Genomic DNA, 144179 nt, shown 5'->3' on the forward strand with positions numbered 1-144179 from the left:
TAAAAGTGTTCCTATGTCTCCACATCCTCTCCAGCACGTGTTGTTTCCTGACTTTTTAATGATTGGAAAAGGCAATATTTTTAAAAATTATTGAGGTATAACTTAATGTAGTGAAATGCACAAATCTTGGGTGTATAGCTCAATAAGTATTTTCATATGTATACACCTATACAACCACAATCCAGGTCCAGTTATAGAACATTTCCAATATTCCAGAAGGCTTCCTTGCACCCCTCTCAGTCAGTAAATCCAACAAAAGGCAACTATCTCCTGACCTCTATTACCATACATTGGTTTTGTTTATTTTGAATTTCTTGTTAATGTAATCAATTAATACAACTGATAACATTAATAAGATTATCTTTTAATCTTTTGTGTGTGGCTTTTATTCAACATTATGCCTGTAAGATTCATTGATATTGCAGCATGTAGCAGTAGTTTATTATTTTCATTGCTTCACAGTGCTCCATTTCATGAATATACCAACATTTTAAAAAATAAATTCTTCACTAGTGGTAAACATTCAGGTTGTTATCATACTCATGCGCATGTCTTTTGGTGAAAGTAAATATTCATTGTTACTTTAAATATACATTGAAAGCCAGGAGGGTTAGTGTTGGGTCATAGAGTATACAGTACATATGTTTAGCTTTAATAGACACTGCCAAAGAGTTTAGAAACATCTGTTCTAATTTACATTCCCATCAGCAGTATTTGAGAGCTCTAGTTTCTCCGAATCCATACCACCACTTTATGTTGGTATGGATTCTTTATGTTTATTCATTATTTTTAGCCATTCTGGTAGATATGAAAGTAGATGTGTTACTTTCATTACTTTTTTTTTTTTTTTTTTTTTTAGACAGAGTCTCACACCATCGCCCAGGCTGGAGTGCAGTGGCGTGATCTCTGCTCACTGCAAGCTCCGCCTCCCGGGTTCATGCCGTTCTCCTGCCTCAGCCTCTTGAGTAGCTGGAACGCTACAGGCGCCTGCTACCACGCCCGGCTCATTTTTTGTATTTTTAGTAGAGACGGGGTTTCACCTTGTTAGCCAGGATGGTCTCGATCTCCTGACCTCATGATCTGCCCACCTTGGCCTAGTTTTATTACTTTTAATAGCAAAAACTGCAATTACTTTTGCACCAGTCTCATACAAGCTGTTAAAATTATTCATACAGTCACAGAAATTAAAAGTCTGGGGCTTTACTGCCAGAACACAGAAGTTATTATAACAACGTAGAATTAAATATACTTCAGTAAATGACCAAAGTGGTCTTTCACATCAGTAGGGAAAGAGTGGATTGGCCAATGAATTGTGTTAATAATCAGTAAAAAAAAAAAGAAAAGAAAAAAGAAGAAAAAGAGGAAAGTGAAATGATTTTGTTTCTTTTTCAATGGTTAATTGATGAAGAGCCAATGACAGCTGGGCATCCTACATCAAGGTTGGTAATCTTGACTACTCCCAGTATCTCTATTGGTAAATAAAATATGGTTGAATTCGTTGTCTGATAAGATCAGCTCAAATGTTCTGTAGTCAGTGTGCACTGAGATGGTTGCTGCTTTTGTCTGTCTTTTTCAAAATGCAATTAAGCAGTGGCATTTGGTAAATCAAAATAGAAAGACAAAAGTAAAAATAAACTTGTCTGGCTTCCTCTCTTGAAAGCAGAGGAAAGATGACTGAGATGGGCCCATTCTCAGCCCCGAGGGCCTGAGGGACTCCTGGAGCTTTTTGACATGCACTGTTTGTTTTCAATGGGAAATTACTCAAAATGTAATAAGGAAATATTTTGCTGAGTAAATAGATTCGTTTACATCTTGTGGCATGGACGGTTAGAAAGAATCCTGGCCTTTTAGCTCACTTGGCTGAAATCCCTAGTCAAAGAGAGGGATTTCTCTTTTCACCAGTATTTCTGTCTTTCCAAGGGGTTCTTCCTCCTCCTCCTTTTGAAATTAGATATTTTCAGACACTTGAAATCCAGGGAGGGAAAAGAGACTTTATTCTACTGTGATGGGGAAGAAAATTATTAATGTTTTGTGGTCTCAGCCTTTCCCGTACCTCCCTCTGCCTCTCTAGAGATAATTATAGCTTTGTCAGTTCAGAGCTCAGGGTTTTATAATGCAGAACTGAGTTAATGGTGAGCCAGAGACACAACTGGACAAGTGGGACATGGGGATTACATTGGAAAGAACAAGATTATTCATGAGAAAGAAAGCTGGAGAGGAAAGGGAGGATGAATGGAGGGATAATGGGTAGTAGCAGGACTTGGCCATGGAGAGGTTTGGATTAGGAGATGAGAGGAGTGAAAAAGAGGTTTGTGGGGTCAGTAGCCATTTCTGTGGTGAGTTTTGAGAGTGGAGGAGACCCATAGAGAGGATGCGGCATGATTTGCTGTGCACTAAAAGTGTAGTTCCCTCCACATTTCTTGGCGATTTTCTCCCTAAGTAAAAGTTGGAACTGATTTAATGTGCATTTTCCTTTAGAGTGCAGTTCTTTGAATTAAAACGTATGTGCTGAGGCTAGGCCTGGAGTGGGCGTGGGGGGTCCTAGTTGTATTTCGGTTACACCATAAGAGCCAAAGCTTGTCTCACTCTTGGCCTTTTACTCTCACTTCCCTCCTGGCCTTGCCCCATATTTTTGCCTCGCAGGAAGGATCTCCTATTTCTTGTCCGCTGGCTGTCTCTCTACAGCACACTGCCTGCCACTGATTCCTCAAATGCTAATAAGGTACAGATGCATCTTTTACAATATCACTTTAAAATACCATCAATGTCACCTCATCATTGTCCTCATTTGTAGTCTCTGGAAAAAATCATGAGTTTGGAAATGCTTATTCCTTTCAAAATGACTTCAGGATCCCCCTATCAACTGGCTATTCACAGCCATAATGATATCCCTTTGAATGACAAAATCCATATATATTAGTTGATTCTCATGCTGCTAATAAAGCCATACCCGAGACTGGATAATTTATAAAGAACAAGAAGTGTAATGGACTCACAGTTCCACGTGGCTGTAGCTGGGGAGACCTTACAATCATGGCAGAAGGCAAAAGGCACGTCTTACATGGTGGCAGGCAAAAAGAGAATGAGAACCAAGTGAAAGGGGTTTCCCCTTATAAAACCATCAAATTTCGTGAGACTTATTCACCACCATGAGAACAGTATGGGGGGAAACTGCCCCCATGATTCAATTATCTCCCACCAGTTTCCTCCCACAACATGTGGGAATTATGGGAGCTACAATTCAAGATGAAATGTTGTTGGGGACATAGCCAAACCATATCACCATGTCTACAGTGAAAATGTTCAATACCATGTCCTTGCTATCTCACATATCCTTTTCTTGCCGCCAAACACTATTCCAGTGCTATGGATATAGCAAGACAGACTGAAAAAAAAATCCTGCTGTCATGGTGTTTACAATCTAGTGGAGTTATATATATATATATATAGTTTTTAATAATGGGAAGAGCTAAGGAAGGTGGTTAGCAGGAAGGTGTCTTCCAGAGTGATTGGAGAAGACTGAGTTAGGGAAATGATTTCAGAGAGGTTATGGGCAGAACGGGGAAGATCATGCAGAGCCTGGTAGGTTAAGATGAGGACTTGGGTTTTTATGATACTTTATGTGAGACGGGAAGCCATTGGAAGGATTTGTGCAGAGAAGGTACATAATGTGACTTAAATTTTAATAAGATCACTTTGACTTCTGTTTTGAGAATAGACTGAAAGCAAGGAAAGACACAAGGAGACAAGTTATGAAGCTTTATAGTAATCTAGATGAGGGAGGATGGAAGCTTGCACCAGGGTAGTAGCTGTGGTTGTGGTGAGAAAACAGATTCTAGCTTATTTTTAAGGAACAGCTGATGTGATTTGCTGACAAGCTAGATTCAGGATGTGAAAGAAATAGAGGAATCAAGGATGGTTCTAGGTTTTTGGTAGGATAAATTTGCTATTAACTAAGAAAGGGAAGACTGTGGATGGAGCAGGCTTGGATGGAAATATCAGGAACTCAGTTTTGGGCATACTAAGTTTAATAAGACTTCTAAATGGAGATATTGGGTAGGCACTTGTATAGATGAACTCAGGCAGTAGTTTGGGCCATCAAAGTAGATCAATGAGTTACCATTACATGGATAATATTTAAAGTCATTAGACAGTTTATGATCACCAGAGGAGTATTTATAGACAGGATAAGAGACTCAAGGAACTGGGGTACATCAATATTTAGAAGTAAGGGAGATGAGAAAGAACCAGAAAAGCAGACTGAAAAATGTGTCCAGAGAGAGGCTATCCTGGAGGCACAGTGAAGAAAGTGCTTCAGGAAGGATGACATGATTGATGTTAAATCTTGCCAATGAACCAAGTAAAATGAAGATGAAGTTGACCATTGGATTTAGCAAAGAGGAGTCCATCAGTGGTGTGGACAAAAGCAATTTCAATGAAGTGGTATAAGGATGAAAACCTTATTGAAGTGCTACATAGAAATGATTCAACAGAGAGGAAAATTAATATAAAGGGGAAAGAATTACTGGAACAATATCTTTTAATAGGCAAGAGAAGGTGATATATGACACTAGTAAAAAGGGTAGGTGTATTATTATGACAGGAGAGAAAGTAGAGAATATGGGAGCAAAAGACAGATTATAGATGGATGTGGTGGTTGGAACTAGTGAAAGACATTTCTGGTTGCTTTCATATTCTTGGTGAAATAAGAAGCTAGGTCACAAGCTGGGAGGGAAGGGGAGAAAGAATGAGGAAGAAAACATGAAGTCGTTTTCCAGAAGTGTGGAAAAGTGATCAGACTGGAAAAAGAAAAGTCATATAACCAACAGAGAGCATTAAGTTCCCACAGTTCATGATAATGAATTAAAGCCAATGAACATAGTTGTGCTTTTTAAAAATTCACCCCTAGATAACTGCACCAGTGAAGATGCCAAATAGATACAGAGTTAGATTTAACTAGGGTCAAGATTTTTATCATGAGAGTATTCTGAAGCAAAAGAAGAGCAATTTTGTCAATTTTTCCTTCATGTATTTTGGGAGTCTGTTATTAGGTGTACAAGTGTTTCTAATTATGTCTTTTTGCTATATTGAAATTTGTATTAATACGTAATAGTAAAATCAATATACCTTACATTTAAAAAGGTTATAAGAGACAAAGCAAACATTATATATTAATGTCTCTTGTAAAGTCTTCCTTGTCTTTTGTAAACTTAATATCTTCTTTGTCTTTTGCAACCTTCTTAAATTTAAAGTACATTTTGTCTGATGTTGGCATAGCCACCCCAGAATTCTTTTGGTTACTAGTTGTGTGGAATATATTTTCTCATCCTTTCACTTTTAACCTATCTGTGGAGTTGGAGCTAAAGTGAGTATCTTGTAGACAGCAAATGGTTGGATCACTTTTTTTTTTTTAAATTCATTCTTCGAATATCTGTCTTTTGACTGGAGATTTTAATTCATTTATAGTTAAAGTAATTACTAACAAGGAGGGTTTACTTCTACATTTTGCATTTATTTTCTATATTCCTTGTAGTTTTTTTGTTCCTCATTTCCTACATTACTCTTTTTGTGTGTTTCATTGATTTTTGTAGGAAAATGTTTTAATTCCTTTGTCATTTTCCTTAGTGTACATTCTATAGTTATTTTCTTCATAGTTACTATGGGTATTACACTTAACATCCTAAAGTTATAACACTAATTTGAATTTACGGTAGCTTAACTTCAATAGCATACAAAAATTCTGCTTTAATACAGCTCTGTCCCCATCCTCTTTCAGTTATCAATATCATAAATTATATCTTTATACATTTTGAGCCTCAAAACATAGAGTAATAATTGGTTTTTAAAACACATTTGTCTTTTTAATCATGTTACAAAAGTTACAATAAAACTAGATTTTTTAATTGTCCATGTATTTACTTTTACTGGATCTTTATTCTTCATATGACCTTGATTTACTATTTAATGTCCCTTTATTTCAATCTGAAAATCTTTTGAGATTTAGTGGTAATAAACATCCTCAGCTTTTGTTTATCTAGGAATGTTTCAATTTCTCCCTTATTTTTGTAGGACAGTTTTTCTAGATATAGAATTCCCATTTGACAGTTTTTTTTCTTTCAGCAATTTGAGTATACTTTTGAATAACTTTCCACACTTCCTGCACTTTGAAACCTTCAAGGTTTCTGTAGAGAAATCTGCTAATAATCTTGTTAAAGGTCCTGTGTGGTGATGAGTCACTTATCTCATCCTGCTTTCAAGATTCTCTCTTTGTCTTTTGATAAGTTTATTATAATGTATTGGTGTGGTCTCTTTATTATATCTGGAATTTGTTGAGCTTCTTGGGTTTGTAGATTCATATCTCCCATGATGTTTGGAAAGTTTTTGCGCATTATTTCTTCAAATAATCTCTCTGCCCTGATCCTTAATTTATTTATTTTTTTAAGGTTCCCGCAATGCATAGGTTGGTATTCTTGATGACGTTCCACTGTCCTTGGGCTCTGTTTACTTTTCTTCAATTTTTTTTTTGTGTGTGTTTCTTAGATTCAAAATTTTAATTATCTGTCTTTAAGTTGATTGATTCTTCTGCCTGCTCAAATCTGCTTTTAAATTTTTCTAGTGAATTTTTAAAATTTCAGTTATTGTAATTCTAAACTCCAGAATTTTATGTTTCGTTTTTTATGTTATCTCTTTAATGATATTTATATTTTGTTCATATCTTATTTTCTTGAGTTTATCCATATCTTACTTTAGTCCTTTGAGAGTCTTTAAGACAGTTGTTTTCATGTCTTTGTCTAGTAAAGACACCGTATTTTCTTCTGATTTTTTTTCCGTTGAGTAAACCATACTTTCCTATTTCTTTATGTGACTTGTGGTTCTTTTGGTGGTTGGTTAAAACTGGACATTTGAATCTTACAGTGTGGCAACTATGGAAATCAGATTCAACCCCTTCCCCAGGGTTTGCTGTTTTTCTGTTTTTGTTTTTGTCTGGTTTGGTTTTTAAACTGTTATAGGGTGTCCCTATGCTGGGATCAGCTTGAGGTGTAAACTTAGGGTAGTATTCTGAGCTGGTGTCTTTCCCTGGGCATGGGCAGTGACTTTCTAAATTCCTCCACACGTGCAGTTGCTTACAATGTCAACTTTCACATGTCATTAAATATCATTCTTTTTCTCCCCTAACCATTAAAAACTAAAAATTAATTTTAGCTTGTGGATTCTACAAAAATAAGTGGCAAGCTGTGTTAGACCTAATGCTTAAATATGTAGCTCAGCAAAAGCAAAAATGCGGGCAGAAATGAAGGGTGAAAACAAACTTGGTTTCTTTACATTCCCTGGAAGCCACTTCCGCTGCTGGGTGGGACTTGCAACAATGGCAGCTTACCTCTGTGTCTATACCTCCACAATCAGAAGCAGCCACCAGACGTTAGAACTGATCCCAGGGTTTTTCAAAGGACAATGTGTTTTCTAGCTATCCTAGTTGCTATAAGTTCCTCTAGGAATGTTGGCACAGCTGACTGGCACAGGGCTCAGGTTTGGCAGCTGTGGCTGGGTAGCTGCTACCATGCTAACTGCTGAAATTGACTGAAATCAACCATGATTTATAGGAAAAGACTTCCCTTGGAAGCTGCAAGCTTTCAAACAGACTACAGTTTTCCGAAATACGTACATCAGAGAAATCCTGCCAACACAATTGTTGTTTTGGTGAAGAGATGAACTCCTGCCACTGCCTGCTCTGCCATCTTCCCTAATGTCATTCCTTCACTATTAGTGTTTTTACTACTATTGCCAGCAATCATGTCACAATATCAAGTTATGAATAAATGTTTGGTTATTGTCTGATTCAACAAGTGAATAACTCCATGAACGTTGGTTAATATTTTCATTTAGAAGAAAGTGAAGCAGTCAAGAAATATGTCAGAACTTCATTTGTTTGTCAGTGATTGGAAGGATATCTTTGTGGAGTTGGATAATAGTTTTTAAATTCCAAAAGGATATTTTCTTTTGTGTGTGTGTGCTAATTATAATGTAACACTAAGAGACACAACACTCTTAATTTTAACATTTAAGAATCTGAATTCTTCACATTTTCTTCTGATTTTCTTCAATCTAGGCCAGATCAGAAAAACTATTTTTGTAAAGAACCACACCATATTTTATCTTTGCAGGCCATGTGGTCTCTGTTGCAATTACTTAACTTTGCCATTATAGCACAGATTAGCCATAGATAGTAGTAAACATGACTGTGTACCAATAAAACCTCATCTATAAACAATAAAATTTACAATTAACATAACTTTCACATGTCATTAAATATCGTTCTTTTTCTCCCCTAACCATTAAAAACTAAAAATTAATTTTAGCTTGTGGATTCTACAAAAATAAGTGGCAAGCTGTGTTAGACCACAGTTTGCTAATCCCTCATTTAGACAATTAAAAAGTAGCAATAGTAAAAACAAAACAAAACAAAAAAACAAATCAAGGTCTGATTTATAGTATTTGTCAATTCCATGGGCTAAGTACTCTTACCTGGCTCATTTCAAGCTACTAATGTGACGTCACAGAATGTGAAGTTGCACCCCAGGAGCCAGCCATTTTTTCCACCATGCAGACACAACAGACAAAAGGAAACTTAAGACATAGCTAATAGTAACATATAAAAAATAATTAGAAAGTAATGAGTTTTGAGTATGTGTGTGTTTTTTTTTTTTAAATTGAGTCTTGGTCTGTTGCCCAGGCTGGAGTACAGCGGTGTAATCATAGCTCACTACAGCCTCGAACTGCTGGGCTCAAGCAGTCCTCCCACTTTGGCTTCCTGAGTAACTGGGACTACAGGAACATGCCACTATATCACCCACGTAATTTTTTAAAATGTTTTTTAGAGGCAGGATCTCACTTTGTTTCCAAGCTGGTCTCGAACTCCTGGCTTCAAGTGATCCTCCTGTCTCAGCCTCCCAAAGTGCTGGGATTACTGGATGGGTGCCTTGCTTTACTTTCATTTTTAATATTGTTTCTAATTATGAATTTATATAGTTTAATTTTTAATAGGGCTGTGTTTCACAACTGATCAGAAAATTCCTGAAAATTTAACAATTGGTTCTTGGAAGCCAGTATGAAGCCACCTCTAGCAGACTCTTATTCTGGGGAATCTCAAATGACTTCAAGTAGTGAAGGAGAGTCTTTCACGTGGATGCTTTTATTTCTAGGGCACAGACATCCTCCTTGAGGCTCCAGAACCTTATCCTCCACAGAGTTAGCCCTGAGCCCTTGAAGAGACATCTTTTCTGAGCTCTGATCGGCTCACTGGCATCCCTTCTCTGGCCCTAAATCAGGTCTGTTAAATTCTACAAGATTTGGAATTCAAACTAAGAGATGGCCAGTTATTGTTAGCTGTGGTTAGAATGATACAACATAAACCCCAGTGCCATTAGGGCAGAGAGACAATAAAGGTAACCTGAAGAAAAAGAAAGAAATGAAACAGATGCACATGAAGGTGGTGGTTTTCAGTTGTACCAAGTGAAGATGATGGTTTTCAGTTGTACCAAAATGGAAGGACTTCTTCAGTTTGCCAGTTCCTGCTTCAGGTGTCCCGTAATGCCCAATTGTCCTTGAATTCTATATTTTTGAACGCATATCCTTTTTTTTTATGTTTAAGCTAACATCATGTTTTCTATTACTTGTAGTTAACTTTAATGAGTTAATGAGTAAAGAACCAAAAGTAATTCTGCCGTTTTCTGAATCCCCTCTGCATTTTACCCAGCACTCAGTCTTTTCTATATTGTATGACAGTTGTTTATATGTACATTTTATCTCTTCTATTGAAGAGAAAAAGGTGTAAAAAGTTATTGACGTATAAATACAATATTGTTAACTTTGGCACTTCTTTCACTGGCTTTGGCAAAAGAGGGTGATTCATAGAAAAAATAAAAATTATAGATATCTTTAAATATAATTGAGACAAATTTAAGATATTACCTCTTTTCTCCAGAACATTACACACCTATTTGGAGAGACAAGACGTATTATACCCATGAGACAATCACAGAAAAATGCAATGATGCAGTTCATCTGTTCACCAAACTAGAGGCAGATTCCAGAAACATGAAGCACATAGTAAGCCTTCTGCAATTATTTGTGGAATGAAGGGATGAGGCAGTGATGTGAGTGCTGAGGATTCAGAAAAGACCAGAACTCAGTTTGTACCCTGTGGGAGTTCTCCATCCCATATGGGAGAAATGGACTTCCAGGCCTACGTACAGCAGTGAGGTAGGTGGTATACTAGAGTGTGTCCTACAGGAAGCCTTCTGTGCACAGGGGAGAGCATTTTAGTGCATCCTCCAGGCCAGATGCTGCTTGAAACCTTTAGAAATTGCCATTTATTCAATCCTCATAATGACACTATGCAACATGTACTATTATTATCACTCATTTTATGGATGATGAAACCAGGGGACAAAGAGGTTATGCAACTTGCCCAGGGTTACTTGGTTAAGTAGGTGGCCCAGCCAGGGACACAGGTGGCCTGACGGCCAAGCACGTACACTTTAACATTGTGCTGTGTTGTTTCTCTGTGTTTGCTTGTATGTGCCAGGCAGTTTGGTGGCAGTGGGAATTTCCACTCTTACCCACCTTGCTACAAGGAATAGGCAAAGAATATCATACAGATGAATTGGGGTATGTGAAGACTGACAAGACCTGGAGTCATCTGGAAAGAATTTATAGGAAAAATTGAATAAAGAAGGACCTCTCTTAAGTCATGAAAGGATGATCCCCAACACTATGGCAGGGCTGCATTGGAAAAATCCCAGTAAATTAGAACGTTTTTTTCTGACCTATTTTTATGACTTTCTTTGGATGTAATAAATATCTGCAGATTGATTTTAGAGATCATTAAATGTCATAGAAAACTAAATTTTTTTTTTCAAAGAGCAAACCTCATTCTCTTTGTAATACAAACAGGAGGTTGTGAACCCCGCTTGCGTTTTAGGTGGGTTTCCTTGCATAGTGAGTTTGGTTCTTTATTCTACTGGGAAGTAGAGTAAGTTAGAACGTTGGTGGATGTTTTCTGTGCTGTATTTATATTACTGTTTTGGAAAACCTGTTATAAAGTCAAAAAACAGCAGGTGTTGGTGAGGATGTGGAGAAAAAAGGAATGCCTATACACTTTTTTTTTTTTTGAGATGGAGTCTTGTTCTGTTGCCCAGGCTGGGGTGCAATGGTGTGATCTCAGCTCACTGCAACCTCCACCTCCCAGGTTCAAGCAATTCTCCTGCCTCAACCTCCCGAGTAGCCAGGATTACAGGCGTGTGCCACCACACCTGGCTAATTTTTGTATTTTTAGTAGAGACAGGGTTTCGCCATGTTGACCAGGCTGGTCTCGAACTCCTGACCTCAGGTTATCTGCCTGCCTCAGCCTCCCAAAGTGCTGAGATTACAGGCATGAACCACCACTCCGGGCCATTTGTACGTTGTTGATGAGAATGTAAACAAGTACAATCTCTGTGGAAAACAGTATGGAGAGTTCTCCAAGAACTACAAACAGAACTACCATTCAATCCAGCAATCCCACTACTGGGTATCTACCCAAAGGATAAGAAAGTATTATATCAAGTTACCTGTGCTTGTATGTTTGTTGTGGCACTATTCACAATTGCAAAGCTATGGAATCAATCTAAGTGTCCATCAATGGATGATTGAATAATAAAACATTCCACATAGACCATGGAATACTATTTGGCCATAAAAAGAATGTCTTTTGCAGCAACATGGATAGAACTTGAAGCCATTGGCCAGGCGCAGTGGCTCATGTCTGTAATCCTAGCACTTTGGGAGGCCGAGGCAAACAGATCACGAGGTCAAGAGATTGAGACCATTCTAGCCAACATGATGAAACCCCGTCTCTACTAAAAATACAAAAATTAGCCAGGTGTGGTGGCAGGAGCCTGTAGACCCAGCTACATGGGAGGCTGAGGCAGGAGAATCGCTTGAATCCAGGAGGTGGAGGTTGCAGTGAGCCGAGATCGTGCCACTGCACTCCAGCCTGGCGACAGAGTGAGTCTCTGTCTAAAAAACAAAACAAAACAAAAAAACAAACAACAAACAAAACAAAACAAGAACTTGAAGCCATTATCTTAAGTGAAATAATTCAGAAACAGAAAGTCAAACTGCATGTTCTCACTGATAAGGGGGAGCTAAATAATATGTACACACGGGCATACATTGCGAAATAATAGACATTGGAGACTAGGAAGGGTGGGAAGATGGAAGGCAGGATGAGGATGAGAAATTACTTAATGGGGATGATGTACACTATTTGGGTAATGAATGCGCTAAAAGCCCAGACTTCACTGCTCTGCAATACATCCATGCAATAAAACTGCACTTGTATCCCCTAAATGTATTTTTCAAAAAGCTGTTATAAATAGCTAACATCGGACCAGGTCATTTTCCCTTTTTCCCCAACCCCAAATCCCCCTTTCTGCCAAATCCTGGCCCTGGGATAATGACCATGGGGACTCCATAATCTGGTCACCCTTTTGCTCTGGCTTTGGTTGGGTTCAGCTAATGGAAGGCACTAGCAGGAGACGGGAGGGTGGGAACAGAAAGAGGTGGGATATTCTCTCCCCATCACTTCCTCACTCACTGTTTTGCAACCCCCCTGCAGCCATGGCTGCATTCTTCTATGATGTCATCTTCTGTTGAGTGATCCTTTCTCTATGGCTTAGCTCCCGCTACTCTACCTCTGCACCACCAACTCCCCGCCTTTTTTTTTTTTTTTTTTTTTTTGAGACCAGGTTTTGCTCTTTCGCCCAGGCTGGAGTGCAGTGGCACCATCTTGGCTCACTGCAACCTCAGCCATCTGGGTTCAAGTGATCCTCGTGCCTCAGCCTTCTGAGTAGCTGGAACTATCCAGCTAATTTTGTATTTTTATAGAGACAGGATTTCAACATGTTCGCCAGGCTGGTCTTGAACTCCCGACCTCAAGTGATCCGCCCACCTCAGCCTCCCAAAGTGCTGGTATTACAGGCATGAGACACCACACCCGACCCTTTTTAAAGGTGTTCTTATCCTTCCCAGGTTCTGAATCTTCAACAACCCCTGTTAATTCCCTTAACCTTGCTTTTAAAATAAACCCTTCATTGCATTCTTTCCAGAAGCTCATTTAAGGGGCCTCTCATTTCCTGTGGGGCTCTGGCTGGTCCAGTTGTCATCACCAAATAAAGTCTCCTAGTTCTGTATCTAATTTTCACCACTGTGGCTATAAAGATCTACAGGATCTGGTCTTGCCCACCTCTGTGACTTCCTGTCTTACCACTCTCCTCTCTCTCACTGAACTCCTCCTAACTGGATCTTCTTTTTTTTCTAGAATACACACACACTGAGCTTGAGCACTTCCAGGTCTTCCTGCCTGTGATACTCAAACCCCACTCTTCCCATGGCTCCTGTGTGTCATTTGGGTTGGTTTTTTTCTTCGTTTTGTTTTGAGACAGGTTCTCCCTCTGTCACCCAGGCTGGATTACAGTGGCATGATCACGGCTTACTGCAGCCTCAAACTCTTGGGCTCAAGCCATCCTTCCACCTCAGCCTCCTGAGTTGTTGGGACTACAGGCACACTCTACCATGCCTGGCTAATCTTTTTTTATTTTTATTTATTTATTTATTTTTAAGAGATGGGAGTCTTCCTGTGTTGCCCAGGCTGGTCTTGAACTCCCCAAGCAATCCTCCTGCCTCAGCCTTCCAAAGCCCTTGGATTATAAGCATGAGCCACTGTGTCCAGCGTCATTTAGGTTTAATTCAAACATTTCCTCAGTGAAATGTTTGGACTAAATATTCCTGACTATTCTAATTGCACACTCTACCCCAGCTCATATTACATTCTTCCATATGCCCTCTGCCCCTCATTTGTAGTTTGTTTTCTGAGACAGTCTCAGAAAACCACCCAGGCTGGAGTAGAGTGGTGTGAGCATAGCTCACTGCAGCCTCGATCTCCCAAGCTCCAGAGGTCCTCCTACCTCAGCCTCTGTAGTAGCTGGGACTACGGGTGCGTGCCACCACACCCAGCTGAATTTTTGATATTGTTAAAAAATAGAAATGGGGTCTCATTCTGTTGCCCAGGCTGGTCTTGAACTCCTGGGCTCAAGTGATTCTTCTGTGTTGACCCCGCAAAGTGCTGGGATTACAGACATGAGCCGCTGTGCCTGACCCCGTTTATAGTACTTTCTACCACTCAGCACCAGTTGGAATGGTTTTGCTCATTTGTTTCTTTGTTTACTCTCTTTCTCTGTGCATTAGAAAGTAAGCATCAGGAGAACAAAAATCTTATCGTTTAGCTTCTTTTCTACAGTATCTATAATAGTACCTGGGATCTAGTAAATTCTCAATAATTACTTTTTAAAAGAAAGAATGGAATTTCAGTGGTCAAACCATATTCACCTTACCATGACTTTCATTCTAGTATGTTTTCATGAAACAGTGATGTGGCTTGGGTCTGTATCCCTGCTCAAATCTCATGTCAAATTGTAATTCCCAGTGTTGGAGATGGGGCTTGATGGGAGGTGATTGGATCATGGGGGTGGATTTCCCCCTCAGTGCTGCTCTTGTGATAGTGAATGAGTGCTCTCTAGATTTGGTTGTTTAAAGGTTTGTGGCACCTCTTCCCTTGTTCTCTTCCTCCTGCTCCAGCCATGTAAGACGTGCCAGCTTCCCATTAACCTTCTGCCATGACTGTAAGTTTCCTGAGGCCTCCCCAGAAGCTGAGCAGATGTCAGCATCATGCCTCCTGTACAGCCTGCAGAACCATGGGCCAATTAAACCTCTTCTGTATAAATGACCCAGTCTTAGGTATTTCTTTATATCAAGGTGAGAACAGACTGATACACAGAGTCAAAGAATATTTCACATGAACAGTGATGTGGAGAATTCCTGTTCTGTTTTGCTCGTGAAAAAACCTGCAAAGAACCATGCCCTGAGCACACGCTCATGTCTGCAGGAGGCCCCATAGCTCCTCACAGAAGGAGAGCAGTGTTTCAGCTCGGGTGCCTGCATAAGGCCATGCTTTGTTGGAAGTTGGTTAAAAAATATTTGTGAGCACTGTTTTCCTTAGTGTTTACAGCTAAGCTGTAACTTTTAAAGCTGTTATTTTAAAGGTGTTGTATGAGGCCAGTCATGTTCCTCAAACGGGTTCTCTATGAAACAGTTCAAAATGAGTTTTGGGCTCTCTGGAGACTTTTTTGATAGAGACCAAATGTCACAGTTCCTGACTTGGCCACATTTGCTCGGGGAGACTGTCTTGTTTGTCCTGCTCAGTAATTGTGAGACAGAGCTTCCTGAGACACCAGCCAGGTCCACAGAGGGTTTGTGTGCAGGCTGACAAGTCTGCTACCCTCACAATGTGTTTTAAATCTGTCTTCTGGCTCCAGGTGACCTGCTGACCCGTGTTCCTACAAGATACTCTACTCAAAGTCCTTTCCTTTAAAACTAACCTGTGTCTCTGTCACGATCTTGGAAACAACATTGTGGGGCATTTCCAAATATAGTTGATCCTTGAACAATGTGGGGATTGGGGCGCCAAAGTACCTGCATACAACTTTTGACTGACCCCCAGTTTAACTAATAGTGTACTATTGACTAGTAGCCATACCAATAACATAAAGTCGATTAACACATGTTTTCTAGGCTGGCCACATGCTGTGGCTCATGCCTGTAATCCCTGCACTTTTGAGGCTGAGGCAGGCAGATCACTATAGGTCAGGAGTTTAAGACCTGCCTCGCCAACATGGGAAACCCTGTCTTTACTACAAATACAAAAAATTAGCCAGGCATTGTGGCACATGCCTGTAATCCCAGCTACTTAGGAGGCTGAGGCAAGAGAATCTCTTGAACCCGAGAGGCAGAGGTTGCAGTGGGCTAAGATCGTCCCATTGCACTTCAGCCTGGGTGACAGAGTGAAACTCTGTCTCAAAAAAAGAAAGAAGAAAGAAGAAAGAAAGAAGAAAGAAAGAAAAAAGAAGGAAGGAAGGAAGGAAAGAAGGAAAGAAAGAAGGAAAGAAAGAAAGAAAAGAGGCCAGGCGCGGTGGCTCAAGCCTGTAATCCCAGCACTTTGGGAGGCCGAGACGGGCGGATCACGAGGTCAGGAGATCGATACCATCCTGGCTAATACGGTGAACCCCGTCTCTACTTAAAAATACAAAAACTAGCCGGCGACGAGGCGGGCGCCTGTAGTCCCAGCTACTCGGGAGGCTGAGCAGGAGAATGGCGTAAACCGGGAGGCGGAGCTTGCAGTGAGCTGAGATCCGGCCACTGCACTCCAGCCTGGGTGGCAGAGCAAGACTCCGTCTCAAAAAAAAAAATAAATAAAAAAAAAAAAAAAAAAAAAAGAAAGAAAGAAAGAAAGGAAAGAAAGAAAGAAAGAAAAAAGAAAGAAAGAAAGAAAGAAAGAAAAAGAAAGAAAGAAAACTGTATATTTTGTAGGTAGGTTGCATGCATCACGCATTGTGTTCTTACAATAAAGTAAGCTGCAGAAAAGAAAATATTCTTAAGAAAATTATAAGGAAGAGAAAATATTCACTGAGTGGAAATGGACCATCACAAAGGTCTTTTTTTCTAGATTTAATCAGAAAATTGTATCTACAATAATTGACAGAACTCACTTCTTGTCCTTCATCCAACTCATCAAAAATTATTGCATTTTCCCAGACCCGCCCCCAGGTCCAGCAGAGGAGCCTCTTTCAGCAGCTACTGACTGAATAACCACTTTAAAAGGAATGTGAAATTTAAATAATAAAATACAGAGATATAGAAATATATCTTTTTCTGAGATTTTTGATATCTCAATCTGCATCCATTCTTCAGGTCATAGCATTTGGAGCAACAACAACAAAAAAAAGGAGTTTGCTTTTGTTGGGACATAAAGGTCTTCATCCTCATCGTCTTCATGTTAAGTAGGCTGAGTAGGAGGAGGAAGAGGAGGAGCTGGTCTTGCTTGCTCAGGGGGTGGCAGAGGCAGAAGAAAATCCAACTGCAAGTGGACCACCACAGTTCAAGCCTGTGTTGTTCAAGGGTCAACTGCAGAGTGTTTTCAGTATTCTTTGCCACTTACATCGTACACTGTAGAGTTGATAAAGTAATGGAAGATCGTTAGTTTGAACATCAGTATATCTAGCTCAGCCAGCATCCTTACATTTCGTAGGTAGCTGCTGCACTCCAGAGCCAGGTAGATCCAGCAGATTTTTCACAGATGTCTCAAACTCATCAAGTTCAAAAATGAAACCACCCTTACCCTACTGGTTTGCAATCGACGTTCACTACTTCAGTTCTCCTCTCATTCGTCCAGTCACCCGTCAGAAAGGCCTCAGTATGGCTCTCTTTCTCTCCCTGACACCCATCCCCAGTCAGCCACCAAGTGCTGTCATTTCTCCTAAGCCATTCGTCCTCTTCTTTCTGTCCCCTCTGCCATCACCTAGTCTGGGATGTCTTTGTCCCTAGCCTTGACTGTAGCTACAGTTTTCCAGTATTTGGACTGGCTTCCCTTTTACTTACTGTAGCCAGGGTAATTTCTTGCTAAAAGACAAATGGGATGCTGTGACACGTGTTTGCTGGGTGCCCCTTCCCTCAGCCTAGAGTGTGGTTGAGTTGGCATGCAAAGCCCTCTGTAATCTGGTGCCACAGCTCCCAGATCTCTCAAAACACTCCCAACCTTGTTCTCAACTCTCCACCCACTCCCTGCCATGAAGGCTGTACATGCACCTGGCTTTCTTCCACTTCCAGACCTCTGGTTGTGCTCTTCCTTCTACCTTAGAGGCCCTTCCCTGCACCTCCCTTGTCTGACATTAGCCCTACTCACTCCTGTCACCTCCTGAGCTCAGGCCCCCTCTTAGATATACCTACACAGGAAGCCTCTTTGGACCACTGCCACCCCTAGATGGGAAGACATGCCCCTCCTCCCTGCACACCCTGCATGCTCTGCCCACCCTCCCTGGCCCTGCCTCTGTTCAGGGAGTGCCTCTTTATTTGCCTGTTGTCCTTGTGGGGCCATGAGCTTCTTGGGACAGGAGCTTTGTCCTGTTCATTTGTATCCTTAGAGCCTTGCAGGGTCCCTGGCTGTGGTGGCCTTGCAGGAAAGAAATAGAGAGGGTCTCAAACTCCATGAATGTCTGCTGGATGCAAGTGTGAGGACAGATGATGAGACAGAGAGGCGACACCCTGTTAGAGGACTTTCAGCCATTGTAAGGGAGGCTCAAACCACAGGTCCAGATGAAGAAACCCCCTAGCAGTGCTGGGGGATGAGGCCTCTTCAGCAGGAGTAAGGATCTTCTTTCAACACATCATCTTTTAGGAGGATAGGTCAGGGTAAAGCGCAGGGTTCCAGGAGCCCTGCCAGGCAGTGGTCAGTGCTGGGCTTTTGGAAGTTTCTTAGGCAGCAACGTCAGGAAACAGGCCAAGCAAAGAGAGGCTGACTGGGGGGAGGCTGGGTGGAGAGGCTGGAGGAGAGGTTATGTTGGGGGAGGCTGGGTGGGGAGGCTCAGGGGGAGGCTGGATGTGGGGGGAGCTGCCCCTGGAGAGGCAGAGGCAGTGGGGCCACGATGATGCAGTCACAGGCCCAGGAGGAGGATCAGTGAGAGCAGCTGGCACTGGAAGGGCAGCTTCCCCTAAAGCAGAGAGGAGATGTGCTGCCAGGGAACCCCCAACTTCCTACCTCATTCCTCTAGTTAATGGATTGCACCTGCTCAGGAATGGCAGGCACCTTCTGAGGGGCATCAGAGAGGCATTCTGTTGTTACTAACACCAGAGCTTCAGTCTAGGTCTCATTGCTTGCTGCACAGAAAGCCAATCATGGAGACAATGAGTACTGCCATGGAAGAAGGCTTTCTCGGGTGACAACAGCCAGAGAAATGAGAGCAAAACCTCAAATCCCTCCCTCCCTGCAGATGGAAGTTAAGGGTTTATACAGCTGGGAAGGACAACAAGAAGAGTGAGGAAGAGGAGGTGGTCATCAGGCAGTAGGTGGTCAAGTGAGGGGTCTATCTCATCATAACCACATGTGCGAAAACAGGCATTAGGGATGGTGTCTGTTCTCACGCTGCTGATAAAGACATACCCGAGACTGGGTAATTTACACAGAAAAAGATTTACTGGACTCAGTTCCACGTGACTGGGGAGGCCTCACAATCACGGTGGAAGGCAAGGAGGAGCAAGTCACGTTCACATGGATGGCGGTAGGCAAAGAGACAGAGCTTGTGCAAGGAAACACCTGCTTATAAAACCATCAGATCTTGTGAGACTTATTCACTGTCATGAGAACAGCATGGGAAAGACCTGCCCCCATGATTCAATTACCTCCTACTGGGTCCCTCCCATAGCACGTGGGAATTCAAGATGAGATTTGGGTGGGGACACAGCCAAACCGTGTCAGATGGGTTAGGAAGAGGAGTGGCCAAGAAGCGGGAGCAGGTGCATCTCACTGTGCAAATGTAAGTTTCTTAAGCTTCAGTTCTATGAGCATTCAGCTTGTCGGAAAATCGGGCTGGTTTCACTTTCAGCCCAAATACTAGGCCAGTAGAGAACACTGATTGTTCACAGAAGAGTGGGGAGGAAGCGAGTCCAGCAAGCCAGCACGATGGAGGTGGCTCCCCTCTGCTTCTCCTCCTCTGCTCTCTCCCTGCTCTGTGTCCCAGGCTCCCTGGCCCATTGGAGGCTGAGGGTAGGAGGGAGGGAGAAGCCAGGACATTCCCTCTCTTTATCGGAAGGTTCCTCGGGCAGTGGCCATGTCTTCTTCGTGACTCCAGCTCCCTAAGTGTTACCTCTCCCTCTGTGGTCTCAGCTCCCCGAGGCCAGCTCATGGGAGTCCCAGCTTCTTCACGGTAGCCTGGCTCCTGGTCTCCTCTGTCTGTCTAGTCCTCAACATCCTTGTTTGACCTCTCGTCTCCTCCATCACTTCTATGACCAATTCTCTGTATGTAGCTTCCCAGTTTCAACTATCTAGTGTGTTTTGTTTTCCTGACTGTACTCTGATTCATACAGGTCCTAGGAACAAACTATAACGTAAGAAGGAAAATATAATGCTCAAAAGGCAATGAGAACACACTTTTGTAAAAGATTTGTTGCATAAAAAAGAAGTCAATTTTAGACAGCATCTGCTATGGGCTCTTACTAACATTTAAGAAAACATGTGGTCTATGAAATAGGATTGAAATAAGTCACCAAACTGAGATTTTAAAAAATATATTAAATGGAACAAGGAAGGAATACTACAAAATACAAGAGGAAATGAAAGTTTTGAATTAATATCTCAGAAAACCATGATAGTAATATGGGGCCTGGTGCAGTGGCTCATGCCTGTAATCCCAGCACTTTGGGAGGCCAAAGCAAGAGGATCACTTGAGGTCAGGAGTTCACAACCAGCCTGGGCAATATGGTGAAACCTAGTCTCTACTAAAAATACAAAAATTAGCTGGGCATGGTGGTGTGCAACCATAATCCCAGCTACTCAGGAACTTGAGGCAGGAGAATCACTTGAACCTGGGAGATGGAGGTTGCAGTGAGCTGAGATTGCACCACTGCACTCCAGCCTGGGAGACAGAGTGAGACTCCATTTCAAAAAAAAAAAAAAAAAGAAAAGAAAAGAAAAGAAAACTATGTTAGTAATATGGAAGACAAGCTGAAGAAGTTTTTCCAGAATGAAGAGAAAAGGGGAAAAAATATTCTGAGGGAAGAAGATCATTTTGGAGGTCATCTATGTAAACTTAGTACAAAGTTCTATCTTTTGATAAATGAAAGATGGAAGATTTATTATGAAGCCGAGGGAACTTTAAGGAAAAATCAGTTGAATTTTAACCAAAAATTTATAAATATGTGTCATAGTTTGTATCAGAAATTCTGAAAACCAGTTGTGACTCAGCTTCACCTGAGAACTGTTCAACAAACAAACAAACATTTCCTCAGTCTTATCCTCAGAGATTTTACTGAGTAGGTCTGGGACCAGAAATGAGAGTTTATGTTTTAAACAATTATCTCAGTTCATTTTGACAAAGGTGATCGGGACCAGGGTTTTAGAACGTCTGGTTTTTAACAGCAAAGTTGAAGTACTACGCCACCTGGTGGCAGCATACCCCACTTGCAGATTCTCTGTGTGTATGTGTGTGTGACACAGAGAGAGAGGGAAAGAGAGAGAGAGAGGGAGAGAGAGAGATGGGTGGGTTTACTGGCTACAACAGTACATGATTTCTTTTAACTGAGTTAATTCTCTTGAGCAAAAATTAACTGACTGCAAATGTTTTGGAAAGGAAGATGGAGACCATTAAGTGAATTGAGCAGGGAAAGGCCAAAGAAATACAACTTCCATCACGAAATAAGACCAAGACACTAAAGTTAGCATTAGAAGGAGATTCTCCTTTTCCATTCCTGAGTTACTTCACTTAGAATAATAGTCTCCAATCTCATCCAGTCACTGCACAAATCACCACAGAAGAACTTAATCATGTCACCAAACACGACCTGTTCCCCAATAACCTATGGAAATAAAAAGTAAAAAAAAATGGGGCAGGGGGATTCTCCTTTTCGAGAGAAACTCCAAGTCTGTTCTTACCACAGTCTCTTCTCTGTAGAGTCATGCTGGTGGCTTCAAGGACACATGCATCCTAAGACACTCAGACCTAAACCCCGGGAAAGAAATTATTTCGTTGGCTAGGTGAAGAAAATTAATCACGGATGGAGATAACCAGAGGGGAATACATTCTGAAAATATTAAAAATATAGGTGGTCTGCCTTGCAAGGTAGAGCTTGCAGTACAAAGGTCACAGATCCAGGTGGACTCAGGTAGCAAATCCAGTCTTGTTTTGCAACGTCCTTTTCTAGGTGTCAGCTTGAAAGTGCTGTATTTCACATTCGCTGTTCAAGGGTGATCCCCCAGGCATTAGATTCCGTGATGTCTGACCAAGAAAAGCAGAGCCTTCCTTCAATCCTACCTGGGTCCCCGCTCTGGGTTTCAATCTCCTTTTTGAGCTTTGAACTTCTCTCCTAAAGAAGTTGGTCCAGGAATCAATCACACGGTCTTTCCAGAGAGACTTTGCCTACCGTTGGGAGATGCAATCTGACCCTTGTAGCTGCAACAGTGAAACCATATTGAAACATGACACAATGCTGTTTTCATTCTGCAGGTTACCCAAATACGGTAGAGAGGAGTTGCCATAAGAACGTTTTTACACCTGGGATCCTGGTTTTGCTTTTTTGAGCTTTTTGTTTGTTTTTAGTACAAGAGCTCTGATTTCAACTTGGAGACAAAAGATCAAGAAGCTACATAAAGAGGAAAAGGGAGAGAGAGAGGAAAGGGAAGATACAGGATTGGGAGAAAAGATTTAAAAGGGAGTAAGAAAGTAAAACGGGCGTGGGAGCCGGGTGGAGATGTAATGTGCCTGTGTAGCTTATTTCTGGGAATAATGATGGCAGAAAAGAAAGTGAAGTGTAATTCCAGAGACTTTAGTGCTGAACACTTTCATCTAACAGCACAGTGCAGGAAACAGCCAGCCAGCTCCGTTCTGTTTTAATGTGATCAAGAGCCTTCCCTCTGGGATGAGATGCTAAATCCACTGGCTCTTTTCTGAAAGGCCTTAATGAGCCAGCTTAAAGCTGAGGTTGTTTCTCCATTGGTCAATGGCAAAAGTATGGAAAATTCCAGACAGCGGATAAATAATAACCTCCCAACGTATTTGGCTTTGGATTGCATGATATATGATGGCCTGGTTTTCAGTAGCAAATTTCCATCCTAATGATGTTTTTTTTAAGCTAATAAGCAGTACCCCTCTATACTCCTGCCTGACCCTGGCTGCTCAGCCTACTCTGCCTCCTAAGCTTGGCCACTTTGTTTCTCTCCACCTTCACCTGCTCGTGTGAAAGTTCCTCTGATAATTCTTTTTTGGTGTTTGTTTGAGAAGGAGTCTCTCTCTGTCTCCCAGGCTGGAGTGCAGTGGTGCGATTTCAGCTCACTGCAACCTCTGCCTCCTGGGTTCAGGTGATTCTCCTGCCTCAGCCTACCAAGTAGCTGGGATTATAGGCATTCACCACCATGCTCCGCTAATTTTTTGTGTTTTTAGTAGAGATGGGATTTCACCATGTTGGCCAAGCTAGTCTCAAACTTCTGACATCAGGTGATCCAGCCACTCACAGGCATGAGCCACCGCACCCGGCCTCCTCTGATAATTCTTAGCGAATTTGAGCAGATGCATGCAATTACATTCCACTTCTCCAGAGTTCGTGGAGCTCAGCACTGGAGCCTGGAATGATTCGTCATGACTAGGTAATATCACTTGTATTTAGTAACTGTATTGGCATGCTAGTTTTCTCTTGCTATACTAGCGTAACAAATGCTGTTGCTGAAAATCAATTTCATGAGGGAAAATTCACTAAAAATCAGTTTGCTTCATGACCAAATTCCAGAATTAATGTGGAATTCCCCCAAATTTTTGGTGTTGTCTTGGACTCTGCCCACCTCTATCCTGGACTGCCATTTAGTATACAAATGGGTGGCTTTGCTTCAACTCCACAACATAGCCTAATGTCTTTTCTACTCCACAACATAGCCTAATGTCTTTTCTACTCCACAACATAGCCTAATGTCTTTTCTACTCCACAACATAGCCTAATGTCTTTTCTACTCCACAACATAGCCTAATGTCTTTTCTACTCCACAACATAGCCTAATGTCTTTTCTACTCCACAGCATAGCCTAATGTCTTTTCTACTCCACAGCATAGCCTAATGTCTTTTCTACTCTGGCTGTTGCCCCTGCCCTGACGTTTGCCTTCACCCAGGCATTTGCTTTGCCCCACCTCTGCTGCATTTAGGGAAAGGACTAACCTTTCCTTCCTTCCTTTATTTATTTATTTATTTATTTATTTATTTACTGATACAGAGCCTCTTTCTGTCGCCCAGACTGGAGTGCAATGGTGTGATCTTGGCCCACTGCAACCTCTGCCTCCCAGGTTCAAGCGATTCTCCTGCCTCAGCCTCCTGAGTAGCTGGGACTGCAGGCGCCTGCCACAATGCCCAGCAAATTTTTGTATTTTTGGTAGAGATGGGTTTCACCATGTTGGCCAGCCTGGTCTCGAACTCCTGATCTCAAGTGATCCACCCGCTCGGCCTCCCAAAGTGCTGGAATTACAGGCGTGGGAGTGCCAGACCTAATCTTTCCTTTAAACACTACCTAACGCTTCTCCATTTTTGTGGATTGGTGCCATGAGCTGCTCCTGCCCGTCCCTGCCTTTACCAGGGTCCTATACCTGCCCCCTACTTCTGGTGGTGAAGCTAAAGAAAACTGTTCTACCTGGTTTGAGGGCTTTAGGGCTGGGCCAGGGGTCAAAGTGGTCACCAGCCCAATTGGTGGTTTGGCATGCTGGTTCCAGAGATTTGGCCTGTTTTCCGCACAGGCAGTGGGGCCCAGGCTGTGGCTGACCACGTAGTCCAGGTGCTGTTTTGTTTCTCAGGAAAGGCTGCAGAGTGGGAGGAGCCGTGGGCTCTGCCCTGAAGGACTTTGTGGCAGCACGGAAGTGGTGAGTGTGCTTTGTGAAATCTAAGCAGGTGTTAGTAGGAATGATCATACTCTGCTTGGCAACATTCAGACTCAGAAGTGAGACAGGGGCCGGACACAGTGGCTCATGCCTGTAATCCTGGCACTTTGGGAAGCCGAGACAGGAGGATCACTTGATCCCAGGAGTTCCAGACCAGCCTGGGCAACACAACAAGACTCTATCTCTACAAAAAAATACGGAAAAATTAGCCTGGCATGGTGGTGCATGCATGTAGTCCTAGCTACTTGGGAAGCTGACATGAGAGGATCACTTGAGCCTGGGAGGTCGAGGCTACAGTGAGCTGCGATGGCGCCACCGCACTCCAGCAGGGGTGACAGAGTGAGACTGTCTCTAAAAAAAAAAAAAAAAAAAAGAAGCGAGGCAGGGGAGGAGGGTCTGAGAACGATGGAGGAACAAGTCAGAGGAACGTGGGGTGAGACTTTTCAGGGAGGGAGAGAAGGAGGAGAGAGGAATGGAGCAACTTCAGAGGGTGAAGAAGATAATGAGTTGGACTGTGATCCACTGAGGGAGAGTCAAGGGTCTCAGCATTCTGAACGACTGGGATCCCATGGCAGGGCCCCAGGACGTGCATTTACTCACTGTATCCCAGAAGGTAAGTCTGGAGGAATCAAAAGTCCTAAAGTTACTTCTTGACAATAATTTTTTCAAAATTATTTACTAAAATAAACCATTTTAACTAATTTTAAGTGTGCAATTTACTGCCATTAATTGCATTCATAATGTTGTGCAACCATCAGCACTATCTATTTCTACAACTTTTTATTATCCCAAACAGAAACTGAGCAACCATGAAGCAATCACTCCCCATTCCTCCTCCCCCAGCTCCTGGTATACTTGAATCTACTTCCTGTCTCTATGAATTTGCCTATGCTAGTTACTTCATCTAAGTGGGATTATAAGACGTCTATCATTTTGTTTGGCTTATGTCACTTAGCACAATATCTTCACGGTTCATCCATGTGGTAACATGTATCTGAATTCCGTTCTTTTTTATGTCTCAGTAATATTTGACTTTACTTTTATTTTATTTTATTTTTTTGAGACAGAGTCTTGCTCTGTCACCCAGGCTGGAGTGCAGTGGCATGATCTCAGCTCACTGCAACCTCCACCTCCCGGGTTCAAGAAATCCTCCTGCCTCAGCCTCCCGAGAAGCTGGGACTACAGGTGTGTGCCACCATGCCCAGCTAATTTTTGTATTTTTAGTAGAGATGGGGTTTTACTATGTTGCCTAGGGTGGTCTTGAATGCCTGGCCTCAAGTGATTCGCCTGCCTCTGCCTCCCAAAGTGCTGGGTTTACAGGCATGAGCCACCTCATGCGGCCAACATCTTTTTTTAAACCACTGGATTTCCCCTACTTTGGATACCTTTGCAAAAACTCAGAATACCTGATAAGATGCATGAAGCTATGAATGTAATTGAAGCATTTGTTTTAAGACCAAAGAGTTGGTGAAGGAGCAGATCCCTTAGTAGCTCAGGCTGGGGTAGAAAAAAGCTTCTACCTTAACAGATCCATTCTTGGTTTCCAAGGAGGTCTCTACCCACTCGACAACTGACCACATTTGACCTTTTGAGCTTGGGCAAACTTGGAAGAATGCGCTGGCAGGGAGTTAACTATATGGAGAAAGATGACTCAGGATCCATTTTCATCCTTGCCTACCATACCTTAAAGGAAAAGAAATTTTCCTAATTGTGGTTATTTACAGCAGTGTAAATCAAGCAAATGCCATGAAGTGCCAATAAAATTTTTTTAAAAATCAGCCTTAAATAGCTAAACTCTCAACAGCAGCTCATAAAGTGAGGCTTGGCAGTTGTTAGGTAGTTATGGTTAAGTTGACAGTCCTTTGGGGAGTTAAGATATCCAAAAAGCAGAGGTAGTTAAGACTATAGTGATAAATGGTTGAGCTTGTTGGTTGAAGAGATTTTATAGCACACAGTTAAGCTGAAGGCCTGTGAGAAAGTGAACAGGAAATAGAGGTTATCACTTCATAGCTACTCCCTTCATTATTGACCTCAGGGGGGTATTGTGACATACCTGGAAAGTCACGACTGAGGCTGTTTGAAGAAAGAAATCATTTGAAGGTAACATGATAATGTCAGGTCAAAAAAAAAAAAAAGAGAGAAAGTGTTAAGAATTGTACAAATCTAGCAAAGAAAGTAAAAAAAAAAAAAAAAAAAATCAGAACAGGAATTTTTAAGACCAGAATAAAGAAAAATAATAAGACTATAATTTGCCCCAAGACTTCTGGTAGGAGATGAGCATAAAGTTATACTTACCTTATGCCCTTTGCTAGAGCCTTCCACAAGCACAACAAGAAGGAAAACAGAAGGCAAAGTTTCATCTTTGATGAAACTTGATTTAGACCCAACCACAGCATGTGAAGAGTATCTGTACCATGCAGTGAAACTTTGACTAACTTGAGAGAGAATGTAAGAGTTGGCACACGCCTTTCTACATCTCAAGAAGCGTATAGATTGCTCTAAAAGTAAGTTAAACAAAATCCTAAAATATTCAACTAATAATCCCTGACTTAGAAAGACAAGGACTTGAGTCATGAGTAGACCACAGGAAAAGGGATAAATCCCAACGGGAGTTTAATTTCATAACATAGAATTGGAAGGAAAAGTGGGGCTGAAAGGCTTATTTTTTTCTATCCTCAAAATTGACTAGAAGTGAGGCAGGCTTGAAACAACAGAAAAAACAATAATCAGATGTGCAATTGCTGAACTGAGTCACGTGAACAAAGAAATAATCTGTGAGAACTACCACACTTCACTGTAAGCCTCTTTAATTCCTGCCTGGGAGATCTGCCCAGCCTGGAAAGGGGAGGTCTATCGTCACGCAGAGGCGGAGATTTGCTAAGAAATATGAGCATGGTGTTGTTCTAAGTCCTACCATGGACACTGTGCCCTTCCCACCCCCACAACTATTTTTAAGCAAAGAGTGTTAGTAAGTATAAAGGGTGAAAAGTGAGACTTGAATGTTATTCTCAAGGAGGAGAAGAGCAAACATAACAAGGAAAAAGCAAATGAAGAACCTGCATGAAGAGCAATTCTCCAAGGAAAGAAGAAAATTTCTGACAGATATTACTCTCTATACTCCAAAAAGTTAAAGAGGAAATCGATTTTGAAAAGCAAGCTCGAAGAGGGGATGAAAGAGAGAACAAGCACGGAGGGGAGAATAACAACAGTGAGCCTCCTAAGGACAGGGAAGAAATGGAAGATAATAAACACACAAAGCCAAAGCAAAATCAAGAGACATGAAAATAATACCATGAAAATGTGATACTGCTAAAAATAAGTATGAGAGAGGCAGGAGATTGATCGAGAGAGAATTGTACTGCAATTTTTGTTCACATTATTGAACACCCAACACTTTTAGTAAAGTGCCTGGCAAATGTAGGTATGCAATAGGTAACAGTTGAATAAACAAATACAGCAAATTGGCAACTTTGAGAAAACTAACAGAAAAAAAGGAACTTAGGAAATACTTTAGATCTAACAATTTTTTTCCTGAAATTTAGATATAACAATTTTTTTTCCAGATTTCAGTCTGTAGATCCATGACATATCCTGTGTAAGTGAGTGAACTTTAGGTATAAATAAGGAATTGTATGTGCCCTCAGGCAAAGCAAAGACAAAAACAAAACCAAAGCCAAAACAACCCAGCAGACAATGTATCAGGCTGAGGTCAGAATTTGCCACAGCAATATTCAGTTCATTGTGGAGTGATGACAAGAGTTCTGAAAGCAAAAGTAAAAGCTCAGACTTCCATACCTAGTTAAGTTATCAGGAGTATATAAGGGAAAAGAAGACAACTTCAACGTGAGGGAATACAACATTCACATGATACACTTTAAAAACAAAATTAATGATAACATCCATCTAATCAAAAGAAAACTCAAAATAGAGACCTCAAGAAGGGGAAGCAGCTTATGGAGGTATTCCCAACAAGCATCAAACCTATTTCAGTAACTGTAAGAGTTATCGTTTTAGATAATAATTTAAGTAGCATAAATACTGACAATGTAAAATTAACAAGAAAGTGTTAAAAATGACATGTGAGAATAGAGGAAGTATCAAAGTTCTAGTTATGTCACCTTTCATATTGAGGAGTCAAGGTTTGTAGCTTAAGAAATTCAGACTGGAAAAATGGCCACCTTTGTGTATCTCGACTGCCTTGCCTCTCAAACCCAACTCCAATTCAACTACCTCAGGGAAGCTGCTCTTGAAGTTGTTAAGCAGAGCCTGTGGAGTTGAACCAAGGACTTGGCTCTGCAAGGAAAGATGTAGGAGAGAGAAGAAAAGGACAAGAGGGAGGGAGGGACAGAGATCATTTGTTAGTTTCCCTCTGTCAAGACTAGAACTTGGATTGCTGTAGAGGAGAGCCCCAAAATGGGCATCAAGTTGTAAGTTCTTAGAAAAAGCATGGCTTGTGAAAATACAGTGGCCTCTGAGAAGAAGGCAGCACTAGACCGTGTGAAGTCTTGACCCTCAAAGTGCTGTGGGGTTGCTGAGCAATTGGCCAAGTTCTTCTTCCATTTGCAGTTCTGCAGCCTGGAGAGCAGAAGGGATATGTCTTGGTGCCTTAACAAGGGAGTACAGCTTGTCAGCTGGTCTATCTCCTGATCACAAGGGCTGAAAGTGTCTGCCCCATCCCTTAACTCATAGGATTTCCACTGCTTAAGATGGACTTAGGTTTCAAATTGAAGAAAGTCTTGTGCATGCAATGAAAAATGGTGATTGTGCAGCCGAAGAGAGAAATAAAACACAATATCCCAGATAGGCAGTTTCTACTGAAACGGAACCATTGAAGGAGAACTATTACAACTTGACCATAAATAATTAATCAAACAAATGCATTTAAGGAGATTCAGTTGCAGCAGGATATTTTTCTGGAAGACGCTTGCTGTCTCACACACACACACACACACACACACACACCCCTGACAAAGGATTCATATCCAAAATGTATTAAAGAACACTTAAAAATAAGTAAGTAAAGAACAAACAACCCAATGCAAGAGTGGGGAAAAATCTTGAACAGTCACTGATGTGAGTCCAAATAGTTAGTATTTATCAAAGAACATACATTGGGGAAATGATAATTATCCAGAATATATAAGTAACTCAAGCAACTCAACAGCCATAAAAAAAGAAATAAAATAATCTGATTTCAAAGGGGACAAAAGACTTTAAAAGACAGTTCTCAAAAGAAAACCTAAACACGGCCAATAGGGATATAGAAAAATGCCCAACATCACTAATTATCAAGGAAATGCAAATCAAAACCACAATGAGATACCACTTAACTCCAGTTAAAATGACTATTATCAAAAACACAAAAGAAAACAAGTGTTGGTGAGGATGTAGAGACAAGAGACACTTACGCGTTGTTGGTGAAATTATAAACTAGTACAGCTATTATGGAGAACAGGATGAAGCTTCCTCAGAAAATTAAAAACAGAACTACCATGTGATCCAGCAATCCCGCTACTGAGTATATATCCAAGGGAAATAAAATCAGTATATCAAAAAGATAGCTGCACTTCCACGTTTATTGAACACTAATTATAATAGCCAAGATATGGAATCAAACTGTGTCCAACAATAAGTGGATGGACAAAGAAAATGTTATGCATACATACATATATATATATATATACACACACACACACACATACACACACACACATATATATATACACACACACATTCAGCCATAAAAAAGAATGAAATCCTGTCATTTGCTGCAACACAGATGAACCTGGAAGACACCATATTAAGTGAAATAAGGAAGGCACAGAAAGACATGATATCATTCATATATGAAGTCCATTTAAAAAAATGTTGATATCATAGAAACAGAGAGTGGAACAGTAGTTAATAGAGACTGGAGAGGGAAGGGGGAAAGAAGAGGCTGGTCAGAGGTTGGTCACTGGGTACAAAGTAACAATTAGGAGGAATAAGTTCTGGTATTTGATTGCACAGGAGGGTAACATGCTTAACAGTAAGGTATTGCATGTTATCAAATAGCTAGAAGAGAGGCTTTTGAATGTTCTCACCACAAAGAAATGATAAATGCATGAAGTGATGGATACACTAACTACCCTTATTAAATCATTCTACAACATATATACGTGGAAACATCAAGCTGTATCCCATAAATCTGTACAATTATAATGTATCAATTTAAAAAAAAACTTGAGGCTGGGCACAGTGGCTCATGCCTACAATCCAATCACTTTGAGAGGCCAAGACAGGTGGATTGCTTGAGACCACAAAAACCTGACTCTACAAAAAATTTAAAAAAATTGTAGTCCCAGCTATTTAGGAGGGTGATGGGGGAGGATCACCTGAGCTTGGGAGGTTGAGGCAGTGAGCTGTGACTGTGCCACTGCACTCCAGCATGGGTGACATAGCAAGTCCCTGTCTCAAAGAAAAAAAAACTTGAACAGGTACTGCCACAATATCCAAATATGACATATTAAAATCACCAATTAAATATCAATTAAATATTCATATTAAACAATATCAGTTTGTTCTTAATGTTAGATCATAAGATGCCTCTACAAATCTACTATAAAAGCTAAAACATTAACATCTGAAAATACCAAAATTAGCAAGTCTGGAGCAACTAGATCTCTCATGTCTTGCTTTGGAGATGTAAACTGGTGTTACCAGCATGGAAAACTGTTTGATAATATCCACTACAACTGAACATAAATCAAAAAGTCTAGCTCCAGTCTACCAGAAATGCATACATAAACTTACCAAAAGAAATATACGAGAATGTTCATAGAAGTGTTATTCATCATAGCCCCCAAATGGAAAACCCACATGTCCATCAACAGGAGGTTGTATAAATAATTTGTTTTATATTCACATAATGATGCAATTATATATAGCAATAAAGAGGAATGGATGCTACAAGAATGAATTCATTTAACAAGATGGATGAATCTCACAAATATAATATTGATAAAAAAATTGATCAAAAAGATAGAAATACGAATGTAACTCTATGATTCAGTTTACTTTAATTTCACAACTAGGTAGAAGTCAGAAAAATAGTTACATCTGGGGTAGGAGCTTCTGGAACACTTATAATGGTCCTAATCTTGACCTGGGTTTTGCTTTCACGATTATATTCTCTAGGTTAAAATTTGTTGAGTTGTACATTTATGGCTTGCAAATTTTTTACATTATAATTTAATAAAAAATGTTTAGGAAAATATTCAACATCCATTTATAATAAAATATTTTAGTCAATCCAGAATGAAATAATATTGTCTTAAAATATGAAAAAAAATAATTCTCAAATCAATATCCATTACAGCATAAATATTTAAACACTAGAAGTGATCCCATTAAAGTGAGGAAAAGCACAAGAGAGCTTACCATCTCTGTCATTAAAAATTGTTCTGGAAATATCAGTCAATACCACAAGGAAAGGAAAGGACTAGGGTATAAATATTAGAAAAGGATCAGTAAATTTTCATTATTTGGAAATAACATGATGGTATACCTCAAAGTCCAAGTGAAATATTTGGAATATTAATTTTTAAAAAAGAATCCTAATTGTCTGGCTAACAAAAGTAATATTTAAAAATCAATAGTTTGTCTGCAAACAAATGATAATTAAGATTAAACAAAAATGGAAAAACTATACTGACAGATGCAACACAAAAATAAACACCAATGAATGAGATTAATGAGAAATAGGAAACAAAACTAAAACTCTACTGAGATCAAATGAAAGAAGAAAACTGAATAATAAAACTCAGCGTTGCAAAGTATAAACTCATCTATATATTCATGAACTCCACAAATGCCAACATTATGGCAGTAGGGATTTGATAATATAATGTATCATGTATATCCTTAAAAGTTAAGATGTAGAAAGAGCCAGGAAAATTCTGAGGAAGAATGATATTGAAGGATTTATACTCAGTACTATGGTAAGGGCCTGAGGAGCGCTCAGAAGTAAATACTGAGATCAGTGGATTATCTAGTAAACAGTTTTGAGACAGCCAGCTAGGTTTTCTTTTGCTGGGAGGATCAGGGAGAGAGCCAGATACCTAGCTTACTTCTTAGCCAAAATAAATTGCCAATGGATACAAGATTTAAATATACAAAAATAAATAATAAAACTGATAGTAGAAAACATGGATGAATCTTTTTACAATCTTGGCACTAACTATATGCCAGGTAGCATTGTAAGTACTTTATATATAATAACTAATTTAATCCTCACAACACTAAGAAGTAGATATTATTATCAACCATCTTTTACAGATGAGGAAACTGAGACATAGATAAGTGTGTTGTGCAAGGTAATAGAGCCAGTAAGCACAAGAGAAGTGACTTGAACCTCAGCAGTCTGGTTCCAGAGTGTATGCTCTGAGCTACCACATGACACTGCTTCTATGATGGCCAGATAGATGCGGTAGCATCCTATGTACCCTAAATATATACACAGACGAGGCTCAACCATCCGAATTTCAAAATACAATTAGTGAAGTTAAAAAAAACCCTAGCAAATTGGGAAAACACTTATAGCATATATTACAGACAAGGTACTAAATTTTCTTTAATATACGAAGAACTCATACAAATTACTTACAAATGGACAAGTAAAGGTAAAAAAGAAAGAAAAAGAAAAACATGAACAAGCAGTTTACTGAAAGGAAATACCAATCAGCTTAAGTGCAGTGCCACTCATCTTAAATAAGCACAAGTTAAAACAATGTTGAGACATCATTTTTATCAACCACATTGTCAACTATTGAAAAGTTTACCACTACTCAATGTTTTGACCAGGTTGAGGGAAAACAGGCACACCCTATTGTTGGAGGTGTAAATTGGTAGAATTTTAAAATACTAATTTGGTAACATTCATCAAAAAATGTAATGTGCTTATCTTTTGACCCATTAATTCCACTTCTAGCTATCTATTCCATAGATGTATAAGTGGCTGAAGACACATAGGCATAAGAATGTTCATTAAGTCATTGTTTTTTTGTTTGTGGTTTTTTTTTGTTTTTTGCTTGTTTGTTTTCTTTTTTTTTTTTGAGACAGAGTCTCACTCTGTCACCCAGGCTGGAGTGCAGTGGCGTAATCTCAGCTCACTGCAGCCTCCGCCTCCAGGGTTTGAGCGATTCTCCTGTCTCAGCCTCCCAAGTAGCTGGGACTACAGGCATGCACCACCACACCTGGCTAAGTTTTTGTACTTTTAGTAGAGATGGGGTTTCACTATGTTGGCCAGACTGGCCTTGAACTCCTGGACCTTAAATGATCCACCTGCCTCGACCTCCCAAAGTGCTGAGATTACAGGTGTGAGCCACTGTGCCCGACCTGAATCATTGTTATCAGTGCTACTTAATGTAAATCAACTACATTGCTAAGAGCACTGTACATTCAGCTGACATTTTTTTTTCTTATAGAAAGACTTTCTTGATGAAGAAAGAAATCCATTTTGGTGCAAGCTCCTTATTCCAATGTGAAACAGCACTTTGAGTAGCACTAGTTTATAATAATTAAAAATTCAAAATAACCCAAAAGTTCATCAGTGGGCTATCTGCTAAATAAATTATAATAGATCCAAAAATAATAGATCCTCATGTAGGTGCTTTTTCTCTTTACCCTTCTATACTGTTTACATTTTTCTGCAATTAGCATAAATTACATCTATATATTTTTAAAACACTTGTAATTTAAAATTTAAATGTTGTTTAAAAGTCAAGAATATCTGTCAGATTAGACTCAGTGTAGGTCAAATTTCCAGAAACTGGTTTTGGGTTACGATTTGTTGTAGAAGACCTAGTGAGACCATCTTACATGGGTGAATTCCCATGGAGTCATTGTGCAAAATGTAAAAATACCTCAGCATTTTGTTTTGTTTCCAAACTCAGAAATCTGTTTTTCTTCGCCTTGAGAGAAAAAGTTTATTGTGGCCAATTCACCCTTCTCCCAAACCAAAGTTTTAATCCATCTCTGAGATGGGTCTCAAAGCTCACAGTGGTGAAGTCAGGATTCTAGTCCCACAGTGTGGCAATCTATCTTCTAATTCTAATCATAATGGTTACAAAGAAGAACAGGACTGGCTGGGCATGGTGGCTCACGCCTGTAATCCCAGCACTTTGAGAGGTCGAAGCGGGTGGATCACCTGAGGTCAGGAGTTCGAGACCAGCCTGGCCAACATGCTGAAACCCTGTGTCTACTAAAAATAAAAAATTAGCCAGGTGTGGTGGCACACCCCTGTAGTCCCAGCTACTTGGGAGGCTGAGGCAGGAGAATTGTTTGAACCCAGGGGGCAGAGGTTGCAGTGAGCCGAGATCGCACCACTGCACTCCATAAGCCTAGGTGACAGAGTAAGGCTCTGTCTCAAGGTAAAAAAAAAAAAAAAAAAAAAAAAGAACAGGACCAAGAAATTCTTAGTGGTCACAAGGACCCAATGTTGGTGACCCTAACACATATTTGACAGAGTTTAGGGGTCCTATATGCTTCATGGAAACCACAGTTTATAGTGCCAAAAAGTGTGAGACATGAGGTCTTTCAGAGCTGCGTGGAATACAGTCATAATCGCTAACATTTGTACAGTGCCATGCCGTTTGTAAAGTGCTTTTATATCGACTGCCTCATTGACTCCCCACAACAGATCGTTGGAGTAGGTAAATTTCACAGATCTAATTTTATAGGTGCAAACCATGGGTATAGAAAGAAGGCTTATGCTTATTCCCCAAAGGTACTAAGAAGTGAAGTAGGAAAGCCAGAGCATGCCGGCCCAGGTTCTTACCACCACAACACGCTGCCTTCCAAGGCATGACTTGCCTATGCCATCCCTGGCAGGACAGCCTGGGGGGCTTGCTCTTCTTCTCTGTGTTTATTTGCATGCTGTGACACCATTGAGCTGGGTAAGTTTAAAAGCAGGCTATGGCTGTGGCCACTGTTTGTTAAACATTGCTACTTGGAACAGACAGAGAACACAGGCAGCAGCTTGAGTTTTTCTTAGCCATCTTGAACAGTATGAAGCAGGACAAATAGAGGGAAAGCAATTCTTGGTTATCCCAAAGAAGGAAGCAACCGCATGTATCGTGTTTTCTGCTGGAATGTCTGTTCTGCCTTAACTTTGCAACGCTTTATGCTTTTTGCCTGGAAATTCAAAGTGATGATGCTAAAATAATCTTCCTTGAAGGCCTTTCTAACTCTGATACCAACTTTCACCATTGCACAGCAGCTTTTCTTGTCAGGCATCTCTCCCTCTCCACAGCTGTTCATTAAACTACCCATGTCTTATGTTGCATTTGTTTTCAATATTTCTACTTTCTTGTGCATAAAGCCTGGATAGAGGAATTGTAACTACATAATAATACCTTCCAGTTACCAAGCACCTATTATCTGACAGACACTACATACATAAAGTGGTAGGCACTTTATGTCTTGTATTTTATCTCAATCTTACTGCGAATTCTAGAAGGTATAGCTCCTTACTCCCACTTTGCAGATGAAGAAACTAGATAAGAATGACTAAGTCGTAAGGGATAAAGCTGAGATTCAAAGGTAGTTCTGTCTAGCTTCAAAGCCAAGGTTTTCTCTCCAGTGCAGAGCACGCCACAAACGCTAATTGTATTAGTGAGGGAAAGAAGGTATTATGTGAAAATGCTCATTTTAAAGTTACGTATTTTAATAGTCAACATCACACTCCCTTTTCCTCAGTCTTTAAAAGCTGGATTGGTGGCCTAAGGTGATGAAATTCAAACCTAATACAAATGCAGCACTCCCATATCATATCCCTTAACAGTCTAAGGAGAATTGCTGCATATAATGGGCCCGTCTGTTCTACTGCTTCATCTACCTGCTCAGCTCTCAAAGGAAAACAAAATCCATACGATCATTGAGGTCTAGAAATTAACTTTTATTTTAAATCTGTCAAGAACTCCTGGCAGTTATTAATTTTATTAAAATGATTACATATGGCAAAACAAAGAATAGAGGTAATTCTATTACTCTACAACATAAATTATGAGTTAGATTTTCAGCTGCCGGCTCAGCATTGTTCAAGATTCTTTTAAAGGACTGGGGGGATTTTAATATCCAGAAAATGTTAAAGCAGCAAAAGAAAAAATAAATTAAAAAGTCATTGCAATTGGAGATATTGCCAAGGATGTGCTTATTATAAAGTCTTCTTGAGATGTTAATTATAAAATCTTCCAACCTTTGGTATTAAAAAAATCATGTGAATAGGTGTCCTATATTGCCTTGTCATCTATAATTTATAACATAGAAGAAATTTGCTGATTTTTTAAAAAAGACGGCAAACATGAATCATGACTCATTCAAATAAAATACAACCAGCATTCATTCATCTAACTGAAATATGTCAAAACAAAAACACTTTTATTAACATATTTAATACCAGAATAACTTATAATAGTATGAAAAAGAGTGAAGTATTTGTCTTTAGTTTTCATTGACATGCTCACATTTTGGCAAAATTGTTTTGTAAAGATTCCAAAGTTTTTATCAGAGATCTCTAACTATTTAAGGATGCAAACCAAAAGAACTCATACTTCATCTGATCATACAGTCATAACTTATATATTTTGCTTTGCGCTTACTGTTACTGCAAACAGCAATTTAGAAAACAAAGTAAAAATATATATATACACAAAATATTTTTATATCAAATTATCTTCATTACACTAAATAAATCCAATCCCCAAATGCTATGTTACAGGAAAAAGTGTCCTACAATTTATATCAAGACTGATACTGTCCGTCAACTAGAGCAGCCTTTGGTTTTAAAAGCATTTTGCAAAATAAAGAAAAATGTCACCACTTGGCTGCACTATTGACCCTCATTCACACTGACAAAAATGCTTTCCAGTTTAAAAAAAAAAACAGATTACATACCCAGAAAAAAAAATCCCATCATAAAAGAGTCAAACCCTTTTTACTTCTCTGTAGCGCATACCCTCTGTTATATCTGGCATTTCCACTGTTTATTCAAGTTTCAAGTCTTCCCAAGCTGATTAGAATATTATTGTTTAGTTGAGAAAGATAGTCTTCTTTCTTGATATTGATTATTCTCACTCAATGGTAGTCTAATTTAGAAACAAAATGTTTTCTTTCAATGCATGATTTCACTTCACTTTTACATTAATATCCAACTTGGCAAAATTCAAACTGTTCAATGTTTTGTTTTCCGTATGTTTTAAATTTAAAAATCAGTTTTATGTATGTGTATGTATAGCCGCACAGAGATATATTTCTTTCATTCTCTTGTTCTCGCTGCAATACAAATTGTCCATCAGCAATTGTAATTTGAAACGAATCAAATAAAAGATTTTTAGTCATACCATATGAACACAGTTTCCATCACAAAAAGACAGTGAGCTCTAATGCAAACAGGATTATGTTTTAAAACTACAGGTTTAGTTTTACACAGGAAAATTTTGAGTTATTTATATAATAAAGTTTGTTTTTTTTTTTTTAAACTTCAGCAGAACTTGAGAAAAAAAATCCAGATTAATTCTAAAGGGCTTTGTGGTGCTTTCCAACAGTGCTTCAAAAAAAGTTTTCCTGATCACCATGTATTCATTGAAATTTTAAATTAGCTTGAAGGAATCACTTCTTAAATGTACAACGTTATGTGGATCGCTGCACCTGGAATTTTGGAAGTTTGTAACATATCAGATATGCAGGCAAGATACATGCATAAAATTCTCACTGTCACTCTGAAAAGCACATTGAACAATTTTCAATACTGTAGACTTTTTTTAAAAGGAAGATTTCATTTGGGCTGAACAGATATCCAAGTTTTAACTTGTGAATTATTGAATGCATTTCAAGGGCTTTCAGCGATTCTGGTTTCAGTCCTGGAATGATTAGGTCCGTCTGGAATGATGCACACAGGCTAATAAGCATATGGCGTTGGCATTTTGAGGCATAGCTGTTCAACTATGCCCACGTTGGAGCTTATTTTTGGGAAGCAAGGCACTTACTGTAATGGTAATGCAGACATTTTATGCATAGTTTGAGTAACATAAAATAAGTTAATATTTTTGATTAAAATGAGTTTTTTATAATTTATATGTCTTTTACAGAAGCAACTAAATGATATATTTGGAATAATTAAAAATAAGAAGAGGTTTGGGAGAGAGTCATTTTCATCCCTGCTTCGGCTCTTAGGATGAAGGTTGACGAAAACACTGGAAAAAACATCCATTGGATCTGAAAAGCAACAAGCTCTTAAAACTGCTGCACCAGTGGCACTTTGACAGTCTTTACTTCTGCTATATGGGACGACTTCTGGATGATGCAGCTGGTAGTTCCCTGCAGTTTGTCCTTTCCCTGTGCAAGATTTGTTAAGGCCATAGCTGCGTTGATCTCCTTCCAATACGTGTCATCTTTGCTCGGTCCCTTTCTGTTAGCTGCACTGGAGTTAAGCAAAACAGAAAGTAAACGATCAAACTCACTGCAGTTTGCACTGAAAATTTTCCTGAAAAGCAGGAATGGCCAATGGGAACATTTTGCTCACCTGTCACCCTTATTGGATCCGTTTTCCAGAGTGTCTGTAAAGAAAAGCAAAAATTCAATTATTTTTATTTTTTTCCTTTCTGTTCTCATCTCAGGAGTTTCATCACTAATGACCAGAAGTAAAAGTTCTTCAGGAAATATGGTTGAAAATTAGTTAGGTTTTAATAAAGATAAAGCAGTTTATATTAAGATAAAAAAATTGCAAAGGGGCAGAAATAAGATGACAGTGGGTAGTAAAGAATAAAAGGGAACTCTCATAGATATACAATCATCTGAAGTTATTTACTCTGAGAAACTGGGGCCTTCTGGATCAGGAGACAAGCAGCATAAGGAAAAGAGTGCTGACTGTGCCTGGGGCCAGGTTCTGGCCTTGCCCTACTACCCACCTGCAGTGTAACTTGGGGGCAGATGATGACCTCCCACAATGTCTGGGATTCAGTTCTCTAACTATAAAATCAGGGAGTTTTGGCTGGGCTCATATCTGAAATCCCAGTACTTTGGGAGGCCAAGGCAGGGGGATTGCTTGAGCCTAGGAATTCGAGACCAGCCTGTGCTACATTGTGAGATCTCATCTCAACTAAAAATAAAAATAGCTGGGTATGGTGGGTGTTCACCTGTATTCCCAGTTACTCAGGAGGCTGAGGTGGGAGGATTGCTTGAGCCCAGGGGGTTGAAGCTGCAGTAAGCAGGGATTGTGCCACTGCACTCCAGCCTGGGCAATAAAGCAAGACCCTGTCTCTAAGAAAATTAAAATAAAAAACTGGGGGTTCTAGACAATCTTGGGGGTGCTTCTGGCTCAATGATTCTATAATTCCATGGTTATCAAATTTTCTTTTTTCTTTTTTGTTTTTTTTTTTGAGATGAAGGCTTGCTGTGTTGCCCAGGCTGGAGTGCAATGGTGCGATCTCGGCTCACTGCAACTTCCACCTCCCGGGTTCAAGCAATTCTCCTGCCTCAGGCACCTGAGTAGCTGGATTACAGGCGCCTGCCACCACGCCTGGCTAATTTTTGTATTTTTAGTAGAGACAGGGTTTCACCATGTTCATCAGGCTGGTCTTGAACTCCTGACCTCGTGATCTGCCTGCCTCGACCTCCCAAAGTACTGGGATTACAGGTGTGAGCCACCGTGCCTGGCCAGTTATCACACATTTATTTCAGACAAAGGATGGGCAAATAGTTCCCTCTGCTAGTTAGCAAATGAGTAACAGACCCAATGGTGATAGCAATACAGGATTTCCTGGCATATGTATTAGAAGAAGCAGGCACCAGTCCTCAATTTCCAAAAGAACGCCTCCTCCTGCTGCTGCAGGAAATGAAAGTTAGGATGTTAGCTTTTGCTTCTACACTCACATCTTTGGTTTAGATTTGCTGCTTCACTCAGAACACGAATGTCTCTCAACACCACATAAATATAAAGAACCCACAAAAATGGGTTCTCGAACTCCTTAGGCTAAAAGAATCTGGTATGAGTAACACAAAAATTTCCCTACTGAAGGGAAAGATGTAGGAGGGTGGTAGATAGGCTACTGGCATGGCGTCCTAGCAAAGGAGTAGGGTCGAGACTCCAAAACCAGATAGTGGGTAAGCCCCTCATCATCACCGTCATCATCCACAACAATAATCAATATTACTGGGGAGCTATTGCACGTGGCACTGTGCTCCACACAGGAAACTTGGAAAATGCAAGGCCCTCGGCTAGTTCTATGGCCTTTACAAAACTGTCTTTTCCTGCCCTTAGTCCTCTCCCTTCCTTTTACCCCACCTCCCGTCCCCGCCAACCCAATATTTCTCACAATTTCTTTTTCTCTACACTGCTTAAGGATAGTTAGGAAATGCATCCTAATTTCCAATTCTGAGCTCTAAGAGAGTCACAGAACTAGAAGAGGTTTGAGAAGAATAACGTCAACATGATCGTCATATAGTCTAAGCAGGGCAAAATTTCCCAGGGAAGAGGTGGTCAAGAGAAAATAAATGACATGACCATGAGGCAGCCAAGCTTCAATACCCTGTCTGAAGGAAAAAAATGGGGAAAGCCTGCTGACATACCCTGAGTTAAGCCTTAAGGTGTAGACCACGAGACAGTCATGGGTCACTCTGAGCTCTTTTCACAACCGTTCACCTAAGGAACTTAAATAAACAAGGCGAACAAACAAAACAAAAGCATTTAGTGAACAAATGGCAAGGTTGTGAAGAACACATGAGATCATGTGTGTCTGGCCCAGAATGGAACGAGTGTTAGTTCCCTTGGTCTCCTTTCACTGACTACTCAGGCGGCATTTTATAAGGTTTTAGGGATCCTTTGGGGGAAATAATTGGATCTGTGAACAGTTAGATCGTTACCTTCTGCAGCTCTGCCAGCTTCTGGCTCTTACAGGGTCAGCCTGGATGCTTAGCTATACCTCTGCTACTTTCCATAATTTTGCAGTTATAAAGTAACTCATGTAAATGCAGGACAAGAATGATCATTTGTAATTTGCAGAACTCTGATACTACAGATTTACAGATCATTTACTACGTGCCAGGCACAATTCTGAGCACTTCATGGCCTAATTTATTTACAATTACTGACTTTGTGTATGGATAGCAAGTCTCCCTGGTATCTGTGAAGTCATTTTTTATTGAGTTCTATTCTCCTATCTGTAAATCTTCACTCAGTAAGGACAGAGACAAGGTGCTACCAGAACAGAGAACAAGTCAAGGCTTTCGTCTGGGAGAAGGAAAGCCAGCAAATTGCACATTTTACAGAGGAAAAAAAAAAATGAGTTAGGCCTTTGCTCCATTTTGCCCACAAATTGCAACAATTCTGTTGCCAAAGTGAAGCAATAGGTTATGGAGATATTTATTCAATGGAAAGACTTGGCAAAAGCAGAGTAAGTTCCATGAGGCTTAAATAACGTTAGGGAAATAACAAAACATAATTTAGAGAAGACTGTAACTGACGCTCTGGCTCCCAGATGAAGCCATCCCACATAGGTGAAGGAGACCAGAACCCGGTTCCCTACCTGAACTGTCAACCTCAGAGTGGTTACTGCACAGACAAGAAGAAAGCCTGTGGCTATCGAATACGTTATGGGTTACAGAACCTGTCAATGCATCAATGCCATCAATGTATGGAGCCTGCACGTGGAAGAAGAAGATGTAATTCATGGCTCAGGTTCACGGAGAGCGTCTATTTAGGATGAGGAGTTGACTTGCATGTCTTATAGCCCCGTGAGCGCCTGGCTGTGGCTAGCACTCCCTGTGGCTGACTCCTTGGACTTGTTCCACTGAGAAACATGTTTACTACAGCCAACTGTGAAATTATAAAATTCTGCTTACTCTTTGGGTGTATGTGTTTGACACTTTGGTGCCTATAAAAATACCTTTGAAGTGCAAAAACGTCGACTCAAATCCCCATGCAGGTATTCTTAATTAGGTTTTACATATCTCAACAATGTACTACACAGGATTCAATACACTGAATTCTGTATTTTATTTTTCAGGCAGATGGGCACATTCAATGTCACTAGGTATAGATTGGGTTCCTTTCCAGTAACAGAAGAACATTGTTTTACATCACACACCGGGGCCTTTCGGGAGGTGGGGAGATGGGGGAGGGAAAGCATTAAGGGAAATACCTAATGTCAATGACAAGTTGATGAGTGTAGCAAACCAACATGGCACATGTATATCTATGTAACAAACCTGCACGTTGTGCACATGTACCCTAGAACATAAAGAATAATACAATAAAAAAAAATTTCTATTTAAAAAAAGTAATGGAGAATAGAGACATGTTGCTTCTCTATCAGTAGTCAGTGTGAAAACTGCATACAACAAAGCTCAATCTCAAAGACTGAAATCAACCAGGGAAAGCCACTTACCACCACTTGGGAAGTGCGGGGGGTGGGCAGTCTCTGTGTCCAAAGTGCTTTTAGTTCAAAAAATGAATTGGTGTTAGAAGGGCACGCTTTTCCTGAGGCTGTTACTGGTGGGCTGCCCAGTGTCACTTGGGTATTTTGAGTCCAAGAGCCACCTCCTGTGGAGTAATGTGTTCTGGTTCCCAGAAGAGCCAAACCGGCAAAAGGAAGATAGCAAACAGAGCCCTTTGACTCTGAAACATTTGTGCTTTTTTTTATGGAAAGCAAGGACTCTAAAGATCTGGGAGTCTGGGGAGATTTTTTTTTTTTCTATTTGTTGTGCTAAGATGAAATCTGGAGAAATGTCGCAGTTTTTAGCGAACTGATATCATCTGAGGGGAATTCAGAAAATTTACGATCTTCTCATTATACTAACTGGCAGTATTAATGTTGTAATTTTTTTTTCTTACGCTCTTTCCCTTTGAAGTAAAAACTTATCAGCTCTTCTCTGGCTCAAGTGTGCTGTGTCGTGTGTCTTTTCAGCTCATGGTCAGTATTTGAGGAGCAGTGGGTCTGTGTACCCACCCCTGGTGGTCATGGGGGTCCTGACACGTCTGTCCACTGCTGACAGGTGGTCTCACCGGCTCCATTCGAGAAGTGGCACCTAGTAGCTCCAGAAACAATCAGACAGGAGAGGGAAGGATCGTGCATGTTGCTGAAAGAGGGAAAACGCAAGTTGGAGCTACCTCCTGGTATGTAGACTCTTGAGAGCAGTTCATTAGCATGCACAGACTCAGGGTCTGACTGCCCCACATTTGGCTCGGCTGTATCTCTTACTCTGCAAGTAGCTTGGCTCAGCCTCTCCAAAGTCTGAGCTAAAATGCCTTTTTAGATTCCAAGGTTCCAAAAATCAGCTACGCTGTCAATTACCATAAAAGCAACTGGTTGGCAGGAACGGCTTATTGAACCAGCCAAAAGAGCGTGTTTTAAGGCGAAAAAAGAAAAGAAAAGAAAAAAAAGGAGGTGTGTAGTTAGGAAAATCTTGGATGCTGCAAAACCCAAACCATGTTGAAACTTAAAGTGGGGCTATCCTCAGTTTGGACATGTGTTTCCTTCTACAGTTAAGTAGAGAAAAAAATTATACAGAAAACCCAGTTCCAATGCAACTCGAGATAGCTAAGCAAAAAGCTCTGTGGCCAACTGTGAAAAATGCAACTTAGAAGCACATCAATTCTGATATATATTCCCGATGTTATATTTGTAGCCATAAAAAGAGACAAAAATGTGGCCAAATCTTTTTCTCTGAGGTTTTTAAAAAATTTAATAAATAAGCCCTAAAGGGGAAAATGTTTTTGTTTCACATATGCCACTGAAATGTAAATAAATGAGGTGAGATTAAGAATTCAGGTTTTTAAATTAAACAATCTAAAAATTATATGTGTTTCCCTAAATTAAAATGGAGGGAGTAGAAGAAAAAAGACTTTTGAGATCACGGAAAGGGAAATAAATGAGTCAGTGAGAAATCATTACTGAAATAGCTCAGCCAAGGGGGAAAACAAAGACAGTCCACTACGATTATTTGAGTGGGAAGAAGAAGCCACTCATATTTTAAAACAATAAAAGAAGGTACAGTTGTGCACCACCTAACGATAATTTGGTCAGTGACAAACCAGACATATGACAGTGCCCCAGAAGATTATAATGGAGCTGAAAAATTCCTGTCACCTAGTGACATCATAATGTAGCTGTGCCACACATTGCTCATGTGTTTGTGGTGATGCTGGGGTAAAGAAACCTACTGAGGCCGGGCGCAGTGGCTCACGCCTGTAATCCCAGCACTTTGGGAGACCGAGGTGGGTGGATCACTTGAGTTCAGGAGTTCGAGACCAGTGTGGCCAACATGGTGAAACCCTGTCTCTACTAAAAAATACAAAAACTTAGCCAAGCATGGCATTGCATGCCTGTAATCTCAGCTACTCAGGAGGCTGAGGTGGGAGAATCGCTGGAACCCGGGAGGTGGAGGTTGCAGTGAGCCAAGATCTCGCCATTGCACTCCAGTCTGGTGACACAGCAGGACGCCATTGCAAAACAAACAAACAAACAAAACAACACCTACTGAGCTGCTAAATGTATAAAGTATAGCACTTAAATTATGTACAGTACATAATACTTGGTAATAATAAATGACTATGTTACTGGGGTTGTGTATTTACTGTATTTTTTATTGTTATTTGAGAGTGTGCCCCTTCAACTTATATTTCAAAAGTTAACTGTAGCCGGGCGCGGTGGCTCACACCTGTAATCCTAGACTTTGGGAGGCCGAGGTGGGCGAATCACTTGAGGCCAGGAGTTCGAAACCAATCTGGTCAACATGGTGAAACCCCATCTCTACTAAAAATACAAAAAAATTAGCTGGGCATGGTGGCGGGTGCCTGTAATCCCAGCTACTTGGGAGGCTGAGGCGGGAGAATTGCTTGAACCCAGGAGACAGAGGTTGCAGTGAGGCGAGATTGCGCCGTTGCACTCCAGCCTGGGCGATAGAGCAAGACTACGTCTCAAAAAAAAAAAAAAAAAAAGTTAACTGTAAAACAGCCTTAGGCAGGCCCTTCAGGAGGAATTCCAGAAGAAGGTCTTGCTATTATCGGAGATGACAGCTTCATGCATGTTGCTGCCCCTGAAGACATGGAGGTGGAAGACAGTGATATTGATGAGCCTTACCCTGTGCAGGCCTAGGCTAATGTGTGTGTTTGTGGCTTAGTTTTTAACAAAAGTGTTTAGAAAGTAAAAACAAAAAATGAAAAATTTTAATAACAGGAAAACGTTTACAGAATAGGATATAAAGAAAATATTTTCATATAGCTGTCCAATGTGTTTGTGTTTTAAGCTAAGTGTTATTACAAAAGAGTCAAAACGTTTTTTTAAAAAGCTTATAAAGTAAAAAAGTAACAGTAAGCTAAGATTAATTTATTATAGAAGAAAAAATTTTTAAAATAAATTTAGGGTGGCCTAAGTGTTGAGTGTTTATAAAGTCTACAGTAATGTAGAGTAACGTCCTAGGCCTTCACATTCACTCACCACTCACTCACTCACTCACCCAAAGCAACTTCCAGCCTTGCAAGCTCCGTTCATGGTAAGTGCCTTATACAAGTGCATAATTTTTTAATTTTTTACCAGCAGTCCTAAACCTTTTTGGCACTAGGGCCTGGTTTTGTGGAAGACCATTTTCCCATAGACCAGGGAGGGAGGCAGTTTCAGGATAAAACTGTTCTACCTCGGATCATCAGGCATTAGTTAGATTCTCATAAGAAGCGCACAACCGACCAGGCGCAGTGGTTCGTGCTTGTAATCCCGGCACTGTGGGAGGCTGAGGAGGGTGGATCACAAGGTCAGGAGTGTGAGATCAGCCTGGCCAACACAGTGAAACCCCATCTCTACTAAAAATACAAAAATTAGATGGGCGTGGTGGCCTGGCCAACACAGTGAAGTCCCACCTCTACTAACAATACAAAAATTAGCGGGGCATGGTGGCAGGCACCTGTAATCCCAGCTACTTGGGAGGCTGAGGCAGGAGAATTGCTTGAATCCAGGAGGTGGAGGTGGCAGTGAGCCGATACCTCATCGCACCACTGCACTCCAGCCTGGGCAACAGAGCTAGACTCAGTCTCAAAAAAAAAAAAAAGAAAAGAAAAAAAAAGAAAAAGAAGCTCACAACTACATGTGCAGTTCACAATAGGGTTCGTGCTCCTGTGAGAATCTAACGCCAGGGCTTATCTGACAGGAGGTGGAGCTCAGATGGTAATGTGAGCGATGGGGAGCAGCTGTAAATACAGATAAAGCTACTTATGCAGCTCCTGCTATGGAATCTGGACTGCTACTGGTCCGTGGCCCGGGGGTGAGGGGCCCCTGTTTTATAACATATTTTACTGTGTCTTTTCTATGTGAAGGTATGTTTAGATACATATATATATATATTTTTTTTTTCTTTCATCGTACTACTTTTCTACCCTTTGGGAAAACCCAATTAATATGTAAAACATTTCTTCCAGTGAGTAGGAATTACTTTCTATATTTTTAAAGTATTCATTATCATAAGATTCCCAAAGGAAATCAGGTCCCATTTCTGTTAACTCTTTCTTTTTTTTTCTATTGTACTTTAAGTTCTAGAGTACATGTGCACAACGTGCAGGTTTGTTACATATGTATACATGTGCCACGTTGGTGTGCTGCACCCATTAACTCGTCATTTACATTAGGTATATCTCCTAATGCTATCCCTCCCCCCTCCCCACAATAGGATTCTGTGTGTGATGTTCCCCACCCTATGTCCAAGTGATCTCATTGTTCAGTTCCCACCTATGAGTGAGAACATGCGGTATTTGGTTTTCTGTTCTTGCGATAGTTTGCTGAGAATGATGGTTTCCAGCTGCATCCATGTCCCTACAAAGGACATGAACTCATCCTTTTTTATGGCTGCATAGTATTCCATGGTGTACATGTGCCACATTTTCTTAATGCAGTCTGTCACTGATGGACATTTGGGTTGATTCCAAGTCTTTGTTATTGTGAATAGTGCCACAATAAACATACGTGTGCATGTGTCTTTATAGCAGCATGACTTATAATCCTTTGGGTATATCCCCAGTAATGGGATGGCTGGGTCAAATGGTATTTCTAGTTCTAGATCCTTGAGGAATTGCCACACTGTTTTCCACAAAGGTTGAACTAGTTTACAGTCCCACCAACAGTGTAAAAGTTCCTATTTCTCCACATCCTCCCCAACACCTGTTGTTTCCTGATTTTTTAATGATTGCCATTCTAACTGGTGTGAGATGGTATCTCATTGTGATTTTGATTTGCATTTCTCTGATGGCGAGTGATGATGAGCATTTTTTCATGTGTCTGTTGGCTGTATGAATGTCTTCTTTTGAGAAGTGTCTGTTCATATCCTTTGCCCACTTTTTGATGGGGTTGTTTTTTTCTTGTAAATTTGATTGAGTTCTTTATAGGTTCTGGATATTAGCCCTTTGCCAGATGAGTAGATGCCAAAATTTTCTCCCATTCTGTAGGTTGCCTGTTCACTCTGATGGTAGTTTCTTTTAGATACATATTTTTAATGCTTACCATTGGCTCTGATTGCCTACAGTAGTCAGTATAGTAATCTACTGTACAGGTTTGTAGTCTAGGATACATTGTTGTCTAGGATACTGCCTGATGATGCATTTGCATTTCTTAGAGCACATCCCTGTTGTTAAGCAACACATGATTATATTCATCTTGCTCATGAGGCCTGGCCTAGTGCCCTTGCTGAGCAATTAAAAATCCGGGGCCTATGATAATGATCCAAAGTAAGTCAGAGCTCCAAAGTAAGTTCAGATGCTTGAAAACTGTGCTTCTGCACACCTGTTAAGTTTCGGGGCCATTACTTTGATAGCAGGTGTGCAGAACCTGCGTCTAGTCTGTTATTGACCTCAGAAATCCAGAGAGGCTCTGGGGGTACCAGATCAGTTTCTGGAGTTATTCACATACTTGGAGCAACTGAGGATAAGAACAAGACTCTGGTGAGTAGGGCAGGTATAAAACCTCACTGAAGATTCGGAAACACTAATTGCTGTGAAGTTGCAGTGCCTTACCAAATGACCCCCAGGGCTCACAAGCAATCCCCAGGGCTCCCTGCTCACATGGCTACAGTCTCCATCTCTACTTTTCCATACATGGAGACTGAAGCTGGGCTTCCACACCCCTCTACAAATTGGTTCTACAGTGACTATACAGTTATTTTTATAAATAGCATTCATTGGTTGGATACAGCAGCTTATGCTTGTAACCTAGCACTTTGGGAGACTGAGGTGGGAGGATTGCTGAGCCCAAGAGTTTGAGACCAGCCTGGGCAACATATATGGTGAGACTTCGTGTCTATTAAAAATTTTTAAAATTAGCCAGACATGGTGGTGTGTGTCTGTAGTCCCAGCTACTCAGAAGGCTGAGGTGGGAGGATCACTTGAGCCTAGGAGGTCAAGGCTGCAGTGAGCTGAGATCAAGCCACTGCACTCAGACCTGGGTGACAGAGTGAGACCCTGTCTCAAAAAAGGAAAAAAAAAAAAAAAATATATATATATATATACACACACACACACATAAATATATAGCATTTGTTGTTGTTTTTTAAAATAAGAAAGTAATACAGCTTTCCTGCAGAAAATCTAAGAAAAAGTGTAAAATAGAAAATAAGGGGCAATCAGGGATAACTAATATTAACATTTGGATATATGGCCTTCCAAACAAGTATTATACACATTTTTTAAAATGGCATCATTCTGGACATGTGTTACAACCTGCATTTTCTACTGAACTTCCATGTTCACCTTACCTTCTGTTAATAAATAAGACAATAATTTACCCTTTGGCCTTTCCCAATGTGGCGGTGGGTTTTGCCTGTAAAATAGAAACAGCCTGAAAGAATTCAAAATCCAGCTCCATCCAACTTAAACTTAAATATTAAGCAGTGCAAATGTTGCAAGAAGGAGTTATCTTTAAAATAACCAGAGACTGGTTTCGTAGAAGACAGTTTTTTCATGGAGCAGGGAGTGGGGGGTTTGAGATGAAACGGTTCCACCTCAGATCATCAGGCATTAGTTAGACTCATAAGAAGTTCACAACCTATATCCCTTGTATGCACAGTTCACAGTAGGGTTCATGCTCCTATGAGAATCTAATGCTGCTGCTAATATTTATTGTATGCTTATTCTTATGCCAGGCACTATGCCAGAAACTCTACAAATGTTATCTGATTAAATGCCTGCAATGACCCTGTGTGATAGCACCACCACCCTATATTTACAAATGACACTGTAGCTTAGAGGGGTCCAGGAACTTGCACCTTTGCAAGTCGTGAGACTCAGCGCGAGGTCCCCTGGCCCTGAAGGGCATGTTTTTAACCCCTGCATGGCACTATCCAAGTAACCTCTGTCAATAAAGCCACCTGCAAAGACCGTAGCAAGGCTTAATGCATTGTATACATAGAAAGCCTATGGCAACAGAACCTATTAAAAATGGATTAAACTTCTCTGTACTTTTTGCTAGGATTTTAGACCACAAAGAGACCAAAACCAGATTTTTTTCTCCTTATGATTTAATATGTAATATCAAGGAATCTGTCCAAATTGTAGAATAGGGAATTCAAGTAAGTTGTCTTGAGATCTTCTTTACACTTTCAATAGAGTGATTTCTTTCGGATTTTTGTTTTGTTTTGCTTTGCTTTTTTTTTTTTTTTTTTTTGAGACGCAGTCTTGCTCTGTCGCCCAGGCTGGAGTGCAGGGGCGTGATCTCGGCTCACTGCAAGCTCCGCTTCCGGGGTTCACACCATTCTCCTGCCTCAGCCTCCCGAGTAGCTGGAACTATAGGCGCCCGCCACCACGCCCAGCTAATTTTTTTTGTATTTTTAGTAGAGACAAGGTTTCACTGTGGTAGCCAGGATGGTCTGGACCTTCTGACCTCGTGATCCGCCTACCTTGACCTCCCAAAGTGCTGGGATTACAGGCGTGAGCCACCGCGCCCGGCCCAGTAGAATGATTTCTAATCGATGTGTGTGTGATATCCCTATAACTACTCCTCTATAGCCCTGAGTGAATGACTGCTAAACAGTTCCTAGGCATCACTTTTAGAGGAAAAGTGCTGCGTCACTTTTAGAGGAAATTTTTGTGGTTATCCTCTCTTTGGGACAGTAAGATAAATCATTCTAAGTGATATTTGCCAGAAAAGGAAGTAAAGGAAAACCACCCAACAACCCATAACACTTATTTGTTGATGACCAGACTGCTTCTACCAGTCCCACTGACCAAAGTGAGTTTGACTCTAAAACCCTGGCATGACAGGAAGAGACTGCAACTAAAGCCTGGTGAAGGTCAAGGCTACTAAAGATAAAAGAGTTATTAGAAGCCTGGATTTTGTGGGTCTGGAGATAAGAGAGCTTTGGAAGCTTTCTAAGTGGTGAGAAATGAATAATGAATAATAGATGAATAAAATGAAACCCACCCCATATTCATGGATGGACCTAGTATTTTTTTTTCTTCTTGCAATAGACTAGCTGAATTATTTATCCTGGGGGTATAAATAATGAGAGGTATCTAAAATTATTTCAGAATTTAAAGAAAGAAAGAGAGAGAAAGAAAGAAAGAGAGAGAGAGAAAGAGAGAGAGAAAGAGAGAGAAAGAAAGAAAGAAAGAAAGAAAGAAAGAAAGAAGGAAAGAAAGAAAGAGAAAGAAAGAAAAGAAGAGAAGAGAAGAGAAAAAGAAAAGAAAAGTCTTTTCTTTCTTCTGAGACAGTCTTACTTGGTCACTCAGGCTGGAGTGCAGTGGCGTGATCTCGGCTCACTGCAACCTCCGCCTCCTGGGTTCAAGCGATTCTCCTGCCTCAGCTTCCTGAGTAGCTGGGATTACAGGCGCCCGCCATCATGCCTGGCAAATTTTTGTATTTTTAGTAGAGATGGGGTTTCATCATGTTGGCCAGGCTGGTCTCAAACTCTCAACCTCAGGTGATCCGCCCACCTTGGCCTCCCAATGTGTTGGGATTATTGGCATGACCCACCGCGCCCGGCCAACTCTTTTCCAAAAATAAAGCCAATGTTGCTTCCAGCCATGACTTCCATATTCTGGCCAGAGATTCTTTTCCTTTCTGCCACCCCTTATGTGGGCTGGCCCCTCGTGATGGCTAATGACACCCAGATGTCCTGGATCCACAGGGTCCTTACCTTCAACTGCCTTTCTGTCAATGCATAGTCCCCTCAACTAGCTACTGCCAGAAAATAAAAATTGAAAGCCACATCTCTCTTTTTTCTTTCTTTTTTTTTTTTGAGACGGAGTCTCGCTCTGTCGCCCAGGCTGGAGTGCAGTGGCCGGATCTCAGCTCACTGCAAGCTCCGCCTCCCAGGTTTACGCCATTCTCCTGCCTCAGCCTCCCGAGTAGCTGGGACTACAGGCGCTGCCACCTCGCCCGGCTAGTTTTTGTATTTTTTAGTAGAGACGGGGTTTCACCGTGTTCGCCAGGATGGTTTCGAACTCCTGACTTCGTGATGCGCCCGTCTCGGCCTCCCAAAGTGCTGGGATTACAGGCTTGAGCCACCGCGCCCGGCCTCTTTTTTTCTTTTTCTTTCTTTCTTTCTTTTTTATTTTTTCTGAAACGGAGTCTCGCTCAGTCATCCAGGCTGGAGTGCAGTGGCACCATCTTGGTTCACTGCAACCTCCACCTCCTGGGTTCAAGCAATTCTCCTGCCTCAGCCTCCTGAGTAGCTGGGATTACAGGTGCGCACCACCACGCCCAGCTATTGTTTGTATTTTTAGTAGAGACAGGGTTTCACCACGTTGTTCAGGCTGGTCTCAAACACCTGACCTAGTGATCCACCAGCCTCGGCCTCCCAAAGTGCTGGGATTACAGGCATGAGCCATTGCGCCCAGCCCACACCTCTCTATTTTGAACCAATAGTGAAGAGCTCCCTGGTTAAGATGGGGCTGTTTCATATCTCAAAGCTCTCGGGCTAGGTTATAATTCCATTAACAACAACGATAGGACATCTTTCTTTCTGCAGGAGTACCAATGCCTTGGGTAGACCTGTGAAAGTGCTGCTTGGCTCCTTATGTTAGGGAGCTACTGCCCTGGCTGGTGGCTCTTTAGTCATTTCCTGATGTTTCTTTTTTCTGGTAAAATGCACAGCTCTTCTGGCCTCATCAGTCTGGGCCAGTGGAGGTACAGGAAGTGGGACTTGTAACTTAAAAGTAGCTGTTCAGAATAAACAGAACACCACCCAGTGATCATGTTTCCATTCACTTTTAATCTTTTTCACTAAGCACATTAAATATTCTAGATGCTAAGTCATTCAGCATGGTCCCATCTTCCAAGATTGCTCCTCTGTGATCTCAAAGGCTCCATCTTCCCCAAGTTTAAAACGTTCAGCCTGAAATTTCACTTTGAAGATTTGAATGTAGTCTATGGGGAGGCCAGTGTCGGCGGGGGTTCAGAAAGGGGGTCTGGAAATGTTAAGTATTCTTGTTTCTATTCTTGGCTCTTGGTATTCTCCACGAGGGTGGTCTGGAGGGAGCCTTAGAGGCTGTGTAGTGTAATGGTCAGAGCCCAGACTCTAGACCTAGACAGCATGAGCTGCACCCCTGCTCTCTCACTTAGCATCCGCGTGCCAAGCTGGCCAGCTGCTTGACTTCTCTGTGTTTCATCTTTATCACCTATTAAACGAGGATAATAGTACCGGAGTCATAGGGTAGTTATGTGGACCACATGAGTTCATATTTTATAAAACACTTAGAAGAGAGCTTGAGCACATATACCAAGCACTATAGAAGTCCTTGTTAGAAAAAAAAGAAAAAGTTTACCTCCCCTCTCACTTTAAATTTCTACATCTAGAAAATGGAATTAAATGCAGTCACCAGAAAAATTAGTGTTATTCGATGATTTAATATGAAAACCATTATGTAAGGAGAAAATATTTTAACTCTGGGCAAAAGCCCATCAGCTCAGATTAATGGATTAAGTGTGCAGAATCTATCATCTTCAAAGACAAAAATGGCTTTTCTGATGGTCCTTTGTGCCAAAACACCACAACAGGCCAAGACAAAGAGACCTGGAGCCACATTAAAGAATATCTATTAGCTTTAAGTATCTAATGGATTTTGTTACTTCATTTTCTCAGGGGGAATATTGGAGATGTTACCCAAAGTGTTTCATCCATGAAACCTAGATTTCCAGCCAAAGTCTCAGAAAATGAACTCCTAACTATACATGAGTAAGTTCTGTGTGTGCTTATATGTTGCAAAGAGCATTAATTGTTTATAAGCACTCCTTTTTACATGCAGGTTGGGCTACTAGTTCTGAAACCTAAATGCATTTTTAGTGCTTCTTAGCTAAACCTTAGTTTTGTCCCCACATCTTAATATTGATATTCATCCTTTCAGTTCTATAGCACAAGGTTTATATCTCCCAAGATTCACTTTATAGTTACCACACTGCCGTTTTGGAAGGTTTGACTTGTTAATAAATATACAGCTGAATGGTGTTAGGCTACAAAGGACTAATATGACTTCAGCAAAAAAAAAAAAAAAAAAAAAAAAAAGACTCTTTAAATGGAAAAAATATGCATTCATGATCTAGAAGTTGGCTGGAAAGTCTGGGTCCTCCATCTATTTTCAAACTCCTCAGTATCTCTAAAAAACCATCAAAAAGTATTTTCCCTTTGATACATGAACTGTAGTGTATCTTTGAATTGGCTCATATTATTACCATGCTTTTCAAATTCTTCAAATTACCATCTCCAGAAATGACACTTCAGACTAGGAGATCTCTGTGTTAAACCTGTCTGAATGATTAACACCAGAAATGACACAATGAGAGAGCTGACGCTCACAAACTTCTTGGTTCTTTCACAAGATCAGCAAATGGCAGTTTCTCTACTCACTGTTCATCTGCTGTATTTACTACTAGAAAAAAACCCCCACATTTTAGATATAAGATGAATACTATTACCAGTCTTTCTTCTACATTTCAAATATGCTTCAATGTTCTTAATAAACTTAAACCTTAAAACAGTACTTGGCATGTCAGTGTTCTAGGTTCACACATTTCTATGTTTAAAGGTTCTGCAATTTTCTGCTTTTAATTTAGGAACAGTATTTAAAGCCTAAACTAGGGTGGAGGTATACTTTGAAATGAAAATGGGGAAGATTTCTGCTGATGGTATTGAAGTGCGTAAGTTAAAAAAGAACTGTGAATAAAGGCAGGGTAAAAGTCCTTGTCCGTGGGAAGGTGGCTAGAGCTAGGTTACAGAGCATCCCTAGTTTAGCGGTCCTCCCACGACCCCTTTTGACCAAAAGAACACTAAATAACCCCTCTCCACTTTAAATCTTGCTGAGATATCTACTCTAAATTTTGCCCAGGGATGTACATCCCAAACCAAGAAGAAATGTAACCTCCAAAAAAAAAAAAAAACAAAGGAAGAGACTGGTCACTTCTACTTTTTAATGAGAACCACTCTGCTCCTAGAGAAAGATTCCCTGCCAAGGAGAACCAGTTCTGGCTGAAGGAAGCCACGTGTGGGTGACGGGGGACAGCTCTTGCTAACTGGAAGCATCTGATTATGTTCCTTTCCTATTAATCTATTAAATATACACTTATTAAATTTCAATGGCATACAGATCCTTTTTCTATGATTACCACCTAAACAGAATACAAGAGATTGCTAGAAAAAAGTAACTGATAAATTGCTTAAACCTAACAAGTTGTTTGGGCGTGGTGGCTCATACCTGTAATCCCAGCACTTTGGGAGGACGAGGCCAGCAGACCACGACGAGGTCAGGAGTTCAAGACCAGACTGACCAACATGGTGAAACCCTGTCTCTACTAAAAACACAAAAATTAGCCAGGTGTGGTGGTGTGCACCTGTAATCCCAGCTACTCAGGAGCCTGAGGCCAGAGATTCATTTGAACCCAGGAGGTGGAGGTTGCAGTGAGCCGAGATTGCGCCACTACACTCCAGCCTGGGCAACAGAGTGAGACTCCATCTTAAAAACAAAAACAAAACCCTAACAAGTTGATCTTTTGGGAGGAAAACAAAAAAATATTTCATAGATCCAAAACCACCAGCTCATACAGTATTTGTCTGAGGCACTGGATTCGTCCTAGGCCCATGGGAACATAGTGGACTCACTAAGTACATGACCTTGGACAAGTTATTTACACACAGTATATTTAGGTTTCTCCACCTATAAAATGGGGATCATTGTAACACCTACTTCGTACGGTTGCTGTGAGGATAAAATGAAGTATCAAATGGAAAGCTCTTGAAACAGTGCCCAGCACATAGGAAGGGCTGTGGCACTGTGCTTCCTGACTTGAAGAAGTCAGGGTGCAAATCATCCTTTGTTAGCCAAGGGGCCGCTCCAAGCTCCACAAAGGTACTAAGCCCCCTACTGGGTCTCTCCTGTCATACCTTAGGCCTTGATACGGTTCGCCTGTGTTCCCAAATCTCATCTTGAATTGTAATCCCCATAATCCCCACATGTCGAGGGAGGGATCCAGTGAGAGGTGATCAGATCATTGGGATGGTTTCCCCCATGCTGTTCTCGTGATAGTGAGGGAACTCTCATGAGATCTGATAGTTTTATAAGGCAGTTTTCCCTGCTCTTGCTCACTCTTCTCTCTCCTGCCGCCTTGTGAAGAAGGTGCCTGCTTCTCCTTCCGCCATGATTGTAAATTTCCTGAGGCCTCCCCTGCTACACAGAACTGTGAGTCAATTAAACCTCCTTTGTTTATAAATGACCCAGTCTCAGGTAGTATCTTTATAGCAGTGTGCGAATGGACTAATACAGGCCTCTTACTCATTTTCTTAGGATGCTCTAGAGAAGAGAATAAAATTCTCTGGGGAAGTCTTCAAAGGGGAAGTTTCCTGGATCCCATCTCTGGGATTGTGTTCAGGTAGGTCATGGCTATGGCACTTGAACAAGCTCCTCAGGTGTTCTGATGCTGATGATGAAGGGGCTGCCCTATGAGAACTATGGTGTGGAGCATTAGAAATGGACTGTTTTAGTAAAGAACCATGCTGGAATTCCTGGTGTTCACTCAAATATAGCAGCACAAGGCACTCTTACCTTGTTATAGTAAAATATATATATATATATTATTGGATTTCTAATATTCCAGCAAGGGCCAACCAGCCATCTTAAGCCTGTATTGAATGAACCAATATTTTTTTGTAATAATTTCAACTACTATTTTAAATTCAGGAGGTACATATGTAGGTTTGTTACACAGGTATATTGTGTGATGCTAAGGTTTGGGTTATGAATGATCCCGTCACTCAGGTAGTGAGCACAGAACGCAATAGGCAGCTTTTTAGCCTTTGCCCTCCCTCACTCCACCTTTTTGGAGTCTCCAGTGCTTATTGTTTCCTTCTTTGTGTCTATGTGTACTCAATGCTTAGCTCTCATGTATAAATGAGAACGTGGTATTTGATTTTTTGTTCCTGTGTTAATTTACTTAGGATAATGGCCTCCAGCTGCATCCATGTTGCTGCAAAGGATATAACTTAACTCTTTTTTATGACTGTGCAGTGTTCCATTGTGTATATGTACCTCACTTTCTTTATCCAATCCACTATTGATGGACATCTGGGTTGATTTAATGTCTTTGCTATTGTGAATAATGCTGCGATGAATATACAAATGCATTTGTCTTTTTGGTAGAATGATTTATTTCCCTTTGGCTGTATACCCAGTAATGGGATTGCTGGGTTGAATGGTAATTCTGTTTTAATAAACCAAGTTCTTGATTCTAATTTAATATGAATAGCAGATACAACACTTTTATAAGAAAATATCACCCAGAAATCGGTAACTCCAACTTCAAAAATACTATTTATTGTTTATCTTTGCTTACATATGGATATAATACCTCTAAAAATGCTTTTTGTCAGGTAAGGTGGTAAAACACCTCACTTTACTTACTTTACTTTTGCCCTGTCTTGCGAGTTTTACTATGCTATGACATATAAATCAGGGAGAATTATTACTAATACACACTTGAGAACAAAGGAATCCAAGATTTTCATTGTGATGTATTACAAGATACTTCAGAATATGCAAATCATCCCCCTTCTTCTAACTGGAATAGCCATGGTAATGATATACTGTCATGAGATCTGTGTTTTCTGTTTTGAAAATAAACATGTTGGCCCAGTGCAAAATTGCTGTGCTGGTAGGGCCTTTTATTTTTATAAGTCTTTTACTTTTTTTCTTAATCTTTCCTTTGGGAAAATAAGGTGACAAATAGTATTCCACATCGGGTCATCAAAAACTAATTATTCAACCTAACATAGAATTTCTTTCTAGGGTAGGATAATAAGCTTTTATAAACTAAGGTGAACTTAGTTTCTGCTGCTCTTGGAATATTTTATTCAGGCCTGCCTCAAAAAGAACAGAGCATTGTTTTATTATACACTGACATAGTGATGAGGTTTTACGAACAGAGTATTTGGTTATTTTTAGTCTGTTATTTCTAGGGCAGCCCTGTGAGGTAGCTAGAGCTACATAGTCTCTAGTGAGGAATAGGGACTGGGGTAGAGATCCACCAGGCAAACAGCTTGGCAACTGCTCGACCAAAACCACTGAGGCAGAGCACAGAGGTTAGGATCCTGGATTGAATTGTGATGGAGGATAGAGAGGGTCCTATCTAGGCCTGCTGATGGCTTTGCTTTTGAACAGCCGCAGAATGTCATAGCATCAGCTTCTGGAACCATAGGGCTGAAAAGGACTAAACTGCTAACGGCGGCCATCTCAAAGGCACCTATATGTCTAGGGACAGAGCCTGAGATCTGAGAACAACTCTTGACTGTGTGTGTGCTGAGAGATGAGCTGGGCTTGTGCCTCCCCCAGAGCCTGTGGGGTCATTCTGTGCTGAGACTACTCCTCCCAAGGGCCAAAAATTAAACATAGCAGGTCTAAAACAATGAGGATCTATACTACAGAGTTAAGAAGTATAATATGCAGGAGAGGTATTTTTGTGAGCATCACCAGACATTCAAACTACAGTACTTAAGCATGAATCAAAGAAATTATAGAGAAAGAAGGGGAAAGAGAGAGAGAACAAACACCACAATGATCTTAGATTTAAAAATACCCCCAAACAAGAACTGAATGACTACCAGGAAAAGGCAAGAGCAAGTAGAATACACAGAAAACTTTTTGCAAGGCCATTTCATGGAAATTTAAGTACAAAAGAATGGCATGTTCACATGATTCAAATGTATTTAAATGCCAGTGGACTATACATATTGCGTTACAGATGTCACATATTGTTATAAGTAAATAAGACACCTATAAACAAAAAAGAAAACACATTTTAGTCACTAAAAGTTACTGATTTAGAGAAAAGGCCAATGAATCTAATAGTTCTGGGGGATTAAAAGCAATTTTCTGCTCTTTCTTATCTTTTCTCCTCTTTGTTATATCTTTTGATGACTCATATGGTTTGGCTGTGTCCCCGTCTAAATCTCATCTTGAATTGTAGCTCCCACAATTCCCATGTGTCCTGAGAGGGACCTGGCGGGAGGTAATCGAATCATGGGGGCAGGTCTTTACCATACTGTTCTCATAGTAGTGAACAAGTCTCACAAGAGCTGATGATTTCACGAGGGGTTTCCCCTTTCGCTTGCCTCTCACCTTCTTTTGCCTGCTGCCATGAAAATGTGCCTTTTGCCTTTTGCCATGATTGTGAGGCCTCTCCAGCCATGTGGAACTGTGAGTCCATTAAACCTCTTTCTCTTGATAAATCACACAGTCTTGGGTATGTCTTTATCAGCAGCATGAAAATGGACTAATACAATGATTATAGAGAGAAATGTAGTATTTTAACAACCACTAACATACTCTTATCGATTTAAAAATAAACAACAGAAACAGAGAGAAAGGCAGAAAGCTGTACAAAAGAGAAAAGGAAACCATAAAAACCTTAGAAGAAAACCTAGGTAGTACCATTCAGGACATAGGCATGGGCAAAGACTTCATGTCTAAAACACCAAAAGCAACGGCAACAAAAGCCAAAACTGACAAATGGATCTAATTAAACTAAAGAGCTTCTGCACAGCAAAAGAAACTACCATCAGAGTGACAGGCAACCTACAGAATGGGAGAAAATTTTTGCAACCTACTCATCTGACAAAGGGCTAATATCCAGAATCTACAAAGAACTCAAACAAATATACAAGAAAAAAACAACCCCATCAAAAAGTGGGCAAAGGATATGAACAGACATTTCTCAAAAGAAGACATTCATACAGCCAACAGACACATGAAAAAATGCTCATCATCACTCGCCATCAGAGAAATGCAAATCAAAACCACAATGAGATACCATCTCACACCAGTTAGAATGGCAATCATTAAAAAGTCAGGAAACAACAGGTGTTGGAGAGGATGTGGAGAAATAGGAACACTTTTACACTGTTGGTGGGATTGTAAACTAGTTCAACCATTATGGAAAACAGTATGGCAATTCCTCAAGGATCTAGAACTAGATGTACCATATGACCCAGCCATCCTATTACTGGGTATATACCCAAAGGATTATAAATCATGCTGCTATAAAGACACATGCACACGTATGTTTATTGTGGCACTATTCACAATAGCAAAGACTTGGAATCAACCCAAATGTCCATCTGTGACAGACTGGATTAAGAAAATGTGGCACATATACACCATGGAATATTATGCAGCCATAAAAAAGGATGAGATTGCGTCCTTTGTAGGGACATGGATGCAGCTGGAAATCATCATTCTTAGCAAACTATCACAAGAATAGAAAACCAAACACTGCATGTTCTCACTCATAGGTGGGAATTGAACAATGAGATCACTTGGACACGGGAAGGGGAACATCACACCCTGGGGCCTATCATGGGGAGGGGGGGAGGGGGGGGATTGCATTGGGAGTTATACATGATATAAATGATGAATTGATGGGTGCTGACGAGTTGATGGGTGCAGCACACCAACATGGCACAAGTATACATATGTAACAAACCTGCATGTTATGCACATGTACCCTAGAACCTAAAGTATAATAAAAAAAAATTAAAAAAAAAAGAAAGAAAAAGAAAAGGTGGTACATTGGTACATGTATACAATGGAGTACTATTCAGCCATACAAAAGCATGTCATCTTGTTATTTGCAACATGGATGGAACTGGAGATCCTATGTTAAGTGAAATAAGCAGGTGTAGAAAGACAAACTTCATATGTTCTCACTTACTTGTGGGAGCTAAAATTAAAACATTTGAACTAATGGAGATAGACAATAGAAGAATGGCTACCAGAGATGGTTATCGGAGGCTGGGGAGGGTGCCAGAATGGGTGAGTAGAAGTTGGATAGCTATGGGACACAATAAAGTAGTTAGAAAGAATGAATATAACCTAGTCTTTGATAGTATAACAGGGTGGCGGTAGTCAATAATAAATTATTTATTTTTAAATACAAAAAAAAAAAAGAGAAAAGGAAGCAAACATGACATTTCCAGGACAAACCAGATCCATTTATCTATACCTTTTGGGTTTGGTTTTGGAATATACTACACATACTCCAAAGTGCTTTAAAAATTAAATCTCCAAGCCAGGCGTGGTGGCGCAAGCCTGTAATCCCAGCACTTTGGGAGGCTGAGGCAGGCGGATCACGAAGTCAGGAGATTGAGACCATCCTGGCTAACATGGTAAAACCCCATCTCTACTGAAAAAAAAAAAGATGTGGTGGCGGGTGCCTGTAGTCCCAGCTACTCCGGAGGCTGAGGCAGGAGAATGGCGTGAACCCAGGAGGCGGAGCTTGCAGTGAGCCGAGATCATGCCACTGCGCTCCAGCCTGGGCAACAGAGTGAGACTCTGTCTCATAACAACAACAACAACAAAAAGTTTAATCTCCCAATTCTAAATTCTCTCCAGGCATCCAGAAGTAGATAGTGAATGAACAATGAGAAACAGATAGTAGTTACTGCCTTGAATCAAAGGATCATACAAAAAAGCCTGGCACTCGTACACAAGAGTAAACAGACTACATAGTTTCATCATAGACGCACAAACAAATTGCCTTCTTTTTTTTTTTTTTTTTTAACAACAGCCAGGAAAACCCTCCATTCCTTGCAAGAGTCCCAAGCTCCTGCAGGTGTGTGGTAGTTCTAGTTACTTTTCCACCACTCAGAAGGTGGAAGCAAGAGGGGTTGAGAAACCAGCCTTGCATTCAAGGGCAGAAGGTTTCTCACAAGAAACCAGGAATTGTGAGGACCTCTGAGCCTCAAAAGGTGCCCCAGCACCATTGCTCCTGACATCCCCTATTATTTTCAATGTCTGCCCAGTTAGACCCCTCCCAGTTAATGGCCAGCAGTAGTGTGCCACTGTCTGTGTTGCATGTGGTTTGCACACGAGTCCCAACCCAAGGGAGCTGAAGATGTCCACTGAACATATAAGGAGAAATGCTCCTTCCCAGGCCACCCACAGTGGGAGCTGAAAACAAGGCATGACACAACACACACGAAGAAACGAGCCACTGTCGCAGGCCTCTGGGCAATGTTAATTACACTGCCCACAGCATAAGATAAGACTAGGAGATAAGAAAGCATAAATGCTCCGTAAGGCTTAACAGAAAAGAAAAGAATCTCATATTTTCCATGCACTCAGTAACTAGTTCTATTATCCAGCCAATTTTCAGTTTAATTTAGGAGGTTTATAAAAATCATCCTACAAGATAGATGGTTTGTTAGGCAATTTAATATATAGACTCTTATTTGGACAGGAAGATGCACATAAAATGAAAAATATTTCCAATGTGAAAGGAGCAAGGAGTCTGTATTTGTGTTGACTTTTAGGAGCTCATGGAGAAAGAATAAAGACAGGAGAGATGAGGGATGAGGAAGGGCCCTACTAAAGGTAAAAATGCATTTAATTAATTATTCACATGACTAATCATAACGATAATAAAGAAAATAGAAAAAGCAGAAAGTGGGCCAGAGTTGGAAAAAGATGATTATTTTTATACTGAAGAAGAAAAGGGTAATGAGAGTTGTGTGGGACAAGGGCTGGAAGCATGTATCAAAAGGTTACTTTACAACTGGGAGTTTATGATTAATTGAAGAAGTATTCAAATGGAAATTCCACGCTGACTTTAGTAGTTACAAAGGCACACAGAAAAATAATAACCTATTAGCTATTTGAATTCCTAAAGCGGCTCTCTCGTAGGATTCATGCCTTTTTTGTCGTTGTTGTTTATCTTGAATTAAACACACCTGTTTACTGCTAATCAGTACAACTTTAACCACACTCTATTCCTCAAACAGTAAGTTGAACTGGAAAGATAATAGATTTGGGACCTCAGAGACTGGGGTTTGAATCCCAGTTCGGCTGGGATTTTATTCAAAAAGGTTTGGGGCAAGTTACTTAATCTCTCTGAGTCTTTTTTTTTTTTTTCTCTCATCTGTAAAATAGATATAAGAGTAGCAAACAATTGGGACTCTTGTGAAAATCAGAAGTAGTCACTGTCAGACACCGGGTACCCAGTAACGTTCAATGAGCTGCAGCAATAATTACTCCACAATTGCAAATACTGTTTTTGTAGTGACAGCAAACTTTTAAGATTTATCTTGAAATGGAACAGAAAACAAGTAACGCAACAATCCAGAATAGTTTTTGTATTTGAATCGCCTAAGCTGGGTCAAGGGCAGTTATGTTATGTCTATGATTGATGCTCGAGTGTGGAATATTATCAAAAGAGCACAAGCTGCATATTACAAAGATTCCAGTTTTAGAGACTCCTTGGAGAAGGTCACTTAAATTGGTTACTAGCCATAATACGCAAAACATTAGGATGGAATCTTCACCGAGAGTAAGAACGTACATACCAAGGCTAATTCCAAAATTATGTCAGCAGCTAGTCTTCTCTTCTCTTTTAGAGCTGGTGCATGAACTAGCATCATATGTGTATCACCCACTCAATCATATAGGTATGTGACAGTGTTTTACTCTTAGTGGCTTGCAGAAAAGTTTTAAATGTAAAGGTTCTTACTCAAGAAGAGTATGGCATTTGAATGTGGGGGACACCTTTGGAAATTCCCAATTTTTAAAAGCTACTTCTCTAATCTGTTAGTAAGAATTTTCTATGAGGATCTAACTGTTATACCCATCCTTTTCACAACTGTTATACCTATTCTTTTCACAAAGTGACCACGTGTTACCTAAAAGACTTGAATTGTATCACTGCTTCATCCTTAACCAGTATACTTGGTATCCTCAAATTCTCAGATTTACTGCTGCAAGAATGTATATATGTTTTCAAATAATCCTGGTATTTTACAAATAGGCAGACAATCCCCAACCTTCTTCGCCCTGCCTTGCTGAATGGGAAGAATATTCGATTTTCCTTGGAATTATTGTTGTCATCCTTCGATGCTCGGCACTTTGATAGGGAACATGTAATCACATTACAATGTATCTGAAGTTATTCAAATGAAAACCAAATTATCTTTTTGTGAGTGTTGTATGGAAAACTATACTTTGCATGCAGAATGTTGCCTCTTTCTCCCCCTTTTTGATATAACAAAGGGCCAGGACAGCTTAATATAACCTGTGATGATAATAACAGTATTTAGGGAGTGTTTTTCAAGTCACAAACCTGCAACTTATCTCATTTCTTTTTTGTGCACACTTACATTATTTTCAAAACAATCCCCAATTTATAAGTGGAAATCGAGCCTCAGAAAAGCCCATTGACAGGTCCAAGGCCAAATTGTTAGCCAACAATAGGGCTAGCACTAGAAGTCAGATCTTCTCATTTCAAGTACAACAGAATTTGCTCTTCTCCATGTTGTCTTTGTTTACTTATTCACAGGTTCATTGGTTTATTCAGCAAACATTTACTGAATGTGTACTGTATACCGAGCACTGTGACGGGCCCTCAAAATACAAATTGCAAATGGATCTCATCACAAAGAAGCTCACTTTGTGATAAACGAAAGGCAGTAGCTCATTGTAGTAAGTATGGTGGGAACAGAGGCGGGATGGAGCAATGGCAGGGATAAGGAGGCAGTGGTCATGAAAATTGCTCTAAAGAAGATGACACCAGTGGGGCAGCAGGGAAGAGACTCCAGGTAGTTGCTTCCAGCAGCAGGCAGCCTGCCCTGGTCTTGCCAGTGTTCCCAACCAAGGTTATCATTATCTGAGTGCCAAGACATGGAAAAGATGGGAATGCCTCAGCCTAAGGTCAAGGTGAACAGGAGTTACTGAGATGAACAGATGGAGAAGAGCAACCCAAGGAGAGGGACGAGCTGTATGAAAGTGCAATGTCTTGACTCCTCTGGGAAAATGTTTGAGCTTTTATTTGAGCTGAAATGAATGAAGAATATGAAAGGACAGCTGGAAAATGAACCAAGAGAGATCAGCAGAGACCAGACATTGAGGGATTTGTGGTTCTGTGTGCCAAGATAAGGAAAGTGAACTCTATCCTGACAGGCACGGGGAGTCACTCGCTAATATTTAAATAATAGGATCAGATTTGGATGTTGGAAAGATTCCTCTTGCCCTAGTGGAAGACCAGATTGAAGGAGCCAGGTGGGATCATGGCAGGAGCCCAAGGGAGACGTGAGGAGTCCTGGGGATTGAGGGAGTAGCCAGGGGGGATGGAAAGGCAAAATTCAAGAGATATTTACAGGAGAGACTTGTGGACTGACCACATGGAGTTGGGGGAATGGGAGCTGGGAGTCTGAAATGTTTCTCAGATTTCTGCCTTGGGTGACTGGGTGGTTGGCAATGGCATTGTCTGAGGAAGGGGGGCAAGGAAGAAGGCCAAGCTTCACTTTGAAGGATGCAGGACATAAAGTGTTTGATTTGGACGTGTTGAGAGTATGTGGTGTCTTCAGGACCTTCCTGTGTAGCTGTTGATGTACTCAGAGATGTCTGATGCAGCTCTTTGCAAAAAGAAAACTGCGATGCAAAATTACTTAGCAACATATTTGGAAAGACAGAGTGTTTTGATATTTTCTCCTCAATGCATTCCTTTTAATGTGGAAAGTCAGTCGCATATAGAAAAAAAGAAGTATGTAAATCAATCAATCAATAAGAGTTTTATATAAATCAAACTACAGTATAGTATCTTACCACATAGATCTAAATATTTTTCCATATGCTCAGCTAATATTTTTCAACATGTGATTTTTAAAAAGTGTAAAATGCCAAAGTCTTGAAAGATGAATTATTTAAAAATATTTATTAGTCACACATCCTTAATACATACTCTATTTACTCTTAGAAAGAAATGTACACCCAAAGGGTGAAGCAGAAAGTAATAGTTTCCTTAAGTGAAGAAACAGAAAGAACAGAGGATCTGTCTGGCGAGCAGCCAGTCAGAGAATATTGAAAAACTAGAAGGTCTCAAGGCAAATCTCTAATAATCCATCTTTTACCAAAGCTCTCACTTAAAGTCCCACCTTTTGACATGAAATATTTAATAGGAGTTTTATTTTAGCCACAAAGTGCCCTTAAAAATTTAATATTGGACTCCATACTAGACTAAAAGAAGGAGGTATTCAGTGACTGAAAAGAAACATGTATGTCAAAAAGAAAAGGAGAAGAAAAAAAGGGACTTGTGGAAAGTGCAGAGAAGTTAATGAGAATTTCTATTGAAAACCAAAAGTCAATGACAACACAAAGCTCCTTTCCTATTGAGGACAGATGCTTCATGAAGAATGAATACATCGATAAAGTTCACTTGCTATTGGCGTATGGAACCACAGTTGTAATCTGTCGAAATGGCACAAAGACAAAAATTTTTTTTAAAAAACCCGCAAAATACAAATAAACAGCAACAAAAAAGGCTTTCTTATAGAAAGAAACTCCATTTAATTGGCTTCCACATGCACCTTCCTAGTTTAAATTCAGCTCCCTAACATGGGAATAACTCCCTCAGAAAGATGGTCTTTGGGGTGCATGCGTGATGTTCATTTTCATCTAAAAATTAGAATGTAACAAGCTTCTAATCATCACTTGTTAATTTGAAACCAAAAAAAAAAATTCTTCTTTCCATGGAAAGCAGATTGTAGTAAGAAGTCAGCATTCTTCAAGGTCATATGCTATTGGCAAAGCTCAGAAAAACCTTGTAGTCCAACTTGCTTATGTTCAGCTGTGTTTACTTAGACTTAACTTGACAAAGTCTGCCTCTGATTATAGAGAGCGGTCATCTGCCCGCAGATAAATAGATGTTACACAAACTTTTGGAGGGAATGACATTTGGCCTCCATAATTCTGGAATAATTTACTATGTACCCTCAACTTAAAACAACAAAATGATTCACAATATGTTTTTGGGATTGAAACATAAATATTTCATTTTACAAAGGGAGCAGTCTCCATGACCTTTATGGATTTTAGATGATTTACTAACAAAGTATGGTATTACTTTGGAAGGTGTGGAGTAGCCCTAAAACAGGCAGTTTCAGGCAACATTTATTTCAGTCTTTTCAATAACCATCCAGATTTCAAGGAATTTCTGTAAACAAACTGTCACTTAAAGAAAATAACTTCCCATCAATTTTTGCAACAAGTCTCCAGAAGAGAACATGCATATAAAAATAAGAGTTAACTAAATTATTTCCAGAGACTACATCTTGGAGTAATGTTTACACTATCGGTAAAAAGCAAAAGCTCAATGTTTTACCACTGTATCTTACACTAAATGCAAAATTGTGCCTTTGGAATAATGTAAACCATTTCCGTTGAATAGAGCCTGTTCCTCATTACCCAAGAATCGATTCTGGCCCTTCATGCTTTCTTTGCTTGCTGTTACAGCTATATAACAAAAGATAGACATACTTTCCTCTTTAAACTAAGAGTGTTTCAAAGGTGGAAGTACTTATTATATTCCCTAGTGATCAATCAATAAACCGATCAATCAACAGATTTTCATTGCATTTCGTTAACAGTTAGTAATACAGTAGTGAACAAGAGGAAGGTGGTTTGTGTCCTCTGAAGTTTACTTAACGAGAAAAAATCATCCATTAAGGACATACTCTCATTTCCTAGGTTGTTCATCTTAATTTATACAATAATAAAATGTTTTCCCCTACCAAAATTAACACGTTGTCTTCCCTGACTCCTGTTCTATAATTTTTAAAAAAATTTTAATTTTTGTGGGTACATAGTAGGTGTATATACCTATCTTATTATTGAATAAACTTAGGGATGAAGCCCTTCATTTGAAGTAGTGGTCTGTTAAGGTAGCCACAAATAATTTCCTAGGCTGGATGCCTCTAGCAGTTCAGGCTATGTCTACAAAGGGGTTAAGTTTTAAATGGATTCACTTCATTGTTTCTATTTTGACTTTTATTCTAATTTACTAAATCTGCTTTGATAAGCACTCTGTGAAGTTAGCTAACATAAACGATGGCACTGCTACTGTTGGTACAATTGCTACTTAATGTTTTAACAAGCAAGGTTTTCAAAGGACTTTCCCTCTAAAGAACTGAAGCAGTGCACATCACGGCACACAGCACATTCTCACGTGATTTTACCTCATTATGTTTGAGCTTTGAGAGTCACAAAAGATGATTTTATATATATATATGTATAAGATTATGAAATATAACAGATTTTACTATATATAATATATATAAAATACATAAGTATATAAGATTAAATATATTATATATAAAAGATGTATAAATAAATAATATATAAAAGATATATTATATATCTAATATCTTTATATGTTTATTTAGATATATAGATATAAAATAATGTAATAATTTTATATTATAAATACATGTATACATATATAACATAAAATTACTGTTTTAATATTTAAATAATTAATTATATATTATATATTATATATTGATATGTTATTTTATATTTATATTATATTATATTATATATAACATATTTATATAATATAATATATAGAATTATATATTACATATAAATTATAATATAAATATATAATATAAAAAGAAGTTTACAGAGTTATTTTGTGTGTATGTGTATATATATACACACACAAAAAGAAGGAATATGTTTTCAAATGTACATGTATATTATATATGTATATACACACACCCAAAAGGAATATGTTTTCAAATGTACGTATATATATATACACACACGCACACACACAAACACACACACACAAACAAGGAAAATGTTTTCAAATGTGCTTTCCTTTAAGGTCAGTAAACGAATCCACAGCCCATCTGGAGACTAGAATGTCCTCCTCCTACCAATCTCCAGGAGAGAATACATTAAGACCTCATTAACTTTCAATGCAAAACTGATCTCCACTCCTTCCACAAAGGGCAAATTCCTCCTATTCGAAGTTAGCTGTAGAACTGAATCCAGGAAAATGAGGGAGTACGAAACTCTCTTCTGAAGCCAGGCACAGACAAAGCCAGAAGCATCTCCCAAAGCCACTGATAGGCCAGGAAGCCAAAGGAAAAGGCGGCTGCTGCTGGAAAAACAACTTTCCCAGCTGGATGCGAGGTCCTAAGAGAGAGAGCTGTCTAAATAGGAAGGTTAGTGGTGTTAGGAAACACAGGCACATACCAATGCCCACACATATTACTTTTCAAGCTAGATGCCTGCATGGGAGGTGCAGGGCGGGGGCAGTTGATATGTAACTAAAACCCTTGAAGGAGTGAAGCCACTTGCTGGGTGGTTTCTCACAAAGGAAAAGCAAATTTGCAAACTTTATCAGATTGGACCAGGACACAAAACTATGCACAGAAACTAGCTATGGAAGCTCATTTTTCAAAAGGAATACAAACATCTTACATACCGAAGTTATTATACATTCAGTCAAGGCTATCAGGCAGCAGTGTTGTGTCTAAGGGTGAAAGAAGAACCACTGTCCTATCTCTAGACATGCAGTTCCTTCTCTACCAAATTTAACGCAAGAGAAGGAAAGAGAAGGAAATTTAATGCAGGATCACAGATCAGAATTAGTTCGCAGAAGACTTACAGCTGAACCAAACTTACATGGCCTTCTCAGTGTTAACCAAAGCGGATCGGTGGGCGGGGGTAAGGAAAGTTTTTCACAACCAAAAATCTTGAAAAATCTGCTATATTTTCTGGTTTCATTTTTCCCAGAACTGAAACGCCACAAAATAACAACATGCCAGTGCACTCACTTCCAGCTCAGTCAGGAAGTGCCGAGGTACATAAACATTTTTTATTTCACTTTTTTACAAGAAGGTGACCAACATTTTCTTAGGCTTCCAAAAAGCTTCAGGTTTGGAATACATTTTGGTTAAATGTCAGCAAAGGAATTTGCTCATCGTTCAAAAAACACTTTTTCTTTCCAGCCTTGGAGTATATGTAGAAAATGGAATTACAAAAAGGCGCAGGACCACAAAGGGAAGTCTAGTTTTATAATTCCTAAAAGAGTGCTGTAGAAAAGCGTTCTCTGTAGGAGGAAATGGGAATAACAAGGAATTCTTATATAGCACATTTACTAAGTGCTTTCTCCATCGTTATCATATTGGAAACTTGAAACAACCCTGGGAGGTAGGTATTTGTGTTGCCTTCATTTTATAGAGATGAATGTAAATCAGAGAAGTTAAATGTTTCACCTAATGTTTTTCAGTGAGTGGCAGACAGAAAAATTGGAACCCAGGTCCTCCAAGTCTAAAACCATAATCTGAGCAGGCATTGATTGAAACCCAAAGGCCAGCAACTTACATAACACCACTAAGGTCAATGGAAATATAATTCAATGTAATAAGCTAGAGAAAGACATCTATGGCAAAAAAAAAAAAAAAAAAATCAAAGAGGTGGTAAAATCATCACTCTTTGCAAATATGATTGTATTGCTAGAAAACATAGAAAAATCAACTAAAAGACTTCCAAGCTGGCAGGGCTTGGTGGCTCACACCTGTAATCCCAAAACTTTGGGAGGCCGTAGCGGGCAGATCACTTGAGGTCAGGAGTTCATTACCGGCCTGGCCAACATGGTGAAACGCCATCTCTACTAAAAAATACAAAAATTATCCAGGCATGGTGGCATGCACCTGTAATCCCAACTACTCGGGAGGCTGAGGCAGGAGAATCACTTGAACCCAGGAGACGGAGGTTTCAGTGAGCTGACATCGCACCACTGCTCTCCAGCCTGGGTGACAGAGCAAGATGCTGTATCAAAAAAAAAAAAAAAAGACTACCAAAATGATAAGCAAATTTATGAGGGTAGTAAAATACAAGAAAACACAGAAAAATAAACTAAAAGACTACCAAAATGATAAGCAAATTTATGATGGTAGCATAATACAATATTAATATACAGAAATGTATGGCTTTCTTATATAAAAAGCAGTTAGAAAATGCGATGGAAGAAAGGACCTGCTTATAACAATAAAACAGATAAAATGCATACGGATAATTTTATAAGAAATGTTCAAGGCCAATTTAGAACATCTTAAAACACTGTTAAAAATGACAGAAGAAGACATGAACAGACATACCAAGTGTTTCGATAAGAGGATTCTACATCCTAAAAATATTGATTTTTCTATAATTACTTTGTAAATGTAACACAATTTCATTAAAAATAACAGAAGGATTTTTTAAATAGACAAGTTGTCCCTAAAGTTAATATGCAAAAATAAGCAAGACTGGCTAGAAAAACTATGAAAAAAGAACAATGAGAAAGAATAAGCACAACCAGACATTAAACATATTATAAAACCTCCACAATTAAAACTGCATAGGAAAAAGTTTTATGAGTAAAAAGAAAAATTAATAGAAGAGAATAGAAAGACAAGACCAACTCAATTTAAAATATGATATTTCCAATTAGGGAGGACAAGAAAGATTGGCCAATAAATGGTGTTAGAATAACTGGGTGACTGTGTGGAAAAAAACAAAGTTGGACATTTTTGTCACACCATATTATACTATACCTCAAACTAAGATATTCCAAATTGATGAAAGATGTAAAGTGAAAATTGAGACCATAGAAATCCTTGAAGAAAACTTGCAGTACTCCCTTTAAAGTTTTAAAATGAGGAAGTTCTTGCTATCACTTAAATTCTAGAAGCTATAAAAAATAATCAGTGTAATGACATTTCAAAATGGCTACATAAGGAAAAAAAATCTTCATTAAAATAAATATATACAATGATATATAACTAACTTGGGCAAAATATTTGTTAATGAATATTAAAGGCTCTTCTCCCTCCATAAAGAGCTGTTCAAATTAATAAAACATTATCCATGAGAGTCCTTATCAAAAGCAATATGAATATGTGTGCACAGGAAAATGGAATTATGAACGACCCTTAACATATAGAGATGCTCAGACTCATTCTTCACCAATCAGAGGATAAAATAATTAATGAGTTTCATGACACTGCATCTAGAGGCTGTAAGGAGGCCGGGCGCGGTGGCTCAAGCCTGTAATCCCAGCACTTTGGGAGGCCGAGACGGGCGGATCACGAGGTCAGGAGATCGAGACCATCCTGGCTAACACGGTGAAACCCCGTCTCTACTAAAAAAAAATACAAAAAAAAATTAGCCGGGCGAGGTGGCGAGCGCCTGTAGTCCCAGCTACTCGGGAGGCTGAGGCAGGAGAATGGCGTGAACCCGGGAGGCGGAGCTTGCAGTGAGCTGAGATCCGGCCACAGTACTCCAGCCTGGGCGGCAGAGCGAGACTCCGTCTCAAAAAAAAAAAAATAAATAAATAAATAAAAAATAAATAAAAAAAAAAATAGAGGCTGTAAGGAAACAAAAATTCCCATCCTTAGAGTGCAAACTGATTCCGAACCTACAGAGAGCGATTTGGAATTGGGATTGAATGCTATGCGGCTGTAAGAAAAAGAATGTGAATACTCTCCATGTGCTATTACGGAAACATCTCTAGCACACATTATTAAATTTGAAATCTCAAAGTAAAGGGATATATACCTGTTTTTTTGTTTGTTTTTTGTTTGTTCTGTACAGAGTGAATCTCACTCTGTCACCCAAGCTGGAGTGCAGTGGCACAGTCACACCTCACTGCAGACTCAAACTTCTGGGGTTCAAGTGATCCTACTGCCTCAGCCTCCCGAGTATCTGGGACTACAGATGTGCACCACCATGCCTGGCTGATTTTTAAATTTTTTGTAGCGACAAAGTCTCGCTATGGTGCCCAGGCTGCTCTTGAACTCATGGTCCCAAGCAATCCTATCACTTCAGCCTCCCACAGTGCTGAGAATACAAGTGTAAGCCACCATGTCCAGCCATATGCTACCTTTTTTAACAATGTAAAACAGAGTAATTTTTTTATTGTTAGTATCTTGATACAGTATAAACTGTGGCTATCACTATTGTTTTTTCTGGCTATGAGATAAATACACTAGTCATCATAGTCCAAATCAAAGACAGATAATTCTAGCCCATTAGCAGCCTGTATGATCTGAAATTGCTCTGATGAAGGCTTCCTTTAAAAAATTGTGGTAAAATATACATAACATAAAATGTATCATTTTAACCATTTTTAACTCTGCAGTTCTGTGGCATTAAGTACATTCACATGGTTGGGCAACCATCACCACTATCCATCTCCAGAAATGTTTTCACCTTCCAGACTGAAACTTGATATTCATTAAACCATCACTCCTCATTCCTCCCTCCCCCAGCCCTGGGTGACCACCATTTTTTTTCTGTCTCTATAAATTTGACTATTCTTGGTACCTCATATAAGTGGAACCATACAATATTTGTCATTCTGTGACAGACTTATTTCACTCAGCACAATGTCTTGAAAGTATATCTATGTTGGAGCGTGTGTCAGAATTTCCTTCCTCTTTAAGCCACATTTTGCTTGTCCATTCTTCTGTCGATGGACAATTGGGCTGCTTCCACCTTTTGATTGTTATAAATAACGCTGCTACAAACATGGGTATATAAATATTTGTTTCAGTCCCTGCTTTTAACTCTTTCTGGTATGTACACAGAAGGTGCATTGCTGGATCATATGACAACTCTAATTTTAACTTTTTGAAGAAACACCGTACTGTTTTCCATAGCTGTACCATTTATAATCCCAGCAGTGCACAAGGATCCTGATTTTTCCCCATCCTTGCCAACTCTTGTTAATTTCTCTCTCTCTCTCTCTCTGTGTGTGTGTGTTTTAACAATAGCCATCCTAATGGGTGTGAGGTGGTATATCATTGTAGTTTTCATTTGCATTTCCCTAATGATTTGTAATGCTAAGCATCTTTTCATGTGCTTATTAACTATTTGTATATCTTCTTTGGAAACATGTCTATTCAAGCCCTTTGCTCATTTTAATTGAGGTGTTTGGTTTTTTTGTTGTTAAGTTGAATAGCCTACCTTTTATATAAAAGAGGGGAAAAGAAGAAACTATATTTATACTTGCTCTTAAATCCATAAAGAAATAAAAGTTAAATATTTTAAAGATGTACTTAGATGAGATCTCTCTGTCCCGTGCTGTATGCACGCTATATTTCTGTGTAGCATTTTGCACACTTCCTTGTTCTGTGCTCATCTACCACAAAGTACTGTTTGTCCTGGTCACTGCGTCAGCCCCAACTCACAGCAGAAAGGATTCTCAATGATTATTTGTTAACAGATTGGCGAACTGATGGGGAGATATTAATTTAATACTTTAGCATACAGCATGTTATTAGGATGCTAAACTGTCAGATGACAAAAAGCAGTCCCTTTGGAAAACAAAAAGATGTGCCCCAGGGGATTAAAAAAGTGGGGTCAGGCCTGCATTATGACTTTCATAGGCTCTAGTGCTTGTGTTTTGGTGCGCCCTTTCCTACATAAAAAAAATTAAAATGATATTTTACAAATGCATTGGTATATAGGTGCATATAATCCAGGCTTATGATGTATTCATTATTATTATATTCATTTGTCGTTTGATTAAAAAATTGAAATTGAAACATTTTCGTGGACCCTAGGCACCATGCTACTGTGCCTAACTTGGAAAGTTGGCCTTGGGTAAGGTAACCCAGGAAAAAGTAGTGGATGTGGGTATCTCTTAAAGAAATCAGGTCTGTAATGCCCAAGGTTGGGTCTTGGGTAATTAGGGGGCAACATGAGGATGTGGGAACCCAGCACAGCTGTGGTAAGGAGAGGTATTAATAAAAACAACATAAAAATTCAGCCGCTTCCAGGTTTGCCGCCCTGCGTCCACATCGCTGCATCCTCTCTGACAGTTACTGGCGGCAACACTTAACATCCACTGGTACTAAGTATAGGTTAATTCTGCAAAGCTAACTTAGTAAGTTTTGAATTTCAAAGAAAAATGAAAATAAAATAGAACTTTCCTTCCACCCAAACTGAAATGTTCCCCTAGCTAATCCATTTGTGTTATTAAGGGCATTTTATTTTTTAAAAAGCATATTTTTCTAAATGGAAGCTTATATCCTCTAAACAAAAATGCTTCTGTTTGAAAGTACAGTGACTTACATCATACACATGCAGACGAAATTAAACAGGTCTCTGCATTATTCTATCAGAAATGAATAGGTTAAACCAAAGCCAACTTTGTATCCTTAAAATAATGGGAGAGTGGGAGATGGTAACCTTTATACATTTTCTAAATAACGTTCTTCTACATTTTGTTCCTAAAGAAGGAAACTGTTACCTCTCTTAGTTGTTTTAATTAAAAAAGAAAAAAAAAAAAACTAAGAAATCCTTCCAATCAGAGAATATTGAAATATTTAACAGCCAGTATGGCATTCACACCAAACAATCACAAGAGATGCTGGCTGTAGAGAACTCAGAGCGACCACTGGTGCATCCTGGCAAGTATCTCACCCATTGTAAAAAGTACTTTACTTCTCACTTCACACTGTTCTTCCCTGGTTTAGCTCACTGACCATGACAAAGCCTTCTCCCGTATACCAGAGCCCACAGAAATTAATAACGGTTTATTGTGCACCATTAATTTATTCGTTCATTTATTCAGCTATACATTTTCTATTTCTTTAACACATCAAAAAATCAACTATAGGCCAGGTGCGGTGCCTCATGCCTGTAATCCCAGCACTTTGGAAGGCCGAGGCGGGCAGATCACAAGGTCAGGAGGTCGAGACCATTCTGATCAACATGGTGAAACCCCATCTCTTTTAAAATAAAAATATTAGCTGGCCATGGTGGCATGCACCTGTAGTCCCAACTACTTGGGAGGCTGAGGCAAGAGAATCACTTGAACCCAGGAGGCAGAGGTTGCAGTGAGCCAGGATCACGCCACTGCACTCCAGCCTGGGTGACAGAGGGAGATTTCGTTTCAAAAAATAATAAAAAAAATCGACTATATGCCAGATAATATGTCGGGTACCAGGGATGAATGAGACAGAATCTATACAGTTGGAACTCCATGTCTGCATCTGCAGATTCAACCAACAGTGAATTGAAAAATATTTGGAAAAAAAAAACCAATAAAAAATAGTAATACCGGTCAAGTGCGGTGGCTTACACCTGTAATCCCAGCATTTTGGGAGGCTGAGGCAGGTGAATCACCTGAGGTCAGGAGTTTGAGACCAGCCTGGCCAATATGGCAAAATCCCATCTCTACTAAAAATACAAAAAATTAGGCAGTTATGGTGGTGGGCACCTGTAATCCTAGCTAGTTGGAGGCTGAGACAGGAGAATCACTTGAACCCAGGAGGCAGAGGTTGCAGTGAGCCAAGATCGTGCCACTGCACTCCAGCCTGGGCGACAAAGCAAGACTCTGTCTCAAAAGAAAAAAGTAAATAAAAAAATAAATAAATAAACAAACAACAATACAACCAAAAAACACAAATAAAAAAATACAGTTTACAATACAAAAAATATAAATTAAAAATAGCAACTATTTCCATAGCATTTCCATTGTATTAGGTACTATAACTGATCTAGAGATGATTTAAAGGATACAGGGGGATGTGTGTAGGTCACATGCAAATACTATGACATTTTACATAAGAGACTTGAGCATCTGTGGATTTTGGTTGGTGGCAGAAGCAGGGTAAGTTCCTGGAACCAAGCCTCCCAAGATACGGAGGGACGACTGTACTGTAGGGTAATCGACATTTAATGAGGGGAAAAAACCAGTTCTTTGCACTGATTTCTGGTAGGACTGGTAACAATAACAAAACAAGGGTGAGCTGATCTGAGGATGTGGCTCTGTTCCTCATGCGTGAGTGACCATGAAGACAGCAGGGCTTCCTGAAGATGAAGATTCTGTGCCCTCTGGAGTGGGATTAAAGGGATATCAGCCAGTTTTAAGCCAAATGAAACTCTGACTTCCCTCTCAATGCCTCTTCTTTGAGTTGGAATAAAAGCCCTTTCCGTAAATTTCCTCCCACCACCACCATTTGGCAAGCCCCATGACTCTAAGGCAGTGCTATCAATAGAATTATAATGGGGGCTACATGCAAACCACGTAAGAAATTTAACATTTTCTAGTAGATGCACTTACAGTAGAAGAAAAAGATGAAAGTATTTTTAATAAAATATTTTATTTAACCCAATATATACAAAATAGTATCATTTTAACATGTAATTAGCATAGAAATTATCAATGAGATATTTTCCATGCTTTCTTTTCTCATATATTAAACGTATCTCAATTTAGACTAGTCATATTTCACGTGCTGGGTTGCCTCGTGTGGCTATTGGCTACCATATCGAACAGCACAATTCTAAGGGCTCTCTAGGCAGAATGAACAAGTGAACCACTCTGTGGGCTGTTCCTTAAATCTCATAGTGACATAGTGAATTCTGAGGATGCCTCAGAAGTACAGAGATATCAGAGTTTCCTATAGAATTCCTGTGGAAGCAGAGATTCCTAGAATTGTCCTGCAATGAAAAAGTTGAAGATGAGCTAGGGCCTGATTTGTGGCCATGTACTTTGCTTCCTATTCTTGATCTCTGGTTTAAAGGAAGTTCCTCTTCTGGATGCATTACTGACTGGTCACAAGGACAGGATTCCTCCTCTCACCAGCTTATCTTTAGTTTCTGCATTAGCATAAGAAGGACACACTCCCCGATGTCCTCCAATAGATCAATCAGAGAGTAAGCTAAAGCCTAAGGCCCACAGAAGGGACTCTTCCTCTGGGGGCAGCATGGGCAGGGCCAATTCCCAATTTGAGAATTTCTACATTTTCCACACAACTTCAGAATTAGCAATGGGTCTAATTCCATTTCTGGTCTATCTCTAACTCCATACTTCTGCTAGTTTTTTATTTTTTATTTTGATTGATTGATTGATTGAGATAAAGTTTTGCTCTGTCACCCAGGCTGGAGTGCAGTGGTACGATCTTGGCTCACTGCAACTTCCACCTCCTGGGTTCAAATGATTCTTGTGCCTCAGCCTCCAAGTAGCTGGGACTAGAGGATGAGTCACTACACCCAGCTAAGTTTTGTATTTTTAGTAGAGACGGGGTTTCACCATGTTGGCCAGACTGGTCTCAAACTCCTGACCTCAAGTGATCTGCCTGTCTTAGCCTCCCAAAGTGCTGGATTACAGCCGTAAGCCACTGTGCTCAGCCAGTTTTTGTTTTTAAACATTTGTGCTTCCCAATTATATTTATAAGTCATATCATTGGACTGGCAAGAGTTTCCTTTAGAAACATGTTCAATCTTAGCCTAATCATGTCATTACTTTTCAAGTAAGATGATAATAATTATTTTGTACTATCCAATCACAGGTATGAACAAAACTAGATGTGCTAGAATACTCAGGCCACAGTGCTTTAAAGTCACAGACCATCAACAAGAAGAGAAGCTTTATCACTGGGAAAAGAATGCATCTCTCAGAATAACATAGCTTTAAACTTAAATCACATTAAAAATATACTAATATTTTAAAACACTTCTTTCCTAAAAGCACGATCTACTTTTAAAATACTATTTTATATCATTATTTATTCTTATTTCATAATTGTCACTTTTTTATTTTTTATTTTTTCTTCCTTTCCTTCTTTCCTTTCTTTCTTTCTTTCTTTCTTTCTTTCTTTCTTTCTTTCTTTCCTTTTTCTTTCTCTCTCTCTCTCTTTCTCCCCTCCCTCCCTCCCTCCCTTCCTTCCTTCCTTCCTTCCTTCCTTCCTTCCTTCCTTCCTTCTCTCTCTCTTTCTTTCTTTCCTTCCTCCCTTCCTTCTTTCTTTCCTTCTTTTCTTTCTTTTTATTTTCTTTTTTTTTTGGGGGGGGGGTCTTGCTTTATTGTCCAGGCTGCAGCGTAGTGGCACAGTCATAGCTCACTACAGCCTTGAACTCCTGGGCTCAAGTGACCCTCCTGCCTCAGCCACTCCCCAGTAGCCGAAACTACAGGCACTCACCACCGTGCTCAGCTAATTTTTAAAACTTTTTTTTTTTATAGAGATGGGATCTTGGTATGTTGCCCAGGCTGGTCTTGAACTCCTAGCCTCAAGCAATCCTCCTGCTCGTGGGTGCTGGGATTATAGGCATGAACAACTGTGTCCATCCTTCACTTTTTCTTATAAAACAGTTATCATTTTCCATAAAGGACAAGAAGCAGGTGGACTATAAGCATGAACCAAGGTAGATTTTTGTTGGATCAACTGACCTGTTTTCTTTTTTCCTAGAAGCTTCCATATCACTCCCTGCTTCTAGACTGGCCAGGTGAAGGGGACAGGCAGGACCATAAGCATGGGATCCCGTGGTGCCCCACACCAGCTGTTCTGGCTTGGATACAGCTCTGGAGTGGTCAAAAGAGCGCTCTGTCCGTAATCATCAACTCTGCTCCAAAGAGGAACCTGAATAAAGCTCTAAACTCACAGATCCAAGAAAACCAGTCACTCCCATTGCTGTCTTCGAATGGGATTCTAAAGCCAGGGGGGTGATGTTTTAGGGAATCCTTGAAACTTCTACAATTATAAACAGGTGTGTATGAAGAAAATAAACTACCATTTAATGTCCCAAACACCTTATAAGGAAGGGGAAGGGGACCTAGAAAGCCCCTTAAGTTTGCTTAGCATCTCAATAAGTGATCTGAGCATGGAACAGAGTTTGGGAGCTGAAGCTGGAGAGACCTGGGTTACACTACAGGTAAAGAACATGGGATTTTGAGGCAACTGGGGATTAGGAGGTAACAGGAAAGGGTGGGAGGGGGAAGAGTAGAGCCAGTGAGGTGCTGTGAGGCTGGAGACCCTGGGAGATGAAGCAGGCAGGGAAGATTCCCATGTTGGAGAGGCCAAAGGGCACTAAAGAATGAAGACAAGTAGTGCTCTGTAGGAAATCATATAAACTGCTGTGCCCAGGCACAGTGGCTCAGGCCTGTAATCCCAGCACTTTGGGAAGTTGAGGGGGGAGGATTGCTTGAGGCCAGGAGTATGAGACCAAACACAGCAAGACCCCATCTCTACAAATAAAAAGTTAGCAAGGTGCAGTGGTGAATGCCTGTGGTCCTAGCTACTGGAGAAGCTGAGGTGGGAGGACGGCTTGAGCCCAAGAGCTCAAGGTGGCAGTGAGCCGTGATCGTGCCATTGCACTGCAGCCTGGGTGACAGAGCAAGGCTCTGTCTCTAAAAAAAAGCAATAATAAAGTCATACGAATTGCTGTGATAGAAGGTCCTCCTTCACTCCCTCTGAATTTTCCTTCAAGTGTACCACGTGCACAGGCTTTCTGAGAGTGGGGATCTTCTGGCATTTGAGGAAGGGAGTACATTTCACATCTGAATCCACGCGATGCGGAACAGGGAGCAGATATGTGCAATGGCAACACGACTCATGCACCAAATGTACCATATGCTTAGAAGACAGAGCCCTTGGGCATCTATAGAAGTCTTCAGAAGTGTCCAACTTTCCATAGTGTGCAATTAAGTGTCTATGGAATTGCTATTTAGATGGAAAGGATCAGAGATACCCTTGTTGCCATCTGGGCTACACAACAGTGTCTATGTGTTTGTGGGGGTTTAAGGGGGTGGATGTGCATTTTTATGAAGAAGGATCCAAAGTTTTTTACCCAATTTTTAAAGCAGTCCATGTACAAAAGGAAGTTAAGAGTCACTGCTTTAGAGAGTTCTATTCTGTAAATGATTTTTTTTTTTATTTTGAGTTGACTTAACCAGGATGGAAAACACAGTAAAATCGAGTGGAAAGAACCCGAACCAGGAGCTTAGAGACTTAAATTTTCTTTCTGGCTCTGCCATTAAGTGGCTGTGCAAGAGTTGATCACTCCCTCCCACCCTGCGTGAAAGCAGGAATAATTATCCTTATTTTTACCTCATAGAGTTATAATGAGGATCAAATAAAATAACAGATGTTCAGGTACTTTCTACAGTACACAGTGCAACACAACATACGATATTATTAGATCTAATCTGGCATTAGATTTGCTAATCTAATACCAGAAGAGTAAGTACAAAAATGACCTTAGTAAAAATATTTTTCCTATTCAACTGTAGATATTATCCCCTCTTCTTGCCATAATAAACAATGGTGTTCTGCTTTAGATGATATTTTCATCATATATCCAACATTTGGAGTTTCACTGTGTTCTGGCCTCACTTTACAACTTCTATTTTGTGACTTTTCTTACCTCTCGCCTGCTCCTCCGTAGGCGAGTACAGCAAATTTGTGCAAAGACAAAAAAAAAAAAAAAAAAAAAAAAAAAAAGAGGCTTTGCTTGCTTTTTCTCTGCATGGCAACAGGCATGACATTTGATCTGACACAGGGATTAAGTCATTCATGAGTAGAGCCCAAAGGGAGGAACAGCTCCAAAAAAACAACCAGGCTCACTGGTACTACAACATCCAGAAATTCATAGTCGCTTCTGCTACAGTTATAATTTGCAGTCTGTCTGGCACTGAGAAATCTAACTGCAGTTTCTGTGGTTTAAATAAAACGTATGTAGAGCAGCTTGGAGCCATGTTTTAAAATGTTCCATGTTATTTTAGTTCAAGGACAAGCTTTTAAAAATTAAAAAAACCTTTGGCCTTAATGATAGATTAAAAGTGAAAGTTGTTTTAAAGGAATGCCATTGAGTCCCACTGTTGGAGAAAGCACTTGACTTTTTAAAAATTAATTATTCTCTTAAAGTAACAATCTTCATTAATATAGGATGATCAAAAACAGAGTATGCACTTCCTCATCAAGACAACATTTTTGTGGTTTTCAAACTATGGTAGTCACAGTTCGCCCACTTAGTATTATATTTTCCAGTGATTTCAGTTATATTTTACAACCAGGATGCAATATTTTAGTAGCCGTTACTGCTGACACAATGACAGACTCAACCAAAGGAAGTTGATATGGCTGGTTAACATTAAATGTAAGAAAAACTCAGTATCTTAGAACCTAAACTTATGAAACAGAAGTGGACTTACGCTGCACATATAACAAAACGATTTACGGCAAGATTAGTTTAAAACACCAAGTGTCTGGGCTGTCCTTAAACCTTGATTAGATGTAAACCTTTTGTTTTTGAAATGTATCAATTCTGAAAATCAAGGCGCAACTTTATTTTCTGTGGATTTACAGAGTGATGTGAAGTAAAGTGTATAAGTCAAATTTACAGGCAGGGGCAGTGACTGAGGGCCTGGACCCCAGACCCCAGGCAGGGTCTCTCTTCCTTTCCTGCCTTTGGCATCCTGAGACCACTCAGATCTTTAGGCCATAAGAAAGAATTCGACTGCAGTCCTGTGTTCTTAACAGACTTGCTGTCCCTTTCAAAGGAGCAGCTCTCCCTATTAATAAGGAGCCTGTAACCCTTGTTCCATGCAATTGCTGTACTTTCCTTTATCATAGTTTTGGCCTCAATGGCCCTCAGGAGAATTGCTGCAGGCAGATGCTTGCTTTGCCCTGGACAATCTGTTATGTTGCTGGAGTCCCTTTCCTCTCTACAGAGATATTGAATGTCCCCTCCTGGGATTCTAAGACCAAAATACCACTGGCCTGTGCTACAGAGAAGGCTCGGTCCTAATGGCATTCTCTCTAGCCTCAAATGCTCACAGTGGCACTCTGGGAGAAAGGATCTGAAGTAAGACGAAGGAAGGATGAAATAAATTCTAGACTGAAGGCTGTTACTGAAGATGAGGGTGCTATGTGGCTGATCCTACTCTTCTAGAATGAGGAAAGGATTAGGGTGGCCCAGAGAAGGCAAGGAGTCTCCCTGCAAACTCTCTCACACAGTTAATCCCCTCAGAGATTTAGAAATTCTGCTTTCGGCCGGGCGCGGTGGCTCAAGCCTGTAATCCCAGCACTTTGGGAGGCCGAGACGGGCGGATCACGAGGTCAGGAGATCGAGACCATCCTGGCTAATACGGTGAAACCCCGTCTCTACTAAAAAATACAAAAAACTAGCCGGGCGACGAGGCGGGCGCCTGTAGTCCCAGCTACTCGGGAGGCTGAGACAGAAGAATGGCGTGAACCCGGGAGGCGGAGCTTGCAGTGAGCTGAGAGCCGGCCACTGCACTCCAGCCTGGGTGGCAGAGCAAGACTCCGTCTCAAAAAAAAAGAAATTCTGCTTTCAAAATTCCCTGTGGGAAATGAGGATAATAAGGTACCTACTTCATGGGGTATTATGAGGATTGAGTAAGAAAATACAGGTAGGGTGCTTAGTGCAGTGCCTGGCACAGGGATCCCCAGCTATTTTTGTCATTATTATGCCCTGGTATAAGCTATTTTGATGGTGCTGTTTTCATACTTCACTGACATCAGCTGCCTGAGATGAGGACCTGTCGTTATCGATTGACAGATGGAAAACCACTTACTCCGGAAGACTGAAGGGCAGACAGAGGACCTATGGGATGGGCTGGGGGCTGGGCATAGCATAAAGACATAGGTTGCTCTGGGCATAGTGGGAAAAAAAGGTAGAGGAAGACTTATAAAAGCGGGTAGAAGGATCTGTCAAAAATAAACTGCCATCTTTTCCCAGGATTGGGAAAAAGTAAAAGATAGTGCTGAAGAAGGTTTTAGAGTCAAACAGATATGAGTTCAAATCACAGTTCTGCAATATCTCAGCTTATATGAGCACATTCTGCTATTTAAGTCTGTTCCTTCGTCCTTAAAATAAGGATAATAATATGTACTTCATAGACTTATTGTAAAGACTAACTAAAATAATACCTGCAAGTGTAGCACATAGCACAATGCCAGGCACATAGGAAGCGCTTGATAAATAGCAGTCATTATTATGTGTCATAAACATTCATCATGCCATGGGGAATAATCTAGCCAGATACCTTAGAAGCACATTGTCAGGCTACTAGGGAGGCTGAGATGGGAGGATCACCTGAGTCCCAGGAGGTTGAGGCTGCAGTGGGTCATGATCATGCCACTGCACTTCAGCCTGGGTGACAGAGTGAGACTCTGCACCCCCCCCCCCAAAAAAAAAGCACATGTCAATTGCCTGATGCTAGCCTGCATGTGAAAATGCCTACTTCATGTTATGAGACAAAATACAAATAACCTTAAGGAAAGCAAGATTGACTGAATGGATAAAGAGAACACGTGTTTTCTGTGCTCATGTGTAAATAATTATGTAAATTTCAACTAACTTATTTAGACAGGATTTGATTACTCCATTTATAGATTAGCCATACCAAAAGCATTTGAAGCAGTACATTTTTTATACTTTATAATTATAAGCTCACACTCATCATAATGTTAATTGTCTAAACATTTGTGGCTGTACGGGCAAAACCTTACCCAAATCCCGCTGCCGCATGATCTGTGCTGGGGTAGAAGAATTTTACCCTCATGACTTTTCAGCCTGGTGTTACATCTGTTAATATGTTACGTTCCATGTTAAAAGGAACTATACAGATGTAATTAAGATGATCAATCAGTTGACCTTAAATAGGAAGATTATCTGGATGGGCTTGATGTAATTACATGAACTCTTAACTGCAGAGCTTTTTCCTGGGGGAATGCAGTGGGGAGAAGTCAGAGAAATTCAAGCCTGAGAAAGACTCAACATGCGGGTGTTGGTTTGAAAGTGCCAGGAGGCCACAGGGAAGGGGGCTGGGCAGTCTCTAGAAATTGAGAGGCAAGGAAATGTGGATCTCAGTCCCATAACCACAAGAAAATGAGCTGTGCCATTGGCCTGGATAAGCTTGTACGTGGGTTCTTTCTTAGAGCCCAGAATGACTGACAACCTTGATGTCATCCTGGTGAGACCTGGAGCAGAGAACCCAGCTATGCCATGCCAGACTTCCGACCTCCAGAACTGTGGGCTTATAAGTGGGTGCTGTTTTGAACTACAAAATTTGTGATGATTTGTTATGCGGCAAGAGAAAACTAATACATATGCATAAAAACTGTTCTCTGATTTAAAATTATAGTCATCAGTTTTCAACCTGACATTGTTAATGAATTCAGAAACCACATACTGCATTCCTGACTGCTGCATGCAAGCTGTCTGTTCCTGGCCATGTAGGTGCCACGATCTCAGGCCGGACGTCTGGCACTTCTTTTGCCCTTCTTAGTTGCAGAGGCTTCACTTAATATTGTTCGTAGAATATGTGTGTGGAGATGACGCTGCCCCATCACCATCTCCAACAGGATATACAGAAACATTGGAAAAGAAACCCTTCAAATTCCCAAATTCCCAGGGAAAGCCTGGTGGAGGAGTATGCTGCAATTGTTTGCTAGAAATTAGGTCTGGACATTTGCTGTTTAGGATTTTTGCCCAGTAGCGAGATCAACTAGTGATAACATGTAAAACTCAAGCTCATCGGAGTGATTTTAGCACCTTAAAGGATGAACCAGAGAACTAGGTCTATAATTCAGGGAAAGACCCATGCAGCATAACAGGGACTGCCTAACACAATGACGATAAGTGCCCTGCAAGCAAAGAACTCTAGAAATGTTAGTTACTCCACTGAAAGCTTGCTGCTCTTGGAAAGCTCTTGGGAACAGTGGCTTATTTTAAATTTGTTACTATGTAAGCATCACAGTTTCCTCCTGCTGACAGATGAACAATCAAACTTATTCCTGAAGGAAGAAAGAAAACTCATAGAAAAATAGTCTATGGTCAGTTCACCACTGCTCAGGGACGTAGAAGTATGGTGAAATACTCAGTCAGCTCATTCACAGTCGAACAAACCAAGGAAGAATCTAAGGCTCTGAGCAAAGACAATGCACTGTATTATTATTAAGAAGAAGAACTAATAACGAAGGTATTAGGGGAAAGCAAAACTATATTGACATTTTCACAATAAGCCAAATATGCAAATTTAAATATGTATTTCATTGATATGTTTTCAAAATATGATCATCTTTTCCCTCCCATGGTTTTGTTTTATTTTGATGTATAATTTTAGTCAATTATAGCCAATTATAGTCAATAATATTTAGTCAATTTGTAGCACTAGCTGAAAATTATTAAAATAACCCAAGCACAAAAGGGTAAAAAAGCAATATGAAGCATATGATATTTAATGCTCCATTAATTGATAATTTTGCTTGAAGGAACTATTGGCAAGAAGGAGTGGAATTCTTAGCTCCTTGTTTTACTTTAAAAAATCCCAGCAGTCCGCACTCAAACAAAATACCAAGTTTTCCACTGGAAGGACAAAAATAAAGGTCAGGTCTAGCATGCTACATGCTTAATGACACAGTAAAACAGTATCCACCTGGACTCCAGTCACATTTCAAAAGCACAGTAGAGATTAGGTGCACAACTGCCAAGTAATAATATACCATGTTATAATTATGGCATTTTTTATTTAACTCAATTATATTTATCTCTTTATTCAAGCACCATAGTTGAGGAAGTCTTACCTATCACAATGCATCATGTTTATGTACATGAAACCTACCAGGAATGTTGCAACAGTTTCCACTGCTCCATTGTGTGCACAGTTACTCTGTATTTATTATTCATTGATATTCAGAATCTATGCTTAATTTTGAATGTGTGCAAATTCTCCATAAAACCTCTCAGAAGTAAAGAAAACATCTTTTACCATAAAATCATTTGCTAAAAGTCTATGTTATGGAATTGCCCTTTAAGAGGGGGTACTGAATAAGCTTTATTAATTTCTCCCTTGAAATCTCATTAAATTGCAAAATGTAAATTTGAAAACAAATACATGCTTAATGGGGCTCAAAAACAATAAAAGTTACCATTGCCAAGTCAGAAAAGATGAGAAATTCATGGAAAGGAAAATACATATGGCATCAAGTTGGTGGGAAAATCCAAACAGGGAACCACAACTCAAAACAGGTGGAGGGCAAGACCGTGGAGAGTGTGAGCTGCCTCTCCCAAAAGGGCACAGATGTTCCAAGTGCACAGTTCACAGAGAATAAGTGGCCTACCAGGGGAATCAAGAAGGTTGTCAGATACGAGACAGCTGTCAGAAGAGCTAGGGCATACCTCTTCCTCCTCTCTGAGTCCACAGAGAAGTTTTGGAGTCATCTAACCCCAGGGTAAAGCTGCTACAAATACTCTTTAAATAGGTTAGGGGACCTGTCTAAGGGGGTTCCTAGAAAAGGCTTTAAGGCCATTAAGAGGCACAGAGTAGAGATTCTAGTAACTTCTGATCTCTACAGGGATCCTAGCTGATATGACAAATGAGTGATAAGATAAAAAAGATGTTCTTGGAGAATAAAAATAAGATACCCAACTTAAAAGAAAACCTGCAGTAGAAAAGTTGATTATAGGGCCAGGCATGCTGGCTCCCATCTGTCAATCTCAGAACTTTGGAAGTCCAAGGTAGCAGGACTGCTTGAGACCATGAGTTTCAGAGCAGCCTAGGTAACATAGTAAGATTCCCATCTCAACAAAAAAAGTTAAAAATTAGCGGGGCATGGTGGCACATGCCTGTAATCTCAGCTACTCTGGAGGCCCAAGATAGGAGGATCGTTTGAGCCCAGGAGTTTGAGGCTGATGTGGGCTATGATTGTGCCACTGCACTCCAGCCTGGGCAACAGAGGGAGATCCTGTCAAAAAAAAAAAAAAAAATTAGAGAGAGAGAGAAAGAAAAAAAAAGTTGATTAAAGAATGAATGGGGGAAAAGTAAAAGACCAAATTATTAATAATAATCTGGAAGATAAAGCAGAAACTGTTCAGAAAATGTAGAAAGATGAGAAACGTAAGAGGAAAAGTAAAGAACCAAGGAATCTCAGGCTAAGATCCTTTCACAGGTGAATTATTTTAAACTTTCAAGGCATCAGGAAGAGCTAATCCTTACTTTATTTAAAATTTCCTAGAGTAGAAAAAGATAAAATATGTTCCAGCTCATTCCATAAGCCTAGCATAACTTTAATACTATAACTGTGCAAGGAGACCATTAGAAAAAAAAAAAAAAGAAAGCTAAAGACAAATCTCAGTTAAGAATTTCAGTGCAAAATTATTAAATAATATGTTAATAAATGGAATCCAGAAATATATTAAAATAATATTATATTGATATGGAATAAAAATTTTCCCAAGAATTCAAGGATGATTAAGCATTAGGAAATGTACTACTGTAAATAACTTAAATAGATTAAAAGAGGACAACTAGATGACAATCTTAAAAACTATATAAATAGCAGTTTGTCGTAAATGCAATGACCTATTCAGTTAAGTGTATGGTTAGGGAGATATCTTATTACATAATCTAGGAATGGAAAGAGAAAGCCTTAACTCAATAAAGTGATTACACAAGAAAACTTCTGCAAACATTATACTCAATGGTAAAATATAAGACAAATTTTCATTAATGTGTGTTATTACTGCTGTGAGTCAATGATGTTTTGTAGGACCTGGCCAACATGATACAATAAATGGAGGGAGGAAGGAAGGGAAAGAAAAAGAGAGTAAATACACAAAACTTACTATTTGAAGATGAGATACTTGTGTACTTGAACAATGGAACTAGATATAAGAAAAATATACAAAATGCAACAGCTTTCCTGTATATCAATTATAGCTATTATTGAAAAGAACTCATCTGCAATAGAAACAATAAGAACAAATAAAAAACCAGAAATTAACCTAATGAGAAATATGCCAACCCTATATAAAGAAAACTATAAAAACTAATGACTGTCATAAAAGATGACCAGAATAAATGGAGAAATCTGCCATGCCCTCAGTGGGAAGATTTGATATAAATATCATGGACAAAAATATTCCCCAAACTAACATATAGAGTCAATGAAATCCCAAACTAACTTCTAACAAGATTTTTAAACATAGAATTATCAAACTTATTCTAAAGTTCTACTAGAAAAATAAATTGAAGGACCTAGATGAGACTATTTTGAAAAAAAAAAACTGAAAGTAGACAGACCCTGTCATACATCAAAATGGACAATAAAACTACAGTCACGAAAATGGTATGCTATTCTATTCACAATAGCAAACACATGGAACCAACCCAAATGCCCATCAATGATAGACTGGATAAAGGAAATGTGGTACATATACACTATGGAATACTGTGCAGCCATAAAAGGAATGTGATCATGTCCTTTGTAGGGTCTTAGATGGAGCTGGAAACCACTAGCCTTGGCAAACTAATGCAGGAACAGAAAACCAAACACAGCATGTTCTCTCTTATAAGTGGGAGCTGAATAATGAGAACATGTGGACACAGGGAGGGTAACAACACACACTAGGGCTTGTCATGGGGGGTCCAGGGCTAGGGAGAGCATCAGGAAAAATAGCTAAGCCATGTTGGGCTTAATACCTAAGTAAGGGGTTGACAGGTGCAGCAAACCACCACGGCACACGTTTACCTACATAACAAATTTACACATCCTGCACATGTGTCCCAGAACTTAAAATAAAAAGGAAATAAAATGTTATGCTATTAATATATGTTATAGTTTGATAGAATACAATAGAGTCCAGAAATAGGTATACATATAAAGGAAGTCAGTATATAATAGGGGTAGCATTTCAAATCAATAAGGAAAGGTAGAAGTATTCAGTAAAATGTGTTGGGACAATTGGCTGTTCATTTGGTGGAGAAAAAAGTAGTCTGATCACGATCTCATATAATTTACAAAAATAAATTGTAGGTAGATTATAAGTATATAATATGTACTTAAAATAAAAATGTCAGAAAATATACTTCTGATAAAAATTATCAGAAAAAGTAAAACATAGCATACTTCTATAATCTTGGGAGAAATCTCCTAAAAATGACACATGACATAAGGCAAACATTGCCAGATTTAAACACGTGACATCTACCCTCTTGGCCTCCTACCCCATGCTCAGGGCCCAACACCCCCACGGGGCAGAGTCCTTTATCTGCCACCAGGGAGGTTTACTGGTGCCATGCTGCCCAATGCTCCTTTGCAATGTCCCTATCTTGTGGCTCAGAGCCCAAGTTCTGTTCTAATAGAGACATTGTGATATGCATTTAGCTATGACTTTCTATAAACTGTGGGCTTCCTTGTCTCCCTATGCATTGCACAGAATTGCACTCTGTCAGAGGCGTAAGGTACTTATGGATTATCTTGTCATATATCTTCGTTTTACAGCTAAAGGAACAAAAGCCATGATTAATAAAGGGACTTGCCTTAGAACACATACCCAGTTGCTAACAGATCTGGCCAATACACAGAGCTGCTGATTTCTGAGGCACTGCTCTCTGCTCTATCCACATTATAGCTTCCTGTGGTCTCATCTACAGGTGGAAAATTTCATGTAGTTAAGGAGGCTGGCTGGAGAGAAAACTGGGGCCCTGCAAAGTCATTTTCCAAATCACAAGTTGACGCAGCAGGAACTTTACTATAATCAAAATATACATTCAATGTGTATTGCTTCAACCCAGCCTCTGCCCAGACCTTTATGCTGTCATTTTAATGAAAGCAGCTGAGAGACAAGGTGAGGTCAAACATAGCACAGACAGGTCATATGCCTCTACGGTTCTTCTCTGAGCTTCCTATGAGCATTTCACCGAGTCTGTGTGTGTTAGGGGGTGGGGATTAGAATGGAATTTAAGGGTTGGTAATACGTCGTGAAATCATAAAGTTGAGCTTTTTTATATTTTCCTAATGAGAGGAAAGTTATTGTAACTATAAACTAAATTTTACTGCTTCAATCATAGTAACCATGAAATAGTCCTCGAACACCTTTCAAGATAGTTGAGAATTACTATTCCAGATGATTTATGTTTATACTTTTCTGAGCACATTTTAAGAAAAATATATACATACAAAATCTTCTGAAAGAAAAAAGTACACAGTTGAAAGAAAAAAGTACACAGTTAGATAAGCTAGAGTCCCCATGAGCTGCCGCATAAATATGAATTGGTGCCATATTTCTAAAAAGGTCTAAAATAAATGAACCCAGGAGACACCATCAAAACTAAAACAAGACCAGTTGCACTAGTGACAAGGTTATGAAGAAACTCCTTGACCCATCTGGATAGATTTAGCACTCAGAAGAGAATTCTAGGAGAGGAAAATATAGTAAGATTAGATGCAACCAAAACAATGATAAGAAAAAATGGAAAACAATCATATCATTCAATCTTGGTTGCAAATTAGCAAAGGGTGTGTGGACTCTAACAGCAGCCACAGTATTGCAACCATCCAGTTTCCTGCTAGGCTCAGGCATCACAGCAAAGACACTTGGCACCAAATAGCTTCTGGCTAGGAATTTTACATTTAGAAATGTAAGCCCCAGTAACATTTAAGGAATTCTCTCCCTTGCCAGATAGCCATCCTCTTGCTCTGAAGCCATGTGACATACCACTTTGCCTTTTTGTGCATCTGTTGTCTACATCAGTGTAGAAACTGGGAGGAGAGACTCTGAATTTTGGCCCTTAGCAAAAGGGTACATTTTAGTATCATGACAGTCTTGGCAGAACAGGGCATTCTTACTTGAAATGTCTCTGCCATACTGGGAGATTTGTTCACCATCACCTGAGACTGGCTCGGCTGAAGGGACTATCAGTTCTTAATACACAGGCAACTATGTGAAAACTTAAGAAGCAAGCTGCTTCTTGGAAATATCACTTTATGAATGGTTGTCTCTGACCACCTTTCAGCATTTTAAAGGGTTTCATTTTCGTTTGAGTTCTGCTTTTCCATTTTAATTTTGTATTACTAAAATATTCCTCTCTAAATCACATTGTAAAAAAGTTCTCTTTATTTAAATGAAAACTGATCGAAATTTTCATTTAAAACAAATACAGCACACACAAAAAACAAAATTGTGTGTTTTTGGACCAAAAGTGACCAAAAAATGAACACAAAGTGACCAAAAAGTGAACACAGTGTGTAAAAGATGTATGTCTTCATCACTGTATCAAAGACACTCAAAAGTACTGAAGTCAGTGGGCAAGGGGCAGTTTTTACCCCTATCTGCAGTCCAGCAATTCTGAAAGACATGAAAAAAGTGCTTAAGAGAATCATGGCCCATTGCTAAGGTGCTACCCAAGTCCATGAGCCTGTGAAATCTAAACTTCAATTTTGCTTTTTTTGGTTGCATGACCTGAGCAAATGCTAAAAGTGAATTTCACCCTGTAGCACCTCCTACTGGGCTTGGAAAAAGTTACTGACTCACTTTGAGGAAGACTCCAAACTGTTGAAAGTAGAGTGGTGTTGCTGCTTGAAACTGAGACTGATCTATCTCCCCAAAACCACTTTCCAACTGGGTTGTTATCCCTCAAATTGTTTCTGGCCACTTCCTGGTAATAACTTCAATGTCTCCAGTGTTATGTACAAGGCGGAGGGGAGATGCCACTGATCGTCTTCAAAAGTGACCTTGTTTTTCCAACTATGTTCAATTTCTATTACTGCTACTACTACACACACACACACACATACACTCACTCATACACATACACACCGCAGAAACCTTTGGCCACCAGTATTAATGGTGTGGGATCTTCTGCAAACCATTTCTATTTCCCATAATAACCAAAGATGATCCCTAGGTACTGTATCACGATTACAACCCACAATTTATAATATCAACTTGTGTAAAAACCTTTCCACTCTAGCTATTACAACAGAGAAATTTTTAGAAAGGCACACACAGCTACTCCAAGTTCTCAAAAGTTCAACACTAACGATTTAAGTATTTTTTAAGTAAAAGTCATTTAAGTGCCTGAAGCTGCCAAAAATTGTTAGAGTTACTATACAAAGGATCAGGATCACATCTCCAAGCAACAGAGCAACTCATGGCCAAAAGTGAACATTTTCAGGGCCTTGTATAGAGACCAAAGCAATTTCCTAACCTGAAAAATATGGGATTGATCTGGAAGATCCTTTAAAAGCTGATTGCTGGATTTACAAAAATCCCTGACTATTTACCTGTTTAGTACAATGAAACAGAGAAATTGGGTAACAGAAGCCGTCAAAGAGGAAAGAGAGAAAAAGTTCATTACGCAGCTGTTATTTAAACACACCACCCTTCATTTAAACTGAAAACTGAGAAAAATATTCAAATTTGGTGAAGGAAATTGGACAAAGTGAACACATTTATTATTGTATTTTTTCACTTCCTCAAAACTCACAATTATAAATGATATCATTTATAATGGAAAACAAGAAACCAGGCTTCCAAAATTAAAAGTACCAAAACTCTGGACTGGAAGAAAGCACATATTTACCCTGTGTAAAAATTCTGTTACATCAACAAGACAAATTTTAACCCAGAAAAATACCTGCTTAATTTTAGAAACAAAATAGGGAGACAGAAGGGAAAAAACTAACTGCAACTAACAAAAAAAAAAAAAAAAGAAGAAGAAGAAGGAAGAAAAGGAACCACCTTCATATTCATTGGGCTATATTCATTCAATAGAATGTCTTGTTGTTTTCACAGACAGTAAATCTTTTTGAAATTCTTTTTAATCTTAGGCCACAGAAGCGTCAATGGATCTTATTTGGTCTTGTCAGTGTATAAAGCGTTTACAAACCTAACTAAATATAGAATTAATGGTAGTTAAGTTTTATATTCCTTATATATAGGAGAAGAAAAAAAAAGGACCCCTTTATGCCAGCTTTGAGTTTGGCTTGATTTTTTACGACTTATTTAGAAGCCCTAGGGAATGAGAAAGCCTCTTAATGGAAATACTGACACAGTCTTAAATATAGTGACATGAACAAGGACTTCTATGAAGCTGCCCCAGGATGTGACTGACCACTGAAGCAAGTCTGAAATGCACTGAGTATCAGAAAGTCAAATATGATCGATTTGCTGATAAGTATCAGTAGAACGGTAATGCCAAAATACAGAGAATGGCTTTGCAAGATCAAAATTTCAGGTTGGTAACTTGTTCTTAACAGGAAAATATCAAAAATGTATGGCATCTTTGCTCCTGCAAATGGAGGAGAGAGAAAGTGTAAAATTTCTGTATGGACTTTCTCCTAGTCTCATATGCAGCTAAAAATAGTCATTCTTAAAAAGTCACAACTTTGACTTAGGGTTCTTGTCAACCCTGACAGTAAGTTGTCAACCCTGACAGTAAAGGTGGCAGCAGGGTTTAAATGAGTGGATTTAGACCTGTGCTTTATTTCTTAAGTCTCACCTCCAAGGCTATGTATGGTACTAGGTAAACAATAAATCCCACTACTTAGTGAAGTCAAATTTGTGAAAGCTCCATTTGTTTCTATTTGTCTGTCGGCTATGCTTTTTATTCTTTGGTGGATTTTCTTTAAACTAGCTAAATTTTTCCATTTTTCATCCTTGCATCTCTCTGGAAGTTTCTCTTTTACTTGAAAATCGATTTAGTTTCATTTTATTCTTTCTATGTTTTTCTTTTGACTCTCTTAAACATTTCATTGTTTTCAGCTTCATTGTTTAACTTTTTTTTTTTTTTTACTTTACGTTTCTCTTCTTTTTAAAACTTTTTTAAAACCAATTCAGACTTATTCAGGACCCTTCCTCTTGTTCTGTTCACAAACACAGATCAACATATACTTGAGTAAATTTAAATGTTTTTTATGATTTAAGGAGCAGACATACTAAATCATCAAAACATGAATTCATTCACTTAAGAAACATTTATAGAGTAAGTACGTGAAAGACACGGTAGTAAGCGCTAGGGGAATTATAAAAATTAATACAACACCATTTCAGGGCCTCCAGGAACTCTTAATACATACAAGGCAGTGAGAGCCAGTACCAAAGGAAAGAGATAGGATGCGGCTGCATTTTGGAAAACAACTGTCCACATTCAGCCAAATATGAAATCAGCGTTGCTATCTTTTTTAGGTACCACAATGTAAAAGGACAAAAATGTCAGAAGCTAACACAACCCTAAAATATCTGTACAGTTTCTAGGCTAAACTGCCTCATACTTTCGATTTGTTTGTAAGCCATACAGTATGAAAGTGCGAGTCTCAGCATCTATCTACATGTAGGATTTTTCAAACTCTCATGTGACACCAAATAACAAAGAAAAGGGAATAGAAAGCCACCCCTGAAGGAGCCAGCACACAGCTCGTGTTGCCAATATTTCTTCTTTTTTCTCCTCTTGTCTGCCATTAATCTCTCAGTTCTTCACAATGGGTGAAACCCAGGTACAATTGCATTTGGATTTTTGTAAGTGAAGCCAGAAAGAAATGTAATTTTCAAACATCAAATTAATTTGAACTTCAGAAAGAATTCACGCCAATGTGTTTTGCTTCTACCATGACTCATAAATGTTTACGAAGAATCTATGGTATTCCGAATAGTGCTTAAGCTTTTATAATTCTATAGTAAGTCCATGCATATTCAAGGGTCAGCATTTGTATAAATCTCATTTTTAAAGATTCTGCTTAGAAATAAGTAATTAGAAAAGTTCCCTTTTAAAAAGGCTGTCAGGAAGACAAGGCTCGTTATTCAAAGGAGTGAGGGGCAAGTTTCCGATTGTGATTAACCCTGAGGTTACTGACTTGAAAGGGTGGAACAATATAAGAAATACAAGGAAGAGGAAGTTTAGAGAATAGAAAGATCATTAAAGTACCTCTCCAAAGCTGTGCTGAATAGTGTAAGTTTAGAAGAGAAGAAAATTCTCTATTTTTTAAATTGGTCCTTAAATTTCTGCTATCTGGAAATTGGACTTACGTGAAATACCTCATTCCCAGATGGCCTTTGTTAGGTAAGGTACAAGACAAGGAATTGGACAACCTTTCAAGTATCCTTTAAATGTCACTCGCTGGACTGTTGATAGAGGCTTTTATTATTCTCTGCTGGAGTACATCAACAGTCATTTGCATGCCAGGAAAAGAATGTCTGGAATAATCCAAAAAGGCAAAGCTTAATTCTTTCACTAAAACCAAGAAAGTGACAGCACAGAAAGGGAAATAAAATAAGAAAATAAGTGTCCGAGGTAGACTTACTGGTAACAAAAGCCCAAAAGAGAAACTGTGCGTGTGCACCGAGGCACTCAACGCAGGGCCCTTAACACAGATGGCTCTTGATGCCGCCATAAGACTTTTTTTAAGCTACCCCCCAAAACAAAAGTTGAAATGAAGGAAACAGATATTGTCGGGGGAATATTCACTGCTCAAAAAGATCTGCCAAGGCATCTTTTTAAACCTTTCTTCTGGTTCATTTAAACATGGTTTCATGGATAGAGTGGCCAGCACCAAACACAGGCCTCCAGTGAGTCTAAGCCGGAGCCTTCATGGAGTGGCTCTTAATTATCATTTTTGCACGTGGAATGAGCGCACATAGGAGCAGCACCTCATATACCAGTGGATTCTGTCCCAGAAGGGTCCTTGTTACATTGGTTGTTTAGAACGGAGAGTACATTTCTCCAAAGAAACCATGCCATAAATTAAGCTTGAAGCCCAGGCAGATCCAATGGTTTATTGAACTCATGAGCATATCTAGATTTTACTACTGATATCAGCTTAAATTCTAAAGTACACAGTGTGCAGGAAGAGAGAGAAAAAGAAAAAAGAACATTTTCTCCCCTGAGGGTCATTATGAGCCAAGAAAAAAGGTTTGGATATGGCAGTTGGACTTGTTACCCTCCCAAACTTTCTACGTCCTTGTTCCTCTTTCCCCAGTAACCAAAATGCCTTGTTCTCTCGTTTCCTTCCATGTCTCCAACTGCAGCAGGACATCCAAATGGATGCTACCTCCCAAAGTGTCCCATGCACCAATAAATGACTTATTTTTTCTCTCAATCAAAATCTTCATTTCTTCCCAGGGATATTCACCTCCGTCAAGCAATGGGAAGTTAGCCCAATTAATTCATACTAACATAGAAAAGACTCCCATCTGCCTAGATGCTTTGGTTTATACCATATGTGCCTAATTAAGAGGGATTTTAGAGAGTTTAACAAGATGAAGTTTAAACATTCAGCCTCTTGGGAGCAGGATAAATTTATGAAGTATATACTGACAGAGCCATGGGGCTCATAGAGCAACCATCCTAATGCAATAGGCTTTTAAAATTTTGTTTATTTATTTTTTTGAGACAGAGTCTCATTCTATTGCCCAGGCTGGAGTGCAGTGGCATGATCTTGGCTCAGTGCAACCTCCACCTCCCAGGTTCAAGTGATCCCCCTGCCTCACTCCCCCTAGTAGCTGGGATCACAGGCACGCGCCACCATGTCTGGCTAATTTTTTTGTATTTTTAGTAGAGATGGGGTTTCGCCATATTGTCCAGGCTGGTCTGGAACTCCTGACCTCAGATGATCCACTGGCCTTGGCCTCCCAAAGTGCTGGGATTACAGGCATGAGCCACCAGGCCTGGCCTGCACTAGGCCTTAATAAACTAATCATCTGTGATCTGTGAAAGGGAAAAACGCAACAGGGACTTGTCTTCAAGTCGAGCAAAACAAGAGGGGAACTCCACAGGTTTTATTTCAAGACTTGCCTGATTTACTCCTTCTTAGAAACCTCTTTCCTCTTCAGTAGAGAAAGAAATTTCATAGGCTTGGTTCTGAGGGTAAAGTCAAACTCTAATTCAAGTTAGGAAAGGTTCCAGTGAGAATCCACTCTGTAAGGTGGCAAAGATGGTTCCATATGGAGAATTTGAACCCTGGTTCAACAGGAATGGAGGTGGATATTACACTGGGACTCCTTATCCTGGCACTTCTGAGAGCAGACCAGCTGGAGGCTAGAGGCTTAGAGGTCAGTTTGTAAGGAAATTCACTCAGTCAAACTTCTGAAAATTGACATTCGCTAAGCTCACATGATAAAAACATATTATAATTTTAATTTAGATGACTTAATTCAATGGATGACACTGAGTGACTAAATTTCCTTTGAGTATTAATTACATTTAGACGCAATGACCTTAATAATTCTGATCAATTGTAATGGTATAACTACTGCTGTCAAAAATGTTTTAACCCATCTGTATTGAGAGTGTGCTATGTACCTGGCATGAAGCCAAAGACTGGATTACAGAGAAATAATGTCTACGTAAAATCAGTAAAAATATGTATGCATTTGCTTTGATGTTTCTAGCAGTATCTTCAATTAGGATTACCACTTTATAATCCACAAGACTTCTGCCCCCTAGAATTTAATAAAAATAAGTGAAATAAAATTCAGTGATGCATTATCCTTTCTTACACCAACTTTCAACTAGTTTTTTATTTTTTTCTTTGAGACACAGTTTCACCCTGTCACCCAGGCTGGAGTGCAGTGGTATAATCTCCTCTCACTGCAACCTCTGCCTCCTGGGTTCAAGCGATTCTCGTACCTCAGCCTCCCTAGTAGCTGAGATTAGAGGCGACTCCCATCATGCTCAGCTAATTTTTGTATTATTAGTGGAGACGGGGTTTCACCATGTTGGCCAGGCTGGTCTCGAACTCCTGATCTCAGATGATCTGCCTGCCTTGGGCTCCCAAAGTGCAGGGATTACAGGTGTGAGTCACCGTGCTCGGCCTCAACTGGCATTTTGCTTCCATGTATTTAATAAAATCCATGACAAAACAGCCACTCTAACAAAAATGGATGAATAAATGGATAAAGTTCCTTAGCAGCTGGGCGCGGTGGCTCAAGCCTGTAAACCCAGCACTTTGGGAGGCCAAGGCAGGCAGAGCATGAGGTCAGGAGATCGAGACCATCCTGGCTAACACGGTGAAACCCCGTTTCTACTAAAAACACAAAATATTAGCCTGGCGTGGTGGTGGGTGCCTGTAGTCCCAGCTACTCGGGAGGCTGAGGCAGGAGTATGGCCTGAACCCAGGAGGAGGAGCTTGCAGTGAACCGAGACAGCGCCACTGCACTCCAGCCTGGGCGACAGAGAGAGACTCCATCTAAAAACAAAGAAACAAAGAAACAAACAAAAAAGTTCCTTAGCAATAAATTGTAACAAAAACAAATAAATTGTAAAGTGTTCTTTTAAAAAATTTGAAAGTTCAGAATCTTTGTACTACTGTAGCACTGGGGGTGGGGGTGTTAATACAGACTTAGAAAATTTCTATTTAGGTGAGGGAGGAAAGAAAGATATAACCAGATGGAATTGAAAGAATTCAGAAGACGGTTGTATGCCAGAGAAAACCACAGCAGTTGCTCAGAAAGTATTTCTTGAAATCCCCTGTTTTACTATTTATACATGCCTGGTAACCCAGCTACAACTGCAGCAACGCTGTCACTCCATTCCCACAGAAGACAGCCATTGATTGTTTTGATCTGAAACCCAGCAGACCAGTCTTAGGCCACCAGTCTTTCTCAATTCTCCAACCATAAAAACAAATCATTTAGTCTGCCCTTTTTAAGTTGATGCACATGCATGTAAAACCAGAAGTTTACATGTCTAGGTTGCTTTCTCATTGCTTGCATAACTAAAAAAAAATAGGCTTTTATTTAAAAATAGAATTGGCAAATGAATAGTCCATACATTGGACAAAGTGCCTTTGGAATGCTTTAATAAAAATAAGCCACTGAGACATTTAACTTTGAAAAGAATCAACTACACAGGCGTGCTATTCATTCTGGCTTTATATTTTGTCACTTTTGAAATGCATTTTCAGAAGACTCACCACACTAGGAAAATTGCATAGTCATTAACCTATGTTTTTACTAGGCAATGTTAAATATTTTATAAGAAAAATATTTTTAAATAAAAGATTACCAATTACCAATTACTGTGTCTCATTAAAATTAATGTATTTGTCATTTTTTTGTATTTGCCTATGCACATTTGTACTGTTATAACTGTGTTATAGTGTTCCCACAATTTTGAATGTTTTTCAATTAATACTACATTATAAATATTTCTCAGGTATTTTCATAGTATCAGTATTATAAATAAAGATTTTGACTTTTATGGAGTCTTAATCTGGTTTGGAAATAAGATAACATTTACATTTTTTAAAAATTTGATATTTTTATACATTCCAGAAAAATGCATAAAACACAAGCATTAATTCTTCAAAGTTTGAAAAAAATGGATGAATTAAGTCATGTGTTTTGGGAATTGGATTGACTAAAAATCTTAATTTTTCGTGAGTTATTGGCCATTGAAAACTTTTCATGTTTATGAACTTTTGTGTGGAGAATGCCAATTTATTTAATACACATTTACATATAGTATATTGTGAAACAATTGTGCGTAGTACTTCATCATAATTTTTTAAAACCTTTTTTGTTTAATAACTATTTATTGATAGCTGTTTCCTTCCTTTGTAATTTCCAATTTTAATTTGTGTCTATTTTTGCTTGTTTAATTTATTATTGTTTTAAAAGAGTCAACTCTTATTTATTTTTCAGCTTTCCATTTGACCTTTTTTGTTTTATTTTTATTACTTTTTTTCAATTATCTGTATTTGAACAATGTGATTTCCTTTCTCGAAAAATAAACGTTCATAAAACTCTGAATTACTTTCAAGTTCTCTGGTTACAATAGTTAGATGTTAATATGTAGTATCTTCATTTTCTTTTTTCTTCTTTTGCAACAGGGGCTCCCTCTGTTGCCCAAGGCTAGTGTGCAGTGGCACGATCACGGCTCACTGCAGCCTTGATCTCCTGGGCTCAAGCAGTCCTTCCACCTCAGCCTCCCAAGTAGCTGGGACTGCAGGTATGCACCACCATGCATGGGTAATTAAAAAAAAAATTGTAGCAATGGGGGTCTCACCATGTTGCCTAGGCTTGTCTCAAACTCCTAGGTTCAAGGAATCCTCTTGCCTCTGCCTCCCAAAGTGTTGGGATTACAGGCATGAGCCACAATGCCCAGCTTCATTTTCATTATTGGCTAAATTTCCTTTTATTTTTTCTTCTTCCTAGATCCAATTATTGTTTACAAGATGATTTCTGTATTTCTGAGTGTTTAGAGTTTGTTTTTATTGTTAGAGTTGGTGATGCAAAGAGAAAATGAGGTTGATTTAAGTCTTTAGAAATGTATTGCTATTTTCTCTGAATCTTTGTAGATCATTTGTCTCATACATATTTGTAGACGTTTGAAAATCAGATTGCTGGTGAAATGATCTACAAGGTATATTAACAGAGCAATTTTAGATTTCTTAATAAAGCCCTACGGTTCACAGACCAAGCTTCTTGATATTATGAAGAAAAGATGTAGTAAAATGTGTATGGTTTATAATATAGGGCCTAGCATACCGTAACTACTGTATAGATGATTGGTAGTAGTAGGGATAATAATAGTGACTACAGTAGTGATGTTCTTCCTATCTTTTGTGCAGACTCAGAGATCTGGAGGAGAGTACCTACTATGTGTTCTTGGTCTGGGTTTTCTTATCTGTGATGTAATGTCCCTGTTCTAGATGCTTTCTGAGGTTATTTCCAGCTCTAACATTCTAAGTCCTATTTGCTGGCATTTTCAGGACCCAGACTCTGTCTACACCAGATGTAGATGTAGGTCATGCATATTCCTTGTTCGAAAGTCACCTCATACACTTCTTAAGAGCAAACCTCTCTGGGAACTGAAGTCAAGATAGAAATTTTTACCAAACCTACTACTCTATCTGAAAGTTTTGGACAGGTTGGAATCAATTCTTTATTTCTGGAAGGAAAGTAAAATTTTAAAAGCTATCTTTCAGCCCTGCTTATGCTTTTCAGGAATGAGAGTAAAATTTCCAGAGCAATGGAAGCCAGACCTATACCTTTCTTTCACAAAAGCTTGGCACCCCTATTAATTTGTTTTCATTTACCATCACTATTTAGCAATCAAAGCATTTAACAGAAAAGACAAAATACAAAGTATTTGCAGGACTGGCCACAATCTGGCACTATCCTCTATTATGAATTATTTATAAAAGCCAGTATATACCTCCCCTAAACATTGTTATTATGAAGATTAAAATTATCATTCAGAATGAAAATTTTCCATCTTGAGTTAATTTTTGTATAAAAACAAAGCGAAAATATTAAAAAATTAAAATTAAAAAATAGAAAAAGAATAAAACTTCTTGTCCTTAATACGAAAACTGAAAATTTCTCAATAAGACCATAATCTACTAACAAATGTATCCATTGGCAATTATAAACAAAACAAAAGCTTTAAAACTGAATTATGGGCAATATGTGAATAATCTGATGCCTTTATACCTGTCAAAATAAACCCCTCTGATGCAGTTTTCATTGTGCTTTAAAAAGGTATCACAGGAATTACTACAGAAAACATGGGGTTACCTGTACGATAGACAAAGTTGCCTTCAGTTTCTGAGGACGATGGAGACACTAATTCTTCCTCAAATTCATTGGAGCTAAAAGATCCCGAGTGGTTTCTTTGCCTTGTTTTTCCCATCATGGTAGTGTTCGTGGCCATGACATGTCTCAAAGAGTCATTAAGGTAACGGTTCAACAAGCTGCTCTTGTATTTGGGGGGTGCCACGTAGTCCTCACTGGCCTGTGACTCTGGCCTCACTCCTGCTTTGATGACCGAGCTCTCACTTTTAATCACAGGATGGTGAACTGGGGTATTATAGCCCCCTTCGTTCATGTGGTTTCTTGGAGGATTTTCTCCATCTACAATGGAACAGTATCATTAAGTAGGATGGTATGTATACTTTCCCCCAGCCACCCAACTCTTATATTTAATCCTTAAAAATATATAAAGGAAATATATTTAAAGTATATAAAATTATCTTTGATATTCAAGATCAATTTTTAGGCAATGAAAGCAAATATTTATGTCATCTCTCACTTATGGTATTTTAATTTTAATGAATTTCACTGAATATGTTATTCTGACACATGGTATATCTATAAACAAGAGGAAATGGCCATCATTCCTTTGGTCATTTATAGTATTATAAAAATGAAGTTACTTCATGCAATAAAAAAGAACCATTATAGCACCATCATATTTTGTGAGAGCAACCTTAAAAATAGCAATTGTGGTGAACTTGCTATAGAGGCAAAACAAAGAAAGCAAAATAAAAATATTAACAAACCTTCAGAACACGAGTCATCACTGCTTACGCTAAGCCGTTCAGCATTGCCTTGAACATACTTGTTGTATAACTTTATTCTCAAAGCCCAGCTTAAATCTGGCTGTCGAACGGTATTCTTAAGCCGACGTCTTGCATTAGCAAACCAATTTGACACCTAAAACGGTATTATTTTTCAATTTACAAAACTTAAAAACATTATCCATGGTGCAATTATTTTCTCATAAAGGAGCTAAGCCTCTCTCAGCACCTCTGATCATTAAATATTCTTAGGACATAAGAATACTGGACATTCATATCCATTCATTCATTCGACAAACATGTTGCTTACTACAGACACCGAGTGCATTTGTGGAATAAGGAAAAATGAAGAGGCCTTGACCTCAAAACATTCTAGTAAGAGAAAAGTCCAGTCAGAGAAGTAGGAGGGTATACAAATAGCTAATATAAGAAAGAATGTGATGAATGGCATATCAGACATTAAAATGATACAGGAGTCCAAAGGAAAGAGGGGTTACTTTCATATGTGACTCCAGCCTTTTTGAGGAATTTAAGTGAGGCTTTGAAGAAGGTCCAGAATAGGTCAGGTTGAGAGGGAAGGGAAGTGCATTCCCAATAAAGAGGACACAGGAACAAATGGAAGTGAAATTCCAGAGAAATTGTAGGGGCTGAGGAAGAGGGAAGAGTTAAAGATGACCTTGAGTCAGCAAACCTGTGTAACCAAGAGAAAGGTAGTGCATGTGGGGAACGAGATAAAATTTTTTGAGGAGAAAATGATGTGTTTGGCTTGGGCAATGTCTAGTTTGAGGTGCTAATACTGGTGACATGTCTGGTGAGAAAATAAAAGTGGTATCTGAGATTGAAGGGAGGGGATGACCAAATTCAAGAGGAAGAGGCACAGAGGTAATTATCAAAGTTGCAAGAGTAGAAAGAATGAAAGCAGGGTCAAAGACCAAGCTTTGGAAACCATTAGAGATGAAAAAGGTGGGACCTGTTTGCTTCCAAAAGACGAGCTAGCAAAACAAGCAGAGACAGAGCCATCGGTGAAGAGGAGGAAAATAAACCAAAGAACTCCTCACTTTAAGCTAAAAGTCAAGTGTTGCTTAGACAAATAGTTGAAGCCAAAGAAAGAAACATTTCAAGACAAAGAAAAGATACTTTCATTCTTTTTTTGAAGATGCTACTGGATTTGATACTTGAGGTTTCTTCTAAAATACCAGGTTATCATCAGTGCAGAGATTTTTAGAAACTCAAAAGGGCAATACTTGCCTTTAAAAGAATGAAACATGGGAAGAGAATTAAGTCTTTCTGCCAGTTTGGTCCAGAACATGACCAAACTGAGGAATTTAAGCTAGGCTTTGAAGAAAGGCCAGATTACTATAATGGTTTGTGTGGCAGTGTTTGTACTGGAAATTTCTCCTTTGTTTTTCTAGATTTATACCATAAACATTTTTTGTGCATTACTCAAATCCTTATTATTCTACTTTTTAAAAACCCTCAAATTATACTTTTTCTCCCTGTCCTCGTGGGTAAACACATGGTGGGTTTCCCATATGTATTTAATATTCAATATAGTCAGTATTACCTTCTTTGTACCTGAAGCAATGATAGTTATCCTTTCAAATTTATATGCAATGACATATTATCTCACTATGGCATTTCAGAAGTCAGTTTTCATCAACACTTCTTCCTGCTAAGCTATGTTACTATTACTATGATTCAGTCTGGCTTCAAATTCTCAGTCTGAATTCAAATTCTCAGTCCTTCCCATTCTCTACAGACAGACAACAAAATTACTGAGTGACTATTGTACTTTAGCCATGGTGTTAAGTTCTAGGAATGAATAAGCTTTGTCTTCTGCACTCCAAGAAGGACTAGCAGAAAAGAACTACACATAATTAACTGGGATACACCGGTGAACATTAGCTGTGGAAGCACAAGGAGCCTGATCCCTTTCTTCATGAAATTTCTCAAACTTCCCTTGGATTCTTCAACTCACTGTCAAAATCTTTATCCAACTACTTTATCCAACTATATTACTAACTGGGAATTTGAAAACATTTCTCTTTCTAACTTCCCTCTCTTCCATTCTGTTCTCTTAAATGGATCTTAGCAACTATCATCAAATTCAAGAATTGATGCACCATTTTGATTTAATCACTTCACTTCTTCAAATCCTCATAAATGTCCTGTTTTCCCATAATCACCATACAATGGAAAAGGACCTGGCTTCCTGTTCTGAATTTGCCAAAACCATGCGGTATGAATTTGGATACGTCATTCAACTTTACTGAACTTTGAATCCTTCATCTCTAAAATGGATTTGATGGTTCCTAATATCCTTGTTAGCTCTAAAAATTAAGATGGGCAAATACAGCCCAAGTTGCCCTACAGCAATGTTAATTTCTTTTATACTAGGTACTAATCTCCCTCTGTTGACCAGTACTGTCTCCAGCAAGGGTGTTTTTGTCCTTCTTTGCTCCTTTCACACAGAGTACAACCTGCAACTTCCCCTAGATCATTCATATTTACTGGAATTCAACCCCAAAACATTTTTGTAACTGTCTTTACTAAACAGGATATAATTCAGACTAACCTTAAATCTTCACACAGCAACCACACATAGTGCAGTGTAAAATCCAATTCTTATGAAACTCTTCTTATAATGAAAATGCAATGGCCTTCTAATTTTAAAAAAAGTAATACACTATCCTTCTAACAGACAAAAATGGGGGAACATTTAAATGATTTAAATGTCATAGGGGATTAACTAACTTTTCATACATAGGAGTCATATCTCTTTTATGTTTTATATACTCATAGTCTTTTATTTTTTACCATATTATAATAGTTATACATTAGGTGATTTTCCAGAAAGGTTTGCTGATGTCTAATATAGACTGTTTCAAAACTGATTTCATAAATTGACCACCATCCAATCTGGTAATATATGTATTCTGCTGGGGTTTTTTGTTTTGTTTTTTTTCAGTACAACCTAACAGATAGATACACTCCAAGGTCTTTAATGTGTATTTGCAGTAGGTCTTGCAAACAGCAAATAGCTGGTTAACAAATTTGCATATTCTTGTTTTGCATTTCTTTCTTGATGAATTAATGCAAATTCCATCTGTTTCACTGAAGGTAAAAATATCGGTTCAAATTTTCTACTTTTAATCTACTATGGATTCCTTCGGGTTGTCATTCATATTCTCTTCAAATTGTATTTTACATGAAACAGATCTCCTTACCAAGGATAGGTTCTGGAACAGAATTTTAATGTCAAACTGAATGCTATATGTGTATATATGTATAGATGTTTGGGCCTCTAAGCTTTCACTATAAAATATGGGAGATAGTTAGATACGACTAATTTATATAATTATATTTTATATTGGTATCTATCTGTCTATCTATCTCCCATATTTTATAGTGAAAGATTAGAGGGCCAACCATCTAGAAGCTGGGAGGGAAAACTAAATAATATTCATCCTACTTTAACAAAAGTGTTTACATTCATCATGTTGACAAAGCAATTGTTATAGTACACCCAAAGGGATAAACTGGCATCTGTCCATCTTTGAACACACTGAATTAACAAACTTCTGAGCTATTCAACTGAAATATTGAGCATTTCATTCCCACACCATGTAATATAACACTTGGAATAATGAATAAGGACCGATCTGAGATTTTGTTGAATATTTAACAGTTGTTATAAGCCTTATAGCTGATAACAGCACATATATCTCAGCAGGCACACTCAGTACCAACCAAAAACAGAGTTATGTCAACAGTGGAGACAGAATCTTGGAACATAGCAGTTTTAACAAATCATATGTGGACAGATCACAGGAATATGACACTTCCATTATTAGAGGAGGAAGCATTAACATCTACTCATTGTTCCTTGCTAAGTTCCATATCCTGCAATAATACAAACCCCAATCACATACCATTTTATACTATTCCACAACAAAGCTGTTTATATTCAGAGTGTATTTCTATAGCATTTGAACAATGATCAGCCATAGGATCAGTCACAAGATCCATTGGTAATTCTATACATTTTAATTTTTTCCATTTATCACTTTAAAGCTTCAGAAACCAGCTTCATTAATAATAAAATTTGAAATAATTATACAGTTGTCATTTATTATTATAAAAGTTATTTTACCCCACTGAAAATTACATATTTTTGTGCATTTTTATTTTCTGAGGACTAGTGTAAGAGAAAAAAAGTGTTTTGAATGAAAATTTCATGTAAAGCATATTTTAAAAATGCAATAGCCTCACCAAGATCAAAATGTAAAAAGCATTTTTATTTGTATTTGAACTATCATTACAGGTGGCAAATAATTTAAAATTACAACTACTTGTATTGCAACTCAACAAAAGTACTACATAAGAAAGTTTAAATGGCTCTCCTAATGACAAATGCTACTTCATAATTTAAAAACGTCCTAAAACATGTCATAAATGTTCTTTTGCTTTCTGTATGAAAGAATAGCCACTATTAAATATAAAGCTCTATATAAACCAAAATAACCTAGTGTTTCATTGCTGACATCACTGTGAAATATTCAAATAACTCTATAAATTAGTGTATTTTAAAAATAAATAGCATACTTATTTAAACAAAATTTTACCATAGGTTATTTATTTTCATAAGTCAGGTTTTTCTGACTGGAATAATTTATTTAGAAACTACTTTGGTAAATCACTAAAAGATTCATAGTTCTATGTTAAACAGTTATTAAGCAAAGAACACTAAATTAATTTTCCCCTCCACTGCTGCAGCAAATCACTATTAATACCATTGCCTGATAATATGAAAGAAACAGATGTTTTTGTGTATAATTATATTCTGAAAATAAGCAGAAATTACATATTCTAGTATTGATAGCCTGACTATAAGTCAACTTTCACACCTTGTCAAACTTTCCAGTAATTCCTAAATTGAAATTTTAAATACTCCAGAAGGCAATTCTTATTTTATCCACTAGTTCCTTTTTTCTTTTTGGAGCTCCTGCTTACTGTAAATTTAGTGGAATGGCCAAATTTTCACAATCAGTTAATGCTATTGTAATGTGCAAAAGTTCTCACCTGATGTAGCTCCTCCTCCTCTTCTTTCTGAATAAATTTGCCTGCTTGCATGTAGAAAAGTTCAAACCACCATATTTATTTTTTTTAAAAAATTGTGACATGATGGGAAGAGCATTTGATCTGGAATTATTTATTTCCAGGCCTATCTCTGTCTTTTACTGACACAACTGCCCCAAGTCTTGGTTATGTCAAGTGTAAAATTCTGATAGTAACTGCCTACAACATCGTGGTTTTGTGAACAGTAAGATTCAGTTTTGAAAAGCTAGTCAAATGTAAAGTAACGCTGTTCACCAGAGAACACACAAACTTTGCACCATTTCTCCACACTTGGCAAAGTAACCCAACCATCTGAAATCTGCCTCCTCTCCTTAAGCCCAGCAGAAAAGCATCAGGAGCAAAATGCTGTCGATTGCAGCAAATGTTTAGGATGCTTCCTACTAAAAAAAAAAAAAAAAAAAAGTTTTTCGGGGTGGGGGAGTGGGGGTGGGTGTTGATCCAAACACCATTTCTTATCTTTCTATCCCCTACTCCTAGCTGTCAGTAATGGTAATTTTGAAAGTTACTCTGTACCTGAGCTTTAATACTTGGCCTTAATACGGAATGTCACACTGCACGGTTCTCAAAGTGGGGTTCCTTCCTAGCCTCAGCTTCAGCAACACCTGGGGCCTTGTAAGAGATGCAAATGATGGTCTCACCCCAGACCTGTTGAATCCGAAACTCGGAGGTGGAGTCTAGCGATTTGTGTTTTAAGCCCTCCAGGCGATTCTGATGCTCACTAATGTTGAAAATCACCGCAGATGGCATCATCTGGATTCATCTATATGTGGCTCTTGAATCCAGATTCCCAGTTACCTTCTCATAAGTCTGCAGATGACTTTTCACTTCCCTCCCTGACAACGCTTCCTGCATTCCTTCCTGCACGGAGCATCTGCACTGAACTGAGGGATGAGGGTGAGAAGTAATTCAGAAACTCCCACAGCTCGGCTCCATCCCTCTCCAGGTAGAAGTGCCACGTGGAGAGCCTCACGAACCCTAAGCGTGCCCGCTCTTCAGCCCCTCGCCGGGAAACGGATCAAGGGGTTAATGAGTCCTGATTACCTGCACTAGCGTCATCTGCGAGCCGAGGGCCAAGAGTATCTTCTCGGTCTTGGTGGGATACGGGTTGTCACGGTGCTTGTAAAGCCACTGCTTGAGGGGCCGCGCCATGTCTTGCAGGGCCTGCCGCTTGTGCCTCACCTTCCCGCCATTCTGCCGGGCGCTGGGACATGGGGAGAGGAGGAGGCCCTGGTGAGCGACGCGATTGCCCGCCCGGCCCCTCCACGTACCGGCCGAGCCCGAACCCCACATCCAAGCTGCACAGTCCTGCCTTGCGCCCCTGCTCTGCGCGCGCCCAGAGTTTGGGAGAGGCAGGAAGTGGGTGCCTCAAAGTTTCTGGATGGGGAGGTCATTTCGCTAGGTTTATCTTGAGTTGGAGGGTATTTTGAACTCAATACCCCAAGGTTAGAGGTTTAGGAGACGAAGGTCGAGTGATTTGAAGAAAATGGCTATTCCAGTCGCGGATCTGGGCAGCGGGGCTAACTGCTACCCTTCCCTCGCCCGCTGGCGCCGCGCCCTCGAGTGACCCTGGCCTGGCAGGCCTGGCAGGGTATGTGGCTGGCTCTCGAAACTTTCCTCGGGGATCTCTTGTCTGCTCCCAGAGGCTTTCCGTCGCTTGTGGTCAGGGGAAAGGTCGCCGACTGGACAGAGGGAATAAAGCAAAGGAGCACTGCCTCCCCCGCTCTCTTTAAGCTCTGTATTTCCTTTAATCTTTTAGGAAAAGGGGGAAACTTTCCAAAGGAGGTAGCGGTTTGTGGAGGAAGCCTGCAGAACCCAAAAACACTCTCGGGCCATTTCCCGACTAAGGGAGGGTTAAAAGTACGGCAAGCTCTGTCACATCAGGTAAAATAAAAAGACCTCAGGAAAAGCATATTCAAAGGAGGAGGAGGCAGAGGCAGCCACGAGCCTGGAGCCCGGAGCCTGGAGCCCAGAGCCTGGAGCGTGGCCTGGGGCGGTGCGCTCCCGCACCGGTCCGGGAGGTGTCGCGCGCGGCCGCCAGCGCGCCCAGCCGCTCCCCGAGGCTTGCGCGCCTGCGCCGGAGCCTCCTGGGTTTCTGCCTCTTCAAACACTTTGAAATGCAATTCCACCCGAAGCGACTGGTAGTAACATTTTGACGAAACCGAATCTCTATTTTACTAAGCAGCGACGCCGCAGAACAAGCAGCTGATGCAATCGTTCAGGTGGAGGCGGCCAGGACTGCCACCCCTCCCCAGCTGGGCGCCCGGGAAGCCGCCGGGATCCGGCCGGGCATAGCCTGCCCTCCACTCACCCGCAGTCTGAGCGGCTGGCCCACCCGCAAGCTGCCGCCCCCCAGCATCCCCCTCACCCCGCTAAACCCAAAGCCTGTCCCGCAGGCCCGGAGCCTCCCCCTCCGGGTTCGCTGCGGGCCCCGCCGAGCTGCGCGCGCGCCGGGGACTCCCTGCGGGGAGGCGACCTTCCCGACTCCTTGGGCCAGGCGAGCCGCGGGGCCCTGGCGAGGGGCTGGGGTGACCGAAGAGAAGTTCGCGGAGCCTGAGCCGGGACTCCCCAAGTACTTGGCTTCGCCTGTTTCTCTGCACCCAGCTCAGTCCTTTTTCCTCGCCCTCAGCCGCGAACCGGCACCCGCAGTCCGGAGAGGGGCAAATAACCCCCAAATCCGAGGTCCAGGCAGCGAGGACCGAGGGGCAGCTCCTGGCGCCCTCAGTCTCCACCAAGCTCTTTGGAGCTGCCCCGACGAATTGATCCCTCATGTTGTGAGATAGGAGCCCGTTAACATGAGAACGCGCAAGCCCTGGAGAGGCAGACCTGCACACCCAGGGAACTCCGGGCCCTTTGCCCCCAACCCGCCCGCGTTGCCGCGGGACCCCAGCACAGCTCACCGCCCCCTCCCCCCGGGAGTGCGCATACCCTGTCCTCCGGTGTCTCAGGCCGAGGTTGTCCTTGAGGGGCGGGCCGTCGGGAATGCCCACCTCGGGGCGGGCGTGAGGACTGTCCAGGACACTGCTGTAGGGCCGGCCACCCCGCTCCCGCTCCGGGGCGCCTGCGTCCTCAAACAGCACCGCACCGCTGAGCTTGTTGAAGACGATGGTGTTCATGGTGCCGGGTGGCAGGGACGCGCTGCGCGGCCGCAGAGCCTCGGGGCTTGGCCGCCGGGAGCTCCGCAGCAGGGCTCGGCTTCTAAGAGAGGAAGGTGCATCTCGTTACTTACTGGCTGAGAGTGCTTAGACCCCTGCAGGTTCTGGGCCTTGAACTTGGCCGGGTCGCCGGGCTGCAGAGCCGAGGGGAGGAGCGGCGCCGCCGCAAATGGCAGGGACCCTGCGGCTCTCCCCAGTTGGCTACACGCCCCCGCCCCTCCAGGATCCCGGGACAGGTACTTGCCTTCTTCCTTGCCTGGGCGATCGATCCCCCCATCCCCTCACTCCCCAGAACTACAACCGAGAATCATTCACCCGCAGAGGCAAAGGAAACGAATTCCCAAACGAGCCTCTGGGTTTCAGTTTGTGTCTGGGAGAGGCATACTCCGGACTGCGGAGCCGGGACCGGCGTGAGGCCGCGAGTGGTTCTTCAATCACAGCAGAAGACTAAAGCCTCTGGGAGCCCCAACTCGGGGGGTCAGGAGGGACTGGATGGAAGGGAAGAGTTGGGGTAATGTGCCAACCGCATCCGCAAGGCCCAGTTCATGAGTCCCAGGCCATACCGGAATTTGGGGGATTTTCGTGTTTTCTAGATCGTGGATGGTTTGGTTGAAACCCCCGCATCTTCTGTCCGATAAGGTCCCCCGGGGTGAGATTGGGTTCAAGGACAGGGAAAAGTTAAGTGGTGTCAGGACGAAAGCACCACTTCTCCCGCTTCTCCTCCCGAATCTTCCTATCATCCCCCAACGCGCCCCCGGGACGTGCATGGTCCTAAGGTCCAAGGCGCCAGGACCCAGGTCCCGAGAGCCCTCAATCAGTGCCATTCTCTTCCGCAGCACGGGTGTCAGTCGTGGGCTCGGAGCCCCTTGACACTCGCCCCTCTCTGGGGTATCCGGGGACCCTTTCAGAGGCTGTAAAGGTGTCAGAAGCCCAGGTCAGGAGGCAGCTTGGTCTGCGCACCTCCCGGGCTGCGGCTGCCACTGTCGGGGAGAGCCAGCAGCTCACCTCTGGGGTCGCGGAGACCCTGAGCCTTTGCCTGCCGCGCACGGGCGTCAGGGGCAAGTCCGCGCGGCCGCGGAGCCGCAGAGTTACAGCCCCAGGGCGCGCGGCCGCCCTCGCCCGCCCCATCTCCCCGCCTCGCGCCTCGGGACAGCTCCCGTTTCCTCCGAGCGGCCTCCGCTTCGCTGCCAGCGCCCCCTTTGCCCGTCCAGTCGCGGCATGGGCTGCTACTCCACTAACACACGCGCGCGCGCATACACACACACACATACACACACACACACCCTCTGCCTCGCCGAGTGCCCACACTCGCCAACACCCCCGCCCCGCCCTCCGGCCACCGCAGCAGAGGCCACGCGTGACATTTAGGACTGTGGCCACCGCGATCAAACTACGGCTACGGTCTGTGTTAGTAGGGAAGTGAAGTAAGACCTCTGCTGGATGCCGCGTGTCCCCTAGGACTGCGTCCTCCCGCGCAGACAGGTACGTGCCTGGGGTATGCACACAGCCTCGGCAGTAAGTGTCAATATGCACACAGCCTCGGCAGTAAGTGTCAAAGAGAATTTCCGCGCTGGCAGCCCCTGTTCTACAGTCAAGACTAGCGTTGCTGTTTTCTTTTAATATCAGTGCCCTTGGGGATGTGCGTTCGTGCTGCTTTATTTGTGCAAGCCACCCTTCCCTGGCCCGGCCTTCTCCGCACCACCCCAGTGCGTCCTCCTAGAAGCGACGACGTGTTTTTCCTAGCGAAGTCATCACGAGGTTAGCCACCTCGGACCCTTCCCCGGCAGCCCCAAGCCCACGCAGAGATCGCAGACACAGACAACCGGCGCGCTTTAGGTCTGCAGGCAGCAGGCTCAGAGGCAAGCGATGGCAAAGGTCCGAGCGCCGTCCTGTCGCAAGGGGTCCGGGGGCGTGTGAACCACACTTCCTGACCCTCCCAGGACTCCCGCGCGCGGCCACCCGCGCCTCTTCTCAAATCACTTACCCGGATTCACTCCAGACTGTGGCCGGGGAGGTCACTCCCTGCAGAAGTGTCCCCCTCCCCCCAACGCCGGCAAATAATTTTAAAGCGAAGGAGGCGCGGCCAGGTGGGCTCCCAGTCTCCGCGCAGGCCCTCGGGTCAGGCTTGGCCGCCACCCGAGCGCGTCTCCACCAGACCTTGGAGGGAAGTTGGGGGAAGGGCGGGGAGAGCACCAGCGCCCAGGGCACAGTGAAGGTGGGGCGCAGGGGCCAGAGCGAGCCTGGCGTTCCCCGGCAGTCGGCTGGGACTCGGCGACGCGGGGGCTGTACCTGTGGCTGCGGGGCCGGCGGCCGGCTGCAGGGCGGCTGGCTCTCCCGCCTCGAGACTAGGCGCACTCCCATCCCCGCCGCATGTTCTCCACGCGGGCTCCGGCGCGCTCACCACCGCCACCGCTGTCGTCTCGGCTTTATTTACCCAGCCCGGCGCGCGCGGCCCGGGAACAGGAATAGCGAGGCCTTCTCATGTTTCCTGACTGCGCGGCCCAGCCGGCGAACATCCTGCGGGCGCAGTATCCACGTTCCCGGGCGGGTGGAGAGGAAGCGTCCGCGCCCGCCCGGCCGCGGGGGCTGCTGTTAACCCCTAGCAGAGGAGCAGCTGCCGGGGAGCCCCGGGCCCGCCGAGTCCTGCGGAGCCGGGCGCGGCTCCCAGATCCACCGGCCTCGCAGTCGTGGAGCAGACCGGGCTTATCCCTTCGCACTTTAGGAGAGAAATTGGAGAAGCTGCCGGGAGCGCTCGGCTCCGGCTCCAGAAGCTGGGAGACTGCGGTGCAAATCCCGTGTCTTAGCTGGCCCGATTGCCGGAAATTTCACCGCGCGTGGCTAGGCGGGAGAGGCCACTGTGACGCGCCCTGTATTTTCCTCTCGATTAGCTGGAGGGAAGTTAGAGCTTGGTTTTGCACCTACAGCCCTGGAGCGTATTGCGGGAAGTGCTAGCGCCCAGGAGCCTCTTTTCTGATGTCACTGGGCTTCTGGGGTCCTGGTTGTCTCAATCAAAGCCAGGCACACGTTCACCTCCGGGGCAAGAGTGGTGAGGCTGCCCTCGCCGCTGGGTGTAGTGATGGGGGAAAGCAAGGATGGGGTGAGTTGAGCCCAGGTGGCCAACCCGCGGTGACCCAAGTGTAGAAGAGGAGGCGCGCCAGAGCCAGGAATCTGCACTCAGCAAAGGAGATGGAACTTAGAAGACTCACAAGCTGGGACACAGGGCAAAGAGAGAATGGCTACCAGATTCTCTAATTGATGATACTTTGCTTCCTAGCATTACCGCAAATATAAGGAGCAAAATCGGCGGTTTAGGTGCAACTGCAAGCTCAGAGCTCCTGGCAGCCCAGAAGATCCCCAAGGTGCCAACAACGAAGCTGCCTGCGCTCTCGCCGCCGGCCCTGTGGTCCCAGGGAACTTTCGCCCTTTTTAAAGAACAAACTTAGATTTCCCCTCACTAAGCTTAAAGAAATAGCACCATTTGTCCTTTTCCCCTCTAAATGTGGCTGGCCAGAGCCGGGGCAGTGGCCCACCTTAGCATCTTCTTCTTCTTCTTCTTCTTCTTTTTGTGTGTGTTTAGAGGGCGGGGATGCCTAGAAGTGGTTAAAATATTTACCAAAGCTATTATTTTAAAGACTAATCACACCCTCAAATTTCATATGTATCACCTACCAAATTACGCGATAGCAAACCGTTGTGCAGTGGTACAATGTAAACCGTAAAGGAAGGCTGGTTTACATTTTTGCGCACCAGGAAGATACAAAGTATCATTGGAGCACGTTCTGATGTCCTCGGTTCTCTTTTGTTATATAACTTGCTGTTGCAGCGCTTGCATCTTGTCTTTGGCGCTGCCCTTGTGGTGTGAGTTCAGTACAGGCTTCTTCTGGTCTACAGACCTCGCTGTAGGAACTTAAAGACAGGGGTAAATCCTAAGGTTTCAGCCATCAATTTTCAGCGAACAAATTTCACCACAGAAGCAGATCTAATTGATTTCATAAGACGAAAGAGCCATCTTCTCTTTTATGGTCTCTATTAGGGGTGCTGTCACCAGGAATTGTAATGAAATCAGCTCTAACACACCCCTGAAACATTTTTTTGGTCAGCTGTCCCAGGTAAAGCAATAGGCATGATATAGTTACTTGCAGTTTCTCAGTATTCTACTAACTTTTTGAGCTATATGCTATAGTACATGTTAGTACAGGACAAATGAATTTTGTTGTTTTAGTACTTAACTATATTTACTCAATTTAAAAACGCATTTAGAGCGCTTTTATTTAAGATATTCTTACAGGTAATATTTGTTTTCTTAAATTCTGAAATGAAATATACAGCAAAAGTCTTAATGCAAAAATACTTTTCATTTGATATAGGAATAAAATACGTTTGAGTAAGCCTCAATTCACTAAAAAATTAACATATGGTAATTCCCTTAGACTATGATTTAATAATTAAAATCCATTTAAAAATGAAAGAAGAGTGAAGGATCCATTCTAGAAGTGAAATGGTGTGAAATATCCCTCTGTAATATACAAATGAGCATTTATTTTATTTTTACAAGTTTTATCCTCTATGCAAAAGGGAAGTGTAGTCTTCATTTTAACCCACAGTTCAAATACATTCATAATTAAATTACACCTATTTCTAAAATAAATGTTACTCAGCTTCTTGTGCTATATTCAATGTCAGTATATGAAATGCTATATATAATCCTCAGAAGTAAAACCTCCAGTTTCAGAAAGTTTTAGAAGATTTAAGAAAGTATATGTAGTTTGTGGAAGATGGCCTTATGCAGGGGGGAAAAAATCCAAAACACCTAAAAACTTAGACCAGAAATCAGAAGATTTGAGCCCTAATCTTAATTCTAGTTAATTTGATGTTGGTTTAGCCTGAATTTACTAAAGTATAAAATGACAATAATAAGTTTCCCACAAACTGCCTTACACTATTATGAAGTTTTGTTTTTGTTTGTTTGTTTGTTTGTTTTAATGTGAAAGTAAGATATTGCTTTGCTAAAGCTAGAAAGACGTTAAGTAAGAACATTTGGAAGAAATATTAATTCATTGTATTGGACTCTGCAGTTATAAATATATGTAATTATTACTTTCTGGTAAAGATAAAAAATAAGTCTTCAGTTTTAGCATTTTGATATTTTACCAAGGTACCCTGACATTTCAGAACAAATGTTGGTCAAAGTGTTTGAAAATAATGAGTGTTTTAAAACTCCTTTTTCCAGTTATTACTTATAAGCAATAAAGCAAACTACAAAGCCAGAGAATGACTACAACTTCCTGCTCAAATGGTATAAAATAGTAAGTTAATGAACAAACAGCAGGTTCAGCTCACACGTGGCCAGTTTGATGGCAGAGATACATACTGGATGTGTAAGGGGAACAACAGAACAAGTGGTGACAGATACGGCTGCAGAAACACTGTGAGCTAAGTAGTAGAATGGGTGGCCACGAAGTATCTCACAAGGTGTTTCTGCTTTGTTTATAAGTTAATTTTAGTTTCATAAATAATGCAGAATGGATAACGCCTTCTTACAGGGAGGGTCTTTTGCATAAATCCCCCCCAAACGAAGAGGAATACAAGTGAAAATGCCTCTCAGCCACTTCCACCCAATCACATTCTGCAGAGGAATCACGCAAAGCTGGCAGTTGCAGGTTGGATATGCATCTGTTTAAGTTTTTTCTATGCACTTACATACATGAATAAAACAAATAAATTATAGTTTTGCTAAATGAGACTGTATATAAGTGTACATATACATACCGAGTATTAAACTAATTCTTGCTTTTTCATTCAGTGATGTCCTAAAGAACTTATGTATTAGTAGGCATACATGTAACTCCTTCTTTTAAACTGTTACATGAGACTCCACAATCTGCTAAACGATTCTCCTATGAACATGTCTGTCTTTCCAAATTTCACTATTGTAAACATCAAACATCCTTGCATATGATTATTTCCATATATGTATACGTGTTTCTGTAGGAAACAGTTACCCAGATATAGAATTTCTGGGTTGAAGGAAACATGGTTTTTAAATTTTGATAGATACTTGCAAATTTTTCTCCAACCTATACCACCACTGACACATGCACGCTCCAATTTCGTCACATGCCACACGGCATTGCATATGTTCAATCTTCATGTTTGCCTAAATGATGAGTAAAATAATGCCACACTGTTTGAAAACCTATTCCTTTATAAGCCATTTGCATTTCTCAATTGAATTGCCTTTGCTTATATCCTTATGAGATGCCTTATTGATTTATAATGCTTATTTATAAATCATTTTTTCACGATATATATTTTTACATGTTGCAAATATGTTACCTGGTCTGTGGCTTGCCTTTTACCTGTTTTGTCTTTGTCTTACAGAATGATTAAATGCAAATAGATCAGTATGTCAGTCTCCTTCTTTGGATTCTGGTTTTTGTGTTTTGCTTAAGAAGGTTTTCTTTTTCTTTTTGTATTTTCATCTAATTCTTAAAAAAATTGTTTCCACTTGGCTTCTTAATAAGTTATGCTTCAGATTGAGATGGTCGATTCAATGGTGTTCTAGGATGAAGTCATTTATCAGCTTAGAAGCAGGAGAGCAGTTTCCAGCAGCTGTATTTTCCACAGCACAGTGTGACTGCGCATAGCTCTTCAAAAACATCATGTAAAAAAGAAAGGATAACCTATCACAAGAAATATAAGGTTATTTGTAAAAGTAATGAAAAAGCATCCATTGTTTGAAAGTAAAATGTATTTCTCTCCTTGCTTAACTTTTCATGGAATGGGAATTAATTTTTTTTCTTCGCAAAGTAGCTAGTCAAGATAGGAACCTTTGATAATGATTATATATGAGTCAAATTCATTCTGGCCAGAAATGCAAGTACTGTATCACCATTATTTTAAAAACCATTAGCTATGTATAAGTGCAGAAAATACACATAAACAGTCAATAGAACTGAGATCCAAGTGGGTTAATGTCTTGGTCTACTCCAGGTCTTGCTTGAGACAGGACCTGATGTGACACTGACCTCTAGCAACCCATTTTTTCTCTTGATACCAAAGTATCTTCAGTGACCTCAAATTAGAGTCCACTATATTATACACAAGAAAATATACTATACACTGGGGACTTGATGGGAACTGGCAGAATATTTCATCCTGAAAATGTTCATTTACACTTAAATACTAGAATTACTTTCAGAAGACTCTTCTAGCTTGAGAATCAATTTGCCTTTATGTCAAAAAGTGTCCTTTTAAATAAAAATAGTGAAGACTTTTGTCCCTAGGCCAGTAGGGCTCTACATATGAAGCCTAATGGACTTCAGGAAATCAGTAGATTTTAAATATTTAATCACGATATGTGTTCCAAAATGTGTCATGCTTTTGGTTGACCCTCCCCAAATCCATCTTCTCTGTTTTCATTTTCGATCTATGTGTAGGATAACTGAATAAATTCACCAAAGGACTGAATGTGAGCAGGAGTGGTGCAACTTCTGCTCAACAAGCTTAGAAGGAAATTGCTGTCTTTCTCTCCCCTTTGACTTTTCCTGTGTCCAAGGGTTGGAGCATGGATGTGGCAGGGTATTAGTTCACTCCAGCTGCCATCACAGAATATCACAGACTGGGTGACTTAAACAACAGAAATGTATTTTCTCACAGTTTTGGAGACTCAAAGTCCAAAATCAAGGTGCTGGCAGGGTTGGTTTCTGGTGAGTTCTCTCCCCCTGGCTTGCAGACAGCATCTTCTTGCTGTGTCCTCACATGACCTTTTCTCTGTGCTCAGGCTGGGGTCAGAGAGAAGGGAGGAGAAAGAGAGAGAGAGAGAGAGGAAGAGAGAGAGAGAGGTCTGCTACCTCTCCCTCTTTTTAAAAAGGACACCAGTTGTATCAAAGTAGGATCCCACCACTGTAACTTCATTTAACTTTTTCTTTTTTTTTTTCTGAGACAGAGTCTCATTCTGTCACCCAGGCTGGAGTGCAGTGGTGCTTTCTAGGCTTACTGCAACCTCTGCCTCCGAGGTTCAAGCGATTCTCCTGCCTCAGCCTCTTGAGCAGCTGGGATTACAGGTGCCTGCCACTTTGTCCGCCTAATTTTTGTATTTTTAGTGGAGATGGGGTTTTGCCATGTTGACCAGGCTGGTCTCGAACTCCTGACCTCAAGTGATCTACCCACTTCAGCCTCCCAAAGTGAGCTAACATGCCCAACTGACTTCCTTTAGCTTTAATCACTTCATTAAAGGCCTTGTCTCCAAGTTCAGTCCAAATGGGGGTTAGGGTGTCACATATGACTTTTGAGGGGACACAGATCAGTCCATAACAGGCAGTGACCCATGTCAGCTGAGCAGATAACAACCTAAGAAACAGCAGAGTCACAAAATAAAGGGAACCTGTGGCTTTGAATGGACCACTCCAGCGAGAGCTGTCAGGCTAACCTAATCTGGGTCCAGAAACCTTTTTCTGTAAAGGGCCCGATAGCAAAGCCTTTCTGGGCCCTGTGATCTCCCCCATGGTGACTGAACTCCATCATTGTAGTGCAGAAGCAACCGTAGACAAGACTTGACTATGAATGAGTTAAGGAATGAGGGTTGATGTTTTCCAATAAGACTTGATTGAATGACACTGAAGATTGAATTTATGTCATTCTCATTCTTACTGATATGGTTTGGCTGTGTCCTCACCCAAATCTCATCTCGAATTGTAGCTCCCATAATTCCCATGTGTCATGGGAGGGAGCCAGTGGGAGGTAATTGAATCATGGGGGCAGGTCTTTCCCGTACTGTTCCTGTGATAGTGGTGATAGTGGTGATAGTGAGTAAGTCTCATGAGATCTGATGGTTTTATAAAGGGGAGCTGCCCTGCACAAGCTTTCTTGGCTGCCACCATGTAAGATGTTCTTTTGCTCCTCATTCTCCTTCTGCCATGATTGTGAGGCCTCCCCATCCATGTGGAACTGTGAGTCCATTAAACCTCTTTCCTTTACAAATTACCCAGTCTCAGACGTGTCTTTATTAGCAGCGCGAGAAGAGACATACACACACAATAGCATTATTCCTTTTATTTTTTATTTCCAACCAGTTAAAGATGTAAAAGGATTCTTACCTTAGAAGGTGGAACAGGCCATGAGTTGGATTTTGCCAGAGAGGGGGCTGTGTTTGCTGACCTATGATTTACACTACTCAGCTCTCATTGCAGAGGAGACAAATGCCCCTTATTTAAGTCACTGTATTCCTTCCTAAAGGAACTTAGTCTTTACCCTAACTAATAGACACTTGTAAAAACTGCAGAGGAGACAAATGCCCCTTATTTAAGTCACTGTATTTGGGGGCTTCCTTGCTAAAGGAACTTAGTCTTTACCCTAAGTAATAGACACTTATAAAAAAAAAATGATCCCGGTGGCCACAGGTGGGCTTACGAAAAGTGCTTTCTAGATGCCTAGAGGCTGCTACACCAGGGCGATCTGGAAAGGAGATGGGAAGAAAAAGTGCTTCCTCCCCTTGCCTCCTGAGACTGTGTTCCATGTGTTTAGAGAATCAGCCTAATTATTTTTACATTTATTTGGTGCTATGCTCATCTTAAAAATCTTAATTTTTCCTTTCTTTTCCCCTTTTCTTTCCTTTCCCCTTTTCTTTCCTCTTCCCTTTCCTTTCCTTTTCTTTCTTTCCTTCCCTTCCCTTCCTTTCCTTTCCTTTCCTTTTTATTTCATTTTTTCTTTCCTTTCCCCTTTTCTTTCCTTTCCCCTTTTCTTTCCTTTCCTGTCCTTTCTTTTCCTCCTTTTCTTTCCTCTTCCCTTCCTTTCCTTTCCTTTCCTTTCCTTTCCTTTTCTTTCTTTCCTTCCCTTCCCTTCCTTTCCTTTCCTTTCCTTTCTTTCTCCCTCTTTCTCTTCCCTCCCTTCCTTCCTTCCTTTCTTCCTCTCTGTCTCCCTTCTTTCCATCTTTTCTTCCTCTCTTCCTCCCTCCCTTCCTTCATTTCTTTCTTTCTCTTTCCCTCCCTTCTTCCTTACATTCTTCCCCTCACCCCCCCTCCTTCCTTCCCTTCTTCTCTTCCTTTCTTTCTTCTGCTTCTTAGTTATTGATATGATACGATATGCCTTAGTTATTGATATGATATGCCTTTAGGCGCAGTATTGGTACTTGGATTTTGATGTTTGTGTTTTATGTAATCATGGAAAATGGTGATTAATTTTCAAGGCTTGTTGTTTTCTGACTGACACCCCACCACTACCACCCCAAAAAACTCACAAAATTTGAGCTATTTTTTATTGTTTTCTTTTTAATAATCAACAATAAATATTTATGGAGCACCTGCATGCAAAGTTCTGTGCCAAGAACTGCATCAAATCTGATTTAAAAGACACGATCCTTGCCTAGCTTACAAACCTGTTAAGAAAGCACCGGAAAATAAATATACCTCATCTAAAAAGCTTTAGGGTATCTGATATAAAGATTGCTTGAATCCAGTAAATCTATAAGTCATCTGTAGCAATGCATGAGGGAGCTTAAAGATGATAGAATGACCATTTTATGTGTCTGCTAAAAATTTTGTAACCATATTACCAACATCCTTCCCGAAAACACGCAAAAAGAGAGCATTATTTTAGAAATTTGAGCCTGATTGAAAAACAGTATTTTCACCTCTTACATCAGGCTGTTTTGAATGTTATGCCAAAAACTTCTGGGTTTCAAGAAAGATTTTTAGGACTTCCGTTGAGAAAAAAAAATACAGTAATGGTAGACACACAGAGGTTAGCTTGTGACTTTTCTTCCTTGTGCGTGCCTTTATCTAACCTACCTCACTGCACCCCACTTTTATAAAACCCCTGTTTTGGAAAAGTGCTAAAGGGAGAGAGGTATTGGAACAGAGGTGTTTTGTGCATAAACTTGTTATGGGTGGCAGCGAAGTCATTCCTGGGGTTCCAGTCATTCTCTGCACAAGAAAGATTAATTCTTGCCCAAGTATCTGGGCCAGGGAACCTCAGGCCAGGCAGCAGGCACGAGCATCTTTTTGCTCTGCTTTTCACTGATCTTTGTTGAAAGTGCTTTAATGGAGTAGGCTACCATAAATCTTGCTGAGAAAGGAGTTTGGGCTAGTAGAAAGGGAAAAGGAAAAAGGCATTAGGCCAATTAATTGCATACTATTTATTTATTAATGTAAATTCTTCGAGATAGGATCTTGCTCTGTTGCCTAGGCTGTAGTACAGTGACATGATCACAATTCACTGTATCCTTGAACTCCTGAACTCAAGAGATCCTCTCATCTCAGCCTTCCGAGTAGCTGGGATTACAGACACATACCACCACACTCAGCTAATTTTTAATTTTTTTTTGTAGAGGTGGGATCTTGCTATGTTGTCCAGACTGGTTGCAAACTCCTGGCCTCAGCTTCCCAAGTTGCTGGGATTGCAAGTGTGAACCACCATGCCAGGCCTAATTGTATAATTTAAACTGCCTGAATTGTAGGATAGGGGAAGTCTTACAATATCCAAATGTCACAACTTTTTCTTAGACCTGCAGTAGCAGTCAGCTCAAGACATATGTCCTGATACTACTCTTCCAGACTCATAAATGGTGACATAGTAAAGTATATTTTAAAAATACATAATACATTCAAAGCACTTCCTATGAATCCATGCACTATACTAGGCAATGAACTCATGTAATTCTCACAGCCACCCTTTAGTACCCGTTTTGTAGAAGAGGACATCTAGGCATAGGATTACCCTAAGTCACAAAGTTGGTGACTAGTGGAGCTGGGATTTGAACCATGTCAGGCAGACCCTAGAGCTCATGTGCTATATCACCTAACTCTGCCCCTTCTTTGAAGGTATATAGGAAGGGTAGACAGAAAGAACTCTAAACCCTTGTCTCCATAATTGCAGGCACAGCTAAACATGCAGCTACACACCTTCCGACTCCTCACTTCACAGGTAGAAACTCAATGCCAATATGTTCGCTTTTCGTTCTATATATGACATTTTTTCTAGGTGGAGAGCAGTGGAGTGTCAGTGTCACCTGGAATAGGATGATTTTAACAGCTTCAGCATCATGGTAGAAAGGCTCCACTTCATGTTCATCTTCATGTGTGGGCTTACACCCAGAAGCCAATTGCTGCTGAATATTCTGAGGGTTCTCGAAATCTGGAGAACATCTTTTCCACCGGACAATGAAAAATAACGTGCTTTGGAATAGCCTCAGTGACCCTGAAATGTTGTTTTCTTGTGGAAGTAGACACGATTATAAGTGGCTGATTCCAAGAGGGGTGAAAACCAGTAGCTTTGAGGAAGAAGGTGGCAGTGGTCCTACAACTTCATGATCCTCGTTGGTTATTTTGTCTCTGTTTTGTTTTGTTTTGTCTTGTTTTCATTTGTTACCATCGTCAGGCTTACCCCTAACATTTGTGAAGCCTAAGGCAAGAGTACAAATGACGCCCATGTACCATATGTCTAAATATTTAAACCCTATAAATCAAGCTAAAACACTTAAGTAACATATGCCCCATCCTTCTACCTTGACAAACATACCATCTCGCTGGAAAATCAAAAACTATATAGAAAGTTAGGACTTTAGTTAGAAAAATGTTAAAGACAATCAGATTTGTTATTGCACATGTCTGGATATCTTGCTGTTAAGCTTGCGGTGTTTAGAAGAGTAATAAAATATAAGAAATATAAAATATATTTATTATATTAAATTTAATTTTCTTGTCTTTATTTCAGCAAAAATAATTGTGTTATTATAATCAATATTTTCTCATAATTTGTGTTCCGAAGGATTACAAGTGAATGCAATTCTATTAAGTGTTTAAAATCTGAATATGTTTTTATAAAGAATATACACTAAAGTAAATATGGCAGGTTTGAAAATTAAATTCATTTTCATGTGTCATTTATGAAGTGCTATTTTTATTCTAAAATAATTATGTATAAAATTAAAGAGAAAAATAATGAATATAAAATGTCAAATAAATCTAATGTTTTATTTAATCTTTGGAAAATTAATTTAAAATATCTTTATACAAATGAAATTATTTGCATTGCTAGTGTTCAATACATGGCTGGTTTCAATGCAAAGTATTGATATCAGATTTCTGACTGATTTGTCAAGATTTATACAATTACTGATTTAAGTGTGATGAATTATTTAATATTGCAAAACGTTCTTTTGCTACCAGTTGCAACTATTGCAAAGCTTTGCTCAATATTGAATACCTCCAGAACCAGGTGTTGGATGAGCAAGAAAAAACAATGCCAGGCACTACTGGGAAACAATATTGCATGAGGCAAAGATATATTGCATTCATCCTCTCTGAAAAGAAGGGCCTGTTGAGTTGACTAATTGGTCTTTTCTCCCAGCTGTCAGAAGCAGTGTTCACTGCAGTGTTCACCTCCAGTGTTCTCAGCAGTGCAACCCAAACCTTTACAACATTTGAATGTGATCACCTTTTACTTTGAGGACATAAAGCAAACAATGTGTAGAACAACTTCTGTGGGCCTGAATGATGTTGTCACAAGAGCAGACATTGAGGTTTAGATTGCACTATGTCCTGTTCAGCACGCAATCCCAAATGGTAGAGTGTGCATGCGTGTGTGTGTGTGTGTGTGGTAGACCTTTTAAAAGAAGGATTCAGGGCAGTAGCCTTTTGCCTGGGTTTAAGTGTGGCATGGTTATTTGAAGTGTTTATTTATCTACTTTTTAAAAAAAAAAACTATTAAACTTGGCCCTCTGATTAATGAAAAAGAAATTGCAGTAACTGAAGCCTTTCCATGAGTTTATCCTCTGATGATCCCACAATGATTAACACATAATTCAGCCCCTGGAATTGCAATGGCAGGGCCACTGTCTTAGTTCTTTTGTGCAGTTATAACAAAATACCTGAGGCTGGATAATTTATAAAGAATAGAAATTTCTTTCTTACGGTTCTGGAGGCTTAAAAGTCCAAGATCAAGGTGCTAGCATCCAGTGTCTGGTGAGGGCCTTCTTGCTGCATCTCACATGGCAGAAGAATGGGAAGGGAATGAACCCACTCATTCAAGGCCTTAACTAGGGAATAATGTCCTAATTCCATCCATGAGAGCACCACCCTCATGACTTAATCACCTCCTAAGTGCTCCACTTATCTTAATGTTATCACACTGGCAATTAAGTTTCAGTATATGAATTTCAGAGGACTCATTTAGCTTATCACATTGGAGAATAAGTTTCAATATAGGAATTTGAGAGGACACACTCAGCCCGCAGCAGTCCCTATAAAGCCCTATGTGGGTCACACACATTTTTTACAGTGCCAATTATTGCAGAATCATCCTTCAGGAAATAATTTCTTTACTGAGGGTAAGAAGTTTATACACTTAAGGTTGGACTTGCAAATTCAGTAAGACTACTAAGGAGACTGCTGACTATGGACACTGTATACAGCCTATGGCTGTTAGTAGAATGCCTTATTCCTAGGCACTCGTGGTCTGCACAGAATGCTTTTTATTTCCTCAATGCTAGGCTTTTCAAGGTGTTGAACCACCTTAAGCAGGGGTTACTTGTTAGAAATGCAGATTCCACATCCCAACTATAGATGCTCAAAGTCAGGTTTTCTGGGCTTCAGGCTCTATAATGGTGCTGATACAGATATTTATCAAACTGTACATTGAGGAAAATTGGTCTGGAGCTATGGCCCTCAAACTTCTCTTATTGTACACTCTTATGAGTAGAAAATATTTAGGGCAGACTGCTCTGATACATATGTAGTCATTTACTGGTAATGGATGGTACAGATGTACAACTGGGCTAATATATTTTATAAATTGTAAAACATTCAAAAATGGAAAGGTTTTTAAAGAGGCAACAATGAGATAAACAATATTTTAAAACAAATTTTTCTATTAATGATACAAATATATTTTTGTTCCCACCAAAATATTACGTCAATAAATAATTATTAATATTATCAACAAGGCTACTTTTAGTGAAAGCAATGTAATTTGAATTGCTTCATGCTTAAAAAATAGTCACACTGTACCAATGTAATTTGAATTGCTTCATGCTTAAAAAATAGTCACACTGTACCAATGTAATTTGAATTGCTTCATACTTAAAAAATAGTCACACTGTTTTCCACAATGGTTGAACTAATTTACACTCCCACCAACAGTGTAGAAGTGTTCCTTTTTCTCCACGACCTCACAAGCATCTGTTATTTTTTGACTTTTTAGTAATAGCCATTCTGACTGGTGTGAGATGGTATCTCATTGTGGTTTTGATTTGCATTTCTCTAATGATTAGTGATGTTGAGCTTTTTTTCACATGCTTCTTGGCTGCATATAAGTCTTCTTTTGAAAAGTGTTCATGCTTTTTGCCCACTTTTTAATAAGGTTATTTGGTTTTCTTCTTGTAAATTGGTTTAAGTTCCTTACAGACGCTGGATATTAGACCTTCGTCAGATGCATAGTTTGCCAAACTTTTCTCCCATTCTGTAGGTCGTCTGTTTACTCTGTTGATGGTTTCTTTTGCTGTGCAGAAGCTCTTTAGTTTAATAAGATCCCATTTGTCAGTTTTTGGTTTTGAACAAGTTAACTTTGATTTCATAAAAGCTCTATGCTTTTACTCCCATTTTAGGTTTATGAGGTCACAATTTACATATTTTTGTGTTATGTATCCTTTCACAAATTGTTGTAGCTATTGTTAGTTTTAATAATTTTGTCTTTTAACCCGCATACTAAAGATATACGTAATTTACATACCACCATTACAATATTAGAGTATTCTGAATTTGACTATGTACTTACCTTTACCAGTAAGTTCTAAACTTTCATGTTGCTCATTAGCATCCTTTTTCCTTTTTCATTTTTCATACTGCTGTTATCCCTAAAATCCCAGATATCTCAGGACAAGACAGATCCATACAGAAGAGGTGGATTTCTGACTATATTTACTGCCCCATCCACAAATTATACAAAGGGGCTTGCTTGAGATTATGCTTTTAAGTCTTCCTTGAAAAAAAATAAAAATAAAAATAAAAATAAAGAAGTCTTCCTTGATATCAATCAGTTCTTCTTATAAATTGGTCAGAAAGTGTGGCACTTTATTTTAAAAAAATGACTATCATATTCCCTGCAACTTTTAAAGAGATTTTAAAGTAGATTTGAAAATTCCTTTTCCAAGTTTTTAAGTAAAATCAGAGTTTTTCAATAGATAATACAAGTTATTTTCAGAAACAACATTATAGAATGACAGGTACATTTCTAAATCCTAAGTGTCTTTTGGAAGGCAGTTATTTTCTCAATTACTGTTAAATGTCATCTTTACCTGAAGGGGGCAGATGAAGAGTGTTTTATATGTGTTTTGCTTTTATATAACTATAAAGTAGATATCCTTGAGGATGATAGTCACATCCTCAAGAAGGTGAAAAAATTATTGTGGCTTAAGGCTGAAGCTTAGGATGCGTAACAGAAAGTGAAATGAGAAGACTGCCAATAAATGGGCAAATGCTAGATGATGGAAGGCCTGTATCTTACATCCATTGTTTTGGTTTTCTTCCTAAAAGAACAGAGCAGCCACAGATGCCACTGGGTCATAGTGGGAAGAGTGAGGGAGCCTCCAGGATGGCCTGCAGCCCTAAGTGACTCAGGGGACAATGGAATCCTTCACTGTGAGAGAGAACAATCACAGGAACAAGAGCTGATGTTTACGGAGCTCTTAGACGCTAGGCATTGTTCTAGGGCTCTCATGTGTATCTTTTCATGTAATGCAACACCATAAGCACACGGTCTCATTATCAGTCCTTTCCAGATGAAAATCTGAGCTCGAGGTCATATAAAAGCCAAGAGTCCAGCAAATCTGGGCTATGCTGACAACTTCAGTTGTGGACATGTGGAGTTAAAGTGCTGACCTGGCTCTGGACCTGCTGATTATAACTCAACTCTGTTCTGCTAATCCAAATTCTCTATTTAAAGTCATCGAAAATGATTGCAGTGATCAGCGCTAGGTCTCAGAAAGGTCTAAAACCCTGATGTCATTGAACTGTGGCACTCCCACCCTCAGCACACAATTCTTTCAGTTTCTTAACCAATAAATAAATTTTATTGTTACAGAAGACATATATGTGCAATAAGAAAGCTAGAAAATAAGATAAGCAAAAATAAGAAAATAAAAGCACCATATTCCTACCACCCAGGAATTATTTCTGTTAATACTATTTCAATGATTCATTCAGATGATTTACAAATGTTTGTATTTTAATATAAATGAGAAAATACTTTGCAACTTGTTTTGTAACCTGGTTTTCTACATTAATGAGCTTTAACTTTAAAATTCGATAAATTTTTATGTCATAATCTATCCGTATTTGAAATCTTCATTGTCTTCAAGGTACCCTTCAGAACCAGTCTGTCCAAACTAGAGTCAAATCTAGGCCCACATCTTGAATCTAGTTGTATTGTCTCCAAGTTTTTTTCTAATCAATCACCATCCCTAATGATTTTTCACTACACATTGACTTGTTGGATGGACTGGACCAATGACCCCACAGAATTCTCCACCTTCTTCATTTGTCTGTGTGCTTTCTGGTGCTGTTATTTGACTCTCCCTCATGCCATTGTCTTACTTTCCCTCATGCCTTCTGTTTTCCATAAACAGAAGTTAGATTTGAAAGTTTGCTGGATTCACACTGAGCATTTTCATAGAATATATGTCTCAGGTGGTGGTTTGCATTTTGTTGTGCGTCACAGCAGGAGACATGATATTTGATGGTTGCACCATAAATGAGGCTCAACTTGACCACTGGATTCCGGTGATGAAAACCTGGTCCTTCTATTGTACACTTACATTTCTCACCTGCGACTAGCAAGAAAGCTTTGGTATTACTTTGGTACTCTGTGAATGTCTGATTGTCCATTCATCCTTTTAAGATCAGCTGCTTCCAACACTAGTTGATAATTCTTGCCTGGGTCAATAATTTCATTAGGGATTGACAACGATTATCATAGTGTTCAGTTTTTTATCTCTCTTCATAGATGGTATTCTCTTATAAAACCCCACTAGATGAAGCGGGGGTTTTTTGGTTGGCCTGAAAAAGCAGGCTAAGTGTTAAAGTTTTCCCATTAGACATACATTTTTAGAATAAGGAGTTTAATTAATAACTGCCTCAAATGTGTATGTGGGGGGGCTTTCTCCTTTTTGAATATCAATATTCAATTATGAGTTTTCATTGTTTCCATCCAAGAAAATCACAGAGTTTATTGGCTTTATAAAAACTGCCACTTCATCCTGACCATATTTTGGATCTAAGAAGTTGTAAGTTGAACAACTCAGCATCAGTTGCTTTTACACTGAAGTGTTATTTAAAAGAAGCAGATACAGCCAACTTCACAATTTTATGAACGTTTTTAAAAAATGAATTGACAAGAAAGTGAGAATATCTTTTGTTACACACAATAAGCCACTCAGCCCAGAGAATGTCCTCTTCTAATGGCAGCATGTAAGGGTCTGTCTATCAGCCTTGCATAATTAAACATGAATTCACTCCAGAAATATAGGTTTATTAAGGCTGGAAAGGAAACACCATTTCAAAAATGGTTACCGATACCATCGTCAAGACAAGATGTCTCTATTTGGAGAATTTTTCTTTATATTTAAAATGCAAATACTGAATCTTAGGTTTTACATTTCTTAAAGATGAGTTGATAAATAGCTACTGGCTTACTTGCACACATAGCACACAGATTGGAAAAAGTATTATATTTGGTGGTTATCCTCTAAAAGGATTTCTTTTTTTTTTTTTTTTTTTGAGACAGAGTCTCACTCTGTCGCCCAGGCTGGAGTGCAGTGGCGCGATCTCGGCTCACTGCAAGCTCCGCCTCCCGGGTTCACGCCGTTCTCCGGCCTCAGCCTCCCGAGTAGCTGGGACTACAGGCGCCCACCACCTCGCCCGGCTAGTTTTTCATATTTTTTAGTAGAGACGGGGTTTCACTGTGTTAGCCAGGATGGTTTCGATCTCCTGACCTCGTGATCCGCCCGTCTCGGCCTCCCAAAGTGCTGGGATTACAGGCTTGAGCCACCGCGCCCGGCCCCAAAAGGATGTTAAACACATGGAAAAAAATAATAACAATAAATGTATCTGAACACACATATTTATACACACATACACATCCACAGACATAAACCCACATATACACACACCGTGCACCTCCACACAGACACACACACACAGAAGCACACACACCCCATAACCACTCACTAACACACACGCAGACACACACACACTCTGAAAAATATATTGCTAAATTGTAGCCTGACCAACTGTCTCGATGTTAGCACTGAAAATCATGTGTCCCAGTAAACCCTCCAGGGTTTGGCAACGTGGGGGGGATGGTCCCTACAATTGGTCCTTAAAATTGCCAGATAGGAAACCATACAGGATTCAACCAACAGGTCTCTAATGAATCTTCTGTTCTTGACCTAGACATTTAAACAGGTCTTTAATTCAGATATGAGCTGATATATCAAAATGGCAAGAAAATACGTTTTTAAATACATAGGATGTGAGTTCTAAGAGTTATCAGGAATGTACTAAAATTCTTTAAAACTCCCAGCACAAAAGGGCCCAAGAATCTCACTACCTAGTTTTTCTTCCAAAGAAGTAATATTGTTGCCAATATTTCTGAATATTTCAGCCAAAGTTTAGAAAATAAAATGGTATAAGGTACAATGTGCTTGGGTTGATTTTCACTATGCAATTTTATTTATAGCAAGCACTATTTGTACAGCGACTAATCATTGAAAAGAGACCTTGAGAAGCCAATAGAATCTATCTTTCCACATTTAGTCAAGGCCATAATTAAGCCATCATGGAATTCTACCCAATATGTTTAAAAATATCCCCAAAAGGGGGGTATCATTCTTTGACAAAGGTTAAAAATTGTCTTTACTTTTCTTTTTCAGTATTTTAGTTCTAGAAGCTGTTAATTTTTCTTCAAAGTTTATATTTTAAACTTGTAGTTACACGTGAGGCTCTCCTCCAAATACCCAAAGCATAGATTTGGATGTATTAAGCAAGCAGGAATGCAAGCAGAGATTTTCTTTGGGGGGAAAAATACAATTTCTACTTTGTAATACAAGTTTTTTTATTCTTGAAATGATATGAAACGGACATATATGTAGTGGAAATAGTATTAAATAATAACCTATTGTTGCAGACCTGTAACAAAAGTGATGTCTCAATAAATAAAACTATTAGTTTTATTTATCAGAATTTAACAGATTCTGTAGGATCCCCAAGAGATTCTACAGGTATGGCATCTTATTGTTAGAATTTATCACTAGAATCTATTCATTCTCAGCTGACGATCAGAGAGGAGCCTAATCCTAGACGCTTTCTAAGAAAAAGAAGTGCTTTGAAATGAAAACATACTCCCTTTTCCCCCAATGGGAATATAGGTGATGCTATGAGACATATGTTTTAATTTTAGTCCTTTTTTTTGTTTTGGTGCTTGGTGGGTAGTTTAGAAGTACAGAAACATTTTATTTTTGAGATTGAAAGAGCTGAGAGAAGTTAAAGGGTATTTGTTACTTAATATCAGTACAGAAGAAATGAAAAGCAGTATTCTCAAATATTCGCAAACTTCAACTTGCATGCAATTCATGTTGGGATCTTATTAAAACCAGATTCTGATACTGTGTGGTCAGAGATTCTGCATTCCTAACAAGCTCCTAGGTGGGGTGATGGCCCAAGGACCACACTTTGAATAGCAATGGTGTAGGGTGGTTTATATACAGAATGAAGTATTATTCAGCCCTAAAAAAGAACCAGATCTTGCCATTTGCCACAAAATGGATGGGCCTGGAGGATATTATGCTAAGTGAAATTCTCCAGGCACAGAAAGAAAAATATTGCATAATCTTACTTATATGTGGAATCTGAAAAAATTTCAAATATGCAGAGATGGAGCATATAGCAATGGTTAGCAGGGGTCGGGGATGGGAGAAAAAATGGGAACATGTGGGTCAGAGAATACAAAGTAGCAGACATGTAGGATAAACAAATCTAGAGATCCAATGTACAAGATGAATATTATAGGTAATACAATTGTACTGTATTTGAGATTCATGCTAAATGAGTAGATTTTAGCTGCTCCTGCCACAAAAACAAATAAAAATGTGAATAATTATGTGAATTGATAGACATGTTTGTTAATTTGTTTTACTATATTAACCTTTTTACTCTGTATATGTATCCCATAACATCATACTGTATAACTTAAATACACACAACAAAATTTTTTTCTTTGGAAAACTTTCAGCTATAGCTTAGTTTCGTCTTTCTCTTCGTAACTTAGAAAAACAAATAGAACCCAGTGAGATACACTCATTATAGAGAGGAGTAAGGGCATGGACAGGGATTAGAAAAACTACCTCCATGGGATGATTTATTTGGTGTAGAGAAATATTTGTATGACTAGTTAGGAAGCTATTTCTGTAGCACAGTGACTAGAACATAGATATAAATCTGAACACTGTGTTGGTAGTTTAGAGTACAATTGCTGAGTGTTTTAATTACAATTTTTTAATTGTTTATTTTTAGAGACGGTCTCACTCTCTCTCAGGCTGGAGTGCAGTGGTGCCATCAAAGCTCACTGTAGCCTTGCACTCCTGGGCTCAAGGGATCCTCCTGCCTCAACCTTCTGCGTAACTAGGAGTACAGGTGCACCCACTATCCCCAGCAAATTTTGAATTTTTTCTCTGTAGAGACAGTGTCTCTCTGTGTTGCCCAGGCTGGTGTCAAAGTCCTGGCCTCAAGCAATCCTCGGGCGTTGGTGAGAATTACAGACATGAGACACTGTGCCAAGCCCCTAGTTATAAATTTTTAATCCACATTTTATAACTAGATTTAGACATTTTAATCCTCTTTAATAAAGTTAAGTTTTCTCTATTTTATGTCATGAAAATACCAAATAACTTTATACAAAGATACTTCATATACTGAAATTTGGTATTGCAAATATATAAACCAAATACCTTTTTGTATTTTGTACTTCAAGTTGACATTTAGATCTTTGAGACAAGACCCAATAGCCTTATTTCATGTGGTGCATACTTCAATTCACAGTCATTTATTAATCCAGCAAAAATGATGGACTGAGCAGTCCTCATTCACTTACTATGCTTTTTGAATTTTTGCCTGATCTGTTAAGATTGTTTGGCCATAACAGAAAAACTCCAAATCAAAATAGTTTAAACAAGATGGTTGCTTACTTTCTTTTCATATTCAAGAAACCCACCTGACGTTCCTGTATGTCAAGGATCTAGTCGCTTTCTATTTTGTTGCTTCCCCAATGCAAGGCTTTCTGTCTTGAGATAATTATCTGGTCTAAAAAGGCTATGGGGGTTTCAGCCATTATGACCACATTCCAACCAGGAGAAAAGGAGAACGGATGGGAAATAGAAATGCATGCTTCCTCATTCTCACACCTAGCTGCAAGAAAGGCTGGGAAATGCAGTCTTTATTCCAGGTGACCATGTTCCTATCTGCAAAATAAAAATAAAGGACACTATTACTATAGAAGAGGGATCAGCAAACTATGATCTGCAAGCCCAATCTGGCTCACTGCCTATTTTTGTAAATAAAGTTTTATTAGGAAGACATAGCCATACCCATGTATAGAATATCTATGGCTGCTGTCATACTGTAATTGTAGAGCTAAGTAGTCCCTAAAGAGATCACACAGCCCATGAAGCCTAAAATATTTTCTGTATGGCCTTTTCACAGACAGTGTTTGCAGATCTCTGCAATGGAAAAAAAAAAGCAGGGAAAGCCTCTGTCATATTTCTTTTCTTTTCTTTTTTTTTGAGGTGGAGTTTTGCTTTTGTCACTCAGACTGGAGTACAATGGCACAATCTCAGCTCTCTGTAATCTCCGCCTCCTGGGTTTAAGTGATTCTCCTGCCTCAGCCTACAGAGTAGGGGGTACTACCAGCATGCACTACCACATCCCGTTAATTTTCGTATTTTTTGTAGAGACAGGGTTTCACCATGTTGGTCAGGCTGGTCTTGAACGCCTGATCTCAGGTGATCTACTCACCTCGGCCTCCCAAAGTGCTGGGATTACAGGGGAGAGCCACTATGCCTGGACACCTCCGTCACATTTTTTGGGCCATTTTCTTCTCATCTCTCATCTTTAGCCAAGTTCAGCTCATTTATGAAATCCACCAGCTTCTACAAAATGCTAGGAAGTAGGGCCCGCACAAGAGTGGCATTTAGCCTGGCACAGGATGAGGGAGATGATTTGAGCAAGTTACCAAGATGTTCCCACATATTACTATCATTTTCTTTTTCTTTTTTTCAAGGTGGGTCTTGTAGCAGTTAGGGCTTCATTGGTGCAAACGGAATCCACTCTAGCTAGTTCAATGAGGAAAAGATTGATTACAGGACATGAAATGACGTGGAAAACCATTAAGAACTTAAGAACAGGAAGAAGGGAAGTGCTTAATTAGTAAACTCTGGGTACACTTGGTATCACCCTGGTCCAGATCCCTTCTGCCCACATGCAATAAATCAATCACCGTGATACGTGTTTTGCAAAAGAGAGTTTATTCACAAGGCAGCCAGATGAGGAGGTGGGAGAGCAGGTCTCAAATCCACCTCCTTGAAGATGAGGCTTATAGGGATATTTATGGGTTAGAGAAGCAGGGTGGTCTAAGGCGTGGGAAAAGGTGATTGGCAGTAGGGAAAAATGACGTAATCAGTGATCTGCACAAGCATAGTCAGGGTGCCTGGCATTTCACAGGACATATGTTCAGAAAATGGCATTGTGAGCATGATCTGTGGGTAAAGTTTTGGGTCCTCTCATTTCAAAAGGTCAGCTCTTGGACATTTGCACAGGCCCCGTTGAAGGGTGGCCTCAACCAGTTTGAACTGGATAGGAGCTGTCCCAAATTCCTGAAAAACAACTGATGTGACCATTACCGTGGTGGCTTGTAAGTGTTGTCAATAAGGTGGCCAGTGAAGGGACATTGCAGCATTCATCTCATGGCCTTCAGATTCATGGAAATAAAAATGACTAGGAGCAAGAAGGTGGCTACATCTGGCAGATCTGATCAGGTTAACCCCTCAGTTCCAGGTTTTTCAGAAATGGCTTCCTAAGTACACTGCAGAGCAGAAGTATTGAAAGAGCTTGTGCCTCCTCCCTGATCCTAGCTCCAGAGCACCACCCCACTGTGCCACAGTCAGAAAGTGCTATGATCAAGAAACCACCACTGCTGCTGGCGCCAGGACTGTGACTCCCATGAATAGCACCGATGGCCTGCACCTCACCTCTGACACCCATGGAACTTGTATGTGGACACCAGAAAGTCTGCCAATTCTGGAACAAAAACCTGAAATGTCTCCATGAGACTGACTGCTGAAAGAAACAGAAAACCACAGAGGTGAGGCCTCCACCATACTTCCAAATGCTGTATCGCACATGGAATGCATTTGACTTATCAGATCAGTCACATTCAGAATCCAATTTGCAAAGGAGTTTTGGAAACATAGACCTGAGTTTTCCAGCCTCTGTCAGACGAGAAAGCTAAAAAAGATTGGAATGGATGATGGACATTCTTATTTCACATAAATTCAACTTCTATATATGTTATGATGTCTTCTTTCTTTTTTAAGATTTATTTTATTTTCTTGTAGAGACAGGGTCTCACTTTGTTGTCCAGGCTGTGCCACAGTGGTACGATTATGGCTCACTGCAGCCCCAAACACCTGGACCCAAGCAGTTTTCTCCTCTCAGTCTCCTGAGTAGCTAGAACTACAGGCACACACCACCATGTCCAGCTAATTTCTTTCTTTTTTTTTTTTTTGGTGGAGATGGGGTCTCGCTATGTTGCCCAGGCTGGTCCTGAACTCCTGGGTTCAAGCAATCCTCCTGCCTCGGCCTCCCAAAGCACTATGACTACAGGCATGAACCACCATGTTCAACCTCTTTTTTCTTGATTCTGACAAGTTGGTACATCGCTCTGTAATCATCAGTCTCCCTCAACTTGATCAAACCATGAAAGTACCAATTTTATATTCTCCGAAGTATACCTAAATTGTGCCATCTTAGATTTGAAATAGTCATTTTTCTTATTAGATCAGTGCCTTAACACATGTTTTTCTTTTGAGCCAGGAAACTCTTCAAATAAAATCTCCCTTGGAAATATTACATACAAGTAAAGAAATATACAAATCACTGCTCTTGTTGGAGTAGGGGTCAGGTCTTGTAGCAGAAATCATTTGTACTTGCTGTGGATCCTAGGTGCCTCCTGAGGTTTCCTGGGCTCCCTGGAAGTTAGACAGGGGCCATGTGATTTCATTCTGGCCAGTGGAGACTGCCACGTCCAAGCTGGCCCTAAAATCCTCCATGGACCCTCCATTTCTCCTTTCCTATTGCAGCAACAGCAGTCTTTAATAGATAGTGGCATCACACAATGGTGGCAGGTGGGTTTACCAGATGAAAGAGAAGGCTTTTGGGTCTGTGCTGGTGTTTGTGGAGCAAGAAATAGCATTTGTGGTGTGAAGCCACTGAGATCATATGTGATCCCCATATAGCCTATCTCTCTTGCAAATATGAGCCTAGGGGGTCCTGCCCAGTCACCATCTCCCATATCACAAACTCCAGCCTCCCTTTGCTTTGATTTTTTCCCCCTGCTTTCTACACACGTTCTAAGGCAACTCCAGACAACTATTTCTAGAGAACAGTTTATAAACCATTGTGTTAGGCTTCTAAAATACCCTCTCTTCTGGTTTTGGAATGTAGAAGACTGTATAAAAAATGAATATTCCAGTTACACATAAATCCAGTGATATGGTTTGGCTCTGTGTTCCCACCCAAAGCTCATCTTGAATTGTAGCTCCCATAATTCCCACATGTTGTGGGAGGGAGCTGGTGGGAGATAACTGAATCATGGGGGTGGTTTCCCCCATACTGTTCTCATGGTAGTGAATAAATCTCTCATTCTCTCTCTTGCCTGCTGCCATGTAAGACATGCCTTTCACCTTCCACCACGATTGTGAGGTCTCCCCAGCCATGTGGAACTGTCAGTCAATTAAACCTCTTTTTCTTTATAAATTATCCAGTCTCAGGCATGTCTTTATTAGCAGTGTGAGAACAGACTAATACATCCAGGAAGGACAGAAATTAATTCTGTCATTGGGATGGTGAAGGAATGTGCTGATCGCCCACCACACTTCATGGAGAACACTACTGAATTCATGTTTCACAGATAGAACCTCCACTGCTCAGAAATAGCATGAAAACCATTGTTTTCAGACTTTTAAATTATTATGTATAGAATCCAGTTTAATTTTCTGGAAAGAGCAATGTTTGCTAAAGTGATATAATTTGATAGAATTTGAATCTGATTTTTCCAAAGAAAAAATGTTAACCTAGGGACTAAGGGTGTTGACTAAAAGCCCAACTTCTGAAATAAAAATGACTATAGACATTATACTTAATCAGCTAGAAATAGAATATGTGATTAGCATATCAAAATAAAATACAATAAAATAAATAAAATAAAGTCACATTATTCAAATAAATAGGAAGATGTATTAACTAGTCACAGAACATTTTATTTTATAAAAAACATGATCATCATACAGTATAATAAACCCATCAGCCCATGAAAGGCAATCTCAACAAAGGTCACGAAGTTCAGAAGGACTTCTTTGAGAAAAGGTTAACAGCGCTTTTTGCGGTGAAATTTTGGCCACAGACTTTTGATACAGGTCCCCCAAGATTTGATGACATTTTTGGCTCATCCAACATAAACGCTGTAATAATTGTACGTATGTGATATCAAGGGCTTGATCTTCCTGATACATTGAGCATTGGACAATGTTTCTGTCAGCTTCTCTGGGGTCTGTGCTTGTTCATGCATGCCTCAAGGATCAGGAGCAAAAAGATGACTGGACTGAATGTGTATTCTGTTTTTGCAAATTGACCTTCTAATTCATTCAGGCCTCAGTGCAGAGGCTACCTTTTCAGGGAGATAGTTCCTAACCATCTTATCTAAAATAGCTGTGCCCTATTTCCCAATTGCTTTCCAGACCGGCCTTCCTTCCTTCCTTCCTTCCTTCCTTCCTTCCTTCCTTCCTTCCATTTTCTCTTTCTCTCTCTTACTTTCTTCCCTCCTTCCCTCCCTCCGTTCTTCTCTCACTCCTTCCTTTCTTTCTCTTTCTGTCTCTCCTTTCCTTCCCTCCCTCTCTCCTTCCTTCCTCCTTCACTTCTTCCTTTCTCCTTCCTATCCTCCCTCCTTCCTTCCCTCCTTCCCTCCTTTCTTCTGTCTTCTTTCTTTCTTTCTTTTTTTCTTCTTCCTTCCTTCCTCTTTCTTTCTCTTTCTTTCTTTCTTTTTCTTTCTTCTCCCTTTCTTTCTCCCATTTCTTTCTTTCTCTTTTTCTTTTTTCTCTCTCCATTTTCCTTCCTTCCTTCCTTCTTTCCTTCCTTCCTTCCTTCTTCCTTCCTTCCTTCTTCTCTCCCTCCCTCCTTCCTTCCCTTCCTCTTTCTTTCTTTCTCCTCTTTCTCTTTCTTTTTTTCTCTCTCCCTTTTCCTTCCTTCCTTCTTTCCTTCCTTCCTTCTTTCTTTCCCTCTTTCCTTCCTTCCTTCCTTCCTCCCTCCCTCCCTCCTTCCCTTCTCTTTTCTTTTTTCTTTTCTTTCTTTCTTTCTCCCTTTCTTTCTCCCATTTCTTTCTTTCTTTCTTCTTTCTTTCTCCCATTTCTCTTTCTTCTTTCTTTCTCTCTTTCTGTCTTTATTTTTTCTCTCTGCCTTTTCCTTCCTTCCTTCTTTCCTTCCGTCCTTCTTCCTTCCTTCCTTCCTTCCTTCCTCCCTCCCTTCTCTTTTCTTTCTTTCTTTCCTTCTTTCTTTCTTTCTTTCTTTCTTTCTTTCTTTCTTTCTTTCTTCTTTCTTTCTTTCTTTCTCCCATTTCTTTCTTTCTCCCTTTCTTTCTCCTCTTTCTTTCTTTCACTTTCTTTTTTCTCTCTCCTTTCCTTCCTTTCTCCCTCCCTTCCTTCCTTCCTTCCTTCCCTCCTTCTTTCCATCCTTCTTTCCTTTTTCTCTCTTTCTACAGGACCTTGCTCTGTTGCCCAAGCTGGAATTCAGTGGTGTGATAATAGATCACTGCAGCTTCCAACACATGGGCTCAAGTGATCCTACCACCTCAGCCCCCTCAATAGCTGGGACTACAGACATGCACTACTATGTCCAAAATTAAAAATTTTTTTTTATAGAAATAGAGTCTCTTTATGTTGCCCAGGCTGGTTTTGAACTCCAGGCCTCAAGCAATCTTCCCACCTCAGCATCCCAAAGCACTGAGATTACAGGCACTAACGACTGCCTGGCCAGGCCTTTCCTTCTCTTAGTCTTTGCATACCACTTACCTCTAATTGAAATTTTGTTGTTTAAGGTCTTTTTTTCTCTCCTACCACATAAGCTTGATGAGAGGACAGCTTTTGTTTAACACCACTGTATCTTTGGCAGATATGCTATTGGCTGGTATATAGTAGGCACTCAGTATTTTCTAGGTTTCCCTTAGAGAATTATACTTGAAATATCATCCGAGACTCACACTTCTTTCAGTTGTATTCCCCTGTGTGATACAGGAGCTCAACTGGTGTGGAGATAAGGAGCCAAGAGGGGAGGCTTCCTCTAGACCTGTGGGGAGGTCTCAGTCTTGAAATGAGCCTGTGCCCCTGGGCTGCGACCTTTCCAAGTGCTTCTCAGGTCCCCCACCACCTCCAAGCTGTGGTTAGACAGGAAGGTTAGATGGGGCTGGAATTGGAGATTTCCCTCCTCTACATCAGTTGGGGTCTAGTAAAATCTCAGTAGGTTAGGCTCTCACAAAGTAGTTTCTTTTTTGGGGTAGTCGTAAAGAGAAGAGAAAGCTCTGAATGTTATTTCACAATGGCTACTTTCCACACACCCTGCTGGAAACAGGAGGGGATTTTTCTGAGATGTTAACTGTGAGAACCTTGAGTGCTCTTGGAGGTACAATTCCTGAAAGTGCTCCCCATTCCTTCTAAGACCAGGTCCCTGGGAGTTTTTAATTCTCAAACTTGTCCAGACTGAGCCTCCAGTGATTTGTCAGTTAAGCTTAGGCTTTCCCACCCTGGTTCTGGTGCCCACTGAGGTTTCTGCTTGAACTTCCTTACTTGTGTGATGGAATTTTTGTATCCACCTGTCTATCCCTTCAATTCTGGGGGCAGTATTTTTGCCCTGTGATCTCAGTTCTCTGATGGATCTAAGAAGAGTTGCTGGTTTTCAGTGTGTGGAGCTGATTTTCCTGAGAGAGATGACATCCAAGCTCTGCATACGCTGGACTACAAGTTGAAAATTTTTCAATATGTTTTACAGGTAAGTGAATGACTGCTATAACATAGTGCCTCTACCAGCTTGTTTCTCTGGTTGCTCTAGAAACTCTTGTTTGCTCTAGTTTTGAACATCTGAACTTTAATCAAACATAACTGTACAGAAAGGGATTGATTTTCCTATCAGTGAACAGTAATTTCCAAACATGACCTCCAATGAATTTTTTTACTGTAACAGATTTTATTTTTGCACAATACAGAGAATAGTATATATGTTATATTGTCCATTAGTCAATAACTCCTTAAATTGAAAGCAACATTTTCTCTTTAAAAAAATTATTTTAGATTTGGGAGGTACACATGCAGGTTTGCTACCGTGTATATTGAGTAACGGTGAGGTTTGAGCCCAAATCTCACTATTACTAATGTCTATTGTTTCCATTTTTATGTCCATGTGTACACATTATTGAGCTCCCACTTATAAGTGAAAACATGCATTATTTGATTTTCTGTTTCTGAGTTATTTCATTTAGGATAATGACCTCCTGCTTCATCTATGTTGCAGCAAAAGACATGATTTTATTCTCTTTTTATGGCTGCATAGTATTCAATGGTGTATATATACATTTCCTTTATCCAGTAATCCACTGATGAACACTTAGGTTGACTTCATGCCTTCGCTATTATAAATGGTGCTGTAATAAGCATATGGGTGCAGGTGTCTTTTTTATAGAATCATCTCTTTTCCTTTGGGTAGATATCCAGTAGTGGGATTGCAAGGTTGAGTGGTAGTTCTATTTTTAGTTCTTTGAGGAATCTCAATACCATTTTCCATAGAGGTTATACTAGTTTACATTTCTCCCAATTGCAAATTGTGAATGCAATTTCTTTGCATCTACACCAACATCTGTTGTTTTTTGACTTTTTAGTAATAGCCATTGTGACTGGTATAAGATGGTATCTTGTGGTTTTAATTTGCATTTCTCTGATGATCAGTGATGTTGCTCAATTTTTCAATTGTTTGTTGGCTGCTTATGTATCTTTTTTTGAGAAATATCTGTTGATGGTTTTTTGCCCCCTTTTTAATGGGGTTATTTGTTGTTGGTGGTGAGTGGTTTGAGTTTCTTGTAGATTCTGGATATTAGTGGTTTTTGCAGAGGCATAATTTGCAAATATTGTCTCCCATGCTACAGGTTTTCTGTTTACTCTGTGGATTATTTCTTTGGCTTTGCAGAAGCTTTTTTAGTTTAATTAAGTCCCACTTGAGCATTTTTGGTTTTGTCGCATTGAAAGTGACATTTTCTAGGTGTACTGATTATGGTGTAGGCTAAACTGCAATAGCAGATACTTCCATACATCACTGGTTCAAACATAATAGAAGTGTACTTCTCTCTCATACAGTCTGGAGAGAAGTGGTTAACCAGCTTGGATGAGCAAAAGACTGGGTCGGGACCTGGGTTCCTTCTATGTTATTGCTCCTATGATATTGTTCTCATCCAGATGGTTGAAACTGGCTCAGGTTATTGTCCATAATTTAGCCTACCAGAAAGGAATAATAAATGAATCTAGAGAGCAAGCAATTTTCTCTTAAGCACCTGCTGCAGAACTTGCACAATCACTTCTGCTCACTTTCCACGGGCACAAACCTAGTCCAATGGTCAACTAGCTTCAAGGGAGGCTGATAACGCAGTCTCTAGCACGTGGGCTAGAGGGAGGAGGAACTGAGGATCAATGAGCTGTCTTCCACACGATGTGACTCTGTGTGCGTGTATGAAGTAAACTTGCCTAAAAGTTTCGAAATGCATTTTGAAGTCTGACAAACAGTGAAACACAAATGATATAAATATTATTAACTTTCCATTCTTGGAAATAATGTGTATATGAAAATCTTAAACTGAGTACACAGAACACACTGCAGAAAGAAGCTAGTAATTTTGTCAAACTTTATGTAGGAATAAATATGTAATCTTGATGCTGTTTAGTTGGAAGGACTGTATATAATCCAATACAAAGAGTTTTTGTGGGTGGAGTGACTGTGTGTGTGTGTGCGTGTATGTGTGTGTGTAGAGCAGTTGTTCATAGGAATAGGTCTTAGTATAGTGTCTCACCTGAGGAAATCTAGACTCCAGCAGCAAAAAGTAACTTAGTCAATTTTGTGCTGCTAAAATCGAACAGCAGAGACTGGGTAATTTATAGGGAACAGAAATTTATTGGTTCATGGTTTTAGAGGCTGGGAAGTCCAAGATGCAGTGGTATCTGGCAAGGGCTTTCTTGTTGTGTCATACCATGGCAGAAGGCATCACATGGGAGAGAGAGATACCCACAGAGAGAACTAAAGAGCATTAGAACCAGAGGAGGCAAATTCATCCTTTTATAAAAGCCCACTTCTAGGAAAATGCCATTAATCCATCCATTCATGAGGGCAGAGCCCTCATGGCCTAATCACCTCATAAAGGTCTCAACTCTTAATACTGTTACAATGGGAATTAAATTTTGACATGAGTTTGGGAGGGGACAAACACTCAAACCACAGCAGTAACTTAGAAGGAATTTTAATATTTTATGTGTATTTCTCAGTCTTAAAGGGAATCTATGTTATAACCCACAAAAATACTTTTGGAAATATCATCTCTCTTCCACACTTCTTTCAAGCTCCATATTTGTTGCAGACTCTCCCCAAACTTTCCAAATTCTCCCAAGATCAATCTAGCATGGCTTTTCTGTCTTCTTCCTCCTGCCTCCACCTCAAAATCTTTCTTATTTATATCAATTTGAAATTAGGCTTCTTTTTATAGTTTCATTTCTGCTTTGCTCATTACCTGGATTCTGCACAATAGAGAACCCAGGGCCGACCCAGAAAGCAAAAATCCTTTCCTTTTTCTTCAGGCATCTATGGCCCAGTTGCTCTCCCTGCCCCTTAATTTTGCATTACAAAAATACCAAGAACTAGACTGGCAAAGAAAGAATTCCTAAGACTGTGGGGGGAGGGGTAGAATCTGCACAGACAGGAATGAAGGAGGCTATGAATACTTACATATTAAAACGTCTTGTTTCCATCACACATATATCATTAAGAGCTCAAGTGAGGCTAATGTAGGCTGCTATAACTCCAAAACAGATGGAAAATCTCTCAGTTTAAAAATACTCACAAAGCTGGATTTATACAGATGTTCCACCTGAAGGCAGAGCTGGACAAATTAATGCTCACAGTGGACTACGAAACTCTAATCTATAAAGTGAAAAGGGAAGGGAAGGAAACTAAAAGTTATTGAGCACTTACTCAAGTATTGTGCTAAGCTCTTTAAACAATGTCGTGTCATTTAAAACCCCCAATAACCTTACAGATCAATGTTCTCAGCTTAGGGATCTACAGACCATATTCTCAGTAGTACATGAGTGGTAAGATTGAAAAATGCTTGTGTTTCAGGTCAGAAATAATATGAACCTGGTTAACATGAACATATTCTGAATCATCAGAAAGATTATAATCAACACTTACAATGAGAGTGTCACACAAAGTAGTCCATTGTGCTACTTTAACTGAAGTACACTAATGAGAAAGGCACAAAGGCAGACTTAATATGCAAATGACATGCATATACATTCATTTCATACAGTATGAGGTCTTTTGGTCAAGACAACCTCATTGTGTGTGAAATCAATGATGGCTTTGCAGAAGTTCAAATCCAGAATAGTGCTAAGATGTTTTAGTTATCATCTGACAGACGGTAGTAAAGTCGTATCCTAAAGAACATATTCATATTTTGAGCTATGATTTGATATAAGACAACAGTGTCACATTAAGTTAATACTGTTTCTTTGAGTTTCATTTTTTGCTTTGATTTATATAAGTGTGGTAAATTATTCTCTTCCTTTTTT

The 144179-nt window shown here is 40.1% G+C and overlaps 1 protein-coding gene across 1 annotated transcript; it reads right to left on the bottom strand.

Annotated features, from left to right (window-relative positions):
* Nucleotides 1-36470: 36470 nt before the first annotated feature.
* On the bottom strand, nucleotides 36471-113421 carry MKX (mohawk homeobox). Its single transcript, XM_033209178.1, has 7 exons — nucleotides 113279-113421; nucleotides 110763-111032; nucleotides 108879-109038; nucleotides 102681-102834; nucleotides 101917-102252; nucleotides 39115-39148; nucleotides 36471-39012 (listed from the first exon to the last, which is right to left on the bottom strand). Exons 2-7 carry the CDS (start codon nucleotides 110948-110950, stop codon nucleotides 38826-38828), a joined length of 1059 nt encoding a protein of 352 aa, XP_033065069.1. The 5' UTR covers nucleotides 110951-111032; nucleotides 113279-113421; the 3' UTR covers nucleotides 36471-38825.
* Between the last annotated feature and the right edge of the window lie 30758 nt (nucleotides 113422-144179).

The sequence above is a fragment of the Trachypithecus francoisi genome, unplaced genomic scaffold, assembly GCF_009764315.1.
Source record: "Trachypithecus francoisi isolate TF-2019V2 unplaced genomic scaffold, Tfra_2.0 Lachesis_group9, whole genome shotgun sequence".
Taxonomy (NCBI): domain Eukaryota; kingdom Metazoa; phylum Chordata; class Mammalia; order Primates; family Cercopithecidae; genus Trachypithecus; species Trachypithecus francoisi.

Bases quoted from the DNA above. Each gene is read 5' to 3' on its own strand.
- MKX (XM_033209178.1), bottom strand. From the start codon at position 110,950: ATGAACACCATCGTCTTCAACAAGCTCAGCGGTGCGGTGCTGTTTGAG. The intron at 102,835-108,878 runs GTAATCAGGACT...ATACCGTTTTAG, and splicing joins CGCAGATGACGCTAGTGCAG to GTGTCAAATTGGTTTGCTAA. The intron at 39,149-101,916 runs GTAACCCCATGT...TTTTCTTTACAG, and splicing joins CAACTTTGTCTATCGTACAG to ACACTCTGGAAAACGGATCC.